Genomic DNA, 116,159 nt, shown 5'->3' with positions numbered 1-116,159 from the left:
TTCAAGGTTCGTACGCACGTTTTCACATGGAAATTTAATTACTTTTAAGGACCATCAATGAAAAAAATTAAAGACCTATCAAGAAAATAGGAACTCAGTAAACTAAAGCAATTATCTACACCCGAACTTCACTTTTGCAATTTTTAAGAATAAAATAAATTTGTAAGTAGGATTACATTACTATTAAACATAATCTAATATTTAATTACAAAACAAATTCAAGAATAAAATTGACTTCACAAATATTTTCAAGTAATTAGCATTAAATTATAAAACTTCTTGAAACATTTATATTTTACATTTATAATAGTCCCACATATTTTAAATAAAAGATAAAGTGGCGTTTTATTAAAGTTGTGCTAACAGTTAGCTTTATACTGATTCTTTCTTTTATACTTCATTTCGTCAAGCAGTCGCTCAGTCCAGAGGTACATAGAAAATTTATGTCAAGGGACATAAGTTGAACTGTGAAGTATAATAATAATCAGCATGACTCCTAACAGAAACTTAACTATTGCCACCACAGTTGCTTGCTTAAGGGACAAAGAGCCGCTGATCAGAACAGACGTGAACGTCCGACGTTGCTTAATGTTGAAACTTAGTGTCATAGCCTCGTATAGAGTTGCTGAAGTTGTAATCCAATTAATACACGATATTTAATATAAAGTTCCAATAAATCACTGGAGTACCAGAGATGATAGCTTGCTTTGCATTATTTTAAGTCTCATTATATGTAAGGAATAAAGTTTTATGCTAGTTTTAGATTTTTGTGTTGTATCTTACATCCACAATAACGGTTAAGGAAAGGTAGTAATTAACCTTAATATGTAGAGATAACTTTTAAAGGTAAACAGTTAGTTATAAGTAATTAAATTACATAGCCAGATACCTTTATTCATAACAGATTTACATTGTTACTATTACATTTTTATTTTTAAAAAAATATCCATCAGAAAAGCAGTAAGAACATTTTACAGCATTTATAAATTATGATATTGATTCTAAAATTATATTAGTATAATTAATTATACATTAAAAGATATGAAGCATTTATGTTTTGTAACAACAACAAAATATCTGTGGGTCTTTTTAATTTGAAAATTTTCCTAATATTTTAACTAATTTACGACAATTTTCTTTAGCATCTTTTCCAAGTTTATTTGTTCCAGTAAATAAGTCAATGTTCCCATTAGTCTCTGCTTCATCGCCTAATTTGTTAATGTTTCAACAGTGTACCTTTAAAGAATAATTTTCTCTATCTTTATAAAACCAAATTCTTTTTCAATGAATTTCCTCATTATTTTAGGATTTTCTGATTTAATTAAAGTTATTTTAAAGAACTGCTTGTACTTAGAATGTATACAAGAAACTGTTTTTTCTTTAATATTATGAGTATAGAGAATAAATATGAAATGATATAAGATCAGGGCTGATGCCAGAGCCAATGTGGATGAACCTTTATTATTTAGTGAAGCACCGAGCAGCAAAATTTAGGACAAAATTTTTAGAATTTAGGACAGGCACTGAGGTATGTATTGTGCACTGAGACATATATGATGAAGCTTCAATAAATCATCGGTTTTCAATTTCTTTGCTTTCTTTGATTGCTTTGATTCTTGTGTCTAGTGGTAAGATAAGGAAATAAAGGTAAGATAAACATATTAAAGATTTCTTGAATCAAAAGTAGGAAATTCAAATAATTTTCTTTTCACTGGTCTTCCAAAAATTCTCCAAAAGATAAGTAATTCATCACAAATTTCCTATAAAACGTATGTTTCCTATAAACGTTCTGTATTACGTGTTAATAACCATGAAGACATTTTTTATTTCATCACATTTTTCTGGAAATTGTAGGTCTATAAATCATGCTTTTAAGCAGAGGTGCAGGGTCTAAAATCTGAAAGAAAAATTGTCCCTACGAACTGTGTAAGACCAAAAAGCTGGAAGATATTTGAAAAACACTTCAGAAAAGAGAAGGGTAAAGTGAATTTTCAAGAGAAAACTAATGCACATTTAAATATTCTGAAACAATTACATGGGAAAAAACTAAGAAAATAAAAAAAAAAAAAGACAAACGAAATTAATTTTGAAATTATTACAGCAGCATTCTTGTTTCTTTTAAGAAATGTTTCGTAAACTGTGCTTTATAGTAGCGATTCTCAACAGGTGGTACGCAAGAGAAAAAATAGGTGGTACGCAAAGTATTTTTAAATATTAAATTCAAAAATCTCGTGAAGAAAAATAAAAACAATTGATAGAAATTTCCTGTGATCGAACTCTAACTGGAGATTTCAAAAATAACATAAATGCTAACTTTTGGCAGAACCTAAATAAGAATTTAAAGGCGTTTCAAATAAAGCTATTACATTTTTATTACCTTTTCGCATAACTTATTTGTGTGAACAAGGAACTTCTTCCACCTTTTTATTTGAAAAATAAATACAGCTCAAAATTAAAAGTGGATCCTAACGTACGGTTAAAGTTAAGTGAAATAAGACCAGACATAAAGAAAAATCTCTTTTAAACCGGCACAAATTTCGCACTAAATTTTAGAATTAAAGTATTATAAATTAAATTTTAATAATTGAAATTGTAACCAGTTTTTAATCTCTAATACTTTTATATGTAGGCGTATTTAATAGGTTGTGCAAATGGCAAAACGTATTTTTTTAAAATATTTCTATTGAGAAATTGAAAAATAATCATTGTAAAATGTAGTGGGGGTACTTTAAGTCTTTCAGTTTTTGTTGAGATGATATGCGTTAATCAAAAGGTTGAGAACCGCTGCTTTAAAGCATTTATTATCTTTTATATTTTTCAGAATTTAATATTTCGAAGTCACCAAAATGGAAAGCAATATCACTTTAAAATATGGCACGTGAAAAGAAAATATTTTATTTTAATGTTATTTCTTAAGTATAATTTTCATTTTTTATCATTATTTATATTTTTAGTACTACTGTTTTTGCTAAAAAAATCGTCAAAATCTCGCAGATCTCCGAATAAAAAATTTTGTATACGAACTGATTTTGAAATCGCCAAACTATTGATAAGTCGCCAAATTTAGCTCCGCGTAATAAAGAACTCATACCTCAAAAAGGAAACAGTTGTTTTGGATGCAATATTTTATGAATTCTTCATTAACAAAAAATCTGAAAGTATTCAGATTTTATATTACGCCCAAAGGGTCCTTTTTTTTTAACGTTTTGTTTGTTACCTTTATTTATAAATATTATGTTCTTCGCAGTTAAACCATAAAATTCAATTCAACAGCAATATCGCAAAATAATTTTAAAAGAGCATATCTTTAGAATTTCCGATACACAGTCTCGCGTGCTGGAGATATATTCTCCTACCCCGTACATTGTTGCCATTTCTCTCTTTGACACCGTCGAGTTTCTTAATCAAAAACTCATAAATGCTTTACAAAATATTAAAAAAAAATTCCAAATTTGGGCTTCCAGATGCCCATATTCGGGTGCAAACGTACGTTATTCAAAATTTATCATAGCGTGAGAAGCATACATACTGTTACGGTTTTTGCATTTAGTTTGCTATTTTTAGTAGAATTGCTATTAAAAGGTTTCATTTCGCCGTGCAATGCTGCGCGCGACAAGTTTTAAGAAAAAGCTACGCCGAAAAAGTAAAAATACAGGAGCACGCGCATTTAGCATTTAACAATAGACATCTTGTAATTGTACTCTTTTCCTAACCAGAAAAATCGAGAAAATACCAGAATGTTCTCGTGCATGATTAAAAAGCTTATAAAAGCCGGATCAAAGCATCTCAGTTCAGTTGTTTACTTAGTGTTGTTATTGATTGTAGCAAATTCGCGGTGAGATTGGGTTAGCTTTCTCAGTGTTTTGAATTGAGTTCTATTCAACGTTTTGATATTTTAAAATATAACTACTGTGAGATATTGCGATATTGTACGAATATCTCTGAGGAAATTAAGCATTTTATTTTATTTTTTGTGATAAGAATAAATTTTATTCACTTTTCATCGGACTTGTGCATTCAATTTATTACGAACACGTACGCACGCAACACCTTTTGGTGTCAGCATGCAACGCTTTTTTGGTGGGGTATTGAATGTCAATTACAGGAGCGATGGAAGTCCAATTCAGGCAATTCTTGACTGCATTTGCTGCATTCCAAGAAAAGAAACTGGCCGTCAACTCTGTTAAAGAGGTGATGTAAGCCGTTCAAGGAAAGGTGGAAGCGGGTCGAGAATCCGTTAAGGAAGAGATAAAAGCCGTTAAGCATGTCAAGAAGAAAAGAAAAAGGAAATTACTTGCATAATAGAAAACAAAATTGAGGCTATGAAAGACCGAATAGAGTTGGAATAGAGTTGAAAATAAAGTTGGACAAATTGAAGAAAGAGTTTCTTAGGTAAAAGAACAAATAGAAGAAAGAGTTTTTTTTTCCTTGAGTTTCTGATTGAGAAACGAAGTACGCTGCCGTTGAAAGAACTTAGTCCAGAAGGCCGCGAGAAAAATAATCGTGAAAAATTGACCGGAGTGGAATGAGTCAGCATTGCAGTTGAGAAACGAATTGTTGGCTTGCTCGAAGATGTTACGCAGCATCATTAATTTTGCAACACTGCTGGGTGTAGTCTTGAGCTGGTTGTAGCTTGCAGAAAATACCTTAACAAAGTTAGTAATGCATTTCACACTGAGTACTTCTTGAATTTGCTTGAACGCAATCATTAGTTCGGTGAATAACTTAAAGTAATTGTATTGTCGGCTGGCACTGGGGCTGGGAAGTTAGCCTGATGTTCTTTCACGTTTTTATTAGGCGGGGTAACGCTGGGTTGAACTGTGGTGTTACAGTTTATGTTATTGACCAAGAGAGGGCTTTTTTTTTATTATTATTTTATGCTCGTTATATTGTTTTACCGCATTGCGGATTGTGATAAAAATGTAGTGGCAGCAAGAGTAAAATGATGAACGTTCTAATCTAAACATTTTCGTTGTAAATAGCTGTAAAATAAGGTTTCTGTGTGAAAAGCAAAATGGCAAAGAATTCCAAGCGTTTTGTAAAATCATCAAGAAAGGTAAGCAAAAGATCATTTATCAAATGTTAAATGTTAAAAATAAAAACAAGAAAAGGTACAATAATTTCAACACTATAATTTATTTCTTTGCTATAATTATAAACTGGGAAGGCTTATATTGCTCTATACACATGCGCTGTAACAAGAGCTGTGCATCTGGAACTAGTGTCTAGCCAAACAGCAAAAAATTTTCTTTTGTCCTTTAGAAGATTTATTTCAAGAAGAGGTATATGTCGAATGATATATTCAGACAATGCAAAAACCTTCAAAACAGCAGACAAGGATTTACAAAAACTATGGAATACCATCAAGGACACAGAAGCTCAAAATTATTTTAATAATAAAGGTATTGAGAGGAAATTCAATGTGGAAAGGGCGGCCTGGTGGAGCGGTTTCTGGGAAAGGCTTGTTAGATCCTTTAAGTCATGTTTGAAGAAAATAATTCCGAAGGCTTCACTTAAATTTGAAGAGCTGGAAACAATTTTAATTGAAATTGAGGCAATATTGAATTTATGTTTATAGTGAAGTCGGAGAACCAGAACCGCTGACACCAGCTCATTTTCTAGTTGGACGAAGACTGACATCTTTACCATCTGGCAAATTTCTTGAACCCGAGTCAACTAAAGAAAATTTAACAAGGCGATATAAATGCTGGCTAAGGTTATTAGAAGGTTTTTGGAAAAGATGGAAAAGGGAATACTTACTTGAAATTAGAAACGTAAAGCAAATTCAGAGAGGTAATGCCGTAACAAATCTTTTGAAGGGATCTGTAGTTCTAGTACATGAAGAAAAACTACCAAGATTACTATGGAAGATGGGAGTTGTACAGGAGTGTCATGCAGGACGAGATGGAAAGATAAAGGCTTGCACTATCCGTTTAGCTAATGGAAATCATCATCGTCGTCCTGTGCAGTTATTGTACCCGTTAGAAATGACTTAAACTCTTTGAACTGAATACAGTGAATTTAAATTGCGAACACTGCGTCTATGAATATTTAAACTTGTAGAACATTGAAAACATTTAGTGTTTAAGATAACTTCAGAATTCAGTCGTTTGATGAACCAAGAGTTCATCGAAGGAGAGGATGTTACAGTTTATGTAGCTGGCCACGAGAGGGCGCAGCTTTCTTATTTTTTTTTTTTGTGTGTTATTTTTGTCTTACCGCATTGCAGATTTTGATATAGATGTAGTGGCAACGAGACTAAAATGATGAACGTTCTAATGTAAGCATACGATTGTTGTACATAGCTGTAAAAAATAAAGTTTTGTGTGAAAACCAAAATGGAAAAGAATTCCAAGCGTCTTGTAAAACCATCAAGAAAGGTAAGGAAAATGATATTCTTGTCAAATGATATTAAATTTAAAAAATAACAATAAGAAAATACAAATAAGGAAAAAGATCATAAATTGCAACATCCTTTGTACTCACAGGACCAGCGAAGTCAAGTTCTACAACTTCGAAGGGATTTGCTCCTGTTATTCTTTCGGTTGGTGAAAGAGCGATATCCTGACTTAGTGGCTTAGCTTTAAATCTGTAGCAAATCACACACTTGTTAATATTACTCTTTACACGCTGTCGACTCTTTAGTATCCAAAATTTTTCTCTAACTTGAGTTAAAGTTTCAGCTACACCAGCGAGTCCTTGCGTTTCGTGACAATCTTTAATGATATGATCTATTAAATGAGACTGAGACTTCTCAGGTAATACTGTTGGTTATTTTTGATTATAGCTTAACCCAGCATTTTGAAACCTTCCACCTATTCTGAGTATTCCATTTGAGTCTACAAATAGATTTAATGTAAATATTTTCGAACTATGTATGCTCTGATTCATCTTTAATTTCCTTAGTTCTTCTCTAAAATTTTCTTCCTGAGTTTTCTTGATCCAGAAATTCTCTGCTTCAGTCATTTCTTCAGCCTTGACTGGTCCAATTCTTCTTAGTTTTGGATTTTTTATATTATTGATAAATCTGAAAACTTAAGATGTTATTCTATATATTTTCTTTATGTCACTGAAGTTCTCGATAGGAATGATAGGTTCGCTGTTTTCAACAATACAGTTTGTTGTTAAGATTTCTTGTTTCTTTCCTTTTCGTTTCTCAGAATTTGTTATTTTATAATCTTCATTAAAATATCTCGAATAGCTGGGCCAAAAGTTGCTATCTTTAACAAGCCAAGGGAGGCCATACCACCACGTTGATCGTTCATTTTTTGAAAGAGTTTCTACCTTCTGTTCTCTCGTCAATAAGTCCGAAGGATTCTCGTGGCTGGGATAATAATTCCACCAATCTGGATCAGTTTTTCTCTTGGATTTCTAGACACCTATTTCGTACAAATTGTCTCCATTTCGTCGGATCAGCCTTGACCCAATGTGGTACAATTTCTGAATCTGTCCCCATATAAATCTTCATTTCTATGTTTTTCAACGAATGTCGAATGTATGTGATGAGTCGAGCTCCTATGACTGCTCAAAAAAACTCCAGTCGAGGTAACGTAATCTTTTTTATGGGAGTAACTGTTGCTTTGGACATAACAAATGATGTTTTTGTTAGCTCATTTTCATTGTATCTCAAATATGGAACGGCACCATATCCCTTTTGGCTACTATCTGTAAAATAGTGCAACTGAATATTCGATATATTATTTTTTGATCGACTGTTGAAATAATGTCTTGGAATTTCAACATTTTTTAATTTAGGAATTTCATTATACCAGGTTTTAAATCAATTCTGCAATTCTTGATCAAGTGGTGCATCCCATTGGTATCCTCTTTGCCAACATTCTTGCTTCATCATTTTAGCTGCAATAACAAAGGGAGATATGAAACCGATAGGATCATATAGTTCGCCTGCAACTTGAAGAATCTTCCGTTTTGTTATTTCCTCAGCCGGATCTTTGAGTAATTCATCTTTGATTAGAAATTTCAGTCTATCTGCTTCATAATTCCAAATATATCATAACAAAGTGCTACTCATTCCGTCTCCATTAAGCTTCGTATTTTCAGCCGCATTCCAAATCGCATGTAATTGGGCGTTATTGCTCCTCCATTTTCTCGTATTGAAACTAGCAAGCATCATAATCTTTTTCACATCTTCATAAATTTCTGAAGCTTCTTCATCATCTACCTAAAAATTTTCTTCAACAAGCTGACAGGTCTTCGAATATTGTGCTTTCAACTTTCTTGCGTGATGCTTTATAGTTGCTGCTAGTAAAAAGGGGTTGCTACGAATATTACACGCGTCATTCTTAAAATCGTCGGTTGCTCCTTTTTCTTTACAGTCCAAAGAAATCTTACTGCATTTCTGTCCTCAGGCTTCAACAGAATTTGTAGAAAAGCAGCTTCAATATCTGCAGCAAATGCTATTTTGTGTTGACAAAATTTAATTAGCTAATCTAATAATTCAGGATTTAAATTTGGTACTGAATGTAATCAAGCAAGAGTATGTGAGGAAGCATCAAATACGACCCTTAACTTCATAGAATCGTGATCTTCCCTGATTACACAATGGTGAGGCAAAAAATAAATGTTTTCTGCAGAATTTTTCGAAGCCTTTTCAGCTATTCCTTTATTTAGATAATCTTCAATTACCCTTGAGTACTTTACATAAATTTCAGGATTTTTTCTTAAACCTTCTAAGTAAACTTTTCCATTTGTTTAAGGCGATGTTATAATTACTACCAATTTTGTTGACATGGTCCTTTCAAGGTAACGAAACTTCATAACGATTGGTTTTATATTCAATAGTTTCTTCAAATCTGCGCATAACTTCAGTGTCATTTTCATTTGTTTTACAGTCAAGTATTGCAATTGCATCTAAATCCCCATAGCTTTTTTAGAGCTGCACTAGTTTCCAAATCATGTGCATATGAAATATTCTCAACAACATTCATTACCGTAATTTTGCAATGAAGTGTAGAAATATTACTCGTAACTTAATGCTTCAGTTCCACTTATAGTGTAACCAAATAATATAGTTCGAATAAGGTTTCAGAGGCAACAAGACCCTTTGATAATCTTTTAAAATTCCCAGTGACTATTTTCCAGTAAAAATCATTACCAATTAATACTGGTATTCGAGAGTAATTATAGCATCATATTTGTACCATCTATACATTGTACCATCTATATTTGTAGCATCAGCAAGTCTTATGAAATTTTCCCTACAATAATTATTTCCTTTCCTGGCATACCAATAACAGCTTGGTTAATTTCTGAAGCTTCAAGACCTTCAATTACTATTTTCCCAGGTCCACACATATATATATCTTTAAGAATAAACTTAACCTTGTTTAGCCTTTTAACTATAGTCTCAGTAGAGCCGAAGGTGTAAATCTGAAATTCGCGAAAATGAGTCTTACATTTTTTGTTCTATTCTGACCTAAAGCTATTGCATTTGCAGTTTGTAAATAAACCCTATTTTTGTTATCTCTTTCCGAAATTGACGCCACCACTGTGTCTGTTTTAAGCTTACCTTTATTTTTCCGTTTATTTTCAAATGTATTACCATGTAAAATAGTGTTACGAATTTGGTATTTAAAAGGCTAATGTTAGTTCAATTATAAATTAAATGGTTTTATTTCTCGCGCAGTGCAGCGCGTGACGAATATTAAAAGAAAGCTAAGCCGGAAAAATTAAAAATACAAGAGCGCGTGCGTTAAATAAATAAATATCTCTTTTTGATTTCGAGAAAGTGCTGGAAAATTCTAGCGCGTGATTTTAAAATCTTATAAAAGGAGGAAAACATCTCAGTTTGTAGTAGTTGCTTAGTTTGTTGTTGTTTAGAAAACTGCTCTTGTTGATTGTAGCGAATTCGCGGATTAGCGTTCTTTAGCTGTTTTGAATGACGTTCTATTGGACATTTGAGTAGTTAAAAGATAACTACTGTGAGATATTGTAATACTGCATGATAATTTGAGAAAATTTAAGCATTTTTGTTGTGATAATAATAAATTTTTGTTCATTTTTCATCGGACTTGTGCATTCATTTCATAACGAACCCGTACGCACGCAACAATTTTTGGTGTCAGAAGTGGGATTTGAATGCCAATAACAAGAGCGATGGAAGAACAATTCAGGCAAATGATGACTGCATTTGCTGCTTTCCAAGAAAAGATGGAAGGAGCCGTCAACTCCGTTAAAGAAGAAATTAAAGGCGAGATGAAATTGGGCCAAGAATCCGTTAAGGAAGAGATGAAGGCGATTCAAGCTGGTCAATTAACTTTTAAAGACGAAATAAAAGCCGTACAAGTAAAGATTGAAGAAAGTCAATACGAAATGAAAAGAGAAATTGCCTGCATAATAGAAACCAAATTCGATGCTATGGAAGGTAGAATAGATGTGGTTGAAAATAAAGTTGGGCAAATTGAAGAAAAGGTTTCTTCTGTCAAAGATGAAATAGAAGATAGAGTGTCAGCTGTGGAGCGACAAGTCGAAGGAAGAGTTTCGGCCTTCCAACAACAAATTGAAGAAAGAGTTTCTGCCGTCCAAGGACATATTGAACAACAAATCGAAGACAGAATTTCTGCTGTCGTCGCCAAAGAAGTTGACACTTTAAAGAAATTCGTAGCGACGGCAGGGAGCACTTCGGATGGTTTAAAATTTCTACCCATGCCTGCTCGTCCCTCTCTGAAGCTATCGACATATGATGGGAAGACCTCCTGGCAGGTGTATAAGACACAATTTTCTATCGTGGCGGATGCGAATGGATGGGATTCCCAAGCTAAGGCCTGTCATCTCGCCACTTCTTTAAGAGCCGACGCAGCGGATATCCTTCAGACTCTTCCCGAAAACAAAAGGTTAGATTTCGAAGCTCTGTCCGGCGCCTTGCAGCTGCGCTTCGGGGAGAAATGTTTAAAAGACTACAGCAAGCTCCAATTAAAATCCCGTCAACAGAAGCTCACCGAAACACTTCAGGAACTCGCCACGGATGTTGAAAGGCTGTCACATCACGCCTTTTCGGAGTGCCCGACAGAAACAAGGGAAATCCTGTCCCTGCAATATTTCATCAATGGCATCCGGGACCCTGAAATACAGAAAGCACTGCGAATGGCGGATGTTAAAGATCTGAAAAGCGCTTTAGTGTATGCCATGAAATTTGAGGCAGCCCAGCAAGCCACCCGTCGAGACTGCCATCCAGTCAGAGCTGCTCAAGTCCAGGAGCCAGGGGATCAAGTCACTGCTCGTCTAGACGATTTAACTAGACAACTGAATGCCTTGAGACAGAATATTGGTGACAAGAAACCGACCGTAAAGTGCTGGAACTGCGGTGCTGAAGGACATATCCGACGAAACTGCAGAACACCCCAGGGCACGGATGCTAAGACCGCTCCTAACAAACAGCAGGGAAACTAATTCGTGGCCATCTCGCGGGGCGGAGGTTGCCAGATCATGAAAAGCCCCAGTTTAAAGCGTTCAGATTTCTGCAGTGAGAGGCGGCAGTAATGGACTTTTCATAATAGAACATATTAATGGAGTTCCCTGCAATATGACGATAGATACAGGAGCCAACGTTACCATCATCCGAAAAGATTTCGCTCAACAACTGGGAAGCAAACTTATCTGGACGCCGCCCTGCGTTACCCTACAGACTGTGTCCGGTGAGAAGATCAACATCGATGGAAAAGTAAATGCTAACATCACGTTTGGAAGTGCCGCTTACCATCACACGGCATATGTAGCAGAGATCACTGATTCTTGCATACTCGGATTGGACTTTCTAAGGAAATACAATTTTTCCTTGGACTTTAAAAATAACGAATTGCATTCTACATCTGAGGACATAGCGTTATTTGGAGTCAATGATGAAGTTAAATCTGTCCATAAAATCATAGCACAAGACAATATCACAATACCGGCAAGAACAGAAATTTTGCTTCCTGGATCCATAGCCGAAAACAGAAATTTCCGCTACGGCATCATAGAATATCCCAATAACTGTAACAGACCAAAAGGAGTACTAGTAGCCTCAACACTCGTCGACCTATCCAGAACGGTTATCCCGGTGAGAGTCGCCAATGTAACTGAGAAGGGGAGAATTATTAAGAAAGGTGAAGTGGTTGCAGCATGTACTCCAGTAACCACCGTTGAAAGAAAGAGTAACATCCAAGAATCCGTGTCCTCAGAGAGAATTACATCGGAGTTATTGCAGAATGCGCAATTAAACGATAAAGAGAGGAATGCTGCCGATCGCGTCATTAAAGATCTTCAAGTTGTTTTCTCCCGCTCGTCTTCTGACGTGGGTCGAAATAGTTTGACACAACATAGAATAGATACCGGCGATCATCCCCCGATCAAGCAACATCCAAGACGTCTACCGTTTGCTAAACAGGAAGAGGTGCGAACACTGTTAAAAGATATGGAAGAAAGCATAGTCATCGAGCCTTCAGTAAGTCCATGGGCATCTCCCATCGCCCTAGTCAGAAAGAAAGACGGCTCAACAAGATTTTGCGTCGACTATCGCCGGTTGAATGAGGTTACGAAGAAAGACAGTTACCCTCTTCCTAGAATTGACGACATTCTAGACACTCTTTCTGGCAGCAAGTGGTTCTCAACACTTGATTTAAAGAGTGGGTATTGGCAGGTAGAAATACAGCCTGAAGACCGAGAAAAGACGGCATTTACTACGGGACAAGGGCTTTGGCAATTCAAGGTGATGCCGTTTGGACTGTGTAATGCGCCGGCAACATTCGAACGTCTTATGGAAACTGTTTTGAAAGGCCTTTCCTACGAAGCCTGCCTCATATACCTGGACGACATCATCATCGTCGGAAAGAGTTTTGAAGAACATTTAGAAAATCTTAGGAAGGTGCTTCTGAAACTGAAAGAAGCCAATCTGAAGCTGAGTCCCGCTAAATGCAAATTGTTCCGAAAGGAAGTGACTTACCTGGGACATGTCATCTCTGCAGAAGGTGTGCGCACGGATCCTGAAAAGGTATCAGCCGTTAAATCCTGGAAACGTCCCGAAAATATCCATCAGCTGAGAAGCTTCCTAGGGCTTTTCACCTACTATAGGAGATTAGTGAAGGACTTTTCTTCCATCGCAAGACCCCTACACAAGCTGACAGAGAGCAACCAAAAGTTCTTGTGGACAAAAGAATGCGAGGATGCATTTAACAACTTAAAGGAGGCTTTAACATCTGCTCCAATCCTGACGTATCCTCAGCTTGACCGACCATTTATTCTCGACACCGACGCGAGTAATGAAAGTGTTGGTGCTGTTTTGTCCCAAGAAATAGACGGCCAAGAACGTGTAGTGGCATACTGGAGCAAGTGCCTGTCTAAACCGGAGAGGAATTATTGTGTCACCAGGAAAGAGTTGCTCGCCATAGTCAAAGCTGTAGAACAGTTCCATCACTATCTATACGGCAGAAAATTCCTGCTCCGCACCGATCATGCATCATTGACCTGGCTTTTAAATTTCAAGAATCCTGAGGGTCAAATAGCCAGGTGAATACAGAGACTCCAAGAATATGACATCACTATCCGTCATCGTAAGGGATCATCACACGGAAACGCCGACGCCCTGTCTAGAAGACCTTGCCAAGAAAGCTGCCGATATTGTTCCAGGGTGGAAGCGAAATACGAGCTGCTGACTCCGGTCGCAAGACAAATTACAACATCAACATCGGCTGATCGAAAACAGTGGAGTGATGATGAAGTCAGGAAAGACCAGCTGGAAGACCGCGACATTAAACCCATAATTGATTTAATGGAGTCATCAAACAGAAAACCTACCTGGCAGGACATTTCTATCTGTAGTCCTACAACCAAACAATATTGGGCACTCTGGGATTCACTTCACATTCGAAACGGCGTCTTATACCGGAAATTCGAATCGGATGATGGGAAGACGTTCCGATGGCAACTTATACTTCCAAGATCCCGCATTCCTGATGTCCTTAAAGAGTTACATAGCACCCCTACTGGAGGTCACTTTGGAATAATGAAGACCTTGCAGAGAGTTCGTGAGCGCTTTTACTGGAATAATGCAAAGGATGACGTGCAAAATGGTGCCAATCTTGCGATGCCTGTGCAGGTCGGAAAGGACCGAGGAGACGCAGCCGAGGCAAGCTGCAACGTTACAACGTAGGGGCGCCTTTTGAACGTATCGCCTTTGACATCCTGGGACCTCTGCCACGAACTGCTGATGGCAACAAATACATACTCGTTGTCATTGATTACTTCACCAAGTGGCCTGAAGCTTATCCTATTCCTGATCAAGAGGCTGTCACAGTAACTGAGGTAATGATACAGCACTGGATTTCCAGGTTCGGAGTGCCTCTTCAGTTACATTCCGATCAGGGAAGGAATTTTGCCTCGGCAGTAATCAAAGAACTATGCAAACTACTCGGCATTGACAAAACTCAAACGACGCCATTGCATCCCCAGTCGGACGGCATGGTAGAGAGGTTCAATCGAACCATCCTTAATAACCTCTCATTAGTGATTTCCAGAAACCAACAGGACTGGGACAAGAAATTACCACTCTTTTTACTGGCTTACCGCAGTGCTGTCCACGAGACTACCGGCTATTCTCCATCACAGATGCTCTTCGGTCGTGACCTTCGTCTGCCTTGTGATCTATTGTTTGGCCGCCCTCCGGATGCTCCTTCATCGTCTGAGGAATATATTCAAGATCTCCAGGCCCGGTTTGAAGTGATGCACAACTTTGCACGAGAGCGAGTCAACTTGGCGACGGAGAAGATGAAGACCCGCTACGACACAAGAGCTACTGAACATCAGTTCCACGAAGGAGACAAGGTGTGGTTGTGGAATCCGACTCGACGGAAAGGACTTTGTCCGAAATTACAGTCACCTTGGGATGGCCTGTATACAGTCCTAAAAAGGCTGAATGACGTCGTGGTTCGGATTCGTAAGTCTTCGAACTCTAAACCTAAAGTCGTTCATTACGACAGGTTAGCTCATTACTATGGCCATAGTACGTAATGTAAATAATTGTAAATAGTATCAGACCATGGTCCTTTTTGTTCATAAATGTGTATTTGATTTGATTTGTATTTAGTATTTGATTTGCATTTAGTATTTGATTTGTATTTAGTATTTGATTTGCATTTCGTATTTGTTTTGTATTTAGTATTTGATAGCATTTGATTTGTTTAAGTTAGTTATTGCATTTATTGTTTATATTGTTTGATATTGTAATGTAATGTTTATGCCTCAGTTGCATTTATGCCACAGTTGTAAGTTTAGCTTCCTGTCCAGGGATTGTACTGCCCGGGACGTGCAGTCCTTGGGAAGGGGGCAGTGTTACGAATTTGGTATTTAAAAGGCTAATGTTAGTTCAATTATAAATTAAATGGTTTTATTTCTCGCGCAGTGCAGCGCGTGACGAATATTAAAAGAAAGCTAAGCCGGAAAAATTAAAAATACAAGAGCGCGTGCGTTAAATAAATAAATATCTCTTTTTGATTTCGAGAAAGTGCTGGAAAATTCTAGCGCGTGATTTTAAAATCTTATAAAAGGAGGAAAACATCTCAGTTTGTAGTAGTTGCTTAGTTTGTTGTTGTTTAGAAAACTGCTCTTGTTGATTGTAGCGAATTCGCGGATTAGCGTTCTTTAGCTGTTTTGAATGACGTTCTATTGGACATTTGAGTAGTTAAAAGATAACTACTGTGAGATATTGTAATACTGCATGATAATTTGAGAAAATTTAAGCATTTTTGTTGTGATAATAATAAATTTTTGTTCATTTTTCATCGGACTTGTGCATTCATTTCATAACGAACCCGTACGCATGCAACAATTTTTGGTGTCAGAAGTGGGATTTGAATGCCAATAACAAGAGCGATGGAAGAACAATTCAGGCAAATGATGACTGCATTTGCTGCTTTCCAAGAAAAGATGGAAGGAGCCGTCAACTCCGTTAAAGAAGAAATTAAAGGCGAGATGAAATTGGGCCAAGAATCCGTTAAGGAAGAGATGAAGGCGATTCAAGCTGGTCAATTAACTTTTAAAGACGAAATAAAAGCCGTACAAGTAAAGATTGAAGAAAGTCAATACGAAATGAAAAGAGAAATTGCCTGCATAATAGAAACCAAATTCGATGCTATGGAAGGTAGAATAGATGTGGTTGAAAATAAAGTTGGGCAAATTGAAGAAAAGGTTTCTTCTGTCAAAGATGAAATAGAAGATAGAGTGTCAGCTGTGGAGCGACAAGTCGAAGGAAGAGTTTCGGCCTTCCAACAACAAATTGAAGAAAGAGTTTCTGCCGTCCAAGGACATATTGAACAACAAATCGAAGACAGAATTTCTGCTGTCGTCGCCAAAGAAGTTGACACTTTAAAGAAATTCGTAGCGACGGCAGGGAGCACTTCGGATGGTTTAAAATTTCTACCCATGCCTGCTCGTCCCTCTCTGAAGCTATCGACATATGATGGGAAGACCTCCTGGCAGGTGTATAAGACACAATTTTCTATCGTGGCGGATGCGAATGGATGGGATTCCCAAGCTAAGGCCTGTCATCTCGCCACTTCTTTAAGAGCCGACGCAGCGGATATCCTTCAGACTCTTCCCGAAAACAAAAGGTTAGATTTCGAAGCTCTGTCCGGCGCCTTGCAGCTGCGCTTCGGGGAGAAATGTTTAAAAGACTACAGCAGGCTCCAATTAAAATCCCGTCAACAGAAGCTCACCGAAACACTTCAGGAACTCGCCACGGATGTTGAAAGGCTGTCACATCACGCCTTTTCGGAGTGCCCGACAGAAACAAGGGAAATCCTGTCCCTGCAATATTTCATCAATGGCATCCGGGACCCTGAAATACAGAAAGCACTGCGAATGGCGGATGTTAAAGATCTGAAAAGCGCTTTAGTGTATGCCATGAAATTTGAGGCAGCCCAGCAAGCCACCCGTCGAGACTGCCATCCAGTCAGAGCTGCTCAAGTCCAGGAGCCAGGGGATCAAGTCACTGCTCGTCTAGACGATTTAACTAGACAACTGAACGCCTTGAGACAGAATATTGGTGACAAGAAACCGACCGTAAAGTGCTGGAACTGCGGTGCTGAAGGACATATCCGACGAAACTGCAGAACACCCCAGGGCACGGATGCTAAGACCGCTCCTAACAAACAGCAGGGAAACTAATTAGTGGCCATCTCGCGGGGCGGAGGTTGCCAGATCATGAAAAGCCCCAGTTTAAAGCGTTCAGATTTCTGCAGTGAGAGGCGGCAGTAATGGACTTTTCATAATAGGACATATTAATGGAGTTCCCTGCAATATGACGATAGATACAGGAGCCAACGTTACCATCATCCGAAAAGATTTCGCTCAACAACTTGGAAGCAAACTTATCTGGACGCCGCCCTGCGTTACCCTACAGACTGTGTCCGGTGAGAAGATCAACATCGATGGAAAAGTAAATGCTAACATCACGTTTGGAAGTGCCGCTTACCATCACACGGCATATGTAGCAGAGATCACTGATTCTTGCATACTCGGATTGGACTTTCTAAGGAAATACGATTTTTCCTTGGACTTTAAAAATAACGAATTGCATTCTACATCTGAGGACATAGCGTTATTTGGAGTCAATGATGAAGTTAAATCTGTCCATAAAATCATAGCACAAGACAATATCACAATACCGGCAAGAACAGAAATTTGACTTCCTGGATCCATAGCCGAAAACAGAAATTTCCGCTACGGCATCATAGAATATCCCAATAACTGTAATAGCCCAAAAGGAGTACTAGTAGCCTCAACACTCGTCGACCTATCCAGAACGGTTATCCCGGTGAGAGTCGCCAATGTAACTGAGAAGGGGAGAATTATTAAGAAAGGTGAAGTGGTTGCAGCATGTACTCCAGTAACCACCGTTGAAAGAAAGAGTAACATCCAAGAATCCGTGTCCTCAGAGAGAATTACATCGGAGTTATTGCAGAATGCGCAATTAAACGATAAAGAGAGGAATGCTGCCGATCGCGTCATTAAAGATCTTCAAGTTGTTTTCTCCCGCTCGTCTTCTGACGTGGGTCGAAATAGTTTGACACAACATAGAATAGATACCGGCGATCATCCCCCGATCAAGCAACATCCAAGACGTCTACCGTTTGCTAAACAGGAAGAGGTGCGAACACTGTTAAAAGATATGGAAGAAAGCATAGTCATCGAGCCTTCAGTAAGTCCATGGGCATCTCCAATCGTCCTAGTCAGAAAGAAAGACGGCTCAACAAGATTTTGCGTCGACTATCGCCGGTTGAATGAGGTTACGAAGAAAGACAGTTACCCTCTTCCTAGAATTGACGACATTCTAGACACTCTTTCTGGCAGCAAGTGGTTCTCAACACTTGATTTAAAGAGTGGGTATTGGCAGGTAGAAATACAGCCTGAAGACCGAGAAAAGACGGCATTTACTACGGGACAAGGGCTTTGGCAATTCAAGGTGATGCCGTTTGGACTGTGTAATGCGCCGGCAACATTCGAACGTCTTATGGAAACTGTTTTGAAAGGCCTTTCCTACGAAGCCTGCCTCATATACCTGGACGACATCATCATCGTCGGAAAGAGTTTTGAAGAACATTTAGAAAATCTTAGGAAGGTGCTTCAGAAACTGAAAGAAGCCAATCTGAAGCTGAGTCCCGCTAAATGCAAATTGTTCCGAAAGGAAGTGACTTACCTGGGACATGTCATCTCTGCAGAAGGTGTGTGCACGGATCCTGAAAAGGTATCAGCCGTTAAATCCTGGAAACGTCCCGAAAATATCCATCAGCTGAGAAGCTTCCTAGGGCTTTTCACCTATTATAGGAGATTCGTGAAGGACTTTTCTTCCATCGCAAGACCCCTACACAAGCTGACAGAGAGCAACCAAAAGTTCTTGTGGACAAAAGAATGCGAGGATGCATTTAACAACTTAAAGGAGGCTTTAACATCTGCTCCAATCCTGACGTATCCTCAGCTTGACCGACCATTTATTCTCGACACCGACGCGAGTAATGAAAGTGTTGGTACTATTTTGTCCCAAGAAATAGACGGCCAAGAACGTGTAGTGGCATACTGGAGCAAGTGCCTGTCTAAACCGGAGAGGAATTATTGTGTCACCAGGAAAGAGTTGCTCGCCATAGTCAAAGCTGTAGAACAGTTCCATCACTATCTATACGGCAGAAAATTCCTGCTCCGCACCGATCATGCATCATTGACCTGGCTTTTAAATTTCAAGAATCCTGAGGGTCAAATAGCCAGGTGAATACAGAGACTCCAAGAATATGACATCACTATCCGTCATCGTAAGGGATCATCACACGGAAACGCCGACGCCCTGTCTAGAAGACCTTGCCAAGAAAGCTGCCGATATTGTTCCAGGGTGGAAGCGAAATACGAGCTGCTGACTCCGGACGCAAGACAAATTACAACATCAACATCGGCTGATCGAAAACCGTGGAGTGATGATGAAGTCAGGAAAGACCAACTGGAAGACCGCGACATTAAACCCATAATTGATTTAATGGAGTCATCAAACAGAAAACCTACCTGGCAGGACATTTCTATCTGTAGTCCTACAACCAAACAATATTGGGCACTCTGGGATTCACTTCACATTCGAAACGGCGTCTTATACCGGAAATTCGAATCGGATGATGGGAAGACGTTCCGATGGCAACTTATACTTCCAAGATCCCGCATTCCTGATGTCCTTAAAGAGTTACATAGCACCCCTACTGGAGGTCACTTTGGAATAATGAAGACCTTGCAAAGAGTTCGTGAGCGCTTTTACTGGAATAATGCAAAGGATGACGTGCAAAAGTGGTGCCAATCTTGCGATGCCTGTGCAGGTCGGAAAGGACCGAGGAGACGCAGCCGAGGCAAGCTGCAACGTTACAACGTAGGGGCGCCTTTTGAACGTATCGCCTTTGACATCCTGGGACCTCTGCCACGAACTGCTGATGGCAACAAATACATACTCGTTGTCATTGATTACTTCACCAAGTGGCCTGAAGCTTATCCTATTCCTGATCAAGAGGCTGTCACAGTAACTGAGGTAATGATACAGCACTGGATTTCCAGGTTCGGAGTGCCTCTTCAGTTACATTCCGATCAGGGAAGGAATTTTGCCTCGGCAGTAATCAAAGAACTATGCAAACTACTCGGCATTGACAAAACTCAAACGACGCCATTGCATCCCCAGTCGGACGGCATAGTAGAGAGGTTCAATCGAACCATCCTTAATAACCTCTCATTAGTGTTTTCCAGAAACCAACAGGACTGGGACAAGAAATTACCACTCTTTTTACTGGCTTACCGCAGTGCTGTCCACGAGACTACCGGCTATTCTCCATCACAGATGCTCTTCGGTCGTGACCTTCGTCTGCCTTGTGATCTATTGTTTGGCCCGGATGCTCCTTCATCGTCCGAGGAATATATTCAAGATCTTCAGGCCCGGTTTGAAGTGATGCACAACTTTGCACGAGAGCGAGTCAACTTGGCGACGGAGAAGATGAAGACCCGCTACGACACAAGAGCTACTGAACATCAGTTCCACGAAGGAGACAAGGTGTGGTTGTGGAATCCGACTCGACGGAAAGGACTTTGTCCGAAATTACAGTCACCTTGGGATGGCCTGTATACAGTCCTAAAAAGGCTGAATGACGTCGTGGTTCGGATTCGTAAGTCTTCGAACTCTAAACCTAAAGTCGTTCATTACGACAGGTTAGCTCATTATTATGGCCATAGTACGTAATGTAAATAATTGTAAATAGTATCAGACCATGGTCCTTTTTGTTTATAAATGTGTATTTGATTTGATTTGTATTTAGTATTTGATTTGCATTTCGTATTTGTTTTGTATTTAGTATTTGATAGCATTTGATTTGTTTAAGTTAGTTGTTGCATTTATTGTTTATATTGTTTGATATTGTAATGTAATGTTTATGCCTCAGTTGCATTTATGCCACAGTTGTAAGTTTAGCTTCCTGTCCAGGGATTGTACTGCCCGGGACGTGCAGTCCTTGGGAAGGGGCAGTGTTACGAATTTGGTATTTAAAAGGCTAATGTTAGTTCAATTATAAATTAAATGGTTTTATTTCTCGCGCAGTGCAGCGCGTGACGAATATTAAAAGAAAGCTAAGCCGGAAAAATTAAAAATACAAGAGCGCGTGCGTTAAATAAATAAATATCTCTTTTTGATTTCGAGAAAGTGCTGGAAAATTCTAGCGCGTGATTTTAAAATCTTATAAAAGGAGGAAAACATCTCAGTTTGTAGTAGTTGCTTAGTTTGTTGTTGTTTAGAAAACTGCTCTTGTTGATTGTAGCGAATTCGCGGATTAGCGTTCTTTAGCTGTTTTGAATGACGTTCTATTGGACATTTGAGTAGTTAAAAGATAACTACTGTGAGATATTGTAATACTGCATGATAATTTGAGAAAATTTAAGCATTTTTGTTGTGATAATAATAAATTTTTGTTCATTTTTCATCGGACTTGTGCATTCATTTCATAACGAACCCGTACGCACGCAGCAATAGCATTATGCCTTAATGAACATAAATCACAACATATATCTGAGCTGCAACGGGCTGACATATGAGCCTTACGAAAATATAAATAGCATATGCCAGCCATTTTTAAGTTCTTTCTTTTCTCCTCAGTTGGAATTGTGCAATTTGAAGTAGAATGTTTCAAAGATTCATTTTATATCTTCCCACAAAATATACAATCGGCTGTTGATGTATTCGTATTCAACGATGCAACTGCTGGGACAAAATGTTTGTTTTTGATGGCAGTATGATATTTTTCACTTTTAAAAAGGTCTCGTGATTGATGTTTATGTTGTTCGGTTCGTATGTTAAACTCAGAATAATTTGCGATGTTTGGAAAAATGTACGCTCTCTGCTTTCAACTTCTTTCTTCAGAAATTCCAAAATGTTAGCCACTGTAGTTTCTCATAACAGTAAGTATTCTCATTAACAGTGGGCATAACAAATCTAGGCCCTGATAATTTAGACAGAGAGACTGGTAACAGAGAGTTTAGCTGCAGCCGCATAACTAACACCCTGTCGAACACGGGAAATTTGTGGGTTTCTAGTGAACTTTTTTAAGTGAACACATCCACGACAGGAACTGACATGTTATCCTAAACAGTTAGAACACGTTGCAGTATCGGAGCGTTTAAGATCACACTGGCTTGAAAGGTGATTTTTCGCACACTTCATTCATCGTGGTTGCAATTTACAGCTGTCGGATGAATGTCCAAAATATTTTGGCATTTATAACATTGGAGGATAAAGTTCTAGGACTTAAATTTCTCTGTTTTTGATACGAATTGCAGTAAACGGTCAATATTATATATTTCATTGACATTTGGAGTAGGAATCAGTTGCACTTGATAGACTAAAGAGTAAAGAATGGTAAGACTAAAGAATGGTTAATGACACAAGACACTTGTACACTGCATAAACCAATAAGATACAAGTTTAAGAAAGGAAAAGTTTTATCTTTTGCAATTGATGAACTGATGCAATGTGATTTAGTCGACATGTCAAAAGTATCTAGATACAATAAGAGTGTAAGTTCAAAGGGATGAGTTTTTTAATGAATATAATCTTCTGAAGAAGAACCAACCGTTAAACTCAAATAGTAAGATCCTTTCTTTGAACCCCATTATCGATAAGAATAGACTTATACTCGTCGGGGGAAGATTAAGACAAGCCAACATCGCACAGGACAGAAAATATCCTATTTTGTAGCCCAAGAAACATCACATAAACCCAGAATATAGTGAATCATTTTCATGAATCCCATCTTCATGCTGGTCCCATGCTATTGCTATCAGTGATTAGAAGAGAATATTGGATAACCCTCGCTAGGTCAGTTGTGAGGATAACCCACGCTAGGTCGTGAACATATTTTCAAATGTGTGATATGTCATCGTGTACAAGCTAAAACATCTACCCAGATAATGTCTGACTTACCATCATCTACAGTCGTTCCGTCAAAGGTTTTTCTCCAAGGTTGGAATTGACTACGCCGGGCCATTTCAAGTGAAGCCCAGGCAAGGTCGAGGAGTAAAACAAATGAAATGCTACATTTGTGTATTCGTGTGTATGAGCTATACATATTGAATTAGTAGGTAATCTAACATCAGAATCATTTATTGCCGCTTTGAAGCGCTTTGTGTCTCGAAGAGGAAAAGCAATGGAAGTTTTTCCTACCTCAGATAATATTGTGCGTATCGTGAAGCTCAAAACTGCTAATGGAGTTTTCAAAAGGCCAATTCACAAACTTAGTGTTTTGCCTATCAGTGATTAAGATTTTTTTTTTCCTAAAGCATTATAACTTTGTACTTTGCTTTAAATATAATTAAGTTCCTAAATTGTATCAAGGCTTCTATGCATCTGTTTTGAGAATAATTGTGTATCATTTCATAATTTCATATTATATTTTCTTGTGAATATTTTAATGACACATTTTTACATAATTTAATATTGTTATGAAAATTTTATTTTGTAAAAGGTATTTAGATTTGAAACGATGTTTCAACGCCGGCCGAAATGTTTCGGCCACCAGAGTCGTCTCGTCTGCCTGTCTGTGAGATAGTATTTCGCAATGCGCAGATCGTATGCGCAGCTCGCATTTTGTTTTTGCGTTTTTGCAAACGCTAGTTGTAACTTCACTTTTTGCTGTGCTGTGTTTGTTCTAAAGTTGAAATCGCAATAATAAAAGTTAAACTACAGTCCACTCGCATTGATGTACTCTTATGTTTATTAATTTAAATTTAAGATACCGCTTCGCAACAACGCCTGTGCGAGAAATCGCCAGGTCATTTTAGGATCTGCTCTAGTTGTGGAACAAGAGAGAAAGAATCTATGCATCAGGTGCTAAAATATTATTATGTGATTTTGTATTCATGAGTCATAATTTCTAAGTTGTTTCGTTTTCAGGAGTCAGGTTGGCAGAGCATTAGAATTGGCAATCAAAATTTCAAGATTTCACAAAACATAGAAAAATAACATTTATTAATGATAAATTTAATGATATAGTATATTACTTCCGCATATAGCGGCCATAAAAAATAACCAAGCATCAAAAAGGGATAACATGCGTCATTCTTCATGTTCAAGCGTCAAGTAGAATATTTTTCATCGGAGCGCAGCAAGAGCGCCACCTATCTACCGAAAAGACGGATCAAATTTGCTCGAGTCATAATCTGAAATATAGGGATTATTAGCCATCACGTGTCGCTTGGCTAATTGACATAACCCCCTTGCATTTGTGATTCTATCCACATGTAATCATTCGCGTTGTTGAATAGTTGCAATTCTATTTTTATATATATATATATATTAATCCTGCATTAAATGTGAGATCTGCTCCAGTCACGAAATGGATGGGATCCAAATTGTAATATGTCATAGACATTCGACGAAAGGCTGAAAATATATCGGCTAATAGAAGAGTATCAACATTTTGATAAAGTTCTAAATAATCTCCCAGTGTTTGGCAGTGAAACGTTTTATATACGAGTTGGGCATTTCATACTCATCATCTTATATATGACTATTTGTCGAAACATTAAAAGAAGCATTTTTTTTTATCTCGTAAGCAGATTTCTTTTAAAACTGCTTCAAAATCCAGATGACTCTACGGGAATATTCCTGTGAAAACATTAGGTACTTTGGAAGCAGGAAAGATGAAAAATTAGCAAACGCTTTCGCCGGGAATCGAACCACGGACCTCTGGAATACCGGCCCAGCGTGCAGAGCCACTACACCATGAAGGCACGCCAAGAACGTGGGAGTAATACCTTATATTCCTTTCCTCAACAGTAAAAAACTGTCTGCTTCATCTTTGGGCGGGTGGCGTTCGGACCCGACGACAGATATTCAGAACCGACTGCTGGAGGAAGAAGACCTGGTGTCTGCTCTTAGGAAACGAACTACCGGCACCTGTCCGGAGGACGGATGTCTGAAACCGACTGGAATCCACTGTGAGTGGCGAGAATCGTGCGCGGGAGACCGTCGTGAGCAGTGGGGGAAGGCAGGAGACCCAGCTTTCGGTCAAAGGGCAGGTGTTGAGGGATGGAGACCAGTTCTCGTCTCCCTCAGTTCAGCTTCAGCCTCCTCGTGGCGCCCGCTGGAAACTATGCCGGCAATAGGCTAGATATAGGCTGGCTAGTATAGGCCAACAGATGCTGGCCAACGATGTCTGTGGTTCGGCTGGTTGGGATTTCCGGAACCGACCATTTATGGGAGGAGACCCGGGGTTCCTCCAGACGACTGGCTAGATTTGTGTCTAGACAGCTCTGAACTGCAGAGTAAATAAATAGTCTTCACGGTAAAGACTAGAGCCATCGTTCATTCGGTCATTTCTTATCGGTGACCAAAGCTGTAGGTCATTGATTCATTGTAACTGTGCAAAGCAGTCGGAGTTGGGACCGGCCTTGTGGATCTCTTCGTGATGGTCGCCTGCTGTTATTCCCTTCACTGACGAATAAATCTGTCAGGGAAGTTTTCCCTCTGCAACGATCGGGAGAGGTGGCTGCAGTATAGTCCCAGTAATGGTCTGAGGTTGGTGGCTCCAAGTATGGTCCTGAGATTGCGGTTCTATTAAACTTTGAAGGGGAGATTCATTCTCCTAGGCCAGGGGCCGTCTCCTTGATGTCAATGCTTCATCTTTGAACAAATTTTTAAAATCTCGAATATGTGTTTAGACTTTTTTAAGTTCTCAACAAAGGTATCTAAGGAAGCGTCTAAAAACTGATAAGAATCCAAGAATTTAATTTCATCTAAAGTAAACAAAGTAAATTTTTCTAAATTTACCGGTATGATATTAATGCATTTGAAAACATCTTTTCGCATATTTTGTGAAATTAAACGTGAAACATAATTACGCGAATTATGTATTACAACTGGAATAAAATATGTGGACCTATAATTTAGATTACAAGACTGATGTGCTAATCCACGTATACGCTAATCCACTCCAGTGACCTCGGACTCGCATCTCATTGGGAAAAAATTGCTTTTGATGCATGTAACAACAATTTCTGTCATAAGTTTCAGAGATTTCCCTCATCTATTAGATATTTCTATCTAAGTTTTTAGAAAGCTATTAATGGCATCATCACCGGTATAATGTTCAATAAATATAATTTCGTTTTTAATGTTTATTACAAGAATCGCATAGCTGATAGGTTCGTGATGTTCCACTCGTGATGCTACTGAAAAATTTTGAAACTCAGACGGAAAAGAAGAAACTTCTCTAGTGAGAGACTCTAAATCCCCAGAAATACAGAACGGATGATACAATTGTTTACACAAGTCAGTGAATTTAACTGTTAAATTTCCGCAGAGAGTAATTATAAAACCAGAAGAAGAATATGTATCTTTTGATATGACTATATTTTAGAATTTGAAATTATTTAACTCATCTAACAACTCGACAACAACACAACAAAATCATAACCCACACCGATCACCATCAAACTCTATAACCATCCACATATCATCCGACATCAAGTTTCCTTACACACCATCGCCATAGCCACTATAGCCAACAACTTTGTGTATAAAACCATAATACCATCACAATAATACTACTATCGCTAAATTCGAAGACCATTGCCATAAATTTATGTTTGCTTCACTCAATATGAATTTAGAGTATCTTGCTAGAGAAGCCGCTTCTTCAGTCGATGCTCCGCTTATTAAGTCATCAACATAAAGGTCTTTTAAAATAGAACAAGCTTCACTGTGTGAACTTTCATATTTCTTTAAATAGAGTCGTATAGTTGCTGTCAACATAAAAGGACTGCATTTGACATCAAAGGAAACACGTGTCATTCGTAAAATTCTGATATTACGACAATTGAAATCAAGTTCGGTTCCCCCCTTATTTCTTCATAAAAATTGCAAAAACGTTCTAACTTCCTTTACTATGCCAATCTCTAAAAATGCTTTTTGAATATCAGCACAAAATGCAATTAAATGATAAAGAAATCTTAGAATAACCCTGAGCAAATTTGGATTAAGGGTGGGACCACTATCTAAACAATCATTCAGCGACTGTAACTTTTGACTACGCATCATACACAATCCTAACTTTCGCACTTAACTTTGATTCGCGTACTACAGCATGATGAGGCATAAAATACCCAATTTTTCTATCATCATCTCCATGAAATGCAACTTGCTCAATAATACCATCCCTTAACTGCTCATTAATTATTTCTTTATAACAAAAGTACAGATGCGAATCATGCCTAAATTTATTACTTAAGCTTATCAAACGTTTTTCTACTACTTCTTAATTACTGTTCAATGTGTTACAACCCTCTTTCCATAATAATTTAGTTTCATACCTCCCATTTTTAAACGTGGTATTTCTTTCAAACATGTCTATGACATCTGCATCTGATCATGAAATTTCCTTCTACTAATTTATTTCTATAGCCTCCAAATCCAATAAATTCCGAACACTTTCAAAATTTATTTCTTCACAGAGATATGATTTACACAAGTGTTATCATAATAATAATTTCCATGATTATCCGATCCCATTTCCTTACCTTGTATTACAGACCCAAACAAACTATCTGTAATATCTAATCGTTTTCATATAAAATTTCCCAAATGTAATCTGAGTCGATCAAAATGCGTATCTCCTTCGTAATTCCAATGTCGGCCAATTCTATTCCCTTACTTAGAGCCATGTTCCCACTTTGAAAGAACTTCTACGTGGTCATGCGTAATCGCATCAATTACCACTGCTTCTATGCTGAGTTTTTACTAGTGTTGATTCTATTCCCCAAACCAAGTTGAACTATATTATACTGTTGTTTAGGTTTATGCTAGCTGCCAAACCCATCTATTTCAAACGTTTCACATCTGGTAGCTTAGAAGCCGACAGTTTTCCTTCATACAAACGTTCTATTACTCCCGCCGTCATTAACACTCTCACCATTTCGCTTTTTTGATTTGTTTTTAGTATAGTGCTGAATGTTTGTAATAAAACCGGGGACGATATTCCTGCGCTCTCGGTTTTGTTTACGGATTCCCTTTTACTTCCTCCGAAGCAATGCAGTGACTGTACCGTAGACAAATTGTTGTCTGTTTCTTTACCATTTGATTCGGCTGCACTATTTATCGGTTCAGCCTTATCGCATACTCAATAATTGTGAGGTTTTTTACATATTTTACACAGCTGGTCTTTTTTTCTAGCAAAATTTTGATGTATGCCTACGTTTTAGACAAATGTAACATCGTCCCTGTGTTTTTAACAATTTTCTTTTTTCGGTTAATGTTAAAGGACATTTCTGAGTTACGCGAGATTTATTTTATCTTACGTGTTTATGTGTTGCTGTTACAGCAGCAGCTGTTGGAATATGCGCTTTTGAAATATTTCGTTGTGAGTCAACATAATTTTTCCTCTGATAGTTTTGGGTCATTCCCCTATTACTAAAAGGAATTTCATTTTGCTTAAAGTTTTTTTAATCTAATAATAAAGAGGACGCTTCTCTTATTTCTATCTCCTTTCTCAAAAACTCAACTAAGTGCTCTATTTCAAACTTTCGTACATGTCTTAACGAAATCAATCAGTAAAAGTTTATATATGTGCGAGCTTATAATCAAATCTAGCCTGCAGAATCTTTCTTCTAACATACAACTTAATTGAGGAATCATAATTTTCGTTTTTTAACGAAAATCCCGAAATTACTGACAAGGCATTACCTCCTAAAAATGTTTTCAGATAAGAAAACTTCTCAACTTTACTTAAAGAATTGTTATTATGAATAGCTACATCGTAGGAATTTCAAAAATCCAACCAAGAACTACAATCACCATAAAATTTCTCAATACTTAATTTCGGAAGCTTAACTACATTATTTTCGTTTCTTACTACGCGTTGTTCCAGCTTAACATTTTCCCTCGAATTACTAACCAGAATTTCATTTTGCGAAACTACGTTAAAAGCACTTTTATATGCCTATCTATTTTCATTTTCCATTGTATACCGTGTTCCCGATATTCTTCACTCTCAGTAATTTTGTTTTCTAACTCATCTATACCTATTATCGCTTCTATTTTATTATCTAAAACCCTTAAGATTCTCTAACTAACTGATTTCTTCGGTCATGAAAATTATCAAGTTTTTGTTCTTTACTGTAAATTTCACTTAAAGGTTTATTTATTGCATCTTCAATTTTTGTCAAAAGATTACAAAAAAGGTGTCTAATGCAGTTTCGTTTCTGCCTTAACCTTTCAACTTTTCACCATGTTTGCATAAACTACTTCTGTTTTCAAAACTAAATTTCAAATCAGTTTAAACAACTAAATAATCAAATCACCATTATAAATTCAAAACTTCCTATCACACACAAAATCATAACATTATAACATTTCAAGAACTGAATCTAAAGGAACCTACCTCAATTACATGGTTATGAATCAAAAACTTTTAAGACAAAGAAACATTCCATCAGAAGGTCAGCGTTAATCAGCATCGTCCAGGTCACCAACAATGCAGCGTCTTCGTTTTGAAATGTTGAGTCATTCATTTCACAACAGGTACTTTTTGATTATGTAGAGAAATATGTCATAGAGCGATAGGAGCGCCCCCACCTGAAGTAAAAGTTAATTATATTCTAGACAGGAATAGCATAACTAAGCCATATCCTTTGATTTGTAGAATTTTCATATGCAGATTTGTTAACTGATTAACGGCATATAGTGTACAAATAAATATTTAACTTAAACTTGCTCTGAGCCAATCATAGATATAGATATAATGCTCTTTATGTAAAACGACTGTTTTAGATACGGTAGAAAATTTCGAGTTAGAACAAACAACGTTTTGCGTCACGGTGCATACTGACCGCCAAGATTTAGGTATTTTGAAAAAAAAAATTTTTTTTTTTTTTTTTTTTTTTTTTTAAATTTTGGATTAGTACGTAAGTGTGCGAAGATTGCCAAGGTAAGACTGCGGTTTCTAGCTTTGGTATAATGGAAGATCTTATTGCTAGACGGAAATCGAAACGAAAAATATTGAGGACCGCAGTGTCCAATATATTAATGAAAATCGAGATTGAATTAAGTAAAGATGATATTAGTATAAATGTAAATATATTAGAAAGAAATTTTAGACCAGTTAAACGAAAAACCAAAAAAATCTGAGTGATTTAGACGCACAAATAGAACGAGATTTGAAAGTCGAAGAGGATGAATTTGAACTCACATCTGCTTTGGAATACGAAGAGAAAATTCAATTGTAGCAATTTAAAGGGAAGAAAAAATTGAATAAGCTAAAAAATTCGGACAATGAAAATAGGAAACATTTCTAATGAAACCGCTAAAGGTTCCAAAACGAAAGTAATAAATTCACTTGTCTTCCAAAACTAACCATCTCTAAATTTTATGGTGATCCTTCGGATCGGTTAGAATTTAAAGGTCAGTTAGAAAATGCGATTGATAAAAATCCGAATTAATCAAAAATAGAAAAGCTTTGGTGGCTCAGCCGCCAAAGCTATTTCTGGTCTCGATGTTATTGAAGATAATTACGAAGCTGCTCTTGAACTGTTACGTTCCAGATTTGGGTAAACAAACACCTTAAATTAATTCGCATTTGGGACAACTCTTAAGTATTTCCTAATGATGTAAACGAATTAAAGACTAATACTCTTCATTACTACGGAAATCTTTTAACGCCTTTAATTTTGAAAATACTTCCTAATATAGCCGAAAAATTAGAGATGAAAATTGAGATTTACAGGGTCTATTAGAATTTTTGAGAAAAGTATTCAGTAGAGAACGCAAGACTTCTGTTAATTATAATTCTAAAGAGAAATTCTCGCGATTAGAAAAACAAGTATCTTTTAAATGGAAACTTTCTCCCGTTAAAACAAGTAAACCGTCGACAGTTGAATTATTAACTGCGCCAGCCGAATCAGTGTCTGTTCTGGGGGAGCGGAAGTCATAAATCTATGAATTGCGAAATTTTAAGTGTGAAAAAGAAAAAGGAGATTTTGAAAAAGCAAGGCAGATGTTCTTTATGTTTGGATAAAAAGAATGGAATTAAATATTGCAAACAAAAAGTAAACTGTAGCTTCTGCTGTAATAAGCACTCAAGAGCGATTTGTTATTCATTCCATCAGAAAAAAGATAATGAAAAACTTGAAAAGAAAACGTCGGATTCGAGCGTTATTTCCGCTGTTTCGTCATATAATTCCGATGAAAATAGATTGCTTTTGCATTGATTCGAAATAATGATAAATCTGAAAATGTGAGAATTCTATTTGATAATGGCTCAATGAGATCGTTTATAACTAAATATATATCTAGTAAAATGGATCTTTCGATTGTTAGAAAAGAATCACTTTCTGTTTACACCATTTGGAGATAAAAACAGTGTTAGAAAAAAACCTTTAATGTTGTTAAGGGAAAACTAGAAAATGTCAGCGGTCCCAATCTTAGTATATATATATATTGAACCGAAAGTATATCCAATACTATTATCTCCCCTCCAGATTTGAACTTTGCTAAGGAAAATAAAGTTTTAAAATTTTTACAATTAGCTGACTGTTGCAAACAAAGTGACAAAATTGATTTTCTCCTAGGGGTAGATTTCTACTATTCTATAATTACAGGTAAAACTAAAAGAATTTTTAAAAATGTAAATAGTAGCCACAGAATCTTTATTTGGGTGGTGTTTTCAGGGTAAAGTAAATAATCAGTTTAGTGAATTATTAACTGGGAAAGTAATAGTAAATGAAAACTTGATATCAGATCAATTACAAGAGTTTTGGAAGATAGAAAACTTAGGTTTAGAAAGTGATACTCAAAACTGTTGATTTAGAAATTACGAAATCTTTCGAATCTGATATCAGGTATAGAACGGCAGAAATCCCACAGCTGAAGGAGCTTAAAGATGCAGAAGAATTCTAGATCCGTAGAATTCAAAGAGTAGCATATGATTAGGAAATTTTGGCATTAGAAATGATAAAAACATATGTAAGAAGTTATCAATATATTCCTTTTTCCCGTTTTTAGATGATAAAGGAATCTTACGGCTTGGAGGAAGATTGCAATTCTCCGATTTCTGCACTGAAGAAAAACATCCTATCCTCTTGCCTCGAAATTCAAAATTTACAGAACTGGTTATTGAAAGAGAATATAGTAGGGTTACAGCCACTTTGACCAGCCTTCGAAAAGAATACTGGATACGGAAAGGCCGACAGCTTGTGAAGAAGATACTTAGAAACTGTCTTATTTGTAGAACATATACAGCAAAACCTGCTCAACAGATGACTATGCAGCTGCCAAAAGACATTGTGACATAATTTACTCAGAGAATGCCAAAATCTTTCAAGACATAAACTGGCAATTTGTGCATTTTTCAAAAATACTAAAGGATTCCAAATTCCAAGATTTTATTGCCAGTAAGATAAGCTGGAAATTTATGGCAGAATGTGCTGCATGGTTGGGAGGTTTTTATGAACGTTTAGTGAAGTCTGTGAAGGATTGTTTTAGAAAAATGCTTGGAAAGGCCCTATTAAATTTTGAGGAGATCACTACTATTTTGCCAGAAGTTGAAATGACTTGAAAGAATCAGACCCTCTCACATCAGCTCACTTTCTTGACTTTGGTCGAAAAAGTCATAATTATCCACTTCATTTTATTCAGATGAATGACAAAAATTCAAATAGAAGTTATCTGGTGAAAAGACAAGTGTATCAAACCATACTTTTAAAACAACTCTGGAAAGGATGGAAGGAACAATATCTACTTGACTTGCGAACGGCCCACCATTCGGATACTCCTAACTCAAGTAAAGAATTAAAAGTTGGAGATGTCATTCTTTTAGATGGGTGTACAAAGTCCAAACTCTTATAGGTTGGTTTGTTAGTGGAGTTATAAATAGAATTGTACAATGCTTTTATTTTTTACAGAATTTATGTATTAAAAAAAATCTTTCATAATATTATTCATGCAGTTAATATAAAATAGATTAACATGTTCATTCTTGTTTAATTAAGACGTCCAAAGCACAAATTAAGAGACCCATATATCCTTTAGAAGTTGTGAACCAACTTGAGAACTCTTGACTCCAACATTTAATGACAAATTTTTGAACTTTCCGATTATTCAATAATTTCTTATGTTTAATTGATTAATTTGCTTTATTTTGTATTTTACTAGATGTTCAAGAATTCCACCCCTATTTTTTTGCAAATTTGTAACAGTAAATAATTGTAAGTATATAGTGTACAAATAAATATTTAACTTAACCTCGCTTTGAGTCAATCATAGATATAGATACAACGCTCTTCATATAGAAAGATACAGAAAGAAAATTTCAACATAGCGTAAACTTTCGTGTCAGATCATTTATTGAAAACAATAACAAACATGATTCAAACAAATATTAAACATCTTATGCGGCACAGTGCTGAATCAATCTATATATCTCATCATCATGCTCTGTTCTAACTGTATTCCGCCCCCTTGTCGCCAGAAAAGCTGACAGCAGTTTAACCCTTTACGGAATTTTAGTTGGAACAAGATTGCTGTATGAAATTCCCCAACTAAAATATTTAAACTCCCTGACTTTTCCCAGATTTCCATGTAATGTGGCAACTCTGCAATAATTACATTAAAAGATTAATTAATAGCCTTAAAATCAGAATGAATGTTAAGTTGAAAACATATTTTAAATTATGTTTACAGAAAGACTAATGTGGCATTAGCAATAGTTATGTATCTTACCTCCCAAATGTTTCTTCAACATAATACCTTTAAATAAGGTACCTTTCTTTACATAAATTCTCAATTTCATATTATTAAAAAGTAAATACATATATTAAAGAAGTGACTAGAAAGTATTTATATTCAAAAATAGTGAGCTGTATTTATATTCAAAAATAATATCTTAGCCCTTGAAATAATAGTTTGATGCTCATATTCATTGAAGTATTTCTTTGAAAGTGATTCAACTACTAAAATAGAAAGCACCAAAGATTTCAATTAAAAATTTAAGTACCTAAAGTGAATTTTTGCTAATCTATACGTAACAGTACTTTCTTATCTTGTAAGCTGGCAGAGAAGGATCGGAAGGGGGTGCTGTCAAATATATCTTAAATATCAAATTTCTGAAGAATGAAAAAAAAAATATATTATACATTTATTACTTTTTATAACACTAAAATAATAAAAATATGGAAATTTGTAAGTATATTTAAATTTAACATTATTTGTTGGAGAATTTGATACAAGAAACAAGCTATTTCTAATTTATTATACAAAAACAAGCTTGACAACAAAGTAGTGGAAAAGTCCCATATAAATGGAATTGTACAATGCTTTTATTTTTTACAGAATTTATAGATTAAAAAAATTCTTTCATAATATTATTCATGCAGTTAATATAAAATAGTTTAAAATTATGAAACAATATATAGATGATATAATTTTAAAACACTTCTGTAAAATCTAGTCACTGACAAAAATACCATTAATCCGCAATTTTCAAATTTTTTATAACAAAGCACTGAAAATATGTAAATGCTATGTACACTTTATATGGATCAAGAAAATTATTTTTTCATTATAATTTTACTTCAAAACTAATATGCATAATATAATTTATTTTAAAAGTAAAATAAATGTAGATCAGTTTCAAATCTTCAGGCAATAACAAAGAAGTGCAAAAATTATTATTTAGTTAAAATATTACTTTAGATATAGTTTTGTGCATAACTCTAACATGACTTAGCACGTATGTTGCAAATAAGTAGAAAAATAACATATCTTTATCCACAGCAAATACAGTTGTGTATCTAGATGTGTATATATGTTACGGTGAAACACCAAAATCTGGAGAATGTCGACTTTCACCAGTGAATGTCAACATTCACATAGTCGCTTGGTGCATGTCTGAAATATTTTCCAAATACTCTTATTTCTGACTTACACCGGTAAATGTCGACATTCACCATGTACTAATGGTGAATGTTGAACACATAAGAATATTATATTTTCTTCTCTGTAATTCAGTCGTGAAAAAATGCACTTGAGACTTGAATATAAGAACTTAAAACGCACTGTACATTCAAAATGAGAAAGGAAAATAATAGAAGTTAAAAACTTACTAATATACATGATTCAAATTTTATTTATTGCAACAATTTAAACTATTATGACACTTTGAATTGCACAAGAGGCCCTTGCTTTTAAAACTGCATTTATTTGTGGAACACTTCCTTTTGCAATGACAGCGTGTACATGTATTCCTCTCTTTTCGTCCTACACCAGAACATATCTGTGATTGTCGACATACACCGGTGAGGGTCCGAATGTACAAGAATGTAATGCAATATTCGATCTTTCACCGACGTATTTGGTGAATGTTGACATTCTCCAATTTCGGTCTTTCACAGTAACATATATATATATATGTACAATTTGCATGCACAAAACAAAAAGCAACAGTTCTATATTTCTCGCTTGAATGGGCTGACTGACAAAATTTAACCTTGTTTGTCATGTCTTGAAAGTGTGACTTAGGATTTATAGCGCTCGTCTAAAATATGTATTTTGACACAAAATCAAACCTTTTCTGAAATGGCATGTCGAAGTTTTTCCATATTTCAAATTCTACGACTCAAATTATGCCCAAATATTAAATTTATCTTAGCACACTTTTTTCAATATGCGAAATTCTTAATTTATAGCAACCTATTTTTCTTCTTCTTCTTCTTTTTTTTAAATGTGCATGAGCAGAAGAAAAAGTGCATCCTTGATACTTTTAAATAATTTTTTAATGTGTAAAACATATTTGCCATTATTATCGCTTATAACAAACACACGATTTCAAAATCCGCCAATATATAAATTCACATGTATATCTTTTGAAATTTTGAGTTTTGTTTTGTGTCAGAATACATATATTAGAACAATGCTATATATAAACCTAATATATCTTCTGAGTCTCGCTTCGGAGGTAAGAAAAATACAATTTAAATTTCGTGAATCAACCCAGTAGAACAGAAGATATAGAACTGTCCTTTTTTTGTGTGTAAGGTGTATATGTACTATATATACAATATATATTTATAAGCAAATGTAAGATGTCTCATTCACAAATTAAAATTTCATTAATTTTCACATTTAGAGGTCGTATGACAATAACATGAGACATCCAACACAAATTAAAAAGGTGGCAGACATTAAATGTTTACTTTGAATGCTGAACCCAAGTTTATGCAGAACTCTGCACGAAGGCCATTAACTGTTAAATCCTTTATATCAAGATTTTGACTAATTACCTGTTCATCCTTACATCCATTTTAATGTCTAACCTAATAGAAATATATTTCCTTTTCATTTAATCAACATATAAAAGGCCAATTTCTGACAATGAAGGGAAAAATAAATTTGTGTCAACACAACAAATGACTGTCATAAGGGTAATAAAGATTTGTTATATTTATTTATTAAAACTAATTGAGTAAAAAATTACACTGTCTAATTTAAAAAGATGAGCATTACCCTCATTAAAATTAGAATACATAAAATAAGTAAAAAAAAAAATAAAAATAGCATCTTACAGATTGCATGACTATGAAGTATGAATGCACTGTATATATTTACAAACACTTTATATGTTTACAGAAGAATGTAAGAATTCTCCCTGCATTAATATTTCACATTAGAGTTCCCACATGGCAGTAAAACTCATTCATTAATAAGACATCATTAGTTTTTACTTTAAGAATTGTTCTCATAGAACTTTTAATATATTAAAAAAATTATTCAGCGCCTATTAATGCGTCTAACGAGATGTATGTCACTGGGCATGAGAGTGACACGTTTGGCATGAGCAGTACACAGGTATGCATCTTCCATTAGAGTAACAAGATAAGCTTCAGCAGCTTCTTGAAGAGCTAGAAGTGCTTCAGCTGCCCATAAGTGATCCTGTTGAGTGACGTAACGGCAGATTTCTCTAACAAGACGGCTAAACGGCAGCTTTCTCACCGAAAAATACTAAAGGAATAAGAGCAAATTATATGCACAGAATCTTAGCAGTTACAATGAAATTATTCTTAATTAAAACAATGAAAAAATCAACAAGGAAAGCACACAAACTTTATCTCACTGATTTTAAAAATTAGACAGAAAAAAAAAAAAAAGTGTTTGTCATCATATTACTACAAAAATATGCACGTGAATTAAATTTTAATCTTTAATATTAAATTAATTAATTGATTCTGACCGGATTATTGCCCTAAGCACACCATTCGGATAAGCTGTATTACCAAATCCAAAGAATCTCAAATGACAACTAATCAGAGCTTCTCTTAATACTTCAGAAGTAGTTTCATGTTTAGGCATTTTAACAAACATGAAGTTGGAATGTAATTTTCTGACAACTTTGAATGCTTTTTTGTCTAATTCTAGAGATGTTTGGCCAATAGATCCAAACTGTTCAGAAAGAAGTCCCCCCCCCCCGAAAAAAAAAAAAAAAAAAAAAAAAAAACAGCAGAATATATCAACTACAAGAAAGTTGTTAGAGCAAAATATAAAAGCACCATGGTAACATCAATATTAAGAATAAGCAGTATGTATATCTTTCTGACAAGGAGATTATGGAAGCATTTTATTATTTATAAAATAATTCAACTCCACTTTCAAAGAAACTGATCTAAGAAGAAAAATAGCCCGAAGAACACATACCTGTCAATATGAGAGATCGTCATAAAAATGACTTCACAGGGCAAAGACTTTGGTGTGGTAACAACAAAAATTTTTAGTTTCAATATTTCATTCTTTGCAATGAATATTCAGTCTTTGTACTTATGGTCATTTTACAAAGACAATTAACAAATGGTTGAAAAATATTAGACAGAATACGAGGCATGTCCAGGAAGTCAGTTTTGTTTTGCAAAAGGAAACACCACAAACGTTTTTTCAAGCTAATTTTATTTTTACATGAAAGATAATTTCTTGACTTGTTTTCCTATATAGTTTCCACTGATGTTGGGGCATTTGTAGTAGTGGGTGGCCTACTTACCTATACCTTCCTCAAAGAAAATTCTTGCAGTGATGATTATTTTAAAAGCATTGACCTCAAAAGTGATGCTTCATATGCAAGAACAAATCATAGTCAGACAGTGCCAATGCCTTTGAGTGACACCAGCAGCATATGGTCGAGCACTGCTGTAAAGGAAGACAATTCCTTGACTAAGTATTCCTCTCCTTTAGTCTTGAACTGCATGCTGAATTTTTTCAGTCTCACAGCATTGAGTAGCATTGGCAGATTCACCTCTTCGAAGAAATTCAACAAGCAGAAGCTCTCAGTAGCGCTGTGGAAGAATGAAAAGAAATGTACTTCCCAGACACGCCTCTTAAACAATAAACTGAAATCAGAGATTGAAAAGAAAATCAGCAATAAAATAATTACAATGATCCATGATGGCTCAAATAATATCCATTCTGTCCCAGTTGTTGCTAATGCTAGTCATAATAGTATTGAATGCATTTTCTCATAAATATACAGGGTCTGAGAAGATGAGTAACTTATTCGGTGCAAGTACAGAAGGGAGCAATAACAGAAAGAGAAAAGAAATATAAGTGTAAAGTAAAAGCTTTTGTAAACAGGATTTGTAAACATTTCTGCACTTGGAAATTACGCACTTTTAAGGGGAATCAATGAAAACATTAAGGACCTATCAGCAACTAGGAACTGAATAAACTAAAACAATTATCTACACACAAACTTTCCTTTTGAAAAACCAGAGATACCACTTTTGTAATTTCAAAGAATAGAATAAATCTGCAAGTTGGATGCATTATTATTAAACATATTCCAGTATTTAATACTATAATAGTGAAATAAATTCAAAAATAAAATCACCTTCATTACTTTTTCAAGTAATTAGCACTAAATTATAAAATTTCTTGAAACATTAATATTTTTACACTTATAACATTCCCACACATTTTAAAGAGAATTAGAGGCTTTTCATTTACACTGTGCCAACAGTTAATTTATATTGATTCTTTCTTTTATGTCTCATTTCATCATGTACTCGCTCAGTTCAGAGGTATATGCAAAATTTATGTCAAGAGGCATAAGTTAAACAGTAAAGTTAAATAACAGTAAGCATGACTCATAACAGAAGCCTTGGCTATTACCACAGCAGTTACGAGGCGTATTTGGAAACTAAATACCGTTTTGAAAAAAAAAAAAAAAAAAAAAAAAAAAAAAAAAAAAAATAGTAAAACAATTTTTTCGAATCCAATTTTATTTTTACATGAAAATACATGCCTTAAACTATTTTTCAACATAGTTTCCGCCAATGATCAAACACTTGTCATAGCGGGTGACCAGTTTTTGTATACCATCATCAAAGACACTTCCCGCCAGTTTCGATAACCATGACTCCACAGCATTTTTCGTGTCATCCTCAGATCCAAAGCGCTTGCCACCAAGCTCGCGCTTCATGCGCAGGAACAAGTGATAGTCGGACGGCAGGTGATCGAACTGCTCCCAATGAAACTGTCGAATTAACGATTGAGTGACACCAGCAGTATGGGGCCGAGCATTGTCATGGAGCAACACAATTCCTTTACTGAGCATTCCTCTTCGTTTGTTTTGAAATGGCACGCCTTAGTTTTGTTAAAGCCTCACAATATCGTGCCGCATTAATGGTTTCACCTCTGGGAAGAAATGCAGTACGCAAAACGCCTTTCCTATCCCAGAAGACAGTGCACATGATTTTTTGTGATGACATTGTCACTTTGAACGTCGTTTTTTCGGAGAATGAGTGTGTCTCCACTCCATCGATTGTTGTTTAGATTCTGGTGTGAAATGACACACCCAAGTTTCATCACCTGTCACAATTTGGTTTAAAAAGTTTTCTCCCTCATCACTGTACCGCGTGAGAAATGTCAGGGCACTACCAAGTCGCTTTGTTTTGTGAACATCAGTGAGCATTTTTGGAACCCATCGGGAACACAGTTTGCGATAATTCAAGCGGTCAGACACAATTTCGAGCAAAACAATACGTGAAATTTGTGGAAATGCCTCTGAAAGAGTTGTCATTGTGAAGCATCTGTTCTCATGAATTGCTTCATCAACTTTCCTTACCAAATCATCGGTGACAACAGAAGGCCGACCACTCCGAGCCTCGGCGTGGACATTTGTTCGACCTGCATTAAACATTCTCACCCACTTTCTCATCATTCCATCACTTATCGCGTATTCACCGTAAACTTCTGTCACTTGACGATAAATTTTGGCCGGTTTAACATTCCTCGCGTTCAAAAATTTAATCACGGCACGAATCTCACAGTCAGCGGGAGAACTAATTGTCTTAAACATTTTGAATGTGCACGGCAAACTGAAAACACAACATAGAGCAACCAAAATGGCGACAATTGAAAGTCAGTGAACAAGAAAGACTAGTGCACATGCGCGGGACGCCTACCACTACGCTGCGACCGCGCTAGAATGAAACAGTACTTAGTTTCCGAATACGCTACGTACTTGCTTGGACACAGAAATCTGCTGATCAGAGCAGTTGTGAACACCTGGGTTGGTAAGTGTGGAAAGTTACTTGCACTTTAGCTGACCCAGTTACTGTCATAGTTTCATGTAGATTTGCTAGAGCTGTAACAAGAGGTAATATTTAATATAAAGTTCCAATAAGATGGTGAAGCACCGGAGGTGTCAGGTTGTTTTGTATTATTTTAAGTTTTGTGTTAATGTTTTCATTTTTGTGTCATATCTTACATTCACAACAGGGATTAAGGAAAGGTGATATTTCACCCTGACTAACCCTAGCAATAACAGGGTTGCCATTCAAACAGGAGAATGTGTGTGTGTGTGATTATGGCAAAGCCTTGAGGACTGTCTGCCTAAGGGGATGGATGCCTTAATGGAGGACTTTCTAAGGGGAACAGTCTCGTATACACGTTACACATGGGGAAAACCACGAAAACGCCCATGCAGCCGGCCCGTTTCAAACAGGAGAATGAAATTCCCTAACCTTTCCAGGTATGTTTCAACCCTTTATAAGGCTATGGGAAGTATGTTTTCCACCAACTTCATTAATTTTTATGTTGATAGGGAGCTATTTTCCAACCTATGATCTGTTCTGCCATCTATTAATAACTTCAGAAAAAAAAAAAAAAAAAAAACACTTGATGACAGGCTTTGTTTATATAAATGGGGGTAACAACAAAGGTTAGCGTGCGGTCAAGAAGAGATGCCTATACTGGGAGCCATTTTTGTCTTGTGGATTATTGATAAGCACTGAAGTTCAAGTTTATGGCTAATTCTTAATAGCAGGTAAAATTTTGCATTATATTTGCTAGTTTTTAGTATCTGACCTCCAATCGAAATTTCTAATTTTTTGTAGTCAAATTATTTTTTGCACTTGCCATGGAAATGTATAAAAAACAGAAGAAATATACAACAGAGGAGGCTGTTGAATTAATTTTTTGCCCTCCCAAATGATCTTGAAGATTCAAAGATGCAGATGGTGAAACAAAAGAAGAATTTCAATCAAGGAAAATAGACATTCAAAATCATGAAAACAACCTTGTATTTAGCGTAGGTATACCTACGCTAAATACAAGGTTGTTTTTACGATTTTGATTGTCACATTAGCGTGTTTCTCTTCTAGTCTAGAAAATAGACATATTGATGATCCACAGCCAAGCAGCAGTACAAATAAAGCAATCAAAGAAATGGAAATGAAACAAAGAATTGATTCAAAATCCAGAATTATAGGAGTTCAAAATGATTCTAGTGACACTGAAGAATACAATGCAAATGATGCAGATGAGGACTGGTCTGACGATGCCAGGCATGTACAGATACAGAAGGAATTATCAATCCTAGTCTAACACAAACCAGTAGAGAAAAAGTCTTTTTTCCCCAAATATTCAGTGAGGAAATTTTAGAACATACTGTCAAGCAAAGAAACTTATGTCTTTATTCTCTGGAAAGTAAGTAGAAGAGATCTGGAACCTCAAGAACAATTACATTTTTGACTAGATGTAGTAGGACAACTGATTTCTGGATTTTTCAAGTCATAAACGCAAAGGATGACCTGTTTCCTGAGCAGCAAGAAAACTGTTTCAGATGACGTGCGATTGACTAAAGTTGGTGACCAGATGCCAGCTTTACAAAAAACATATATACATTGCCGTTTGTGCTTCACTAAAGCCCATGAGAAGAGAACAGATCTGTTCGTACAGCATGCAATATCTCACTATGTGTTGATCCCTGTTTTCTAAAAATTCATGGAAAGTAATGCGTATAAATTCTTAAATTTTTTAATACAAACAATATCTAATTTATAATTTCTTTTTTACATTTTAGTATTTGCAAATTATATATTATGAATATCGTATAATTCGATATAAAAAGAAATGCAAAACGTAAGATGTCCTGCCTTTGAATACCTCCCAACGGACGGTAGGAAACTTATTGTTGCATGCATACGGGGTCATATTAGATTGAATGCATAAGTCGGAAAAAAGTTAATAAAATCTATTCTTATTCCAAGAAATAAAACAAAATGCTGAAATTTCCTCAGAGATATTCATACAATATCAATCTCACAGTTGTTATATTTTAAATTACTAAAACGTTAAATAGAACACAATTCAAAGCAGATAAAGCTAATCCGATCTCACTGCGAGTTCGCTACAATCAACAACAAGAACTAGGTAAACAATTGAATTGAAATGTTTTCTTTTGGCTTTTATAAGCTTTTTAATCATGCATGAGAATATTCTGGTATTTTATCAAGATTTCTGGAAAGCAAAAGAGTACAATTACAATATAACTATTTATTAAATGCATGTGCTCCTGTAGTTTTACTTTTTCGCTGTAGCTTTTTCTTAAAACTCGTCACACGCTGCATTACACAGGGAAATAAAACAATTTTAATTATAATTCTACTAAAAATAGCAAATTAAATACAAGGTCCGTAACATTTACCCCTTCCAAAGGACTGCTGCACATCCTGGTCAGTACAATCCCTGGGCAGGAAGCCAAACTCACAACTAAGGCATACAGGGTTCGTACACATTTCTGAACACAGAAATTAAGTACTTTTAAGGACCATTAATGAAAAAATTAAGGACCTATGAGCAAATGGGAACTGAATAAATTCAATTAAAAATACTATTCTATGCCTGAATTTCACTTTTGTAATACCATCCTAAAAATAAAATAGATCCCTGAGTAGTATGCATTATTACTAAACATGAATTAATTAACATAATGATTAATAAGTTTGAGAATAAAATAAACTTTATACAATTTATCAAGTAGGATTAAGTATTTTACACTTATAATAGTTGGACACATTTGAAAGAAGATGACATTTACTTACGTTTTACTAATAGTTAGCTTTATGTTGATTTTTTTATGTCTCAATTTGTTACATACTTAGTCAGTCTAGAGGTTTAATAAATAGCAGGTATATTTTATGTCAAACGGTATAGGTTAAAATGAGAAGTAAGATCATAATCAGCACGATTCATAACAAAAGACTGAATGTTGTCACCGCTGTTGCTTGTCTACCTGCTCTTTAGAACAAACCTGAAAGGTCTGATGTAGACACAGTTGGCAAGTATTGAAACTTTGTCAGGCTCTGTTTGATGCAGTTAGTGTCATAGCTTTGTGTAGAATTCCAAGGGAATGTAGCCCAGTTAATATACTTTAATGTTCCAACAAGCGATTAAAGTACCAGAGATGATAAGTTGTTTTGTATTATTTTTAAGTTTCACTAGATGCAAAGAATGATGCAAAGAATAAGTTTTACTTTAATTTTTAAATTTTTGTGTTTTGTCTTGTGACCACAGTAAGTGTTAATGAAAGGCAATAACTCGCTTTAATAATATGTAGAAATAATTTTTAAGGGTAAGCAGTTAGTTATAAGTAATTAAATTAGGTAATTAGATAACCTTGGTCATAATGGATTTACATGGCCACTATTAAATTTTATTTTTAACAATATTTGTTAAAAAAGCCTATTAAAATCAAAAGCTAATAAATTTTCACAGTTTAAAAAAAATATATATATATAATTTATGACATTGATTCTTAAACGATATTAGGATACACATTAAAAGCAACAAAACATTTCTCTTTTTAACAACACTCAACAAAATATTTATCCTTCATTTTAATTTGAAGCCTTTCCAAACATTTTGGCTAGTTTATATCGATTTCCTTTTCTTTAAGCATCTTTTCTAACAATTAGAGATTTGTCTCAATATGCAAACCAATGCTCTCGCTAGTTTCTGCGTGCTTATCTTCTAACTTGTCAACCTCTCCATAAGGTACCTATGAGGATTTACTTGATCTGCTAAAAGTGAAATAGTCCCAAACCCTCGACTGAATCATAAACTGAAGGGCTGAAATCGTAAACAATAGGTAAGTTACATAATAACAACTACACATATCTTTGAAGAGTAATTTTCTTTATGTACTCAGTTTCTTTCTTCAACACGTTTCCTTTTCATTTTAGAATTTTTGGATCTAACTAAGGATTTCTGTTATTCTAAAAAACTGTAAATGCATTTAGAATGTATAGAAGAAGTGGCTAATTTTATTTCTTTAGTAATATGAACATTCAGAAGAAATATGAAATATATATGGTAAAGCCCGGTTACAAAGCTGGTGTGGCAGAATTTTGAGTATTTAGTGACACACCGAACAACAAAATCTAGAAATAGCAAAACATTTAGAATTTAGGATCCACAGAGATTGCATCAGGTGGAAAAATGCCTAGTGCCAGCTTTGTGTATGATGCATTAAGGCATATTAGATGAATCTTTTAAATTGTAAGTTTTTAATTTCTTTATGAATAAAAAAAATCCCTTTCTATAATGCCTGCCCAGTGATAAGATTAGAAGCATTTTTGATGCTTGTGTCTAGTGAAAGATAGAGAAAATAAAGGGAAGATAAACAGGTTAAGAAAAAGATTCTAGTATCAGGAGTAAAACATTTAAATATGTTTTCATTGTTCTTCCAGACGTTCTCCAAAAGGTAAGAAATTCATCGCAAACTTCTGTAAAATACATCCATTACGTATCGATATCATGGAGACATTTTTCATTTTGTCACATATTTCTCGAATCTTCTAGAATCGTGAGTCTATAAATCTTGACTTCAAATCCTTCTAAACTTTCCAAGCTGCAATGTATAAAATACTAAAGAAAAATTATCCCTACCAATTCTGTAACAGCAAAAAGTCAGAAATGTTTTGAAAAAAAAGGAGGGGAAAAGTGTAAAATTAATTTTATAGAGAAAACTGATGCATATTCTGAGAATTTTGAATATTCCGAGACAATTGCACGGGAAAAACGCTTACTATGAAAAAATTAAAAAGAAGACATTTTTAATTAATTGCATAGCTAACTTTGCTCTTGTTAAGAGCTGTTGCGTAAATTATGCTTTATAGCAATATGCCTTATTTATCAGATTTATAATATTGTATAAGTTGCCAAAATGAAACTTTATAATATGACAGCGAAAAATAGAATGTTTTATTTTAATGTTATTTTTTATATATAATTTCAATATATTACCATTATTTTAATGAAATTTATCAATGTTATGATGCTTTAAAAAAACTGCTCGAAAAATTGTCATATCTCGGAATTAAAAATTTTCTATAGAAACTGATCCTAAAATCGCCAAAATGTTGACAAGTCGCCAAATTAATCTGTTTAATAAAAGAATTCACATCCCCAAAAGCGAAAAGTTGTTTAAGAGTTCTTTATTAGAAAAAAGGAATTTCGAAATGCTTATGTTTCACTTCTTGCTTAGAAACTCGAGTATTCCATCATTTCTATTAGAAATAGAAACAAATTATAACCCATGAACCCATTCAAAAGATAACCATATATGTCAGTGAATCGCCAAAAATATTCCTCCAAAATGCTAATTCATACTCAAAATGGCAGTCATATAAACAGACAGAAATTTCAGATGATTAAAATTAAGGACCTTCTGCTGATTTTGGCCAAAATTAAGGACTTTTAAGGACCAAAAATCAATTCCAAAAAATTTAAGGACTTTTAAGGACTGTACGAACCTTGGCATAAATGCAATAATAAACATTACATTACAATAACAACATAACAATAATTGCAATATGTAACTCTAAACAAATCAAATGCTATCAAATACTAAATACAAATCAAATCAAATACACATTTAGAAAGAAAAAGGGCCATGGTCTTATCATATTTACAATTATATACATTACATACTATGGCCATAGTAAGAACCTGTCGCAATGAACGAGTTTAGGTTTAGAGTTCGAACTTATGGATTCAAACCATGATGTCGTTCAGTCTGTTTAGGACTGTGTAAGGACCATCCCAAGGTGACTGTAAATTAGGACTGAGTCTTTTTTGTCGAATCGGGTTCCACAACCACACCTTCTTTGTTGGATCTGGGTCCAGCAGCTCTTGTGTTGTATCGGTCGTATCTTCACCTTCTCTGTTGCCAAGTTGACTCGCTCTCATGCAAAATTGTGCATCACTTCAAACCCGTACTGGAGATCTTGGATGTATTCCTCATGTGATGAAGGTGCATCCGGAGTGCGACCAAACAAGAGATCACAAGGCAGATGAAGGTCACGACCAAAGAGCATCTGAGATGAGGAATAGCTGGTAGTCTCGTGGACAGCACTGCAGTAAGCCAGTAAAAAGAGTGGTAACATCATGTCCCAGTCCTGTTGGTTTCTAGAAACCACCAAGAGTTCCTTGATTACAGCCGATGTAAAATTCCTTACCTGATTAGAATGTAACTGAAGAGGTACTCCAAACCTGGAAATCCAAGGTGACTGTAAATTAGGACTGAGTCTGTAAGGAGTTCTGTAAGGACATCAGGTATCTTAGAAGTATCATCACCTCTGCTACTGTGACAACCTCTGGATCAGGAATAGGATATGCTTCAGGCCACTTGGTGAAAAATGATCAATGTGTCAATCAAGTAATGATCAAGTAATCAATGAGAACAAGGAAGTATTTGTTGTCATCAGCAGTTTGTGGCAGAGGTCCTAAGGTGTCAAAGGCGATATGTTCAAAAGGCGTTCCTACATTGTAACGTTGGACTTTACCTCGGTTGTTTAAGACCTAAACAGGCATTGCCAAGATTGCCACCACTTTTGCACATCATCCTTTGTGTTATTCCAAGCTTCTTGAACTCTCTGCAAGGTCTTCATTGTTCCAAAGTGGCCTCCTGTGGGGCTGCTGTGTAGTTCTGTAAGGACATCAGGTATCTTAGAAGTATCAGCTGCCATCGGAACGACCTTCCATCATCTGATTCGAATTTCCGGTACAAGATGCCATCTCGAATGTGGAGTGAGTCCCAGAGAGCCCAATATTGTTTTGTCGTAGGACTAGAGATTGAACCTGCTTGAAGCCTCCATCAATTCAATTATGGGTTTAATGTCGCAGTCTTCCAGCTAGTCTTTACTGACTTCTTTGTCACTTCATGGGTCTCAATCAGCCGATGTTGATGTTGTAATCTGTTGCGAGACTTTGACCCTCAAGATTCTTGAAATTAAAGAGCCAGGCCAATGTTACATGATACTTGTGGTGCAGGAATTTTCTGCCATATAAGATAGTGATGGAAATGCTCTACAGCTTTAACTATGGACAGCAACTCTTTTCTGGTGACACAGTAATTCCTCTATGGTTTTAATAGGCACTTGCTCCATAGGCTATGACACATTCTTGGCTGTTTTTTTTTTTTTTCTCTCTCTTGGAACAAAACAGCACTGACACTCTCATTGTTCACATTGGTGTCAAGAATAAATGGTTTGTCGAGCTGAGAATACATCAGGATTGGAGCCGATGTTAAAGCTTCCTTCAAGTTATTAAATGCATCCTCACATTCTTTTGTCCCCAAGAACTTTTGTTTCCTTTCTGCCAGTTTGTGAAGCGGGTCTTGCAATGGAAGAAAAGTCCTTCACAAATCTCCTATAGTGGGTGCAAAATGCCTGGAAGCTTCTCAGCTGATGGACTTTTTGGGGTGTTTCCATTCTTAACAGCTGACACTTTCTCAGAATCTGTTTCTACACCTTCAGCAGAGATGACATAAGTCACTTCATGTCTGAATAACTTGCATTTAGCAGGACTCAACTTTAAATTGGATTCTTTTAGTCTCTATAGTACCTTTCTAAGATTTTCTAGATTTTCTACAAAACTCTTTCTGATGATGATGATGGTGATGTCTCCAGGCATATCAGACAGGCTTTGTAAGAAAGGAATCTAGAAACAATCTGCATAGAGGCGTTCGAATGTTGCCAGTGCATTACACAGTCCAAACAGCATCACCTTGAACTGCCAAAGTCTTTGTTGTATAGTAAATGCTGTCTTTTCTCGGTGATCAGAATCTAGTTGTACTTGCCAATATCCACTCTAAAATCAAGCAACAAAAACCACTTGCTTCCAGTTAAGAGTGTCCAGAATGTCGTCAATTCTAGGAAGAGGGCAGCCGTCTTTCTTCGTAACCTCGTTCAACCAGCGATAGACAGCTCAAAATCTGGTTGAACGTCTTTTTTCTTCACCAGGAAGATGGGAGATCCCCAGGGACTTGCTGAAAGCTTCATGACATTGCTTTTTTGCATGTCCTTTAGAAGTTTTCCTACCTCTTCCTGTTTAGCTATCAGGAGTATAATTACATTTATTGGGACATTCTAAGATGCTGTAGCGGAAATTTCTATTTTCAGTTATAGACCAAGGAAGTAAAAATTCTGTTCTTGTGGTATTGTAATAGCGTCTTGAGCTATGACTTTTTGTGGATAGATTTTACTCCTTCATCATTAATTCCGAATAGAGCAGAATTCGTTCTTTTTAAAGTCCAAGGAAAAATTGTATTTCTTTAGAAAATCCAATCCGAGTATGCAAGGATCTGCAATATCTGCCACATATGCTGTGGGATTGTACATGGCACTTCCAAACGTGATGTTAATGTTTAATTTTCCTTTGATGTCGATCTTCTCACCCGACACAGTCTGGAGGGTAATGCAGGGCGGCGTCCAGATAAGTTTATTTTCCAGTTGTTGAGCCAAATATTTTTCGATGATGCTAACCTTGGCTCCTGTATCTATCGTCATATTGCAGGGAACTCCGTTGATATGTCCCATGATGATAAGTCCATTACTACCACCACTCAATGCAGAGATCTGAAGCACTTTAAAACGGGGCTTCTCATTACCTGGCAACCTCCGCCCTGCGAGATGGCCACTAATTAGTTTCCCTGTTTCTTGTTGGGAGAGGTTTTAACAACCCTGCGGTGTTCTGCAGTTTCTTCGTATGTGGCTTTCAGTACCGCAGTTCAAGCACTTTAGTGTTTGTTTCATGTCACTCCTATTTTGCCTCAAGACATTGACTTGTCTACTTAAATCGTTTAGACAAGCAGTTAGTTGATCCACTGGCTTTTGTACTTGAGCAGCTCTGACTGGGTGGCAATCTCTGCAAGTTGCTGCTGGGCTGCCTGGAATTTCATGGCATACAACAGAGCGCTTTTTAAGTTCTTGATATCCGCCATTCGTAGAACTTTCTATATTTCCGAATCCTGGATGCCATTGATGAAGTACTGCAGGAACAGTATTTCTTTTGTTTCTGTCAGGCACTCCAAAAAGGCGAGACCGGACAGCCTTTCAACATCTGTGGCGAGCTCCTTGAGTGTTTCGGTAGGCTTCTGTTGACGGGATTTTAATTGAAGCCTGGTGTTTATCTTTTACATATTTCTTGCGAAAGTACAGCTCCAACGTGCCGGATAAAGCTTCGAAATCTAGCCTGTGATTTTTCTGGAAGAGTCTGAAGAATATCCACAGTGTCTGCTCTCAGAGAAGCGGCGAGATGACAGGCCCTAGCTTGGGAATTCCATCCATTCGGATTCACCACTACAGAACATTGTCTCTTACACACTTGCCAGGAGGTCTTCCCATCATATGTGGATAATTTCATAGAAGGGTGAGTAAGCATGGATAAAAATTTAAAATTATCTGTACTGCTCCCTGCTATTGCTACAAATTTCTATAAGGTATTAACTTCTTTGACAACCGCAGGAACTCTGACATCAATTTGTTGTTCCACGGCAGAAACTCTCTCTTCTATTTGTGATTTCACAGAAGAAACTCCGTAATCGATTTGTTGTTCTATGGCAAAAACTCTCTCTTCTATTTGTTCCTTGACAGAAGAAACTTTCTCTACAGTTTTGTCCAACTTTATTTTCAACCACATCCATTCTGTTTTCCATAGCTTCAAATTTGTTTTCTATAATGCAAGTAATTTCTTCTTGACCTGCTTCAATCTTTTTTTGACCAATTTGAATCTTTTCTTCAACAGCATCCATCTTTTTTTTCAACAGCATCCATCTCCTTTTTTTTTTTAATGGATTTCAGTCCCACTTTCATTTCTTTAACAGAATCTTTCATCTCTTTTTTAAATGCATCAAAGGCTGCCATGAATTGCCTTAATTGTTCTTCCATCGCTCTTGTGATTGGCATTTAAACCCCACTCCTGACACCAAAAAGTGTTGGGTGTGTACATGTTCGTATTAGATTGAATGCACAAGTCAGTAAAAAGTTAATAAAATTTATTCTTATCCCAAGAAATAAAACAAAATGCTAAAATTTCCATAGAGATATTCGTACAATATCACAGTATCTCACAGTAGTTATTTTTTAAACTACTAAAATGTTAAATAGAACACAATTCAAAGCACAGAAAGCTAATCAGATCTCACTGCGAGTTCGCTACAATCAACAACAAGAACTAGGTAAACAATTGAATTGAAATGTTTTCTTTTGGCTTTTATAAGCTTTTTAATCATGCACAAGAATATTCTGGTATTTTATCAAGATTTCTGGAAGGCAAAAGAGTACAATTACAAGATAACTATTTATTAAACATGTGTGCTCCTGTAGTTTTACTTTTTCACCATAGTCTTCTTTTAAAACTCATCACGTGCTGCATTAGATGAGGAAATAAAACAATTTTTATTATAATTATACTAAAAATAGCAAATTGAATACAAAATCCATAACAATGTCACCCCCTCAAACACAAACAAACAAAGAGGAGGGAGGCGGGGTTCTTAAAAATCAAATTAATTTTAAGTCATAAGCTATGGTCCTTTAAATGATTAAGAGAATTGCAGTCTATCCGTGTAGTGCACATTGGCTGTGCTGGGAGATAAATTAATTATGGTACCACTTGGAAACACAAAAATTTGCCAAATTGCATATGTTATATATATTATATATAAGCATTACTATTATAACTATAATAGGAGTTGTTTTTTCCACTGAATATTGAGATTAGAATCTGCCCAATCTGGATTTAAAAATGGCTTTTTTTGCAGGCATTTTGCAACTAAACGAAAGAAAAAAAAATCTACTTAATGATATTTAAAAATAAATTCATGCACTTTATATTTATTGAGTAGCATACATAAGCAAAAAATATGTGCATTAAATTTTGTGATAGTATTTCATAACGAATAACATTAAATACGAATTCATACAAATAACATTAAAATAAATTTAATTACTTAAAAACAATAATAATAAACGAGTTTTTGGTAATGACAAATAAGGCATATATATATATATAAAGGTTTAAAAGATTTTGTGGTAAAATCCCAGTATATGCTATGACGTTGGAATGATTTTGAAAACTGTCGCCAACACCAAAATGATCCACATACTGCTCATCATATTGGTGCCAGATCCCGGGTGTATTGTTGCTAGGATTAAACCGATTGTTTTTTATGAGAATGGGAATGCATTTTCTTTTGTTCAACATGCACTGCAGACAAATCCCGTGTGTATTGTTACTCGGATTAAACCAATTTTGTTTCATACGAGAACAGGAAGGTATTTTCTTTCTTTCAACATGCACTGCACATGTGAGTTTCTCGATTCTCGAGGTTACTGGAAACCAAAGTTACTGAAAACTTGCTTTGCCTTTCTAAAAGACAATTTGATTGGAGCTGCAAAAATTGGCTCGGGCAAAACATAATTTGCCAAGAAAGTGATCATGTTGTCTCGATCAAAACTCGCTTTTTTTGGGATCGCGATATGAAATTCCCTGACTTTTCCAGATTTTGACTAAAATATTTAAATTCCCTGACTTTTTCCGGTTTTCCGGGTAGCATGGCAACCCTGCGACAACCTTTGATGGTGAGTAGCTTGTTGCAAATAATTAAAATACATAGTTAGATAGATATCGTTAGCCATAATAGATTTACATGGTTACAATTACAATTTTTTTTTTTTTTTTAAATTCAGCAAAGTAATCTATTTGAAATGACTAAAGACATTCTACAGCAGTTATATGATATTGTTATAATCTAACATTACAAATGAAGACAAAAAATAAAAAATATCAGAGATTCATCTGCATTAACATATATATTTATTAAGCGTACCAAAACAAAAAAACATAATTATAGCGACAACTATTAAAAAGTGTTGTCAAAAAGTAAAAACCATGTTGCCACACAGGTTGCAAATTATAATGGGAAATATAATCACAAATTTTAAGTTATTTGCAACACTACCCTTTGATTAAATTTCCATCTGTCCTACACTGAAGCTTTGATTATACAAGACTTTCTTTTGCACACTCTTAGTCACCATGTCTGCTGCATTTGAGCTGGAAGCACGTTCAATAACTAGTCTTCAGCCTTTTCTATTAAGAAAAAATGCCTGAGTTCAATATGTTTGTTATGCTCTGAAGTAACAATTTTCAGCCAAAGAAAAAGTGACTTATCAACAAATATGTTTTGTGGAAAGTTCAACAAATGTTCCCCTACATATTTTTGAAAAATGTTTTAGAACCACAACACCTTTTTGACTGCACTGCACATTGTGAAGTACTCAGCTTCAACTGTTGATGAGGCAGTCATCTGCTGCTTCTTACTACTCCACATGCTAGCAATACAACATAGCCACTAAATGATGGCCTATCAATCTTATCATCAACCCAATCAAAATCGCAAAACACTTTCCTTTCCAGTCTTTTGGAATGTCGGTTTTAATTTTTTGGTCTGTTTTACATAACAAAGGTGGCTGGTCTAACGATGTTGATGCTCCTTTAGCATCTAGCATATTGGTTGTTTCCAAAAGCACACTAGCATAGACATTTTGATAAATAATCATCGAGCTATCTTCCCTTCTGCTTATCCTAGGTGAAGGAAGGTGGTGTATTTCTCCCCAGTCCTTGATTTTAAATGTGTCTGCAATATTGTCCTTAATTTCCTGAATGAAGGAGACTTTGCTGAGAATTACAAGAAGGTCATCCTCCCCACACACCTACGATTACTTCCTTTTCCTTATCAAAGTAAATGCAAGGGTCTGCTGTGGATATTGTTTGGTTAGCTGACTTTAGAAATTTATCCAGGCAGATGTTCCATTCTCTTCCAGACTGACAAAGTCCATAAAGACTTCTCTTTAACAAGCAAACTTTTCCATGTGGTTTCTCATGCAGCCTCACAGTTGGCCGTTCCATGAAAACTGTCCTTTGATTTGGGTGTAGATTTCGATTGAGCAACTAAAAAAACGTTATGTCTTTCCACCTGTATATCTTTATTAAGTTTTCTCTTGAAGACCCACTATCATTTCACAATTTTCCTTTCTTTTGGCCTAAGCACTATGTCTTGAGTTTCATTTCCTTTTAAATTTTCCAACTCTTCTTCTATCGCTAAGTTCCCTTTTTCTGCATATGGACTAGTTTCATTAACTAGTCCATATCCTGAAAACTCTTCCAAAGTTTTCAGGATCCTTCCAAAAAACTTTCTTGGATATTGAGTCTTTACATTCTTGTTTCTTGAACTGTCAGCTGCACTGCATTCCATTTATTTCTGGAGGATTTTCTTCATAAATCTCTGAATTTTCCATGCCAACATCCTTTGCCCAATCAGATACTGAAATTTGTCTTCTGGATCGAGTCACCTTTTTCTGGTATATCCTCTACTTCCATTCTTCCTGTTTGGAGCCTTTGTCTGTTCTTTCTTTATTTTCAACATCATCTTGAGAAAAGTTTCTTTTGGAAACTTATTGGAGGGGCAATGTTATAATAATTCCTGTCATGGAAGCTTTCTCTTCGAATATGACATCTCGGGAACAGATCATTGTGCTGGTTTCCTTAATATAAATTCAGTACCTTTCATCTCCATTATACCCAAGAAGCCTTTTGTCCATCCTTGTTATTTTTTTGCCTTTGTTATTTTTTTGTCCATCTTTTCCCTCTTCTGAACTGGAACATGAGCAAAGCAGGCTGATCCAATGATGAGCATATGCTTTATTCTGGGTTTCTTTCCCATCCATAATTCATGAAGACTTGAATTAGGAACTGGAAACTTGCTCATCCTATTCAGTATGTAAACTGAAGTGCTGACGAACTCTGCCCATAACAAAGCTAGAAAGTCCACTCCTTCATTCGAATATTTGAGAGTTCTGGTTTTCAGCGCTACTATTTTGCTCCAATGTAGATGAAGCTGTGAGCCTCTGTGAGATTCCATGCTTGTTAAAGATCTGTCGAACTGCTTGGTTGTCAAACTCGCCGCCACTATCACAGAATTTATGAACTAAGTTCTTATCACAGGGTTGCCACACAAACAGGAGAATTAAATTTCCCCCAGGTGTGTTTTAAGAAAATTCCAGGCTATCTGTGTAATGCCCATTGGCTGTGTTGAGGGTAAATTAATTATGGTAATAAAACACACAAAAATTCGCCAATTACATATGACTTTCTATATATATAAAATTACCAAAGCATTACTTTTGTAACTATAATAGTTGTTTTCTCCACTTATGATTGAGATTAGATTCTGCTCAATTGGGATTTAAATATGTTTCTCTGTAAACATTTTGCAGCTAAAGCAAGAAAAAAATCTATTTCATGATATTTTAAAATAAATTTAAGTATTTTATATTTATTTAACAGCATACATAAGTAAAAAATATGTACATTAAATTTCGTGATGGTATGTCATATTACTGTCAAAATATTTCACAAGTACGGCAGAGAAAATTGTCTGAAATTTCAAAGTATTACTAACTAATAATAAATAAATTCAGAAGGAAGAAGACATTAAACGATACGAATAACATTAAAATTAAGTTAATTCTACGACTCAGATTGCGCCAAACTACCAAGTTTTGTAAAAGTCGCATGAGTAGTTTTTTAAAAAATTAGCTCTCAAAATTTTAGCTTCTCAATGTTAATTGAGTTTGGTATATATTTATTAATCTCTCTTTTTTTATTAAGCTTATTTGATTCTTCCTTTCATATTTTGAAATTCAGATTCATTCCAAGTAAAATTTACCCATTTCTTATGATTTATTTTTAAAATTCGTATTTAAAAAAATAATTTTTATAAATTTTTCAAAAAAATTTTTGAATTATAATCTATAAAATTTTTACCATCATCTTAAAATAGACGTATTTTAAGCATATCTGCAAAAAATGACAATTTTTTATTCAAAATTTCCAAAGATATACGTGAATTTATATATTGGCGTGTTTTGAAAATTGATATATTTGTCGAAAGCGATAAAACATCAGATGTGCTTTTAAACACTTTGCTAAAATTATTTGGAAGTAGAAACGATTTGACTTTTTTCCCACTCATATTCAATGTAAAAAGGTAGGAACGAGGTGCCTTTTCTCCGCTCCAGCATAACGGAAGGGAAAGAAAAATTGGTTGCTATATATTAAGAAGTTCACCAAGTGAATTATTCTTGACGCAAACTGAAAAAATTGAGCCACGATAAATTTCTGAATTTCTCTGCAACTTTTGAAACCAAATTTTACAAAATTTAATATCTAGGCATAATTTGAGTTGTAGAATCGAAATATGGAAAAAAAAATTGTTATTTCAGAAAAAATCCGATTTTGTATTAAAATACCTATGCTAGAACAATGCTATATATTAATCTATATATCCTAAGTCGTGCTTTCGAGACATGAAAAACGCAATTTGAATTTTGTCAATCGGCCCAGTAGAACGTGAGATACAGAACTGTCCCCCCCTTTTTTTTTGGCACAGTGTACCTTTGAAGAACAGCCTAAAATGGCCAGTGCCCACCATTAAAAACAAAATCACAAAACTTTTTAAGAATAATTTTTCTCTCTATAAAATAAATTTCTTTTTGAACAAGTTTCGCCTTCATTTTAGAATTTTCAGATTTATGTTGTTCTAAAGAACTGATTGTACAACTGCCCCTTAGTAAGTTCCTCCATTTTAGAATTTTTCAATTTAATTAAAGATTTATTTAAAAAATTATATGTATTTAGAATGCATAGAAGAAACTGATAATTTTATTTTTTTTTAATAATATGAATACTGAGAATAAATATGAAATGATATAAGGTCAGCGCCAGTGGCAGAACTTTTAGAATTTAGTTAAGCACTGAGCAACAAAATTTGGATGGCAAATTTTTCATAATTTAGGGCAGGCACTGGACAGCAGAATTTATGACTCACAGAGACTGCACCATGTGGCAAAATGCCTAGTGCTAGTATGGTATATGGTGCTCCCATGAAGCTTCATGCACAACATGAAGCTTTTAAATTGTTGGTTTCCAGTTTCTTTATCAATCAAAAAAAAAAAAAAAAAAAAAAAAAAAAAAAAAAAAAAAAAAAAAACTTTCTATAAATATAGGTCCACGTGACAAGATTAGAACAATTTTTTGCAATTTTCCATGAAAAAGAAAAAGAAAAAAAAAATTCCATGAAAAGATGATTAAATAAAATGAAGATAAACATGTTAAGTGAAAGACTTCCACAAAAATTCACATAATTTTGTTTTCACTGTTTAAAAATTCTCCCCTTCCCGCCCATTGAAAAAAAAAAAAGATTAATCACAAACTTCCTACAAAACAGCCCATTATATGTTAATACAATGAAGACATTTTTCGTTTTGTCATTTTTTTTCTGGAACAACATAGCTATCAATATTACCTTCAAATGCTTCTAAAACTCCTAAAGTGCAAACTCTATAATCATAAAAGAAAAATTATACCTAACAACATTATAAGAGGGAAGGGAGGGGGTGAAGAAGATTTTTTTAAAGAAATTAAAATATATATATATATATATATAAAATAAAAAAATAAAAAAAAGAGCATAAATTTTTAAGAGAAAACTGATACAAATTGGAAAATTTTGAAACACTTACATGGGGGAAAGAACCTCTTATGAAAAAATATAAAATAAGGCAAAGGAAATTAACTTCAAAATTATTACAACAGCCTTTTTTGCATTTACAAAGATATGTTTCAGAAACTGTGCTTTATAACATTTGTTATCTTTTTTTATTTTTCAGAATCAAAATATTTATAATTCTCCCAAATGAAAAGTAATGTCAGTTTAAAATATGACAGGGGAAAATGGAAATGTTTTATTTTAATGATATTTAACAATTCATCAATATTTGTAAAAAAAAAAAAAATCTACAAACCTTTGAATAAAAAATTTTGTACACAGTTGAACTTGAAAAGGTGAAAATATTGATAACTCACCAAATTTAGCCATACATAATAAAAAAACTCCTATCCACAAAAGGTGAGAGCTGCTTTTCATGTAATATTTTATGAACTCTTCATTCACAAAAAGGAAATAATTTTGAAATGGTTCATGTTTCAATCGAGGCAGGGCCTTGTGCCTAAAAACTTGAGTATCACATCGTTTACATTAAGAAGTAGGAAAGAATTCAAACAATAACCCATTAAATGTATATTTGTCAATGAATCAACACAAATTATTCCTCCAAAATGCTAAGTTACACTCAAAATGGAAGTCGTAAAAAACAAAAATGTCAGATGAATAAAAATGAGGACCATTTGAAGATTTTGGCTGAAATTTAGGACTTTTAAGGACCAAAAGTCATTTCTGAAAAACATAGACTTTTAAGGTACTTTGAAGGACCATACGAACCCTAAATGAAGAAAGATTGCCAGACAAGGCCAAAATATATTATAAAAATGAAAATTGAATTGATAATGCAAAGCAAAATTGCCTTGCATTATCTTCAAGTGAAGCACAGTATGTTGCAGCAGCTAATACAGCTCAAGAAACACAACGGCTGTTAAATTTACTTGAAGATTATTTAGAGCTAAAACAAAACCTATCGATTACTGTCTATGAAGATAACAAGTCATGCATCAAATTCTCATAATCGGAGAAAAATATTTCCAGAACAAAACATATAGGCGTCAAGCACAACTACTTGCGTGAACTTCAACAAAATGTTATCTTGTGAAAATGGAAGCATTTTTAAGGAGGTAATTAAGTTAATATACACACAGTATCTGCCAGAAGCTATGCTTATTATGATAAATGCAGGGGGATCAATCTCTTAAAATACAGTTAAAAACTGTTTTCGAAAATGTAGCTTTTATGTAAAAAAGCCAACTAAGGAACTGCACATTATAGTTCATGTCTGATGTCAGAGAGGGAAGTTACGAATATTCATCTTTAGAATAAGGATCAACTGATGACAATATTGAGACAACTTGTGTAAAAGCTGACTGTAGTATGATAAAAAGTGTTAAAAGAATTGCAAAAACTAACACTGAACGTGATAGCATCCCTACATTAATCAAATCTAGAAAAGCAATGAAAACTCTAAGAAAAACTTTTGAACAGAAAGGTGCTTATCCAAAACGTAACCAGAAATTTTACATAATTGAGCATATAGTTGAAAAACTGTTGATGAACAATGCAAAACAAACCCATATGGAACAATCATTTGTAAAAGTTAAAAACTTCATGAAGTATGCAATTATTAAAATTTTTTATAAAGAAATTAAAAAACAAATTTCAAAACTGCATAAATAATATAAATTTAGAGGTAACTTTTAATTATTAATTTAGGTATTAATTATTCAATTAATTACTAAATATGTTTAAAACTGATGTCACAATTCACTAATCACGATGGATAAAAGTCAGCTACTTAATAAACTCAAATATGTCTGGAATGGAAGTGATTTTAATTAGCGGAAGGTAATTAATTACATTAACCTCCAAAAAATCTTTAAATAAAAAGTAAAAGATTTTCAGCTTTTTAGTTTTTAATATCACTACATTGCTAAGATTTTTTATCCTATACTTATTTTAATCCTCTTATTGAAAGTATAATAAATAATAAACTAATTTTAGGCAATACAAATGAACATAAAATATGGAATTTAATAGAGAATTTTTTATACATTACATACCTCTGGGTCCCAATAAGGTGAACGTCTTACACGCAAAAAATCGGTATTTCGATTTGGACGCGTTCTTCTCACAACAGCTCGATGAGAAGATGGAATAGGAACTTGTGGCACAGCATCAAATTGCTGGGATGTACCCGGCAACGGGGAACCAGTCTGAGGATTAAACTCATTTGTGCGACGTCTTTCGAACGTCTGTGCCTATAATAATACAAGAAAGTACAATAACCAACTATGAATATTTAGAATTAATATGATTAATTGACCTTGGGCACACTAATTTTGTACTAAATTTATATACCTTAATAAGACCTTAAAATGAATAGAACAGGAATCCTAAGCGATTCTGAATTAGAGAATTTTGCATCTTACAGGTCATGTATTTCAAAGATGTTTACATTTTTAGTCCAAAGAGGCTTTATCCTGAAGGGATTGTTTTCGTTTTACGATTTTGCGTTTAAAATTTTAAAAGGCTGTATCATTTTTCAAATCGTTGCCACCAGATATTATTGCCCTGTATTATATTTGAAGAAATTAAATAATGAAGAATCTGCATAAATGCATGTATGTTTCTCGTATTGTGATAAAACAATGGTACCTAGAGCCGTAAAATTTTGAATAACGTAATCTTCCACCTATCCTTCTTTTCAAACCTGTAGCAAATGAAGTATTGGAGCGAAAAGCTTCTCTGTTCCAAATATATTATGCAATCATTAAAAAATATCTAAAAAGTCGTACAGTGAGTGATTTTTTTAAAAAAAACACTTTAATTTTTTTTTGCGAATATGGTCAATATTTTCTAAATTATTCAAAATCTTTTTTATATCTTGCATTTTCTTACACTCAGGCAAAGATGCCATTTTATTGCTCTAGATCAGCAGTTCTCAAACTTTTGACTAAACAGACAATCTAAATGAAAATTGAAAACCTTTAGTATACATTTTAGAATGACTATTTTTCAATTTCTGAATAGAAATATTAAAATCAAAATTCTGAAAGCTTTCAGGTTTTATATTATGCCCAAAGGGGCTTTTTTGAACGTTTTGTGTCTCACCTTTATTTATTAAATATCACATTCTTCGCACTTGAACCATAAAATTCAATTCAACAGCAGTATCACAAAATATTTAAAAGAGCATATCTTTAGAATTTCCAACACACTGTTCTCTTGTGCTGGAGATAAAAATATCAACCCCCCGAACAGTGCTACCATTGCTCGCTTTGAAATCTCTGAGTTTGTTAATCAAAAATTCGTTAACATGTTAAAAAATATGAAATCGATAATAAAACAAATTCCAATTTAGGATTTCCAGATAACCATATTCGGTGGAGGACTGCGTTATTCAAAATTTGCTGGTTGTAGGTACCATTATTTGATCACAATTCGACAAACATACATACATTTATGCAAATTCATCATTATTTAATACCTTTAAATATAGCACAGGGCGATAATATTTGGTGGCAACAGTTTGAAAAGTAAAGCGGACAGTTAAGTTTTCAACACAAAATGCCAAAACAAAGTTAACAGCCCTTATGGGCTAATACCCTTTGGGCTGAAAGAACAGATAAAAGAGTATTTTCCACAATACTATTAAATTCAAAAGCAAATATAAAATTATAAAAATAAAAATATGAAAGCTTTCAGATTTTACATTATGCCCAGAAGGGTGTTTTTTTAATGTCTGGTATGTATCTGGTATTTTATTTATTAAATAATCATGTTCTTCATACTTAAAACACATAAAATTTAATTCAACAGCAATATCACAAAAGATTTAAAAACAGCATACCTTTAGAATTTTCGATACACAGTCTCGCATGCTAGACATTAAAATGTTTTTTTCATACAGTGTTGCCGCCATTGCTCGCTTTGAAATCATTGAGTTTGTTAATCAAAAATTCTTTAAAGTTTTGCAAAATTTGAAATAGATAAAAAACAAATTCGAAATACAAAATTCGGGCTTCCAAGTGGCCATCTTTGGTTGGAAGACTATGGTATTCAAAATTTGATGGCTCTAGATACCGTTGTGTTTTCACAGTGTGAAAAACATTCATGCAAATTCTTAATTATTTAGTTTCTTTAAAAATAATACATGGCGATAATATTTGGTGGCAACAGTTTGAAATGTGAATCGATGCAAAATGCCATTTTCAAATCAATAGCTCTCCTGGGATAAAAATTATTTTGCCATTTGCACAACCTATTGGCTATTTGAATTAAATAGGCACGCATACAAATATCAGATTAAAAATTGGTTACCATTTTAATTATCAAAATTTAAGTTATAATACTTTAATTCTAAAATTTAGCACGAAATTTGAGCCTTTTTAAGAGAAATCAATTTCTTTATGTCTGGTCTTATTTCAATTAGTTTTAAGTGTAAATTAGAATCTAGATTTCATTTTGTTCTGCATTTATTTTTTAAACATAACATGGAAGAAAATTCTTGTTCACACATATAGGTTGTGCAAAAAGGCAATCAGAATTTAATAGCTTTAGTTGAAATTCTTTTTTTTTTTTTCGGTTAAACCAAAAGTTAACAAGTGTGTTGTTTTTGAAACCTACAGTTAGAGTTCGATCACAGGAAATTTCTATCACTTGTTCTTTTCTTCACAAGATAAAATTTCAGGTATATTTGAATAAAATGGATTTCTAATCCAATTTTCTTTTTCATAATCTTTGGGAAAATACATTTTAAAATTATTTATCAATGAAAAACAATAATTTTTAATGTCGGATGCTAATTCTTCTTCTATTTTCAAATTATTTTTTGTTAGAAAACTTTCTAAAAGTGGCAAAAAGCTTAAAATATTATTATAATATTCTTTGATTATTAGCTCGAGTTTTTTTATCATTGCCTTTATTTTACCTCTATAAGTAAACTAATATTTTGTCCTTGTAATCCTAAATTTAATTCATTTAACAAAAATATCAACTAAATATGCTAAATGTGCCAACCATAATTCACTAAATAAGCATTTTTGCAATTTAAATTTTGAATCAAAGAAAAATTTGAATTTCTGATCGGATTTCAAAAAGATGGTTTAAAACTTTGCCTCTGGATAACTTCCTTACTTTGGAATATAACAAAAGCATTTAATGTTCACTGCCCATCTTTTGGCATAAAATTGTAAATATTCTTGAATTTAAAGCTCAGCTTCTAATAAAATTAACAATTTTTACAGCTTGATTTAAAATGATTTTCAGGGTTTCAGGGATTGTTTTGGCTACTGAAGCTTCAATATGAACGGAGCATTGAGTAAATTTAGTTTCAGGTGTAACTTTCTTTATTTGAGAAATAACATTAGAATGTTTTCCTGTTAAAACCCTGTCACTGCATATTACAATGCACTTTTCCAAGGAATAGCATTCTTAGACATAAAATAGCCAATTACTTCGAAAATTTTACTTGCAGTTGCTCTATCATGAAGAAATTTACAAAATAAATACTCTTCAGCAATTCATTTATCTTTTCCGAAATGTATGTAAACTAATAATAATTGAACAAAGTTCGTTACATCAGTACTTTCATCCAACTGCAATACGAAATACTCACTATGTTTAGTTTTTTAATAAGAGTCTCTTTCATGGAATTTAGCATTTCATGAATTCGTCGATTTACTGTATCATTTGATAACAGAATATTATTAAGTTCATTAGCCTCTTTTTCAATGAATATTGTTAAAACGATATCTTTAGCTGTTGGTAATACAAAACAAAAACAGTGACACGCCAAGGAGTTGTCCGACGGAGACAAAAATTGTTGGATAAGAAGATTATGTACAGACTAGGAAATGATTAAAATTTCAGAAAAATTGAATGATTTACTTCAGAGTTAGATAGATACAAAGTAACAAGCTCAATAAGGTGTTGACCCACCTCTAGCCTGGATGAAAGCTGCCACACAGTGTGGCATAGACTGATAAAGCTCCCAGCCTGCAGTATTTCTTGCCAAATTTGCTTCCTGCAGTATTTCTTGCCAAATTTGCTTCAACTGTTGGACTAGGTCATCAACATTTCCTGGTAGATGCAGTCGCTTTTCCATCATAATCCAACCATGCTCAATGAGAGAGAGATCTGGCTGGTCAAAGAAGTGTTTGACAAGCAGTAAGACAGTCATAGCAACAAAGCCATATGTGGTCTGGCATTATCTTGCTGAAAAAAAAAAATTGCCAGTGTTTTGCAAAAGGAACGGTAGCAAAACAGGTATCAGAATGTCTTTGATGTATATCACTGTGCTGTAAGTGTGCCTCTAATGACAACCAAATTTCTCCTGTTATCAAAGAAAATGGCACCCCAGAGCATAACTCCTGGTTTAGGGTCTGTGTGGCGTGCAATAGTGAAAGCAGGATCGGCATGCTGCTCTGGGCATCTCCAGACATGTCTTCAATGATTGTAACAACACAGCAGGAAGCGGGATTTGTCGCTAAAAACTATACATCTCCAGTCAGCATCATTCCTACCTGATCGAGCCAAGCACCACTGTAATCTGGTTCAACAGTGTGCAGGTGTGAGTGGCAGGTGAAGTAACGGTCGGTACGAACATAGATTTAGCTCTATCAGCCCTCTGTGAATGGTCATGGTGGACACTCGTGTACGGGTCCTTATAAACATCTGCTGGATGCGCAGTTCCAATCCACTGGACATCGCACTAGTCATTCATTGGACACAGAATTTTAATAATTTGCATATTTGGTAAAAAAAATTATGATTTCTTTTTGTTATAGAGTGTATAAGGTTTTCTCGAATAGTGTCAGACTGCCCACTCTTAGCAATTCTTAGACTTACCAGGTAACTAGCTTCCAAAGCTTTTTCACCTGAAGTAACAAAAACTTTCATTACTTGTATAGTATATTTAATCTCCGATAATTTCCTCTTAAAATATTCTTCAGATTTATCCTTTAAATTGGCATCCTTAGACTGTCCTGGATCCATCAGCCGAGAATTGTCATTTTTCCGCTTAGTCAATCCTAGCCATTTTTCGATTTTGAAAATCTAGGTTTGTTTTATTATTTTTTCACAAATATTTAAATGCACAATATGTACAAGTTCTCCAAAAACAGATGATGATATTCTCAAATCATGTAGAAAAGTAAGGAACACAAAGCAACAAGAAGACAAAATACCTGCTGTTGGAGATAGCAAACCAATACAAAAATTGATTCTCATTGAAAATGAGCCCGGAAATGGCGACATAAAGTGCTGACATGCTAATAAATAAATGAACTCTAAGAGAATTAATGAGATACTATTATCTTTTTTATAGGAACTTATTTTTATTTCCTATTAAATACAGCACCCATTTCTATCACTCCTTTAAAAAAAATCATTTATGGCAAATTTTATTATGTCTACGGCTAAGAGAACATTTGCGAAATGTACAACATGGAAGAACCACGAAAACAGCCATGCAGACAGATCATTCGCTTCTTGCTAAAGCCTATACGCGACTATTGATCTTGAACAAAGCTTAGATCGCAAAAATTTACAAGTGTTAGAGAAACAGTCAATCAGGATGTTGGAGTTTTAATTTTTGAATTTAATAGTTAAAAATACTTTGCTTCTTTGCGTACCACCTATTTTTCTCTTGTATACCACCAGTTGAGAACCCCTGCTCTAGATGCAAGGTGGAACAAGCGGTATCCCACCGCGTCATGAATTAACTTAAAGGTTTACTTCCCCCCCCATGAAATAACATTGTATTAGGAGCTAATTATCTATGTGTAAGCTCATAACGTGTGTAGAGTTAGTCCCCCCCAAAAAAAAAAAATTTCTGCACTGAACATCAAAGGGTTAATTCACTAAAGGAATTCTATACATGTGAAGTGTCAGCAAGAAGCTCTAAAAATAAAAAGAAGATAAAAAAAGCAAAGAGAAATCGAATCTAGACTTTCAAGTGACTTTATAATGTTCAAATTCTGGAGTTCATCAAGTTTTCTGTTTGCAAGTTCTACAACTACAGACAAGAAGATCTCAGATCACATCACATTGTAGGTGATGTTGTGCATTATCAGTTAACTTTCTTAAATAACTTTAAAAAAGAAAATTATTGAGAAATACTGCTTTTAATGGACTAACTAAAAAATGCTTAATAGAATAATATTTTGATATTTATTTTATGCTATTTGTTCATAAATTTATTTGCTAAAAGTCCAACATAGGGCTCACATTCTCTGGATGAGAAAAGATAGCAGATGCAGGATCTGTTGATAGACCTAAATTCCACTGCCCTAAATAATGGAGAAAATACTCATCTTTCAAGAACAACAGGTACACAGTTGGCTCTTGAAATCACAGTGGAGAGTTATAACATATTTAACACCTGTACACAGAAAATTTCGGCTACCCTAAACAATGGAGAAATTATCTTTCAAGAACAACAGGTATACAGTCAGCTCTTGATCTTGCCATGGTGAATTATCACATATTTAACACCTGTACATAGAAGATTATTGATAATGCAGTAAGCAATCATCAACCAATTGTTATGAAGCTCAATTTTAATTTTGAAATCCTGTGCAAGAAAAAAGATCTTGGAACTTTAGAAACGCAGACTGGGTAGGTTTCACCTAGTATCTCAACAGCCTCAGCCACAGTATTGATTTCCCAACAGACACACTTGAGGAACAACTAGAAAGCAGATCACACATAACTTCAACACTGCAGCTAAGAAATTCATTCCAACAGGAAAAAAGAAACAAAATTCTATTTCTCATAGGAAGGACCAGAATATGACTCCTTAATCAAGGACAGAAGCTTGTTGAATGATCAACTTAAAGTGAAGAAAACAGAAGACTGCAATCAGAGGCATCAAACAGAGTGTAAGAAAAGCTTGTGCCAACAAACAACAAAAATAGGCCGTGCTTTGTAAGACCCTAGATCCAGGAAAGATGCTAAATATTGGAAAATAGCTACCGTATATACCCGTGTATAAGTCGCCCCCCCCCCACTTCGACATAAAAAATTCGTAGAAAATAAGAAACCGCGTATAATTCGACCCCCCACTTCCGAAACCGATCGAGAAACTTCGGAAAATTTTTTTTAAGTACTACATTTAATCAAAATCATCTGAGAAAAAAAAGTAAACATACGATAAAAAATACCTTTTTAAATAAACAAAATCAAAATCCTTCAACGTCCGATTCATGGTCAGATTCACCAAACATTTCATAGAACTCTTCTGTCGTCATTGGCTTGTCATCATACATATTTTCAGTCTCGAACTTTGTATTGTTACAATCACTACTAGAGCCTTCGTCGTCATTTTCACTTTCAAAAACAGCATCATCTTCCGTGCCGTCTAGTTCGTTGCTAATACAATATTTTTTAAATGATTTTATAATCATTTCAGAGGGTATTTCGTTCCAAGCATCTTTAACCTACTGAGCAATTAATGTAATATCAGGCTTTTTAATGTTGCCTTCCTTTGTAAATGTTGCTCGACCGGAACTAATCCACTCTGCCCAATATTTTCTAACATTTACTTTGAAGGGCTTATTGCGTGGTCTATTTTTTAAAATTTTAACGTGTACGCCTGTTAACAAAAGTATTTCATGAATGAACAATAACTATTATAAAGACTTATACATACGTAAAAACTATCTGCATTTCTCTTTTCTTGGCATGTTGGCGAAACTTTTTTATTGCTCGATATTGATCGGTTGTTCGGGGGCCGAAAATTCTTTGGTTTAATCGAAACTTACTCTAGTTAAAGTATGAAACTCTGTGATTAGTTCGTCACATAAATTTAAGTCATGAAATTATTTCAAGTAAGCAACTTATTTGATAAGTCATCCAATTTGAGTGCGGGAAAAAAACAACTGCATTATATAAAGAAATTTTTGAACTTCCGATTTTTTAAATTTTTTATGGCCCTGCGTATAAGTCGACCCCCCCCCTTTGAAGTCTTTTTTTTTTTTTTTTGGTCCAAAATATCTCGACTTATACGCGTGTATATACGGTAAATCACTGAACAACTCCTTCACTCCAACTGCTGCCCAATCTTCAAACGTCCTTGATACAGCTAGATCAACAGTAGATGCTAATGAAAAAGTGGCCCAACTTTTTTGGTCAATTTTCGAATTCTCTGGGTTTTCACAGTTTTCCAGGTAGTGTGGCAACCCTGCCCTATGTAATTTAACAAAAATATTAGAGCAATTTTTGGCCTTGATCACAACTAATTTTCCACCTTCCAAGAGCCAACATTTTCTTCCAGGCTTTCTATAAACTCTAAAATAGTACTCAATCTACTAGAGCCCTGTATTAAAAAGAAAATGATCAATATCATTAAAGCCAAAGTGATCAGGACCGTTCAACAGTATCCAAACGAGGACTTTGTACACTTATACAGATGGTTCATCAGATGAGACCATCAGTAATGGAGGTTCTAGAGTATTTCTGACTACTCCAGGTGATATAACTTATCAAAACAAAATTGGCGCTGGAGCCATATTCTCTAATTTTCACTTGCGAGCTTATGGCAATAGCAGAGGCACTTGACATTTATAGATCTCTTTCCATTTTTGAGCAAGCAAAAGGAATCATTGTCTCGTGTGACTAAAAGGCAGCTCTACAGGCTGTCCTGGATAGAAGCTCCCAGTTTATCAACAGTATCCACTTTTGCCTAAATGAGCTTCAAAAGTTAAATAAGGTCTGCATTCTACAATGGTTGCAGCGCACGTCAACGTCACAGGTAAAGAGAATGCAGATAAACTGGCAAAAGAGGCTCAAATCTCAACAATAGTAATAATTCTAATGTCACCTTTCAGACATAAATGCCATGCCCAAATACATATTGAAGGAACTTTCAATTTCAATAAAGAACTAGCTTTATAACATCAGTGGAGATCGACTTATAACTAAAACCATTGTCAGACTTAGAACTGTCCATCATAGAGGATTGAAAATTGTCAAAGATGGCAGGAAAACCTACAGAAACTGCGATAACTGCCCGGACACAAAACTGACAACAGCACACATATCCTTGCTGAATTGCTAAAAATTGCGGGATTTGTTTATCACTCTCACGCCGGCGTGGGCCACCTGTGGCCCGTACTAGTCTGTCTCATAGGGCGGCACATACCACCAGTGGGCCACACTAGTCCATCTCATTAGGCGGCACGTACCACCAGTGGCCCGCACTAGTCTGTCTTATCAGGCGGCGTGTGCCACTGATGGTACACATTCGATTGTGTTATTAGATGCTGAAAATTAAAATAATGAAAAATTAATGTTTATTTATTATAAAAACATTTTAATGACAATTATAATTAATAACTATTAGCAAACGTACAACTCGTATACAGGTTTGAACAGGTAATAATCATGCGCAGCCAGATGAAACGCGGCAAAATTTTGAGCGCTGTCTAACAGCGAAGAACATAAAAATTGGCCCCGGCGTAAACATGCTAAGAGAGTGGACATCTATGACGATAGTGTTTTGCAGATTGCCAGGGCTGTCATCTTTGCCCATGGTACTATTTGAATAGACTTTACCACAGACATCAAATTTATTTACATCTGATAGAAATAATTTGTCATAAAAAACAATATTTTGCTGTTAGCATATTGTATAAATGTCTCCCATAATTTTTTCCATAAAAACTTTGCAATATTCATAAAAAATCTCATACATCGCCTAAAAAGTACAACCGCATTTAAGTAAAAGCTGCTTATTTTAAAATTTTATAGCATTAACTGTTCTTCCATGCAATGCAACAGCTCAGAATAATACTATTTTAACGCACTTAATTGTTATAAAATAAAGTGCACTTAAGTTAAAGGTAAATACTTTTTGAGATAACAATCATAATCTTTTGATTATATGTGAAATTAAATTTTCCATGAAATCTATAGCTTGGAAGAAATGATCTCTTGCTGACATTGCAGATTCCTAATTATTTTAGTCCTCATCTCAAGCCTTGCCAAGTACCACATTAATCATTCCCCTAGGAAACCACTATACATACTTGAAATGTGTCTACAATTATTATTTATTAAGTTCAGTACAAGTTACATCCTTCTATACGAATAATTTCAAGGTGCCACGTTCGTAATCGAAAAAAAAAATAAATAAATAAATAAATAAATAAAAATAAATAAAAAAACCACCTCTACTAATGTTTTATATTTCAATTTAGTTTATTTTACATTTGTAAGGATAAGTAATTTTAACAAAAGTAAAGCACTAAACTGATTTCTTTAACATTGTTAACATAAGATAAAGATTACACACACACACACACACACACACACACATATATATATATATATACAGTCAAAAAACTTTAATCCGGACTCGTCGGGACTTCGGCGATTCCGGATTATAGATCATCAGTTTAAATCTGGTAAGATGGCATGCAAAAATTATAAAATTAAAAATATGAAACCGTAATTAATGAAATAATGAGCAATTATGATCTAAACGGTTTCAAAATTTACAAAAAAAGAAGCTTAATATTTATTTATTTACTTTATTAAACATTTCTTTCAACACGCGCATGCGCAAAGCATACATTACGCATAGCCGAAATTAGAAAATTGCAACCAGAAAACTATTTGATTTGTATTTGTGATATTTATTATGAAGAGGAATTTGGTTTAAATCATATCAAAAACGGAGTACATCGAGATGAAATACTACATTTAGTAAGGAATTATAAGCCGAATAAAATAAAATCATCTGCCCTGAAGATGACGATAGTGCTGACAGATCAACTTCCAGTTCATTGCGCGCTGCGACGTCCCCCCCCCACGCAGAGCAGCGTGAAATTGATAAACAGATTTCGTAACGGTTAGATAAACAAAGGATATGCCTTTATCCACTTTTTGTTTGATGGACATCGAAACATACTTTCGTTTTGTAGATCCTTTGGGAGCTCCAGCATCGGAAATTTGACATAATCAAAAGTTCAAGCTTACTTTTATAAAATTGCTCTTACAGTCTGCAAAAAATAATAAGCCGGATCCAATTCGAAGATTAAGGAACAACGCAATCATCAACATTAACTGAAATAGATAATTAGGTAATTTTAGCTTATACCGTCCATTATAAATTAAACGCGCACGCGAAAACGTATTCTGCGCTTGCGCAGACACATATGCGTAGTCGTAAAGGTCTTGCGCGCACGCATAAACGCGCATGCGCAGAAAGATTTTAGCTTTGAGGTCTGGATTATAGATCATTCCGGATTATGGGTGTCCGAATTAACGACTTTTGACTGTATATAGTTTATTTCACAAGAAAATAGTAAAGTTAAATTTAAATAATTCTCTTGTGCCATAACTAGAAGGAATGAAATTTGAATTTAACAAATATTATCTATTCATATAAAGCAAATATAAAATTTAAATATATAAAGTTTTTATACGAGGGTTGGAACTTTAATAGTGGCAACTATTTATTTACAAGGAATACAAAAGTGATTCATGTCACCATGTTTTACAGTCCTTCAATATAGTCACCAGCATTGTGTACAACCCGTTTCCAACGATCTGGAAGTCGCAGAACACCTGTAGCAGCACCTGTTTTGTTGATAGTTTGAATGGACCGGTCTAATGCCGCAAGAATGTCAGTTTGGAAGCGAGTGCCACGAAGTGGTTCCTTCACCTTAGGAATTAAGTCATAGTCACAAGGGCTTAGATCTGGGGAGTATGGTGGATGGTAAAGCACTTCCCAGCCCCATAGCTTGCACTGCATGCGGCCGAGCATTGTCATGTAAAATGAGAGAAACGTTCTGCAGAAAGTATCGCTGTTTTTTTCTCAAAGCTGGTCGGAGATTATGCTCCAAAAATGAGCAGTAATACTGCGCAGTGACGGTCTGCTGTGGGGGAACGGTATGCGTTAGGATGACATCATCACAGTCGTACACGAGAATCACCATAACTTTCACATTGCTGGGGTTCTGACGAAATTTTGAACGTTGTGGTGACTCGTGATGACGCCATTTGTTTGATTGGTGTTTCAGTTCTGGCTGGTATGATCGGGCCCAAGTCTCATCCAGCATTATGATACGGCGTAAAAAAGCATCTCCAGGTGGGTTCGGGTAGCATCGTATCGTAGCCATTTCTGCATTTCCATCAATTGATGTGGAACCCATCGTGAAGCAATTTTTCTCATGGACAGGCGTTCCTTCAGAATGTGCAGCACAGTCGTATGCGCTAATCCTGTTTGTCCGGCCAACTGACGAATCGTTTGGCGGCGATCACTATCCATTAGTGTGGCAACAGCTTGCACGTCTGCATTGCTGACACTCGGACGACTTGGCCGCAGCATGTCTGCCATGTTTTGGCGTCCTTCATTGAATGCTTTCACCCATCTTGCTACGGTTCTGTAAGGCAATGCAGATTCCCTGCAAGCCTCTTGAAGCCCTTGATGACACTGTCGTGCTGTACGACCTCTGGCACATTCAATTTTTATCCAAAGTCGTTGTTCTTGCTTTGAAAACATCCTGAGAATACTTACTTTAGACCGTGAGCTAATACAAGGATCCGTTCTTCGCGTCACTCCGCATGCGCATGACGAGTCTTTTTGCTGAGAGGTAAGGTAGGTATGTAGTTTACGTGTGGTATATGCGATATTCTTTGGTTTTGTTGCGTAGCGTTTTTTCAGCTGTGTTGCCACTATTAAAGTTCCAACCCTCGTATATATATATTTAATGGCTGTGCACTTTATTTAATAGCTATTAGCCTAAAGTTTATGTATATTCTGAATGATTTCACTTGCTCTACTTCAAGAACCACCACAGATGCTTTCAGTGATAATGGTAAAATAACTTCTGCAGATCCCATAACCATGAATACATCCATATGTAGATCTTACTAGGGCACTACTAAGCTGAAACAGTTATTTCTGTATATATAACAATCATAGGATCCACATCCCATTATAAACATCACTAAAAAAAAGGAGAAAGATTTTGACGTGTAAGATAAAATTAATAATACATCTAAAATATAGAGGGAAAAAACAGCAAATGTTAACAATAATTAATCTCCTAATACACAACACATTTATTTTCATGTATTAAGAGTATAAGGTACCAATTAAGAGTATAAGGTTGGACGTATTTGAAATGAAACGAGCATTTAGCATGGAATTTTTAGAAGAAAGACAACAATTTTTATTTGGAGAGTTTATGCATTTAAATTTATTTCTAAATAACATCAAGGTAACCAACAGCAGAGCATTATTATAATGACATCTGAATGGCTCAACTATGAATGATTCTAGGTACACTGAATTGCCGACTTCGAGGTTTAGATGGTTCAGAGTACTTATCCAATGCCATCTAGAGTACATTAGGTGCACTCCACTATGTAGAATGTACTCTAGGTGGTGTTGACTTATCATAGAATGAAACTTAAATACAACATGAAAGGTTCCTGGTTCTTTTTCAAAAATAAAGTAAGAATTTGTGTTGCAGGTATTTAAAAAATATTAAATTTCTGAATTAAAGTTAGCATCATATGTTGCAGGCTTCAAATAATTATCAACAGATCATATTTTTTGTACTGTTTGCACATTATTACAAAAAACTTTTTCTGCTTTGATGAGAATGTATCTTGTAATCCAACAGGAAAGTAATAAAATTTAAGGTCTCATTGTGTGGTGGCTAGAATGTATTACCACTTATTAAATCTTTCCAAAAATCAAATTAAAATTAACCCTTTACACTTTAGAGGTGATTCTTCATACATTAAAATAAATGCATCAAGCAGCGACTGACAGACACTTCTCAGGTGCAAAGGATAAATTATCTTTGCAAGTGCCAATGTTAGTGAACTTAGATAATTTACATTAGTATATAATTATATTATCAAAATAGTTAGATCAAATGATTAAACTTTAATAGTGAAAGAAATTGAAATGATCAGAGCTAATCTTTTGCCAAATGATGCATTTCAAGTATATAACCCGTGGTCTTGCCATTTAAATTTCTTTATTTGTATCCTAGCTGTCATTTGCTAGCTGAGAATAAATTACATACTTATTGCCTTTGAGACTTTTTTATTTCACTCATGATGATATACTTCCATAACATTTATTAAGAGTTTTGCATAATCGAATTAAGTTGAAATAGGTGAGCCCAAAACATTAGCCCAGAAGGGAAGTTATAGATGGGATATTAGTCTTGAAACGGTATTTTGTGTTGAATCACTATAAACGGCGTTTCACTTTTCAAATTGTTGCCACCACACGTTATAGCTTATTATATTTAAAGAAATTAAATAATGAAGAATCTGCATGAATGTATGCATGTTTATCACACTGTGAAAAAACAATGGTATCTAGGAGCCATCAAATTTTGAATAATGTACTCTTCCACCTGCACATGGGCACCTGGAAGCCTGAATTTTGAACTTGCTTTATCATCTATTTCATATTTTGTAAAACTTTAACAAATTTTTGATAAACAAACCCAATGATCAGAGCTGGACTTAGAACTGATAAGGCCCTAAGCTATTTGAGATATGGGGCCTATTATAAACTAAAACTCAGTGGCGTAACAGCCTTAATGGGCCAAGGCCTGCAGTGCCCGAAAATCTGCTTTCTTGACCGTGGACCCCAAGGTGCATAAGCATATGCCCTGAACAAGTGGTCAGCTTGGCCGCAGGACCCCCAGTGTTTAGTCCCCAAGTGAACTTGGTACTCATTTTATCGACCCAAGTGATGAAAGGCTGAGTCGATAACTCCGAGTCTGGGAATCGAAGCCTGCTTTGTGGTGCTGCTGCACAATTCGCTAGCCACTGCGCCACCAGGCCTATAAGTCTGTTATACTATATTTTAATTTTTTTGGGGGTGGCCAAGAAAGTGGGGGCCCTAAGCTGTAGCTTGTGTAGCTTATATGTAAATCCTGCGCTGTCAATGATTTCAAAGCAAGCAGTGGCAGCACCGTACGGAATAAAACATTTTTATCTACAGTGTGTGAGACTGTCCATCAGAAACTCTAAAGACGTGATGTTTTTAAATATTTTGTGATTTTGCTATTGAATCAACTTTTATGTAAGTGCTAAGAATGTGATATTTAATAAATAAAGTGAACACAGAAAATTTTAATAATAAAAAGATAAAAAAAAAGTTTTGTAAGCCATCTTACTAAGAAAACTGAATATTGATATGATAAACTGAGAAAAGGCTTAGGCTGAGAAAAAATATAAAAATGTATAAATGCATGCGACACTTAACACTGCATCGGCAATTCTAAACTTATGCTGCTTTTAAAATTTTTGCAATTTTGTTGTTGAATTGTACATGCAGAAGTGCGAAGGAAATTATGCTTAAAGCTAGACAAAAAGAAATGAGTTAGCAGCAAGAGGTGCAACAGCAGATTGGTAGGCTGCAAGCTCAGCAAGAGCATGAAAAACCTTAATAAAATACAGCTGTTAAAATCTAAACCCTTTCAGCTTTTGCAAATTTTTTTTTTACTTGTTGCTTTGACACACTTGTTCATGAAAATTTTAAGACCACTGAAGAGTATAAGAAAGCAAAATATTCTGAATAACACAGCAATAAATACAATGCAGCAAGCAAACAATTTCATTACTAGATTAAAAAAAAATCATGCCATTCAGAGGGTTAAAGTGAAAATTGTAATGTATGCAGCTAAGTAAATTAACAACTACCTGTGGAAAAGTAACAAGATTTCCAGCAATTAATTTAGCTAAAATTCTCTAACAGCACATGAATACTGCTTAAACACACTGTAATAACACATGAATACTGCTTAAAAAAACTTGCATTTCACTTGCTCATAATTCTTGCTTTTAAGCTATTTTCACGTTTCCGAATATTAGTGCGGCAGACATATAAAAACTATTTCATAAAAGGTACAATAAACTCATTTTTAAAGGTCTTTATTATTATCTATTTTTGTTCAATATTTTAGTTGATTATATTTAAGTATAAGGGTATAATAATGTCAAATATGGTAAATTTATATATAAATGGAAATATTAACTTTCTACATAAAAGATACAAACTACCAATTCCGAAATAATTAGACGGGTGAACTAACGAGGATATGATTTATTTGGATGTTGCACAAGAAAAAGTTTGTTCATTCTGAAGCTATGGAAAAATGCTATCACAAACAATGAGCATAAAACAGAACTACATATGGAAAATGAAAAAGAAAAGGGAAAGCAAAATGCCTACAATAGTAGTAGTGATAGCGTAAGTCATTTATTTCTAATAACATTTATTCTTCTGTAATTCATGCAAATTCTTTTTATTTTGAACACACATTTCATTTATGTTAACTGATTTTTCAGATTATACTGCTGAAAAATACAGATACAGACAGTGCTTATACAATACAAAGTCTGAAATCTGAACTCATTAGGACTTTGGTGACTCCAAATTTGTGATTTTTCTCGATATTATATCGCCAGCTGAAATTTAGTAAGATGATATGTAGAAATTAAGAATATAAAACAGTGATTTATGAAATAATGAATCATTTATAACTTTAAAAAAATCAAAGCTTACAAAAAAGGGAGGAGAAGCTTATTTATTTGTTTGCTTTATTAAACATTTCATTCAATGAAATTGTTTAATTTGTTAAGGTTTGTTTTTTGAGCTAATACTTTTTCTTTAATTCTACAGATAGACATAATTTCTTGCTCAGTTACAAAATTTCATTGTTCCCATCAAGAATTCCCACTAAATTGCCAATCAAAATTTTATTCTTCTCAGCAACCTCTCATCCACTTTCTTCACTACTGCATACTTGCCATTCTACGACACTCAAAAATCAGGAGAATTTTTCAATAACAAAAAGTTTTTTGAATAATAAAAATATGTAGAAAGAAAATATATTTTTAATGATGTATTTATTAACTTTAAATAGTAACTAATTAATATCTGATAATAAACACGTTTAAAAACTTTTTATAGTTTTTAACTTTAAACAGTTTTTGTTTTTGCACTTGATTATTTCTTAGCGATTTTACTTCCAGGAAACATGCTTCTAAAAACGCCGCAGCATGATTCGATGCATTCAGAGGCAGGTTACACTCCAGTTAAAAGGCAGAGAACAGGTATGCAGCATTATTAACATTTTGGTCCTTTGTTTCCACAGAAAAGTTTAATTTTTTCTCCCAGTACAACTCACACTTGGTTTTACTGGGAGAAAGAGGTTGTCCTTGTGTATGCACATGTTTAAGAACATCGGTTTTTCCACCGTGCAAAATTGGAAAATTGCAATGGAAAACGATGCAGACTGCAATATTACATCTGCTTGACGAAATATCAAATGAACAAGCGTAAAGGAAAAAAAAATAAATAAATAAAAAAAATCTGGGGGGGGAGGGAGCTGGCTAGTGATTTCGAAGTCTGGATTTTAGATCATCTGTGTATGATTTTTGAAAAGTACATGGGCATTTTACATTTTTCGCAGACATAACTAATGCAAAATATCGCAGTTTCTTAAGCTGTTTCAGGGAAGCATGTGAAACTTACGCTACTCACTGGCGAGACGAACGAGATAAACAACCACGATCTTGTTTTGTGCTCATTGGCAAATATATGCCAGATGACCTGCAGCGGCGCTTGATTTTCATTGGAGAACAGGAACACGATGCTTTCGGACTCTTATACACAAAGCAGAAACGCACCATATTTCAGGGATGAAACAACTTCGGTCACTTTTATATGCATCATGAAAAAGCAAGTGCTTTCAGATGCCCAAAATCACTTTTTTGTGGGCAAATAACAAAGTATAAAGCTACAAAAAATCATGAGAAATTTTAAGAATAAAAGAAAGTCGGGAGAAATAAGTTAAAAATCGGGTTGATGGGAGTATGGTCAGAAATTGGGAGAGTTGGCAACTCTGCTATTGGTAGCAATATTTTATGGATTTAGATCAGTATTACAGATTTCACCATCTGTTAGTTGATACATGATTGGGGAATTGTGATGGCAATGAAAATTTTCTGTTATATCACCTTCATTTATTATGACTTCTCTACATTTCTTTACAAATCCCATTAATTGGAAAATTTCACTTTTTGTTTGCAACATCTGAAAACCTTCAAATTCATGGCTATCATCATAAAGCTTACCTAGCATCCAATATACACTAATGGCAACATATCATGAGATTAGCTTCTTAAAGATAAGTTGTATGGTAAATTTTTTCTTGCTTCTTTTTACACTGACAAAATTAAGGATGAATTATATTATTAATTTGGTTGATTGGTGCCTATCTAAATTCTGAAAATTTTATATGAGTTATGGGTTATGAGCATCATCTACAAAATATTTTTTATATGAAAAGTTTTTTGTTAAATTTCCCATCATCAACACACTCAACAGTTTGAGAGGAGTTAGCTGAAGTCTGTAACCATTGCCAATATAAAAGGTTACCATGCTGTTTGGTACTAAATTACTAATATTAAATTTTTAAAAAAATTGTTTAGACATCACTGCAAGAGGCTTTTCTCAAGCTGCAGTATATTGATAGTCATGCGGTATGAAAGCAAAAATTAATGGTTCTCCAGGATGGTGTCAGTGCCATAGTGGAATTAACCCTCTCAGCGTTATGGCCGGAAAATTCCGCACAGAAGGTTGCCTTCCACATTCATTATACATGAAAATTTCTGCTAGCTTTTAATGTATCTGATTTCAGTTTGGATGTATATTGGAAGAAAAGGAATCAAGGTACAAAATGAAAGAGTAATTTTTTTAAATTAAAATCAAGAAAATATCACTTATTCATGACATTTTGAGGAACTTTGAAATTTCAGGGCTAAACCCGTAACGCTCAGAGGGTTAAGAAACAGAACTCTCCACATTTTATTATGAAGAAAAAATGTCAAATGAACAAGCGTAAAGAAAAAAAAAAAAAAAAATCTGGGGGGAGGGAGGGAGCTGGCTAGTTATTTTGAAGTCTGGATTTTAGACCATTCTGAATACTGCACTTTGTACTTTAGTACTTTTTCGCTTATTAAAGTATGCCTCTTTCCTGCACTTTCTAAAATTGCCCTTGGGTTTGAATCAATTGTGGATGGACAACTTTTGCACTTACACCCTGATTAATCAGAGGATGACTATATGATAAAAATGTGTTGTTGTTGCTAATCCTCGAGTCCAGCTTCTGCTAGACGAGATCCACGAGTTTATTCACTTTAAAAAAGTCACAGACTAGCATAGGAAGTTCTAGTAGGTCGTCATAGAACAAACCAGACACATAAGAATATGTGCCGGAGAAGCCTGCTCATTATTACGTTTCGGACATATCGGGTGAGTTTCTTGACCACTCTGGAAGGGAAGGCTTCTTCAATGCTATGTTATGATAAAAATGTAAGTGAATGAAATAACACACATTTGCACACTTTGCTGAATTTAAAAATAAATAAATAAATACATAATTCCCTTTTAGGTGAATTTTTATCTGATGCACGTTAAATCTATTGCACATGATATTTAATACTAACCATAAAAATACAGAAGAAATCAATATTACCTTTCTGAAATTAACAGCATAATCCTCACTTTCATCTATAAAAAATATTGTTTAGAAATCATTAAAATAAAAAAAAAAACATGAGTTTATACACATATAATAACACAGCAGTTTTAAAAATAAATCTAAAATGCCTGCAAAAAGTCAATAAAAATCAACAGTTGCATTAAAAATTTCATTAGATAAAATCAAATTTATCTAAATGATGACCAAAATATATTAATCTTTCTACCACACAAGAAAAAAACAAAAATATTGAGTAATTGTCAAACAAATAAACACTATAATCTGCAAAAATAAATTTCTCTGCTGGATAAAGTAGTAGTAAAATTTTTTTTATCATTTATTTGAGTAAAGTGTTTCCTGACACTCTTGCTTTCATACATGTTAATTCAAAGCTATTTTTATAAACATAATATAAACAGAATTTAATCTTAGCTATATTTATGAAACGGAATTCAAAGTTATCTTTATAAACATAATAAACAATGCAATCTTTGCAAAATTAATAAACTATAAGTTGAAAAATTGAAAGGTTACAAAATAAGGTACAGGGAAATGTACAAAGTTAAATGTACATAATATATATAAAAGACCAGAATATGAATTAATTTAACTTATACAGTCAAAAGTCTTTAATCCAGCCTCGTCGGGACTTCGGCGAGTCCAGTCCCAATTAAATCTGGATTATCGGTTTTTCCAGATTATAGATCATCAGTTTAAATCTGGTAAGATGACATGCAGAAATTATAAAATTAAAAATATGAAACCGTAATTTACGAACTAAATAGCAATTATGATCTACAGGGTATCAAAATTTACAAAAAAAAAAAAAAAAAAAAAAAAAAAAAAAAAAGCTTAATATTTATTTGTTTACTTTATTAAACATTTCTTTCAATGCGCGCATGCGTAAAGCATACATTACGCATAGTCAAAATTAGAAAATTGCAACCAGAAAACTATTTGATGTGTATTCGTGATATTTATAGTGACGAGGAATTTGATTAAAATCATATTAAGACGGAATACATAGAGATGAAATACTGCATTTAGTAAGGAATTATAAGCTGATTAAAATAAAAACATCTGCCCTGAAGATAAGGATAGTGCTGACAGATCAACTTCCAGTTCATTGCGTGCCGCGACGTCCCCCCCCCCGCACAGCAGCGTGAAATTGATAAACAGAGTTCGGAATGGTTACAGAAACAAAGGATATGCCTTTATCCATTTTTTGCAACAATTCCACTTTTTGTTTGATGGACATCAAAACATGCTTTCGCTTTGTAGATCCTTTGGCAGCTCCAGAATCGGAAATTCTTTTTGACATAAGTGGAAGTTCGAGCTTAAGTTTATAAAACTGCTCTAACAGTCTTCAAAAAATAATAAGCCGAATCCATTTAGAAGATTAAGGAACAACGCAATCTGCAACATTAAGTGAAATAGATAATTAGATAATTTTAGCTTAGCTTATACCGTCCGTTATACATTAAATGTGCATGCATAAATGCATATGCACCTGCGTAAATGCATTATGCGTTTAAGCATGCACAGAAAATTTGTAGCTTTGAGGTCCGGATTATAGATCATTCCAAATTATGGACGTCCGGATTAAAGACTTTTGACTGTATTCTTTCTAGTAGGAGGACAGTGATGTGTTTGTATCTGTTTTCTTACTCAGAAGGAGTGTGACATGCTATGCTCTCCGAGATGTAGGGAGCAGCAGTGGGGATCCTTTGCAGTGGGGATTAGTAGTCGGTTAACCTTTGAGAAGCTACTTTTGGAATGTGGGAGGGAAGTCTTTGCGGATCTCTTTTACGAGTGTAAATCTGTTAAAATTTTTATATTATACGGACTAAATTAATGCCTGGCTAACTGTCCCTGCAGAATGAGGAAAAAAAGATAAATAAGCAATTTTCACTGCTAACCAGCTAATTAGCAGACTTAGAGTATGAAATAGGCTCATTTTTTTTAGCAACAGCAAAAGGAATAAGAAAAAGCCAGAAAACAACGATTTTTTTTTTACATTATATACGATTATTTCTGTAATTACACTATGCACAAATTCTCCAACTGATAGTCATCCAACTTATACCGCCTTTTTAGGTTTAGGAACAAATTTTCATATCCCTATCAGTTAAATGATTTAGAGAAAGTATTTAACGCCTGCACTTTTAAAACAATGATTAATAAAATAATTAGGTACAGTCAAAAGTCGTTAATCCGGACACGCATAATCCGGACCTCAAAGCTACAAACTTTCTGCGAATGCGTTGACGCATGCGGCATACGCATTTAATGTAAAACGGATGGTATAAGCTAAGCTAAAATTATCTAATAATATACTTCAGTTAATGTTGCAGATTGCGTTGTTCCTTAATCTTTGAATTGGATCCGGCTTATTATTTTTTGCAGACTGTTAGAGCAATTTTATAAAAGTAAGCTTGAACTTTCGATATGTCAAATAGAATTTCCGATGCTGGAGCTGCCAAAGGACCTACAAAGTGAAAGTATGTTTCGATGTCCATCAAACAAAAAGTGGTGCAAAAAATGGATAAAGGCATATCCTTTGTTTCTCTAACCATTCCGAAATCTGTTTATCAATTTCACACTGCTCTGCAGGGGGGGGGGCACGCAATGAACTGGAAGTTGATCTGTCAGCACTATCCTTATCTTCAAGGCAGATGTTTTTATTTTATTTGGCTTATAATTCCTTACTAAATGTAGTATTTAATCTCGATGTACTCCGTCTTTGATATGATTTAAATTAAATTCCTCGTCATTATAATTCACTTTCGATAGTGAAGAAAGTGACACAGAGGTTACTGAAAACGAACACAGCAATTATAGGACTTGAACAGCAGAACTTTGTAACTGAGCAAGAAATGCAGCTTTGTAACTGAACAAGAATCTGTTTATAGAATTAAAGAGAAAATATTATAACATAAAATGAAGCAACTTAAACAACTTACATTGAAAGAAATGTTTAATAAAGTAAACAAATAAATATTTAGCTTTTTTTTTTTTTTTTTTTTTTTTTTTTTTTTGTAAATTTTGATACTCTTTAGATCATAATAGTTCTTTATTTCATAAATTACGGTTTCATATTTTTAATTTTATAATTTCTGCATGCAATCTTACCAGATTTAAACTGATGATCTATAATCCGGAATTGCCGAGTCCGGATTAAAGACTTTTGACCGTATTTGAGAATTTTAATAAGGAGCAGAATTTTGCATTGTAGATCTATCATATCTGTGCAAATACTTTTAATATGTTGTATTTGATTTAAGATAGTATTACTAATTACTTTCTTGGAGACATTGGGAAGTCGAATTTATTAATTTGTTAGTACTGAAATTGAAGTCTCTAGTTTTGTGAAACAGTATAATTTTTTTTTTTTTGTAATTAATTATTTGAAGATCAGGATAGTCAATGATATTTTTTGAATGATTAGTTTTATTAAGAGCAAAGCAGTTTGGATAAATCTGAGTTTTAAATCTTATTCAAATTATTAAATGTAATAAGATCATCTATATATCTGTAGGTGTGCGTGTAATAATTTAAATCTTGTTGTACATTTCTTAGGAAGGTAAATTCTTTTATGAATAAAAAGATATTACAGACGGAAATACTCGAATGTGCACCCATTGGAATACCTCTGACTTGTTTTAAAAGTTGATTTTGAAACTTAATTTGGTTATGAAAAATGATGCATTTTAGGTAGGTAGGTTTCCCATTTATTAATGTTCATAATTGTGAGCATAGCAGGAAAGAGTTTAGGCAAATCTAGTATACTAGTATAGATTTCTTCTAATGGAAGTGATGCATGCAAGTTCTCAGAGTCACAGCAGTTAATGTTTTGTATGTCAATAGAAAGGCATTAATGACAGGAGTGTGATCCAGCAATATTTATGATCAGTGTTGCAGGCATTGAAAATTTTACAAATCTTTTTAAAGCTGTAGTGCAAAATAACAGTCTACATTTTGCTTATAGTTATCAGTGCCATTTGCTATAAATATGAATTTTAATGGTCTTTTACAGAATTTGGGAAGAGCATATAGGTTAGTAAACCTGTTGTACTTTGGATTTAAAGAGCTATTGAGATTTTTATGAAAAGTTTTAATTCTGTTAATTATAGATCTTTCTGTATCGTTTGCTAATTGATAAGCAGTTGTGTTGAAAAGTTCTTTATTAAAAATTGTCATGTAGAATTTTAGTTATTATTTGCTTTATCTATTTAGGTAATAGTGAAAAGTTGTTTTAAATTTTGAATATCAGACAGTAGTTATGATGAATTTAATGTACTTTAAAACTTTATGGGTTTAAGCGCAGTAGAAATGTTCCTAAAGATTTCATCTTTCCATTTTAAAAAGATATCTATAAGTAAATTCAATTGATAGCTTGCCTTAACTATAAATTCTTCCTACATATAATTCTGCGCAAAATAAAAATGAACGTAATACTGATATATATGTATATACAGGGTGTACCGTAAATGTTGCAACAAACTTCTAAGGAAGATCGGGCACATCATAAGGATTAAGAATTGCACAGGAACTCATGCTCGGAAATGTCAGGGGTAAGTGCTAGCAGAGGCAGAAGATGGAAAGAGAAACAAGAGTAATTAATTTGAAACATTTATTTGACATGAATACAAAATGGTGTACGATAGCTTGAATGTTACAAAAGATGCTCAAAGTTTGCGCCATCAGGCGGCAAACATGCCTGACACCAACAAAACATTTATTGTCGGACATGTTCAAACACACAGGGTCTTTCTTTGATTATAGCAGCTGTGCAGGTGAGTCTTGCCACAAGATCCATTTCAGACATAACAGGATTGTGATACAAGACACTTTTATGGTTTCCCACAAAAAAAAAAAAAAAAAAAAAAAAAAAAAAAAAAAAAAAAAAAATCGAGGCTCAATAAACTCAGTGAGTGTAGGGGCCAGGGAACTGGTCCACCACTCCCAATCCATTGATGAGGGAATGATATGTTCAAATGGTTACAAACATCCAGTCCAAAATGAGCAGGGGCTCCATCATGCTGAAATCACATTTGGTGGAACATTGTCAAGCAAATTGGGAAGATTCTGCTCCAGAAAGATCAAATAATTTGTGGTATTCACATGGTCCATCAGTGTCAGGCATGTTTGGTGTCTGATGGTGCAAACTTTGAGCTCCATCAGATGCCAAACATGTTTGTTTTAATATTCAAGCTGTTGTACACCATTTGTATTCATGTCCAATAAATGTTTCAAATTAATCACCCTTGTTCCTTTTCCCACCTTCTACCTCTGCTATCATTTACCCCTGATGCTTCCGGGCATGGGTTCCTATGCAATTCTTAATTCTTAAGATGATCCTTAATAGAAACAAATTATAACTCATTCAACCATTCATAAGATTACCATATATATCCGTGAATCGCCAAAAATATTCCTCCGAAATGCTAATTCACACTCAAAATGGCAGTCGTAAAAACAGGAAGAAATTTCAGATGATTAAAATTAAATACCTTCTGGCGATTTTGGCTGAAATTATAGATTTTTAAGGAGCAAAAATAGATTTTAAAAAACTTCTAAGACTTCTAAGGACTTAAGGAATGTACGAACTCTATTAATATTGTTACACATGAATCCTATTTGCAACTACTTAAACTATATCTATTTTTTCCCTCAACACCAATGAAGATTTTAATTTTTAAGCAAGTAATTCATTAATTACAGCTTTATTAACTATTTTTAATTATAGCTATCTTTATAGTTATCTATGCATTAATTATACATAATCGGAAATTTCAGTTCACTTTCCATGGGCAGCTAATAAAACAATTAAAAAAATGCACATGTTAAAAAATGACCTTGTAACTTACCAGAAGAGCTGCTAAGACTTGGTGGAGTTGGCCTTGGTCTAAAGTGAAGTTCTTGTGGTCTAGATGTTAATGGTGTAGACGTAACTGGTTGACTAGTCAAGGGACTCTCAACCCTTTGGAAAGACAATAATATTAATATTTTGATAAAACACTTAAACATTAAAAAATTAAACACACACAAATATTATTTGTAATTTCTTGCATAGAAATTAATAGTAGTTGTTACTCCAAATAATAATGATTGATGCAAATAAATTGAAAATTAAACTACTTTATTTTTAAATCCAGGATCAAGTTTCCCTTCCCCCCCCCCCAAAAAAGGGCAGTATGGTAAGTCTCAAGGAACATTTTTCATTGCCGGAATTTTACAAACACATATTTCTAAATAAGAGTACTAAGGCAGCTGTGCAATGGAGATGTACTATGTTATTGATATTTTACGATTATCACAAGATTAAATTCAACATCTGCGAGATAAATTATCATATGTGCTAATATAATTACCAAAAATTATAGATATATAACTACCAATTGTAATAAATGTAGGAGTATAAATACTAACAAATGTAGCTATATAACTACCAAAAATTGAAACAATTACAGCAACATTTTTATTTTTGATGATTAAACTAAGAAATTTATATTACCTTTTATATCCAAAACATAGTTTAAAATTTGAACTAGATAAATAATTCTTGCAAAGAAAGCTGTGTTTCATCTTGAGACACATCCAAACAACAAAATCTTAATTAACCAGACTTGGGTTACATTAAAATATCATGAAATTTGTAATTATTATGTTACTGTGTGTCCCAGCTGTCTGCAGTCCCAGTCATATATTGTCTGCATAGCTTGCAAATACACAGGTTACAATTCTGAGAACAGCAACTCTGATCTTAAGTTTGCATCAAATAGCTTGGTCACAAAACAATTTTTTGAACTTTACAGATTCTATATCATACAGTACAAAGTCTGAAATTTGAACATCCAATGGCTAGAATGATCTATTATCTGAACTTCCATAATTTTCTTTCCCGCTTTTTTCATATTAAAAAATTCATAATATCATTCAATCAAATACAAGTGTCTTTAAATAAAATTCATTCTGATAAGCTAAAGTTTTTTTTTTCTTTTTTTCTCTTCCCTTTCAATAAACATCATTATTAATGATAATATCAAATCACCTTGCATAACGTTTTGGCTTTAAATACCACCTGGTTAGCAAATAACATTTATCCTTTTGGCTTTGAATGGGCAGCATTTTTCTATCTTATCAAGACCTGTTCATAATAAATGAACCCCAAAGAACAATATTTTTTGGAGTAGAATATTGCATGCACTCTGCACTGACTTTATTTGGGAGGGGGGGGGAATTTCAAGCGTCTTTACAGGAAAAAAAAAAAAAAAAAATAGAAATCGGAAGAAACTAATTTTTGAAGTTATTTATACTATTATATCTATATAACAAGATGTCAAAATTTGTTATAAATCCATTCCACCATTCCAGATCTTGGATCATCTTACCATTCCAGATTTATATTACAGGGTTTGTACACATTTCTGCACACGGAAATTAAGTACTTTTAAGGACCAAAAAATTAAGGCCTATGAGCAAATGGGAACTGAGTAAATTCAATTAAAAATATTATATCTATGCCTGAATGTGAGTAGGATGCATTATTATTAAACATAACTTAATTAACATAATTATTAATACATTTGAGAATAAAATTAATTTTATGAAATTTATCAAGTAGCATTAAATATTTTACATTTATAATAACTGGACATATTTGAAAGAAGATAAGTGACATTTTAGTTACGTTTTACTAACAGTTAGCTTTTTTTTAATGTCTCATTATGTCACATACTTGCTCAGTCTAGAGGTTTAGTAAATAGCAAGTAGATTTTATGTCAAGCAGCACAGGTTAAAATGAGCATTAAAATCATAATCAGCATGATTCATAACAAAAGACTGGCTGTTGTCACTGCTCCTGCTTGCCTATAGAGAAACCTGCTGATCAGAACACATCTGAAAGGCCCGATGTAGGCACAGTTAAGCAAGTTTTGAAAGTTAGCTGACCTCTGTCTGATGCTGGTAGTGTTGTAACTTAGTGTAGAGTTCCAGGGGTTGTAACTCAGTTAATATACTTTAAGGTCAAGCCACTAAAGCATTAGCAGTGATAAGTTGTTTTGCATTAAGTCTCACTAGATGCAAAGAATAAGTTTCACATGAATTTTTATATTTTTGTGTTTTACTTTGTGACCATGGTAAAGCTTTACATGTTGAGCCCGGCGCCAAATTTGCTGTCCTTTCCGTTCAGCCGGCAGCGAGCGATTAAGCGGTGCAATACTGCCGACTTAAATTATTCATAAATTATACAAAAAGGAAGGAGATGCACATAAAGTCTGAAAGTATTGTTCGAAATGTTATGATGACAATTTAAAACTATTTGGATGCAAGATAGCGAAAAATGTTACCAAAACAGTTGTTTCGTATTGTAATATGTGTAAAGCTAAGCCGTATTTTTGTTTAGAATGTTTCAATAAATTTCATTAAAACTACATTTGATCACATTTCATTGAGACTATACTTATTTTTAAACTTTAATACTGTCGCCCCCATGGGCCGACGCCAGCCAAACGAAAATTCCAGTGCCGGTCCCCAGAGACCGACGCCAGGCTCAGCGTGTTAACGAAAGGCAATAACTTGCTTTAATATAGTGATAATTTTTAAGGGAATGTATTTAGTTATAATTAAATTAGGTATTAGGTAATCTTAGTCATTATACATTTACATGGCCACTACTAAATTTAATTTATTTTTTAATAATATTTGTTAAAAAACCCTATTAATATCACAATCTCATAAAATTTCACAGTTTAAAATACATGCAATTTATGACATTGATTTTTAAACAATATTAGGATAATTACACATTAAAAGCTACAAAACATAAAACTCAACAAAATAATTATGCCTCTTTTTAATTTGAAGGCCTGCCCAGACATTTTGGCTAATTTATATCTATTCCTTCTCCTTAAGCATGTTTTCTAACAATTAGAAATTTGTCTCAATATGCAAAACAATGTTCTCATTAGTTTCTGAGTGTTTTATCTCCTAACTGCCAACCTCTCCACAATGGCAGGGTCCTATGAGGGTTTACTTGATCTGGTAAAAGTTAAATAGTCCGACTTCCCCCGCCGACAGATGTGAAGCAAATTATCACTATGTCTGAAAGTAACTATAAATCAGATAATAAATTTAAATAAAGGTTTAAATAAGCTTCTTATTCAAAAAGAACTTGAAACATATTGGCATGTTTTTATGCTAACAAAATAAAATACAGTTTGTGGTGATATAATTAAACAAGAAGAGTGAAATTCAAACTAAAAATATGGACTAGTGGTCAAAAAACTACAATTTTAATTCAATTTAATCTGGTTCAGTAACTCTATTGTCATAATAAACTCAAATGTCAGCAGCAGTAATGGAAAGACTAATAATTACAACTCATCAGAGCCAGACAGGAACTAATGCAGGGAGCAAGTGGAGTGCAGAAACACTCGTCTTACACTCGAAAAAACTCAGTTTAAAAACTGTCTAAGTGATTTGCATTCTGATGAGGAAATAGAAATGGGAAATTATAGTAAAGGCTGAAACTGTAAACAACTGGGTAATTTACATAATAACAACTGTACATATCTTTGAAGAATAATTTTCTTTCTCTTTACATATTTAGTTTCGTTTTTCAAAACGTTTCCTTTTCACTTTAAATTTTTTGGATTTAATTAAAGACTTCTGTTATTCTAAAAGACTAAATGCATTTTGAATGTATGGAAAAAGTTGCTAATTTTATTTCTTTAGTAATACAAACATTCAGAAGAAATATGAAATACATATGGTAAGGTCTGGTCATAGAGCTGGGGGGGGCATAATTTTTAGAATTTAGGGACACACTGAGCAAAAAAAAATATAGAAATCGCAAAACTTTTAGAATTTAGAGCAGGCATTGAAAGCAGAATTTAGAAAGGCACCAGGCATCAGAATTTAGGATCCACAGAGACTGCATCAGGTGGCAAAATGCCTAGCGCCAGCTCTGTGTATGATGCATTAAGACATATTAGATGAATTTTTTGAATTGTCAATTTTCAATTTCTTTATTAATAAAATATTCCTTTCTATAATGCCTGTGAATATGATAAGATTAGAAGAACTTTTGATATTTTCCATGTTTGTATCTAGTAAAAAGTAGAGAAAATAAAGAGAAGATAAAAATGTTAAGAAAGCAATTCTAGAATCAGAAGTAAAACATTCAACTATTATGTTTTCATTATTCTTCCAGATGTTCTCCAAAATATAAGAAACTGCATTACTACCATGGAAACTGCGTTACTACCATGCGTGTTACTACCATGGAGACATTTTTCCTTTTATCACATTTTTCTAGAATCTTTTAGAATCATGGGTCTATAAATTTGCCTTGAAATCTTTCTCAACTTTCCAAGCTTCAATGTCTAAAATCCTAAAGAAAAATTACCCCTACCAGTTCTGTAACAGCAAAAATCCATAAATGTTTTTAGAAAAAAATCGGAGGAAAAAAGTGTGAAATTAATTTTATAGAGAAAACTGATGCATATTCTGAGACTTCTGATCATTCTGAAAAATGGGAAAAATTCTTACCATGAAAAAATTAAAAAGACATTTTTAATTAATTACATTGCTATTTTGCTTTTGATAAAAAAAACTATTTCGTAAACTGTGCTTTATAGCATTATTCCTTGCTTATTTTTCAAATTCAAAAAATTGTATAATATACAGCCAAAATGTAACTTTGCCCACCAGCGGCTGAGTGGTTAAAGCCGCTGAACACTGGTAGTTCGATCCGGGGTTCAAGTCCCGGCGAACGGGCTGGCTGCATGGTCGTTTCCGTGGTTTTCCCCATGTGTAACGTGGATACGAGCCAGTTTCCCTTAAAAAGACCTCCACGGGGCATCCCTCCCTTTCCGTGTAGTGCCTAAGGGCGGAGCACGTAATAAGCAAAAAAAAAATGTAACTTTATAACATGAGTGAAAAATAAAAATGCTTTATTTTAATGTTATTTCTTAAATATAATTCCAATATATAACTATTATTTTAATGAAATTTATCAATGTTAGAATAGTCTAAAAAATCGTCAAAAAATTCCCAGATCTCAGAATTAAAAATTTTCTATAGAAATTGATCTTAAAATCGCCAAAATGTTGATAAATACCAAATTTAGAACCATTTAATAAAAGAATTCACATCCCCAAAAGCGGAAAGTTGTTTGAGAGCCCTTCATTACAAAAAATGAAATAATTTTCAAATGCTTATGTTTCACTTCTGGCTCAGAAACTTGAGTATCTCACCCTTATTCATATTACAAATAAGGAATAATGTAATATATATACTACAAATAATGAACAAATTATAACTCATGAACCCATTCAAAAAGTAGCCATATTTGCCAGTGAATTTCCAAAAATATTCCTACAAAATGCTAATTCACACCCAAAATGGCAGTCGTAAAAACAAACAGAAATTTCAGATGATTAAAATTAAGGACTTTTAAGGACCAAAAATCGATTCCAAAAAACTTAAAGACTTTTAAGGACTCTTAAGGTCCGTACGAACCCTGTATTATTAGAAATCCATTCCAGATATTGGATCTTGGATAAAGCTCAGTATTTATTGCAAACAAACTTTTATAATAAATAATAAAGAAAAAATAATTGGTATTGTCATAACTGATGATCTACACATAGCACCACCTCTTTTCCCAGTCATTTATCACACGCTGTCAGCCAATCAAAAATTCAGAACTATCTTTCAAGTTTGCATGATCAGATCTATCATCTAATATTAATAATTTTTTATGTTTTCCAAATATTTATTTCTTTTTTATGTGTTTTACGGTACATATAACAAAACTTTCAGGGTGCGAATAAAAGGGTGAAATATATTTTTTATTAGATTAGCTGGTTTATGTATTTCAATGAATTACTCAATATTAATATAACTGAAAGTGAGTCCCTAAATATAGATATATCAAGAATTTCACGCATATAATAAATGAAACAGGCAAGACAAAATACAACCGATTTTGTACTGCTATATTTAGTTGCTTCAAACCTATGTACAAACAATTAGTTGTAAGTATTCAAAGAAGAGAGATAAATTAAACACTGTTGCTGCTTAAGATAACAGTTATTTGATTTGATTCTTATTTCAAATCTTTGTAATGTAAATGTGAAATTTAATTGAGAATAAATTGATAACAAAGATGTGAAGACAGCATTTTAAAAGCTCTTCGCAAATAAATAAATAAATTAAAAAAAAAAATTGCATATGAAAGAAACCATAAGCATAAACATTGCTTTTACAAACAAAATATTGTTTGAAAAAGAGACAGTGCCATTTATTATAAAACTAGCTAACTAACTAATAAAATTCGGTAGATCGCCAGTTGGGACAATACCAAATAATCATTTCTCATAAAAATCATTTGTTATTATTATTACACTGTTTAATACTAAAATAAAAATGCAGCAGATGAATTACATACTGTACATAATATTGTGCAGAAAATGAAATACTGTATATAAATGTTTTTTTGCTACCCAGATCAAAAACAATTTCTCAACATACTCTATTGTGTTTGAACTTTGTTTGGCAATCAATTTCCTGTCCTTTGTAAACGCACCTTTGTTTTATACAGTCGCTGATATTTTCATTCTCGGCATATGAAATGGAATAGCCAAGTCCCAGATACCCACGATGTCTTCATACTTTTCAAAAATCTCTTTTCACCTCCATGGTGATCTTAACAATTTTCTTTATTGCTTGACTTTTCACATTAACTTTCTTAAAACTCATGGCTAACAAATTTACTAAACATTTTTGCGAAAAATTTTTTGTCACATTGCAGCTCTTTATAATAGTAGCAACAGTCATAATGATGCTCATGGATGATTGCAGCACTGAGAGATAAAAAAAGGATAATGTGCACATTCATGACTCATCGATTTGTATTCCAAACAAATCAAATTTTATTTATTTTAAAGTGGACATATATTAAGGTTATCGTTAACCTGGGGATTATACAATCATACAACCAATACGTTTTAAGTTGTAAGTGGAAAGTGCTCTCAGGTCTGTGCCATCAAATGACAAAACTATGAAATTGAGCTGATAAAGTGAAGAAGATGTGATGCCATGTATTGGTCAGAAATAGCACTTCGACTCTATTGATAATCTATTGATAATAAAAAAATTTCAGCGTCAGACCAGGTTTTGAACTTACATCAGGCTCTGAGTGAAAGTCCACCCACAGTACCATTGTGTTCGTTCATATTGCTTCAAAATACTGGAAAGAGTGATGTTCAAGTCTGGATTCTTCTTCATGAAATTAATCATCTACTCTCCCATTTCTTCAAGTATTTTGACCACTTTGATGGCCATACTGAACTTCACTTCAGCTCTTTTGACAATTTTGTAATCCCTTGCTAATATCAGGATCTTCTTTACTGATGAAAGAATACTGTTTTCTCTGAATCAGGTAATCTGATTTTCTTCTTCTTTTTTCAATGTATCACTATATTTTCTTCGTTCTAGCTTTGGGTTTCAAGATTTATAATCCCAGTATTCGTATTCAATTTCAAAGCTGAGAAATCATCTTCTTTGAAGTTACAGTTGGGAGTTTCTTTAATCATTGGTTTTTGAGTTTAGAAATATCTTTTTCTTGTCCTTCATCCCTTTTTCATGCATCCGGTATTTGCTGCATCGCCAATATGATGTTGGATTTTTTTTTTGCAAAAATAACATCTAGATTTTCCTGTCTATTGCAGTTTACTTTCAAAACTTCTGTGGCTGAGTCTGTACCTGAAATACCATGGTTTGTTACACCAGAGGTGTTTGGAGTATCCACAGCTGAGGCACCTAAAGCACTGCACAGGTTTCTTAACATTTACAGATATTCATGACATACTGGAGGCAGTAAATTGCTTTTCGTTCAGTAGTTGGTAAGAGGACAGATAGGTAATTTACAATTTTTCCATTCGTAAACTTTAACTATTGGATATTTTCTTGTTAAAATGGCCATTTCTGGGATATTTCCAGTTAGTTTCTGTGAAAATGCTCTTTCAATTCTTTTAGACTGTAACATAAAAGAGTGAAATGGGAAATTTCTTTTGAGAAGGAATTTTCTTGCATCTTTGTGTGAGTCAGCATATTTTGCCTATATGAAATTACTGCACATTAGCTTCCAGGTCATTTTTATGCATCTGTAGCAGTTCTTTGCAAAGCTGTGTCCAGTGGACATTTGTAGGAAGTATGATATGCAGAATCTTCTCAGTCTGATGGTCTTGTTTTTCATCTTTCTTCTGGTAAGATTGGGGGTTTCATCCATTTGTTCTTCTTCTGAGTTTTCATCATCAAATAATAAGGACACGTATGAGTTATTTTACAAAAGCTTCGCTTTTCCTAATGGACGGACTGTCTTTTTAGGAGTAATCCAGTTTTGTGTTGCTTTTCCAAGAACAGGTATTTCTTTTATTTCTTCTTTACCTTGCTTCAGATTTGTAGTGGTCTTTTTTGCAGTCTGAGATTCCAGTTCATCATGACATTTATATCTCCAGTCTTTCTTGCTTTCACTCTTTCTAGGATTTCCATTCACAGTTTGGTATGCCTGTGTTTTACAGTGCATTTCTACTTTGGTCGGTCAGCATTTTTTAGCAGTGTTTTTATTCCATATCCATTTCTTCATCAAATTTAGATATCTTTTGTTCATTCTTTTTCATTTCCTTCAGATATGTGGTGGCATTCTTTCTTCTCATGTTTTTGTCAAACTCTAATTCTTCCTGCAATCCCCCATAGATATTCTTCATAGTTCCCATTCTTGCAAGGTGCTCCTCTGGCAGACATGTGGCAAAATCTCTTTCACAGAGTATAAAATCATGCTTAACAGTTTCCTTGAAAGATTGAGAAAATCCGATAATTTCAGTTATTCCTTTCATCTTATTTCTTGCAAGAAGTTCCTACAGCAGACACATGACAAGATTTCTTTCATATAGCATGAACTCATACCTAACAGTTTTTTCCAAAATTGTGGAAATCTTATCATTCTTATCATCTTAAGTGAAGGTGGGAGAAAAATTTGTTTTTGTGTACTTTTTCTGTCTTCCACCTGAAATCAATCCCATAAAATAAGATTAATCAGCAAGTAAGAGTTACACATTCAACTTGGAAAAATCGATACCACTGTGACCACGTCAGACCTAGAATGGATACCAAGGTACCATCATTATATATATACACACACAAAGAGAAACATAATAAAATGCCAAAAACAAAAATTTAACCAGTCGTGCAGGATTGAAGTAAATTAAACTAAAAGCATCCAAAATTAAAATTAAATTGGAATTAAAATAAGGGAATTCCTCAACAATATTAAAAATTGCAACTGTGGAAAAGAGGTCTAACACTGTAGCTAAATAAATTAAAATTAATATAAGAATTCATCAACAGAATAAATCAGAAAAATGCAAATGGGAAAAAGAAAAATATAAAAATTATAAAAACTAATCTCCTTTTTCGGAAACCCTAATTCAGAACTCATCAGTGAAAAATGAATTAAAGTTTCGTAAAAGTCAATTAATATGTTTCGAATACATATTTCATTCTTCTGAATCACTCAAGATAAGGAACCGAAAAAAGATTCAATTAAATTTTCATTTAAAACATTAAAATTAAATTAAAACTAACAGACTGAATCTCGAATGAATCCAGAAATTTCCCTATACGTATTTGAACATTTAAAAAAAAAAAAAAAAAAAAAAAAAATTACATTATACTAAACTGACTACTGAAAGTAAAAAAATTCTGTCAAAGCTACATTTAATGTAAATTAGACATGAAAAGCAATTACAAATTAATCAGTAAAAGAATACACTTTTAAAAAACACTAAAAAAATTGAGTGGTCCCTGATTAAGTGATCCTAAACTTTTAATACCAAGAAAATGAAAAACTTAGAAGAGATTTCTATTAATAATATAAAATTCTAATCTGATCCTTAATCAGCTAAAGAAACTAAAAAACTATAAAAAACAAAAATATTGAACAAAACGTAAACTTAACTGAATTTCTAAAGGAGACCATCGTTTTCCAAGCTGTGTACTGTGCAAAAGAAAGTTGAATTCCAGGCTACTCTTGGAGAAGCAGAAAAGTTGAACTTCTTGGGAAAAAGTATGAGGTAGGAGTCAAAGTGTCCAATAGCACAATGACATTTTGCAAAGGCAATACTTTATTCATTTTTCTCTTTTCTTTTTTTCAAGTGTTCGAATATGTGTAGGGAAAATTCAGGATTTATTTGAGATTAGACCTTTCGATTTTAATTGAATTTTAATGTTTTGTGGCGTAAAAGTCGGAACCACTACACAAAACCAAGTTTTGATACACGGTTGAAATAAACTTCTAACTCAAGTTCTAACAATAACATGAATTTTAATAAAATAGAAACATTAACAATTGTGGTTTATGACGATGCAGGAGGGATACATTCAGTCCCATAATTTCAGAATTTTGTTAAACAGGAAAGTACGCTACTAATAGTATATACAGGAAGTGATAATTCTAGTGGGCCAGAATGCCCATAGCTCCAGCAGGGAAGTCCGGGCTCTTCTCAGTAAACCATCTTACCTTCTCACTGCCAAAAACCTTTCTAACCCCCGCTGACGTTATCTCTGTTGAACTCCGGGAGAGATTTCTCTCCTGGTCCATAACTCCGAAGTCGCTGAAACACTTCTTTTATGTCGGGAACCGTTGCAGTAACCTTCAAAGGTGCAACCGGAATAATTAACAAAGGGACATCATTATAACAGGACACTGATGTGAAAGAGCTACCATTGCATTCAGAAATCAGTCCCCTGGGCAACCAGACAAAGAACAACTATGCGATCTAGTCACAGTTTAAAATGAAACTTTAATTGAATCTTTCTTCAGTTCTTGATCTCAAATGATTCAGAAGAAAGAAACATGTATTTGAAACACATTGACTTTTATGAAACTTAAATTCATTTTCCCTTGATGAGTTCTGGATTAGGGTTTCAGAAAAAGGAGATTAATTTTTATATTTTTCTTTTTCCTATTTGCATTTTTATTTTTTGGCTTTATTCTACTGATGAATTCTTATAGTAATTTTGATTTATTTATCTACAATGTTAGACCTTTGTTCCACAGATGCAGTTTTTAATATTGTTGGAAAAATGCCTTGTTTCGATTCCAATTTAATTAAAATTTTGGATGCCTATGTATACTTTATGTCTTTACTATATACAGTACAAAGTCTGAAATCCAGACATCTATTATCCGGAATGATCTAAAATCCGGATCTCAAAGCCAAAAAAATTTTTTTATTTTTTATTAATGCTTTACGCATGCTCATTTGATTTTTTCTTCCATAATAAAACATGTGGAGATTTTAACTTAAAATTTCCGATTCTTAATTTTACTTAGGCACTAAATAAAATACCTCGTTATGGAAAAAAAATCATGCAAGCATAAATTGAGATTAATAATTTGGCTCCGTAGCTGAGTATCTACTTGGCATCCATCTCAAACCGAAGCATTCACTTATTTGATATCCCTGACACCGACCTGGCGAGTTATTATTTATTATATTTTGCTTTCATCACCGCATGTTTATCAATACATGACATGACAGCTTCAATAATAACTTATGCTATGATGTCTAAACTTTTTTTATATAAGTAATTGAATAACAAGAGTATGGCAACCTTTTATGCTAACATTACGCTTGGTATAAATTTTTAAATGCTCTAAGAAATGTTGATGAGGAAAATTTCAATAAAAATTTCTTTTCATATGCTAAAAATAGATTTTGTTAATGAAACTCATAGGCCAAAAGATTACATTTAGTTCAATTTAATTAAGAATAACTGATATGTTATTCACCATAAACCCAGAAGCGACGGCAGAATTTAGAAAAGACAAAACTTTTGGAATTTGGGGAAGCACCAAGCGGCAAAATTAAGGGATGAAAAGTATTTATGATTTAGGGAAAGCACCAAGCGGCAAAATTAAGGGATGAAAAGTATTTATGATTTAGGGAAAGCACTGGGATCCAAAGTTTAGGCATGGTGAAAATTTAGAACTTAGGAAAGCACTTTGTAGCAGAATTTAGGACGCGTATGCAGGCGGTATTAAGCACCGGCCCTAGATAAAGCCTTAAGTATATGTAGGAGTTTATTTATTCAGGACTCAGATTTGTTTGAAGCATGTGCAAGAAATAAACATAGGTATAGTAAATAACTAAACTAATACAATTCGAATTAATTCAGTACGCAATAGGAGCAAGACAAAATTTGGCGAAACAACTTGGCTTTCGTCACCAATCTTGTGATACACAACCAATAATGTATAACGGATGGCTATTAAGTTATGCTAAAATTATGTTTACTAAGGCATTTCAATTAATGTAGCAGACTGGCTGGTTCTTGATCTTCTAATTTGATCCAGCTTATTATTTTTTGCAGACTGTTATTATTACGGCAATTTTATAAAAACTAAGCTTGAACTTTCGATTATGTCGAAAAGAGTTTCCAATTATGGAGTTGCCAAAGGATCTACAAAGTGAAACCATGCTTCGATGTCCATTAAACAAACAGTGGAATTGCTGCAAAAAATGGATAAAGGCATATCCATCTCAAAATTATGCGAGGAGTATAGCATTGGAAAGTCCACTATATATGACACAAACTTTTTGAATTTTTTGTGGAAGCATCTTAAACAACTTGCACTGAAAGAAATGTTTAATAAAGTAAACAAATAAATATTAAGCTTTGTTTTGTAAATTTTGATACCCGTTAGATCATAATTGTTCTTTATATCACAAATTACGATTTGATATTTTTAATTGAATAATTTATGCATGCTATCTTACCAGATTTAAATTGATGATCTATTATCCGGAAAAATCCCCAAATCCGGAATCGCCGAAGTCCAGACTAGTCTGGATTTCAGACTTTGTATGTACTATATATATATATATATATACTATATATATATATATATATATATACATATATATATTTGTATTTTTCTGTACTTGCTCTGAGATCTGTTTTTACTTTGGTAAATTTAGATTCTAATACTGAATTTCAGTTCATATCAGTAACAGAAAATAAAATATTTATTCACAAAGAATCAGAATTGAACTTTAAAACAGTAGCACAAACCTCAATCTACATCATAAAAACCATGCAAGAAAACAGAACATATTTGCTATTGCATATAACAGCCTGTTTTGCAATTCTGAATGGATAAATTCAAAAAAGGAGAAAATTTGTTCTAACGAAAAAAAGGGGGGAATTTTGAATTTCATTCTCAACTACATCACACAGTTCATGAGAAATTTCAGAAGTGATACATTTCTTTCTGTCATACAAGATTTAATGCATTGCAAATGCCATTAGGGAAAAGTAAGGTTTTGGAAGTGGCATATTTTCAACAGGACTGGTAAATTTCTTCCAGAGTTTCCTCCATAATTTGATTTTTTACTTATTTTCTATTAATATCATCATACTTATTCATATATAACACTGTTACATAATCAATATATAACACTATTACATGATCAATATATAACACTATTACATGATCAATATATAACACTATTACATAATCAATCTAAACATTTTCATTACATATGTGGACAAAGAAATGAAGCAAACTAAAATATTTTATAAATTAGAGCACATTTAAAATATAAAACTATTCCTAAAAACTAATATTTAAATATACAGATTAAAAAATAAAATACATTTATAAAATCATAAATTATAACGATCATTTTCTTATGGGGCCAACAATACTGATAGGCGGGGATTGGGATTATTCAATTATGGCAAAGTACACGAGGGCTGTCTGCCTAAAGGGAGGGGTGCCTTCGTGGAGGACTTTCTAAGGGAAACTGGCTTGTATACACGTTACACATGTACTGATAGGCAAGAAACTTAATGAAATACATAAAAAAATGAATGAGAATTGTAATGCATTCTCTACTTGATTTTTGGAGAAAATTCATTATTTTGCATTTTATTTTAAGTGCACTGGAAATGCACATTTAAAGTAGCTTTTTTAAACCTTAAACTTCTTGAAATAGTTTAACCTTTAAAAGATGATAAAGCTTGGAAAGATTTCACTTAAAGATGGGAAATAGGAATGCACATCCATCCACATTTGAGCTGGGATTGCAAAGGGAACAACTACCAAAGACTTCTGAAACCTTTCTTTAGGGTTTAACACTGCTTTTGTTAACTTTCAGATAAGAGGCTAAGGAATACAAAAGAACTTTTCTATTTTCTGACTCTTATCCCTAAACTAGAGAAACTCACAAAGTTGCTATTACATAATCAAATTACGTTATACAGTCAAAAGTCGTTAATCCGGACTCGTCGGGACTTCGGCGATTCCGGATTATCGATTTTTCCGGATTATAGATCATCAGTTTAAATCTCGTAAGATGGCATGCAGAAATTCTAAAATTAAAAATATGAAACCGTAATTTATGAAATAAAGAACAATTATGATCTAAAGGGTATCAAAATTTGCAAAAAGAAAAAGCTTAATATTTATTTGTTTACTTAATTAAACATTTCTTTCAATGTAAGTTGTTTAAGTTTTGCTTCGTTTCATGTGATAATACTTTCTCTTTAATTCTATTAAACAGACATAATTTCTTGTTCAGTTACAAAGTTCCGCTGTTCAAGTCCTATAATTGCTGTGTCTAGAACACCGATTAATTTGTCAATCGAAATTTTTTCGTTTTCAATAACCTCTGTCACTTTCTTCGCTATCGAAAGCGAATTATAATGACGAGGAACTTGTTTTAAATCATATCAAAGACGGAGCATATCGAGATGAAATACTACATTTGGTAAGGAATTATAAGCCAAATAAAATAAAAACATCTGCGCTGAAGATAAGGATAGTGTTGACAGATCAACTTCCAATTCATTACGCGCCCGCCGCGGCGATCCCCCCGCCGAGCAGCGTGAAATTGATAAACAGATTTCGAATTTCAAAACATACTTTCGCTTTAGATCCTTTACATATCAACAAATATATATCGGAAATTCTATTTGATATAATCGAAAGTTTAAGCTTACTTTTATAAAATTGCTCTTACAGTCTGCAAAAAATAATAAGTCGGATCCAATTCGAAAATTAAGGAACCACGCAATCATCAACATTAACTGAAATAGATAATTAGATAATTTTACCTTTTACATCCATTATACATAAAATGCGCACGCGAAAACGTATTCTGCACTTGCGCACACTCATATGCGCAGTCGTAAAAGGTCTTACGCGCTCGCGTAAACGCCTATGCGCATGTGTCAACGCGGCGCATGCGCAGAAAGTTTTTAGTTTTGAGGTCCGGATTATAGATCATTCCGAATTATGGGTGTCCGAATTAACGACTTTTGACTGTATTAATTTTCGCAAACACTGGCTTATATTGCAAATAGCAAAGATTCCTTAGATATGCCTAACATCAACACATATTAATTCAGAAGTCAAACAACAAAAATCAGCGTTAATTTACAAAATTTTCACAGGACTAGTTTCGATGGTTTTACCGAACCATCATCTTCAGCTGCAAAACCGCAAATGCGGTTTTGCAGCTGAAGATGATGTGAAAGTCCTGTGAAAATTTTGTAAATTAACTCTGATTTTTGTTGTTTGACTTCTGAATTAGTATTTATTCGGCGTGTCATTGTGTCTTAATCAACACATATGCTAATCAGTTTTAGTTTGTTTTTAAAAATGAATATAATTTATAAATACATATATTGATTAAGTTTTTATTTATTCATGAAAATAATTTTTCATCGTTTCATGCACAAATTGGAAATTTGCCTTAATTTTTTAAGAAAATTGAGTAACAATTTTAGCTCTGTACATATATGTTAAACAAATTCCTTTGCAGTTTTGTGATATTAGCATTTCCCACCCCCTCATTGGAGTATTGTCCTTAATATTCTAATATAGTCTTTAAAAAACTTGCATTGATTTTTTTCTCTTTGTATTCCAATAAATATTTTATCATTCAAACTACATCACCATTCATTTTGCTTTCTTGCATTTTTGTGATTAATAGCTTTATTTTCTTCTTTTTTAATGTGTGTATTCTTTTTCCATATTATCCTTTAGTTGCACTGCAATTTCGGAAACTGTCTTCTAAGCATTAATATAAAATATGCTGTGTGGAGCATTGCAAGGTATGACTTTTATCTTTGTGAATTTATGCAGTGATGCCAGTACACAGATTCTAGTTCAGATAGTTTTAAGGAAGTTTTTGAAAGCTGTTAAGGAATTTTGTTTGACTTAAGACAGGAAAATTTCTAAATAAGGTAAGTGAATATTTCCTTTGTGCAGTGCTAAGATGCATTTCCTTTTTTATGTTATTTCATTGTTTGATATAGAATGTAGTGGCTAAATCGCAGAATAGGCTGCATCAGTCGATGCTGTATTTACTTCTCTTATGCTTGGACACGCCTTTTTATGACGTAATATTGGTTACGCCTCTCCTTAAAAACAAGTTATAAGTATACTATAGCTTCGTATTTAAAGAAAACTTAAATGAAGTTTAAACTGAGTTGAAATGGTAGGTTTATAATGTTCTGCACGAGATTTTTTTAATTATAAATCTACTTTTGTGTGGTGTGTGGTAGTGTTAGCATTTAACGCAACGAATTATCTCTGATAAATGTATTATTAAGATACCAAACGATTGAAAATATTGAATGCATGAGTTAAAAATTATAACCGTAACTTCTGAAAATACAGAAAAGAATTCTTTTGCTTAAAGAATGCTTTGATTATTGATGAGTGTGTCAAAATCGGTGCTTACTGCAGAATGGATGTTTATCTGAATCTGGATTTTTTTAATCAGTTGGAGCGAAGAAGCAAAAAGAGCGTTATTGAGTGGTGTATGGAGAAAAGTTTGATTGCAATATCGTATAAGTGCCCAATTTGTGGAGCAAATATGAAACTAGTACAGAGACGGTTTTGAGACATATAGATGATTTTGAGTGGTGCGAAATGCAGAGTTTGTGCAACTCTGAGATGTTTTTTGAAGTGAAAATAGATCGATGTGCACATGGGAAAGCCAATGTGGTGCGCAATGCCGAGGTTGTGCAATTCTGGGATATTTTTTTTAAGTGAAAATAGATCGATGTGCACATGGGCAAAGCCAATGTGGTGCGCGATGCTGAGTTTGTGCAATTCTGGGATATTTTTTTTAAGTGAAAATAGATCGATGTGCACATGGGCAAAGCCAATGTGGTGCGCGATGCTGAGTTTGTGCAATTCTGGAATGTTTTTTTAAGTGAAAATTGATCGATGTGCACATGGACAAAGCCAGTGTGGTGCGCAATGCCAAGTTTGTGCAATTCTGGGAATTTTTTTAAGTGAAAATAGATTGATGTGCATATGGGCAAAGCCAATATGGTGCGCAATGCCGAGTTTGTGCAACTCTGGGATGTTTTTTAAGTGAAAATAGATCGATGTGCACATGGTGAAAGTCAATGTGTTGCGCAATGCGGAGTTTGAGCAATTCTCTGATTTTTCTTTAAGTGAAAATAGATGGATGAGCACATGGACACCGAGATTGGGGAATTCTTTGATGTTTTTCGAGCGAATACTGATCGTTGTGTAGAAGAGAAAACGAGGTTGTGTGTGATGCCAAGCAGTAATGTAACTTTATTTATGTGCAATGTTTAACATATCGTTAGTGTATTTTTAATTTGTATTATTGTTTTAATTGTGAATTGTATTTAAGACGTCATTTTTCATTTAAATTGTATTTTTATTTTTTTGGCTTTTTTTGGATAGGTTTATAACGCTTTCCGACTTAAGTTATATATCGATAGCCCGACGATCAACTCAACAGTAGCAAAATTGTTAACTTTAACTCTTGAAGTAACGTTTACCTCATATTTTAATACGTAGTGTTTGGTATTGTAATTGCACTTGATAATATGAGTTCATTGATAATATGTGTGTGTGTGCGTATGTGAAGCATTGCTTAGTGTTTCAAGTTTGTAGTATTTATTTTATTATATTATTTTCTTTCATTCTGAGAAATTAGATTTTTTTATTTATTAATGCGTAGAATTCTAGCATGCCCACACAGAATATGGCGTGATTTAAGAATTTTACAAACTGATATGAAAGCTGTGTAATGATGTTCATATGCAATAAAAAATATTCTTCTTTTTTTTATTAATGTAAAGTTTAAAATTTTTAGAAATAATGAAAATTGTTTAATTATTGGTATGTAAGGAATTATGTCGTTACGTAGCAAGAAGGTAATTTGTAAAAATGATAAAATTGAAATGTTCCACAATATGAATTTAAATTTAAAAAAAATATTTTATTTGTATAAATAAAAAAATTAATAAAAATAATAATAATTTAATAAAAATCTTTGAAAATATTGAAGCTCTACAAGTATTAGAGACTGCGACGTTGTTTATCGTTTTAATAATTGGCTCACTGTATCATGGTAATTTTAAATATAAACAATTTATTATACTTAAAAGTAACGCCTAAGCTTAAATGTTATAAATATAAATTAAAAGTAAAGAATTTGATATTTAATTTACAATAATAAACAATTTATTATTGTTATTTTTAAGAGAAAATAGAAAGTACACATAGTGTAAATGCGAGACTACATTGTGACGTCATAAGCTTAGTTCCACCCATTTATGGACGTCACACAGCTCCTCCTACTGAACTTTGTTGATGCAGCCTATTCTGCGCTTTTACCAATGTAGTTTACTGAGATTATATATTTTTTGTTGGCTGCCCCTTGACTTAAAGGAAAATAGATCGATGTTTACATGGACAAAGGGAGTGCACAATACCAAGTTTATGCAATTCTCTGATGTCTTTTAAAGTGAAACTAGGTCGATGTGTACATGCATACTGAGTTTGTGCAATTCTTTGATTTGTTATTTTGGCTTTGTGTAGCGGCACATAAAGCCAAAATAACAAGTCAAAGAATTGCACAAACTCAGTATCCATGTACCACCAAAAATCGCCAATTTACGCAAAGGGGCACCTGGAAATATATTTTTACCGAATTGAGAACTGAATCATCATTAGAATAATACTCGAATAACCACATAGCCTGATAAAAGAAGATTTTTGCAAAAACCGTCAAACCCGTAATATCTCAAATCTTGCACAAAGAAAAAAAAACTCAGATTTCAAAACAATAACGTTTTTATTTCTGTTGAATTTTTTAATATAAATGTATAGAACAGTGGTTCTAAACTTTATTTTTTTTTTTTTTATCATGCACCCCTTTCACCATTGTTAGAAGATGACTCAGCTCCTTATTTTTCAAAACTTGAAAATATATACATACGTGTGATGAAAATAACAGAAAAAGATGTAGCGAGGATAGATAGTGCATCCATATTGAAGAGGAAGAATTTTGATTGCGTAGAAGGCTAATCCATAATGAATAGGAAACTTGGTAGTTGATGCAGATTAAATTCCATTTTTATTTAAATTCACATATGTGGCTACAGTTCACTTGGCACTCTAATTTTGCCTATTTTCCAGAACATACATATTTTTTAATATTGATGCGATAGGAAGAGAGTGAGGGAAATAGCATTCAAGCAACATAGTAGTTCAAGCTAAAAGTCTGTATTTATCCAATGTGGAAGATTGCCAAAAGGAAGGTTTTGGTTTAAGTTAGAAAATTTTCAGTTCTTGAAATTTTGAGAAGGTTCCAAATCAGCAACATCATAGTGTTACACAAGCCATGCAAGATTGATTGATCTGGAAATGACGCAGTTCAGAAATGTTATTGACTTTTTTTTAAATAAAGAAGAAATACCCAAATTAAAAACGAGGAATTAAAGAGACTAAATCATAAAGCCAATTTAAATAATTTTTATCTTGCATATATTTATTTAGATTTAAATTATTTTTTTAATGTTTTATATATTAAACTACAAAAAGTAGAGAAAATGTTGGTAGATATGAAAACTTCAATAAAAGTAGCTCCTAATATTCAGAAACTAAAACTAAATACTTAAGAGCTAAATAAAGACTAATCACATTCCCACTGAAACTTTGTTATTCCCTCTCCCACCTCAGTTCCAGAACTTCTGTATAGAACATAAATGAATAAAATATGCTTTGAAAATAAAAAGTTATCCAGTAAAATGCCCGAAAAAATAAAAGTAAATTGGCAAAAGTAAATATTTACAGTGGCTTGCATTTGTTTTCTGAAACTTGTAGTTTTTAAAATTTATTTGTATAAATATTGAAACACAGACTCATTTTTTTTTAATATATTACTTTTTTTTTTAAGCTTATCTTGTTATATAATAAACATAATAAAAATATTCCTTGTAATAAGATAATTTATTTAAAATGTGTCACTCAAAGTCATATAATAATTCAGAGACGAAAATTTTGCTGAAATGTTTTGGTAGACGATGCTGCCTATCACAGTTTTTGTTTTAAATGAAAATGCATCATAAGAATTATTGTCTGCATTTGTAAATTATTAGTTGTTTATAAAAGTATATTACAGCTCCATATTTGAAGTGAATATAGCAAGGCACTACAGATTAACGACAAGTTATACTATAAATTTAATAATTTATCATTTTAAAGATGTAAAAGTATTCGAAATAACGAAAAAATCCTTGACATACATCGTTCGACTATCTTTGACGCTATAAAATGATGAGAAACGCATTGAACTGTCGAAAACACACCCAAGTCTAGATCACATTCAAAGAAAACATGAAGGAATTAAAGATTTATCCTATCAAAAATCAAACAAACCCAAAAATTAGTCATATAAAACTTGCAGGATATTTAGACGATTAAAGAAATTCACTTTACAATAAAAATTAGCCCTGAAACTATTAGAAGCATTATTATGTCACATGGATACAATAAATGATCATGAAGAAGGAAATACTTTATCAACAAGAAATTGAGGAAAATTCAACTGGCATTTGGCAAATTTATGGTAAACAAAGTTTATTATATTAAAACAATATTATATTGCAGACGAGTCACAGTTTAACATCAAACAGATGAACTGCAGTGTGGTGAAACTGAATGAAGAACTGAATCTGACGAACTAGTTGTCTATTGTTAAGCATGAGAATGAAGGCATAATAGTTTTGGAATGTTTCACAGCTCTGGGATGGGAAACATACTTTTTATAGAAAATTATATGAATAAGTATAAATATGTAAATATTCTTAATGGAAACCTGACAGCATGTTAAAAATAAAGAAAAACTTGGAATGCAAAATAAATTAAAGTTTCATCAGGATGATGATCCTAAAAGTAAAGCCCTAAATGTTCATTTGTAGTTATTATACAACTGTCCTGAAGTTATCAAAACTCTTCCACATTCTTCCCAATTAAATTCTATCTAACATGTGTGGAATGAGTTGAAGAAAAGAATAAGCAAGCACGGCACTTTGAAAGCTCTATTAATATAAATTCTTAGGGAGGAACGGAACAAATAAGGGCATTCTTACTTACATTTACCCTAAAACATTAATTAAATCCATGCCAAAGCACGTAAAAAGTGAAATTTTGGCTAGACGACAACTCACAATGTATGGAGTGTGCTGTTATTTTCATTAAATACAAAGTGCTTGTTTAAAGTGCTCAAATACTTATGCAAGTTTATTCTTGAATAAATTATTATTGACCAAAAAATTTGTGATAACTTTTTTAAAATTCAAATAAGTTTTTTAAAAATATTATTAATAGTATATATATATATATATATGAAAGAAACACAAGATCATTTCCCAAATATTTAGTGTCACTATAAGAGTTTGGCATCATACTAGAGCATAGGATGTCTCACTATTCCACTCTAATGTAACTAGAACAGTTAAAAATTTTTTAATCTTACGTTGACGTAATTCTTTGCCTTGCTTTACTTTTCCGCTTCATTATTATAGTTTAATAAATACAGCGATGCGTTTCGCAACTCTCTGTGTAATTCACAAAGCCGTCATTTCCCGCTGTTTTTTCTGGGTGTTGCCATACGATCCAGTCGAAATAACCTTTCTGGCGCATTTTTACAAAAATGTGTGGGCCACGGAGTACAATGACTTTATACTCCGTGGGCATCATTTTCCGATCGCCAGACGCAATTTTTGTGCAAAACTGGTATACAAGAATGCACTTCTCAATTTTATGGTAACTTGTTCGTACTTCTTGGGTAGAAGTAGTTCATTTGGTGTCCGCCGATAACATCGCGGACGAAAACGTCGCGGAGAAAACAACGCAAGGCGAAAACGTCGTGCTACAAAACATCGTGGGAGAACACATCGTAAAGAGAAAACATCGCAGTTCTAAAACATCGTGGTACAAAACATCGTCGTCGAAAATAAAGCGGTTCAAAAACTTCGCAGTTTAAAAACATCGTCGTCGAAGATATCGTGGTAAAAAATAAAGTATCTACAAATCGCATGACGATAACATCGCAGACATGCTTTTTTCAGGCTTTAATAACTGTAAATGGATATTCCCATAATGATTTGTGAGCGCGTGTAAAGAAGGATAATTTTTACTTTCATATTTTTTATTAAATATTAAATTTTTGCTGAGAAAATAAGAAGAAAACTTAAGCATAGAAAATTAATGCAACTTATAGCACTTAATAGAATTTTAAATCGACATAGTTAACTAACAAAGACCATTAATAAATAATTTTTTATAAAGATTTTACAGGTAATTTTTCATAAAAAGTATAATCTATTAAGTTGCATTTAATTTTCTATGCTTAAGTTTCCTTCTTATTTTTTCAGCAAAAATTTATTAGTTAATAAAAAATGTGAAAGTAAAACTTATCCTTCCTTACATCACTTGCGCTTACAAATTATTATGGGAATATCCATTTACAGTTATTAAAGCCTGAAAAAAAGCATGTCTGCGATGTTATCGTCATGCGATGATTTGTAGATACTTTATTTTTTACCACGATATTTTCGACGGCGATGTTTTTAAACTGCGAAGTTTTTGAACCGCTTTATTTTCGACGACGATGTTTTGTACCACGATGTTTTAGAACTGCGTTGTTTTCTCTTTGCGATGTTTTCTCCCACGATGTTTTGTAGCACGACGTTTTCGCCTTGCGTTGTTTTCTACGCGACGTTTTGGTCCGCGATGTTTTCGGCTGTAACCGGTGAAAACTCTTTTGTTGTTGGTACCATTAGTGAAACTGACGATTCAAGATTCATTTGGTTTTGTTATTGTGTGGTACGCTGATAGGATTTAATATTTAATTTACTGTAGAGGCGATAAGTGAGTATGAAAATCTCAATTTCGAAAACAAATACAACTTTATGTTCTACTTAATTTGATATCTGAATACCGAATAACTTTTCGATACACTTAAATAAAGGGTAAAAATAATAATGGATAAAAATTACTGTATTGTGAAATTTCTTGGCTGTTTATGTATTTGGAAAAAACTTGGTGATATCTAGGTTTTTATTATTTCATGTACTCTAAGCATCGGGAAATTCAATAAAGAAAATTATTTTAAGAGTATGTCTTTTTTTATTTAAACTACTTTTAAAACTTTTAGAAATCTCTCTTCTGTGTATTTTTCCGTATGTATACTAAAAAAAGCTTTTACTGAAATATAGAAAATACAATGATTATTCAAAGAATCAATATATTAAAATGCTGATGTCTGATAAGTCACAAAGTTTTGCAACATTAGCACAATCAAGTAAATTTTATTCATGACGAATCTGTAGAGTAATTTACACTGTATGTGTTACTATGTACATTATTTTCTTGTTAGGACTTTTCTGAATAACGTCATAATTTATCACCTTAATTAGTCTCCAGAGTTTTTAATTATATATTAGCAAATCACACAGTCTTTAATTTGCAATTTTAATTTCATTTGTTTATAATTTCAGATGTCATATATTAATTCCTAGCAGGGATTCTGTATAAGTTTTCTTGAAATACTATGTATTTTCCTTTTCTGTATAAATAAAATATTCCAACAACAGCTACCACCATTGGAAGCCTCTTATTTTTATTTTGTAAGGAGCAACAAATTGTATATTGTAGCCTACACAACTGCTGCCTATGTTCCTTTAATTTGCCGTCATTTCTGATCATGGAATTGTGGCGAGTTTCCTAATTCTGTATTTCTTCAGTAGAAATGTAAGTATGAAAAACTAAAATTGTTGATTTTTGATAAATAAATTTTTTGTAATGCATGCATAAAAATATGTCAGTTGATAAGAGATTGTATAATTTTCTTTTCTTTCTTTTTTCCCCTTGAGTTATGTATCAATGGTAGTAAATGAGGATGTTTTCTTATTTGCTTAATTCATTATTGCAAAGCATGAAAACAGTATCTTCTTGAGGGTAGAAGTTGAGGTACGCGCGAGTAACGTGTGCCTACAAAAGTATAGATAACCTTACCTAGAAAAATAGCAATCTTAATTGAGATAGGCATTTAACATTAAGAATGAGGTTTAATAAGGAGAAGTAATATAGATACATAATAATGGCTTAAGGAAGCGTATAGTCCCCACACAGATCGGCGTTACATATAACGTGAAAGGTACAAGACGAGTTGTTTCACAGACGCACATACACAGACTGACGTCGTTACCCAGAACTGCCGGGGAAAATTCTTCTCTTCCCGTCAGACCGTAGGGTTGTCAAGCAGGTTTACTGTTTCGCCAATTGGCGCTTTTCTCCAGAGTTTTTTAGTCTGTATCGCCTGTTTGGGGCTGCCGCTACATACTCCCTCCGCAGTGTCAACGAAATGTGACATACCGACGTGGGGGTCGGATTAATCGTCCAGAACGGGTGATACCAATGTCCGAAGGTTTTTTTACACTCTTTAGAACAACTTGTGAAGAGTCCATGGTTACAAAAGCGGGTTTCAATCTATCTATGGAGATTGTTTGCTTAGTCCCTTTTATTTCGAGATCAAACTTTTTATCTCGTCTTTCTAGCACTTTAAATGGTCCATCATAGGGAGCTTGCAGTGGTTTTCGAACTCCGTCGTGTCGAACAAACACATGCGTGGATTCGTGAAGCCGTGGATGAACGAAACAGGTTCGCTGACAGTGGCTAAAATCGTAGTCGGGCGGACACTGGCAAAATGGGGTTTTATATCCTCCACAAACTGTTTGGGGAACGCGTCCACAGATGTCGAATTGAAAAATTCTCCTGGTAAACGAATCGTCTTTCCATACACAAGTTCAGAAGTAGTTGCTCCTATGTCCTCCTTGAGAGCGGAGCGGAAACCCATCAGAAGCGCTGGAAGAGCCGCCACCCAGTTACTGGTAACATAAGCTTTTAAGGCAGCTTTCAAAAGACGGTGGAATTCCTCGATAAGTCCATTCGCCTGTGGATGGTACGGAGACGTCCTGATCCTCTTGATTCCATATAAATGGAAACATAGCAAAGGAATGGAAGGGCCGTCTGGGAGCACAGAATTCAGTGTTCCAAGCGGAAGTAGTTGCCCTCACAAAGGCAGTGAAATGGGCAATTGACACACGGCAGAGTCAAGCTACGATATTTACTGACAGCCTGTCAAGCATTTATGCTATCAACAACCCTCTCCAGCGCTCCGCACTAATCTCGCACCTGCAAGAAGTCCTCCGTCTACAAGAAAAGTCAATGAGAATCCAAATTTCCTGGGTGAAGGCGCACGCCGGAATCCAGGGAAATGAAGCAGCAGACGCTCTTGCCAAGAAGGCTGCCCAAAATGAGGAAACGGAGCAGATTCAGGTGCCCCTGCCCCGGTCATGCTTAAAGAGGCAAATAGAGGAGTCCGCCATTGGAAACTGGCAGAATGAATGGGACCGAATCCCGCAAGGCCGCAGAGCATATGAGTTCCTGCCCAAGGTAGAGGTCGACCGGCTCATCTCATCGCCCTACCTCACGCGATATATAACAGGCCACGGCCCCTTTCCGACGTACTTTGCAGAAAGGGGTCTAGCAACAACTGATATGTGTGTTTGTGGCAACGTGGGCTCACCAGACCATTATGTCACGGAGTGCCCCTTAACAGCAGAATGGCACATAAAATTTCCAACTACCAATGTTCTGCCTTTCAAACGCCTTCTCATAAAACATCGAGGCACGCGGCAAAAGCTTAAATGCATAATGGCCAAACTAGAAAAAATGGGCATAGACCTCTGCAGGCCGGAATAGGGCACCTGCAATAAACATAAAAGCATCTTACAACTGTGAAGTCTCAAGATGGTTGCAGGGCCAGGGTAATACCCGAGTAGTCATAGAAAGCCGTCCGGGTGCCCTGTCCTGCTGTCACCTGTGCATTCAGTTATGTCTGGTATGGGTACTGCTTCGGACCATTTAGTAAACCTATCATAGTTAAACAGTAATAATTATTTTGAGAAGGAGGTAGCGGACCAACGAGGTCAATGTGGACGCGATCAAATCTCTGTGATTGGTCTGGAAAATTCATTAACGGGGTTCTAATATGCCTGCTTACTTTTGCTTTCTGACATGGAATGCACTGTCGTGGCCATTGTGCGCAATCTTTACGGATGGAAGACCAAACAAACCGAGAACATATTAACTTTGTTGATGCACGAATGCCGGGGGGAGACAAATTGTGCAATGTGGCAAAAACTTTCTCACGGAATGCCGGGGGAATGTAAGGGCGGGCGGTACCTGTTGACAAATCACAATATATTGGTAAACTACAATTAGGTAAGGTAACTTTTTTGAGTTGTAGAACTCTTGAATCTTTAAGTAAAGTTTGTAATTCTAAATCAATTTGTTGCATTTTAGCAATTTTCTCATAGTCGATAGGGTTAGGCATGCTTATCGCTTCTATGCGCGAAAGTGCGTCCGCGGCGATATTCTCCGAACCTTTTATATGGTATATTTCAGTGGTGAATTGTGAGATAAAGTCTAACTGCCTAGCCTGACCAGGTGAACACTTATCCAAACGCTGTCGGAATGCATACGTAAACGGTTTGTGATCGGTGATTAAAGAAAAGTTCCGTGCTTCCAACATATGCTTAAAATGCCTAATAGCAGCATAAGCTGCCAATAGCTCCCGATCATACGCACTATAGTTTCTTTCTGCTTGCGAAAGCTTTCGTGAGAAAAATGCGAGAGGCTGTAAGTTTCCATCAACTATTTGTGATAGCGTTCCGCCTATCGCGAAGTCTGACGCATCAACCTGTAAAACCAACTGGGCATCTTTCTTCGGGTATGCTAAAAGAACCGCATTCGCGATTAACTGTTTACACTTACGCCTACGAAATTCCTTACGCGCTCTCTCAGACAAATTCAGGGTTGTCTTATCATTTTTCTTAGCCCCTTTTAAATACGAAGTTAAATGTATTTGATTCTGGGCTACGCTGGGTAAAAATCGACGGTAAAAATTTAAAAATCCTAAAAAATCTCTGCAAATCTTTTACCTTTTAAGGAAGTGGGTAGTTAAGTATCGGTTCAACTTTGTTCGTCAGAGGTTTGGTCCCATCTTTATTAATTAAATGTCCTAAGAAAGATATTTCGGGAACGCCAAAAACACATTTCGAAGCGTTTATTGTCAATCCATATGTAGTTAATCTTTCAAAAAGAGTACGTAAGTGATATTTATGATCATCTTCTGTATCACTAAATATCAAAATATCATCTAAGTAGACATAGGAAAATTTTAGATCTCCAAGAATTTCGTTCATAAACCTTTGAAAGGTTTGAGCTGCACTGCACAGTCCGAAATTTAAAAACGGAAATTCAAAAAGACCACATGGGGTGCAAACTGCAGTTTTCGGTATATGATCTGGATGAACTGGTATATGATGATATGCCCGAACGATATCAATTTTTGAAAAAAAAATTCTGCTAAGTGTATTATTAAAGTCTTGAAAATGCGGGATAGGATATCTATCGGGTTCGGTGCACGCGTTTAATTTTCGGTAGTCTCCTACTGGCCGTATATAGCCCCTGAACTTTTAGAAACTACATGAAGAGGTGATGACCATGCCGATTTTCATGGCCTACAAATACCTTGATCCATCATAAATTGAAATTCTTTTTTTACAGCTTCGTATAACTTAGGACTTAACTTTCGCGGTTTACTATGCACGGGAGGACCGTTTGTTTAGATGTAATGAACCGTACTATGCTTTTCTCTGCCCAAATTAGATTTTAACTTCAAGAAATCCGGAAAGTCTTTCAAGATTCTGTCATACGATGAATCACCCGATATTGGCTTTACCAAAAAATAATTTTCAGAATCAGAAAGAAAACCAATTCGAGTTAATTTCGTAGTATTATCGATAAGCCTACCTCGTTTTAAATTGATTAAAAGATCAAAATTTCTTAAAAAATCGGCTCCTATTATAGGCACTGGTACATCGGCGATTAAAAACTTCCAAGAAAAGTTTCGTCTAAGTCCTAAATTCACATTCAACAATTTTGTTCCATACGTAGAAATTCTGGAATTATTCGCGGCAAATAATTGTAACGAATCAGGATACATTTTCTTAAACTTCGTCGCTGGCACACATGAGACATCTGAACCCGAATCAATCAAAAATTTTAAATTTAATCTTTTATCGTAAACATGTAAACGACATGAATGCGCAACTGCCGACGAGTTTCGGTCGACAGGCGCTACTTCTAGTTTTCCTGAGCCGTAGTATTCTGAGAAAAAGAACAAGGTGCTCGACATTTTCGTGCATTGCTACTAAATCGCGAATGAAAATACAATAATTGCTAACGCGCTCTCGAGAATGCCAACGTGAAAAACTACGTGGTCTGTTATGTGGATTCCGAGGGAATTTATTTCCTCGTTTTTTCACGGGAGAGTCTCTCGACCTGTTTACTTAGGGCAGAAATTTCACTCCTTAAGGCCTTAAGCTCTTCGAGGGGACCACAAGAATCATTCGGATCGCTGGGGGAACTCGCCGAAGCTGCCTGGACAGCGAACACTCTATTGTTCGTTGGCGTGCGCACTTCAGCTATCTTGTCAGCCATTTTTGCTAAATTATCTAAGGATTCAGAACTTATTGATAAAAGGGCATGCACTTCGGTAGGTAGTTTTTGCAGCCATAATGATTTTAAAAATTCGTTAGTTATACATTTTCCAACCAATTCTCTCAATAAGTGAGATGGTTTGTCATCCCCTAAATGCAATTCAGAAATAAGTCTGCGTATTTGTTCGTTTTCCGAATTCGAAAATTCCGCTATTAACCTAGCTTTTAGGGCATTATATTTTTACGTCGCGGGGGGGGGATTAAATAAAATATCTGATACTGCAGAAAGAGTTTCAGGATCTGTGGAAGAAATCACGTGGTTATATTTCGTAATAACGTTACTAATCTTTGCTAGAGCAAAGTTACTTTCAACTTGAATAAACCAAAGTTTAACATTATTTTTCCATAAAGGGGGAATTTTAACCGCCACGTGGGAGATTTGTGGTTCCTGTGCCATCACATTCGATTTGTCGTTGGTTTGGCCTTCCGATCCTGGCATGGTTAACAATTATAAATATATCGTAAATCGTTAACTTAATGTTTTGCACTATGCTTTAGGACTTACATATCAGTTTAGAATAAAATAATGAAGTCATTCAATATCTCAATAAAATTGCGAGCACCAATATTATACAAAGATCAATTTTAAACAATGAATAATTAAGTTTAAATTAAAACTATAATCTTAGAGCAAAATATATCACAATAGCACATTAAGACCAATCCCAGATAAGGAAAAAAATTTGACCACATACCTATAAATCCTCCTTAACAGTGTGATAAACCACGTGTAATCCGTACCATAAAATGAGAAAGAAATTAAGGAGATTAAATAGGATGGAGCAGTTATCACTCAGAAAAAAGAGCATGCTCATGAAAATAAGGCATATTTTTAGCTTTATAAGAAAGATTCAGACGGATAGCAATTAGGAATCTGAAATAGAAGGAGCGAGAGACAGGGTCACCAGTGAGGTACGCGCGAGTAACGCGTGCCTACAAAAGTATAGATAACCTTACCTAGAAAAATAGCAATCTTAATTGAGATAGGCATTTATCATTAAGAATGAGATTTAATAAGGAGAAGTAATATAGATACATAATAATGGCTTAAGGAAGCGTATAGTCCCCATACAGATCGGCGTTACATATCACGTGGAAGGCACAAGACGAGTTGTTTCACAGACGCACACACACAGACTGAAGTCGTTACCCAGAACTGCCGGGGAAAATTCTTCTCTTCCCGTCAGCCCGTAGGGTTGTCAAGCAGGTTTACTGTTTCGCCAATTGGCGCTTTTCTCCAGAGTTTTTGAGTCTGCATTATCTGTTTGGCGCTGCCGCTACAAAGTCTTTCATGAAGTATGTTTTAAAGATTATGACTTCTATTTATGCGACACATGAGAAATAGCACATGCAGCTAGCCTGCCCACCAGCGTTCAAACTACCAGTGCACCTTAGTCTTATCCACTCGGCTGCTGATGAATACTACTTATGGAAGCTGGTAATAATTTTTCTAAATTTTGTGACCATTTTATAGAAGGTTTCTCCCTTTAGTCTGCTTTGGATCTTCCGATGAAGTTATTATCACATGATGTATCATCGTGTTTTCTTCATATCAAAACTGGTTTGGAAACTGCATTTTTTTTTCATTTGAAATAATTGTTCCTAGTAGAAGACTAGCTATACAAAAAGGACTATGTTTATAATTGTTAATTTACAAGGAGATTTAATAAATTAACATCATTCAGTTTATTATACCATTGTTGTATAAGAGTCAAAAATTGCTTTAAGACAAATGGGTGGTATCTGAGAATAAGTGTGCATTACATTACATAATTAGCATTCATTTATTGTTTTACAATTGTTTACACTAATGTTATGTTTTCCCAATATTTAACATGTTAAACAACAAGTCTAGTTTACTTGGTTTAAGGTTTGTTCCTTAGGACCAGTGCTATATTTAATGTGTTAAGAAATTACTGACGAAATGTTAAATTGATAAAAACAACTTATTTGTACAAAGAAAACAAGCACCTGAAATTTTCAACTTCCGGTTATATTTTGTGATTATGCATATGATCCATGCGCAAAAAATATTTTAAAATATAGTATTGAAAAGTTAAAATTTACAGAGTTTAAGAATTTATAAAAAAATATATTATGCAATATAATCTGATGTTTTGGGCAATATATATTAAATTGCGATTTATCAACTTAAATCTTTGATTAAAATATCTAGTGGTGAGCTATTAAAATATTAACAAAGAGCATACACTTTATTTTATAAAATCAAAATACCAAATTATAATTAAAAGTTTTAAATTTTAGAAAAGCAGAAAACATATAACTGTGCATAAAAAAACATGAAATAAGAAATATGGAAATTACATAAAATAGCAAATACACTCATGTCCATAAATTA

General features: G+C 34.1%; 1 protein-coding gene and 1 long non-coding RNA gene across 3 annotated transcripts; one reads left to right on the top strand and one right to left on the bottom strand.

The window, feature by feature from the left end:
* The first annotated feature begins 5,739 nt into the window (after window positions 1-5,739).
* On the top strand, window positions 5,740-33,286 carry LOC146995484 (uncharacterized). The gene is made up of 2 exons (XR_015043095.1): window positions 5,740-6,380; window positions 32,048-33,286. It is a non-coding gene; the product is annotated as an uncharacterized LOC146995484 (long non-coding RNA).
* An 83-nt stretch (window positions 33,287-33,369) lies between these two features.
* On the bottom strand, window positions 33,370-106,959 carry LOC118180013 (histone H3.3 type a-like). 2 transcript variants are annotated; one of them, XM_085824103.1, is made up of 5 exons: window positions 106,645-106,959; window positions 84,622-84,734; window positions 78,746-78,780; window positions 59,279-59,476; window positions 33,370-37,039 (listed from the first exon to the last, which is right to left on the bottom strand). In XM_085824103.1, the coding sequence occupies exons 1-5, from the start codon at window positions 106,683-106,685 to the stop codon at window positions 36,809-36,811; spliced, it is 618 nt and encodes a 205-aa protein (XP_085680229.1). In that variant the 5' UTR covers window positions 106,686-106,959; the 3' UTR covers window positions 33,370-36,808. The 2 variants fall into 2 exon arrangements, with proteins under 2 accessions (XP_085680229.1, XP_085680231.1); XM_085824105.1 differs by lacking the exon at window positions 33,370-37,039 and adding an exon at window positions 37,565-38,358 and having other exon boundaries at window positions 106,645-106,950.
* Window positions 106,960-116,159: the final 9,200 nt, after the last annotated feature.

Source organism: Stegodyphus dumicola, chromosome 9, assembly GCF_044657685.1.
Source record: "Stegodyphus dumicola isolate Sdum_Otavi_A_Nest chromosome 9, ASM4465768v1".
In the NCBI taxonomy this organism is placed as follows: Eukaryota; Metazoa; Arthropoda; class Arachnida; order Araneae; family Eresidae; genus Stegodyphus; species Stegodyphus dumicola.
The sequence above is the reverse complement of the archived record's forward strand: the minus strand, read 5'-3'. Positions and strand labels throughout refer to the sequence as shown.

Excerpts from the sequence above, each read along its gene's own strand:
- LOC118180013 (XM_085824103.1), bottom strand. The coding sequence starts at position 106,685 with ATGAAGCGGAAAAGTAAAGCAAGGCAAAGAATTACGTCAAC. Across the intron at positions 59,477-78,745 it reads ATGCTGTTAATTTCAGAAAG|GCACAGACGTTCGAAAGACG; the intron begins GTAATATTGATT and ends GTATTATTATAG. Across the intron at positions 37,040-59,278 it reads CACCTTATTGGGACCCAGAG|TATTTTTCGGTGAGAAAGCT; the intron begins GTATGTAATGTA and ends TTATTCCTTTAG.